The sequence below is a fragment of the Plecotus auritus genome, assembly GCF_963455305.1.
Source record: "Plecotus auritus genome assembly, chromosome: 7".
Taxonomy (NCBI): Eukaryota; Metazoa; Chordata; class Mammalia; order Chiroptera; family Vespertilionidae; genus Plecotus; species Plecotus auritus.
Genome location: NC_137774.1, coordinates 41,634,808 through 41,776,297, shown reverse-complemented (window position 1 = coordinate 41,776,297; position 141,490 = coordinate 41,634,808). Strand labels below are relative to the sequence as shown.

The 141,490-nt window shown below is 54.4% G+C and overlaps 3 protein-coding genes across 3 annotated transcripts; 1 reads left to right on the top strand and 2 right to left on the bottom strand.

The window, feature by feature from the left end:
* Window positions 1-28,355: 28,355 nt before the first annotated feature.
* Window positions 28,356-34,928, bottom strand: AIPL1 (AIP like 1 HSP90 co-chaperone; the record flags this gene model as incomplete). Its single annotated transcript, XM_080679348.1, has 6 exons — window positions 28,356-28,558; window positions 29,266-29,407; window positions 29,524-29,700; window positions 30,823-31,011; window positions 34,059-34,238; window positions 34,833-34,928. 6 exons carry the CDS (start codon window positions 34,926-34,928, stop codon window positions 28,356-28,358), a joined length of 987 nt encoding a protein of 328 aa, XP_080535474.1.
* Window positions 34,929-41,009: 6,081 nt separating this feature from the next.
* PIMREG (PICALM interacting mitotic regulator) lies at window positions 41,010-45,842 on the top strand. The gene is made up of 5 exons (XM_080679119.1): window positions 41,010-41,124; window positions 41,764-42,080; window positions 43,673-43,968; window positions 44,445-44,540; window positions 45,131-45,842. The coding sequence occupies exons 2-5, from the start codon at window positions 41,787-41,789 to the stop codon at window positions 45,162-45,164; spliced, it is 720 nt and encodes a 239-aa protein (XP_080535245.1). The 5' UTR covers window positions 41,010-41,124; window positions 41,764-41,786; the 3' UTR covers window positions 45,165-45,842.
* Window positions 45,843-48,551: 2,709 nt separating this feature from the next.
* Window positions 48,552-137,670, bottom strand: PITPNM3 (PITPNM family member 3). Its single transcript, XM_080680600.1, has 20 exons — window positions 137,541-137,670; window positions 118,724-118,819; window positions 109,142-109,249; window positions 94,458-94,505; window positions 75,899-75,975; window positions 75,216-75,451; window positions 72,362-72,551; window positions 71,602-71,724; window positions 70,987-71,168; window positions 68,217-68,365; window positions 66,851-67,021; window positions 65,430-65,624; window positions 64,771-64,919; window positions 62,206-62,322; window positions 59,339-59,455; window positions 58,846-58,994; window positions 58,442-58,591; window positions 54,814-54,997; window positions 52,058-52,186; window positions 48,552-50,740 (listed from the first exon to the last, which is right to left on the bottom strand). Exons 1-20 carry the CDS (start codon window positions 137,560-137,562, stop codon window positions 50,438-50,440), a joined length of 2,895 nt encoding a protein of 964 aa, XP_080536726.1. The 5' UTR covers window positions 137,563-137,670; the 3' UTR covers window positions 48,552-50,437.
* Between the last annotated feature and the right edge of the window lie 3,820 nt (window positions 137,671-141,490).

The following is a 141,490-nucleotide window of genomic DNA, read 5'->3' as shown; positions in this document are numbered from 1 at the left end:
CTTCTTCCATGGGTCCAAACTCTATAACCAGGCCTGCCAGTCTCTGCCTCAGAAGCATGCATCAACAGGCTCTGTCTGGCATACAGCAGATGCTCCATATATGTTGGTTTGATTAGGCTAGTAGTCCTCAATCCTCATGTACAAATAGATTTATTAAAGTCATTGCATCAGTTAGTTATTGGTATAAAACAAACTGCTCCCAAGCTTAGTGGTTTAATGCACAACAATGTATCCTTTCTCATGGTTTTGTGGGTTAGCTGGAATGTTCCTCTACTGGCTTCTTCATGAGCCTGCATTCGCTCAAAGATTGACTGGCTGGGATATGTAAGATGGCTTTGCTCATATGTCTTGTAGTTGGTCTGTCCATCAGCTAGGGCTCCTCAGTTTGCCTCCGTACTCCAGTAGGATAGTCCAGCGTCCTGGCCTGGTGGTCTCTGGGTGGTATTCTAAGAGGGAGAAACCAGAAACTGCAAAGAACTTTAAAGTCGAGCCTTGAAAGCTATATAATAAACCTTCGGCCATAATCTGTTGACCAAAGCAAGTCACAAGGCCAGCCCAGATTCAAGGAATAAAGAAATCAACCTCACCTGTGAATGGGAGGAGTGGCGATGTCACATTGCAAAGGGACATGCATCCTTGGATGGCAGTAATCCCTGGAGGACAGTGCACCATAGCACCCTTCACTACCCTTCAAATGAAAACACAGAAAATCAAACCAACCTACATTCAAATTTTTAAAAACTCAAAATAATTCACTACCTATAATATCAGGGTGGTAGAGAAGGAAAATAAAGTACAATAAAACAATCCATATTTGCATATGTAAATGCTTGGACATAATTGCACTAGAAAACATAGTGAAGTAATCAGCCTCATATGTATATGCAGAGCTGCACATGCAGAGTCATACAGGTGTCATACTGGTGACTCAGGTGTTACGACTTCTAACTGTTGGTAATGTTCAGAACAACACAAAGTACAAAACTCCCTACATTTACACCAGAGTTGCATAGCTGAACCAAAAAGTACTTATGTTTAAGTTCCAATATGTAAATGAGTTTGGCACCTACAAGAATGTCTGGCTGGGCACTGAAAGTCCAGCAGGACAAGGAATGATTTGTGAGAACATTGCATGACAACTATGCACACACTCCAGCTCTGGTCCAACCAAAACCACACTGCAGAGTCTGAGATGCCCCCTGGGGATCAGTACTGCTGGTTGGGGGCTGTTATATCAGGGCTACGGACCAGAAATGCATGAATGGAAAGGCCCCTGAGGCATCATCAGAGGCAAAGACCCGAGGGAACCACCAGTGAGGTTCTGGAGACAAAAGGAAGAAAGGAAGAGGTGCCCAGGAAAGGGTGGAATGAGTCTCCCAGCAGATTATGGAGTGACTGCTCTGGGTTTCCCATCCTCATCCGAATCAGGAAAGACTCACTGATGTGACCCCTTAGGGAGAGCACAGGCCAGGCAGCCCTCCTGACCCATGTGGCTCATAGACCCCAGCCTGAGGGCATGAAGGTGGCAGAGTGGCAATTGTCCACCCCCCTCCTATATCTGGAGCTGCCCCCAAGAACTTGCTTCTGCTGGACTTCAAAGAGGAACAAATTCGGTGCCCTAGGGAGGGGTTCTGGGGCCGGGGGCTAACTCAACACTTCATTTTGATGGCAGCACCTCCCACCAAAGTTTTCTTGAGGAAGGAGGGAAGGGTGGGGTTTGATGTGATTGCTGTGGAATAATTGACTGGGCCCCAGACATAAAGGAAGCCAGCCTGTCTGCGTCTGCAAGTAGCTCACACACTTAGAGTGTGATCTATGGGTTATGGAGTCATCTCTGTTAATTAAACTCCCTAATATAATTTTGAGGTAAGAGTGCTTGGCCTGTGTTGCAGACAGTCCCTGGAGGACGGGAAAGTGAGAGAATACGCCACCTGGCAAAGCACCTTGCAACTTAATCACCTCAGGGATTCGTGGGAAATTGCACTGATGGAGGGGGGCTACATAGCTGCACAGGTCGACACACCAAACCTCAACTCACTTTACAGTGATTGAGGTTCAGAGCAGGTTTCTGTCCCCACACCCTCCCCCCCACACACACACAATGGCCAATTCACTCATCCAGCCTCCAGCAGCATCTGAACCCCAAAGAGGTCATAGCAAGGCCTCATCCAACCACAAAGCCCAGATGATGGCAGCTCTCACTCCTGGATCATGACAGGCCTCCCCTCCTCATCCAGGAAGCAGGTTCCTCTGACTCTTCCCCACCCCACCCCCAAATCGAACCCTCTGACTCCTCAGATTGTGTTTATGCAGGGCCCCAGAAGTGCTGCGTAAACTCAAGGCCATGCATCTTTGGAAGGCAATCAATACATAATTATGTGTTCTGTCTGTGCAGCATGGCCCAGAGCCAGGCTGATTGGGAATTAGATAAAGTGGAAACGGAGTGGTCAAGTCTGGTCAAGCAGACCCGGGTGTGCACCCTGGCTGAATGGAGGGAGCTGTCCAAGGTCCTGCCACCAGGCCTTGAAGCTGTGGCCACCTCGTGGGTCTCACAGCCTTTCCACTTGAAGCTGCCATGTCCTGGGACAGGTCCAAACAGACAGAACCAGGGGTACTGGCTCCTTTGCTTCTCCCTGTAGATTCACTGCTGTGTTCACAGAGGGTTGGACTCTGTATAAGCCTCCCCACCCCAAGACCCACCTCCAGGCCCCCAATTTCTCTCTCTCTCTCTAATCTACCCCCATGAGCCTCAGCAATCCAAGTGGGCTGACTACAGTGTAGATATTACCACGTTGCTTCTCTGCTTAAAATCATTTCTTTACAGCGTGAGGTGACAAGCATCCTCTATGAAGTCAGAAAGGCCTGAGATTGTGTCTGGCCTGAATCACCATAGTCACTGAACCCTTCTGTTAAATGCACAAGCAAGAATATTGACCTTACAGGGTTGAGCGAGGGTTCTATAAAATAATATGGACAAAACACAAACACATAGCTTGGCACATGGTAAGCACCATATAAGTACTACATCATCATCATCCCATGTTTTATTGTTTCCCAGAGATAGTGCCTAATGAGCTAAGTTGAATGAAGAACCTGCAGAACCAAGAAGGGTTGAGGAGAGGGTCTTAGTCCATAGGCGCTGCTGTAATAAACACTGTAGAGACCCAGTGGTTTAAGCAACATTTATATCCCACAGTTCTGGAGGCTAGAAGTTCAGAGCAAGGTGCCAGCAGATCTGGGTGACTGGTGCTCTTAGGGGGCTTCCTTGTGGCAATGGCATGTGCTTGTTAGATGAAGGGGCCGGGCTCGGCTTGTAGCTGGCTCCTGGCTAAGACGGTGGAGCTCAGTCTCGGGTGAGGGCCAGAGCTCGGTCTGTGCGTGGAGTCAGAACTCAAACTACAGCTGGGATCCATCCTCAGCCTATGGCCAGAGCCCAGGATCACACTGGGGCCACAGTTGAGACTCAGCCTGAGGACAAGGGACAGATTTCTTGATGTGAAGTTTAAAGATTTCTGTGAGTATAACCAGTGGCTGAAGCTTGTGGGCCCCGGACTGTAACCATGCTATGGATGTGCTGAGGGCAGAAACATCATTTCTCTTCATGAGAAATGCACCTTCCAGCCCACATGCAACATTAATGCAGACGTTTTTAAAACTAGAGTACCGACGTTCGTGATTTATCTTTCAGCAGCACATCTGCCATAACCATCTGCCACACGGTGCTTAAAAAGACCCTCAACAGGCATACCCCTGACCCTCCTGACTCCAAACAGGCAGAAGAAAAGCAAAATGAGCCTCCCTTGAATGTTCCCAAAGACCCAGTATTCGGGTTCTCTGAACCCAATACCCCTCAGCTGGCAAGAACGGGCCCAAGTGGGTCGCAAAGATGGAGTGTGTGGTTCTTGTGGCCATGGTAAGTGGACTGAAAAGCATTCATCAGTAGGAGAGGGGGAGTGGAACAGGAGCTGTCAGCAAAGAGGAGCCATGGGTCCCAGGAGTCAGACCGAGCCTGAGGAGGAGGTATTGGAAAAGGACACAGGATGGGGCCAGTGTCCATGCCTGGGATTCACCGTGCTCTTCACAGGTGACAGGAGCTGGGACAGAGGACCCGTGGACACAGCCCCGGAGGGAAGCCCATCCCCTGTCCCTCAGAGTAAGGAACGCATTGGTGGTCCTCCCCACTGTGTGGCTCCGATGCCATGTCCTCCCTCCAAGCTTTTCTCTGTGGAGATGGCAGTCCTGCCCACATTGAGCCTTCCTCTCTATCCTTCCTCTCAAGCCTTGATTTCCCAGCTCTCCATAGACTCAACTCTCTCCCCCCCCCCAACCCCCACCCCGCAATTCTTTCATTGAGGTGGTTCTGGAAGACAAATTCTTCCACAGCATTCAAAAAATAACACACAGAAATCATCTTCCTTTAATAAAATCCACATCGAACGATACAATTTTTATTGTGCATGACAGAATAAGAAAGGTCCCAGCTCTCGCAGAGAAATGAATCTCTCCCACTCCAGCGCACTCCGAACACACCACCTCCGGGGGCTACCGTCACACACTGATAGCAAAGTCTAACTCGGCATGTAATTGGGCCACGCCGGCCACTCACTCCGCTCCACTGAGTGCTCAACACAGACTCCTTCGGCCCGGCTCAGAAATAGGAGGGCAGGAAGAACAACTCCTGCTGCTCCTTCATTTTTTTTCAAATAATTAAACAGTTAGTGGCTAAACTGCATTGTAATTGATTGCAAAATTGCTTTTTTAATGAGATTTAGACACTTGAAAATAGCTTTTTTTCCTTCAATATGCCCAAAGTGTACTTGGCCATTTGGACCGCAAATCGTCTCCCTGGCCTTCTCCAAGGCACGGATACCTCAGAGGTTAACAGGGAGGAGGGCTCCGCGCTGCCTGGGAAAGTCCCCCAGGAGGGCTGCAGCACCTTCTTCCCAGCATCCTCAGAGCACCTGTGAGCCCTTCCCCGCTCCACCCAAGGTGCTGGATTACCGGGTTCCTTATATTATGCTGTCTGCCCTCCTATTTTCTTATTTTTTAATATATTTTTATTGATTTCACAGAGGAAAGGAGAGGGAGAGAAAGATAGAAACATCAATGACAAGAGAGAATCATTGATCAGCTGCCTCCTGCACGCCCCCTACTGGGAATCAAGCCTGCAACCTGGGCATGTACTCTGACAGGGAATCAAACCATGACCTCCTGGTTCATAATGTCGACGCTCAACCACTGAGCCACACTGGCCAGGCTGTCCCCCTGGTTTTCTGGTTTGGATGCTGAATGCTGCTGTGGGAAGCCAGCTCAGCCTACCTGACCATGTGCTTAGCACTCAGAGGGAAACACGATGTCTGCCCCTCCTGAGTGTGCCTGGCTGGCACAGGCACCCACCTGGCTGGCAGGACCCAGTTAAGCCTCAAGCTCCCAATGAGGGAAGTTCTCCTGTTGGGTTGATGAAGACAGGGAGGCTGATGTTCCTCCCCACACCTCCCCAAAGCCAGTGCATGAACAATGGCTCCTAGTGGCTGCAGCACCCATTCTCCAGAGCCCCCTGTCTATAGCTGGAGTTTCATTGGAACACAGCCACATCCATTCATTTACCTGTGGCCTGTGGCCTGTTGCCATGTGTGCACTAGGACGGCAGTGCTGAGTGGCTGCAACAGAGACCATGTGGCCCATGAAGCATTAAATATACTAAAGGCCCGGTGCACGAAATTCATGCATGGGGGTGGGGGTGTCCCTCAGCCCAGCCTGCACCCTCTCCAATCTGTGATCCCTCTCACAATCCAGGACTGCTGGCTCCCAACTGCTCACCTGCCTGCCTTCCTGATTGCCCCTAACCGCTTCTGCCTGACAGCCTGGTCACCCCCTAACCACTCCCCTGCCAGCCTGATTGATGCCTAACTGCTCCCCTGCCAGCCTGATTGCCCCTAACTGCCCTCCCCTGCAGGCCTGGTCCCCCCCAACTGCTCTCCCCTTCAGGCCTGGTTCCCCCCCAATTTCCCCTCCCTGCAGGCCTGGTCTCCCCCAACTTCCCTCCTCTGTCAGCCTGGTCACCCCTAACTGCCCTCCCTTGCAGGCCTGGTCCCTCCCAACTGCCCTCCCCTGCTGGCCAGCTTGTGGTGGCCATCTTGTGTTCACATAGGGGCAGCAATCTTGTGTGTTGGAATGATGGTCAGTTTGCATATTACTGTTTTATTAGATAAGATAGAGGCCTGGTGCACAGGTGGGGGCCAGCTGGTTTGCCCTGAAGGGTGTCCAGATCAGGGTGGGGGTTCCCTTGGGGCATGGGGCTGCCTGGGCAAGGGGCCTGTGGTGGTTTGCAGGCTGGCCATGTCCCCCAGCGACCCAAGTGGAGGCCCTGGTATCTGGGATTTATTTATCTTCTATAATTGAAACTTTGTAGCCTTGAGTGGAGGCCTGGGCTGGCCAGGGTGTGCGAAAAGCTTGGCTTCCTCCATTGCCAGGGAAACCCAAGCCTCCTGCTTGCTCCATGGCTGCAGCCATCTTGGGTGGGTTAATTTACATACCTGCTTCTGATTGGCTGGTGGGCGTGGCTTGCAGGTGTAGTGGAGTGATGGTTAATTTGCATATTACTCTTTTATTAGATAGGATGTGTGCATGTAAATCAACTTGGGTAACATTTTTTTTGTTACGTTTTTAGAATCTTTTTTTATATTATTTTTATTAATTTCTTTATTGATTACAGTATCACATATTTGTCTTCATCCCCCCATTCCCATCCCAAACCCCTCCCCACGCATGCCCCCACCACCCTATTGCCTGTGACCACTGGTTAGGCTTATATGCATGCATACAAGTCCTTTGGTTGATCTCTCCCCCTTACCCCCACCCTCCCCTACCTTCCCTCTGAGGTTTGACAGTCTGATCGATGCTTCCCTGTCTCCGGGTCTGTTTTTGTTCATCAGTGTATGTTGTTCATTATTTCCCCTAGATGAGTGAGATCATGTGATACTAGAAATACACTTATAAGAACCGAAAATGAGACAAGCAATAATGGTTATGCTGAGAGGCAAATGAATCAGTCTGTAGTGAGTTTCTTTCTGGGCCAACAGTTCTTCTGAGTCCCAGTTTCAATGTCAAACAGTTCCTTATGTGTACATGTCAGCAATGATATTTCAGTTCTGGATGGTGGACAAATAGTGGTAATGCAAGTCCGACCCTCTCTGGTTTGATCCTGGGCAACCTGCCACGACACACAGCTGCTGTTAGTATGGCAAGGCGTCGTCAGCGTCTTCCATCTCTGGACTGTTTCTCTTCTGTCTTCATGGCTGGAGCAGTCCTGTCAATTCCTCTCTGTTGCAGGAATCCACATGGTCTTGGAGGTGTTTTCTGAAAATATACAAACATATTCTTGACCAAAAGTTAATAAAGGAATCTTTTCTATAAATTTGACTTGGGATCCTTTTTCATTTTTTGCCCAAACCATTTTCCTTTGGCTTGTTTTGACACCACGTGTGTTTTTCATGGGTGTCTTGCTATTAGTATTACAAATGAAAGTTAATTTTCTAAAGTAAAAATTTTCTAGATGTAATTTACTTACAGGATATTTTTCCTTACATGATATTCTTCTACTATCCCCCCTTTTTTGATTTAACTATTAGGAGGCTTTTGGAAATTTTATAATGTAGTCTTGATAGCTCTTAAATTGTAATTTTTTGCACTAAAATATGTCTGCTTTAGGTTCATTACATGAACACATATCCTGTTGGTTTCTTAACAAATCAAACAAGAAAGCCCATTATTGCAAATCCTTCTCACAGTTATAAATAAAGATGAAAAATTTGGCTATTTATCTTAGGGTATGGTACTTAGCACCATTTTAATCTATGTATAGTCATTGCCTATTGCCTATTCTTTTTTTTTTTTTTTTTTTTTTTTTGTAATATGACTGTGAACCTGCCCAAAACACAAAATAGAAGTTGCTATTGGCTCAATTCCTCTGTCTCAGTGTTTTTGGGATGTTTCAATGATGTTTCCCTTGCTGCCTTTATTTTTAAATATTTTACTATATTAGATTAGTTTTTATTTCAGTAGTATTACATCTTTTACTTTTGTAGATATCTGAGAAGTATGGATATAGTCTTAAAACCTAAAAGTAATTAATTTATTTTCCAAAAGCTTTTGTATTTTCTACTGCTTAAGTAAAGATTGCTGGTTCTCTATACTTCTTTAGTTTCTAGAAGCAATAAGTATTTGCCAAATATTCTAGAGTATATCACTATGTAGTAGGTCATTGAAGGAAAAGATAGTCTTTGTGTGTAGAATGTATACTTCTAGCGTGAGTAATGAGATTTATTAAAATGTAAATATATAATGCTCTACTTAGTTTTTATATATTAGGATACCTCCTGGTCCCCAACAGAACAAGTCTGCTCTGGAGAATCGCCAAACAGCATCACCTGGCTTTAACAGTTTTGCAGCCACGGCCAATGAGTGACTAACCTGGGATCTGGAAAGCCCACGCCCTTGTCTCCAGGTGGGGCTGACCCTGTGGTGCATCTGCCCTCCCTGTGAGTGACAGGCACTGGCTGGTGCCAGCCTCACTTGCCTGCCCTCCCTGTGAGTGACAGGCACTGGCTGAGGCTGGCACCAGCGGGGAGCCTCACTTGCCTGGCTCCTTCTCCCCTTCTCTTGCCTCCCCCAGGAGAAGAATAGGAGTTTAAACTAAAAATGCAGCTTTTTTTAAAGATAAGACTTCAGCTCCTTTTCTGAGACTTCTGGTTTTCAAACAGGTGCCCAAATGCAAGTCCAAGAACCACAGTCCTACCGAGGAGCTGATACACAGGGGCAAGAAGTTAGTGGGACTTTATAAGGCACAGACCATTGTGTGTATTTACCATCGAATCCCCGAGCTTAGCACAGGGCCTGGCAGACAGGGAGGGGCTGAGACTTACATGAATAAATGAACCCCTGGCTCATCAATACTTCTCACACTTGATCAGAAGAGGATACTGGGGGCCCAAGAGGTGAAGTGGGTCCCCCCACATCACACAGCTACACAACCCCTGGCATTGTGGCCAGGAGGTCAAGGCTGATTCTGGAATCAGTGAGGGCCTGTTTCTTCTGGCCTGCAGCTCAGACTTGAGAACATAAAGACACTAAGGCCGATGTCTATCACTAAACTCATTTTTTAAAATGAATACCAACTTGCATCTTACCTAAAGAAAAGTGATCGAAGGCATGTATGTATTTCAAATGCAAAGTAGTTTTCATTCTGTAAAGTTTCTGAAATGAAGTGCCCTGAGGCACGTCTCCCAAATGAGGTTGGATTTACGCAGAACCAAGAGGCAGGGGCTGGGAGACAGTCTCTTATTATGCGACCTCTGGCAAGCCACTTCCTGGCCCGGGAGTTTATTCTGAGTTGTTACACAGGGGGTGGGATCAGATGCTCCCTGGAGTCTTTTCCTACTCAAAGAAAAACGCTATAATCAATTATATCCGGGCACTAGGCCAACATTTTCACATTCTCTCGGTAACCCATTCTGTAAGCGTAAGGGGGAGGCAAAGGCATTTCAGATTTACCCAGAAACACTGGGAAAGCTGGGACGAGGGCCCTCCAGGCAGCCTCTGGTTTTGGGTGTCTAGTCAGAGAGAGCTGGGGATCAGGGGAGACGGGCTGGGTGCAGCTGAGTCCCACAGGCAACTGTGGACCAGAGCATCTCATACACTTCTCAGGCACAGGTGCCCAGGAGCTGCTATGGCCAGCCTATCACTTTGCAAAGATGCTGACCCCCACAGCATCTCTCTCCCTTCATCTTCAGAAAGTGATCATTATTGTGATTATGAGCCATTAACTTAATAATAACGAGCTTGAAATGGAGCGCTACAGGCGGCAGGGAGGGAAGCAAAGACCAGTTCCTCACCCACCAGGCAGCAGGCTAGGCTCTGAGTACACCCTTTCCCCTCCCAGAGCCACCTGGCCGAGAGGGGAGAGGATGCAGGCTGGATCGGGGCTGCTGGGAATTTCCAAGCCAGAGCCCGTGTGCTGGGAAGGAAGTGTTGGACAGAACTTCTCCGGGGTTTGTTCTGAATAGTAATGAGTGGCATGCCAAAGTCAAGATTCGTATTTCTTATTTTTCAAAAGCCGCATTGATGGGAGCCAGCTCATAATACAAACAGTGGTGATTGCAATCACTTGCTGTTCCCATGGCAACAGACAAGATTAAAAGGGCAAACAACGGAGCTGGAACTCTCTTCAGATTAAACTCTCCCGATTTTAATTGCCAGGCAGCACGCTCAGACATGGAGTCCCAGGCTCTCTGTTTCACAGAATGCAAACCCCTTCTCCGTGACTGAGTGGGGCCCTCCAGGCTGACCACCCTGGCCCTCATGCCTCCAGTCCAGGGCATGAAGCACAACAAGAAGTCATCAGGGAGCTTCTTGAACACCTCCAGAGATGGGGAGCTCATCCCACCACTGGCTGCATATAGGGGCCATCTTAGCAGCCAGTGGATGAAGCCACGAAGACGTGGGTTCGGGCAGCTGAAACAAGAATGAAAACAATGGTGGGTAACAGCATGGAGATATATATATATATATATATATATATATATATATATATATATATATTATTGATTTCAAAGAGAAAGGGAGAGGGAGAGAGCGATAGGAACATCAATGATGAGAGAGAATCATTGATTGGCTGCCTCCTGCATGCCCCACACTGGGGATGGAGCCTGCAACCCGGTATGTGCCTTTGACCGGAATCGAACCCAGAATCTTTCTGTCCACAAGCCAATGCTCTATCCACTGAGCCAAACCAGCTAGGGCAGTGGTCAGCAAACTCATTAGTCAACAGAGCCAAATATCAACAGTACAACGATTGAAATTTCTTTTGAGAGCCGAAAACCGACTTCTGCGCATGGGCCACGAAGTTTCAATCTCACTGTACGTGCGGGCCCGCACGTGGTATTTTGTGGAAGAGCCACACGCAAGGGGCCAAAGAGCCGCATGTGGCTTGCGAGCTGCAGTTTGCCGACCACTGAGCTAGGGCAATAGCATGGATTTTAATCAAAGCCAACACACGTGGCTTGGTTCTCAGTGTCCACCCTCACCTGCCGAGGAGCTGCACCAACAGCCAGTGAACCCAACAACTGCCACACGTCACACGCTGGGCTCGTCACGACCTCATCTGACGTTGACCGCTGCTGCAGCAAGCATTATTATTATTCCTACTTTGCAGATGAGGAGACCGCAGCTTGGGGAGATGAAGGCCAAGGTCACACAGCTAGAGTAGCAGAATCAAGACTGAAACTCAGACCCATCTGACCCCAGAGCCTATGCTTTCGCCACCACTTCACCCCTGGAGGAAGGACTCAGGATTCCGGTCAAAGGCACATGCCGGGTTGCAGGCTCCATCCCCAGTGTGGGGCATGCAGGAGGCAGCCAATCAATGATTCTCTCTCATCATTGATGTTCCTATCGCTCTCTCCCTCTCCCTTTCTCTCTGAAATCAATTTATATATATATATATATATATATATATATATATATAGAGAGAGAGAGAGAGAGAGAGAGAGAGAGAGAGAGAGAGAGAGAGAGAGACAGTTGCCCGGCAGAGGCAGGCAGAGGTGAGAAAGTGAGGACTCAGAGACAGCTGGGCCTGCAGAAGTCACTGGGCCTGGCTGCACTGCACTCTGTTCTCTGAGCCCCAGGGGCCTCCGGAGGGAGGAAGGCCAGTCCTGGGCTGGGGCTCAGCTCGCCTCTCTGGCTGTGGCCTCCTCAGCAGGTGGCATTGCTCCTGCTGCGTTCCTTGGGCGTTTGTCTGTGGTTTCCAGGGCTGCAGCTTTGCCTGGCTCCAGCCCCCTTCTCCCCCACGCCCTGAGTTCTCCCCTCACATGCTGCCCTGCATTTGATCAGCCTGGTTCAAAGTTATCTCCACATGCCCAGGGAGAAGTGGATCTTTAGAAAAATAATACTGAAATAAAACAACAATGAATTCACAAAGAAAACGACAATTTAATAAGCCGCCTGCGATAGCTGCTGTTGAGTCACAGATGAACCAGTGACAGGGCTGTGGGGAGAAATAAGGTGGGGATGGGTGTGCCGGTGGGGGGGGGTTCCAGGGGGGACATGGAGGTCCAGCTTTGGGCAGAGCAGTCAGGGAAGCGCTGGCTTTCAGGTAAGAGCCCTGACGGAGACGAGGGAGGAGCCACGTGGATTTCTGGGGGAATCAGAAGCGAAGTGAGTGCAAAGTTTCTGTGAGGGGAGCACACAAGGACCAACAAGATTCGTGAGGCCAGAGGGGACTGAACCCGGGATAGAGATCCACGTGGCACCGTGTGAGTGGAAGAGCAACAGGATTGCACTTACCTTAAAGGGACCACTCCAGCTGCTGTGCTGAATAGACCATCAGGGCACAATGGTAGAAGCTGAGAAACCAATTATGGGGCACCCAGTAGCGGGGAGCTAATGGTGGCATGGCCCTGGTGGTGGCAGAAAGAGGCGGTGGAAACAGATTCTGAGTATCTTCTTCAGGTAGAGGTGACAGTTGTGCTGAGATTGGCTGTGGAGTATGAGAGAAGTGGGGCATCAGAAGGACCCAAAGTTCTGGCCCTGAGCGGCTGGAAAGATGCAGCGGCTGGTAACTGGGATAAGGAACGGTGCAGGCGAACGTGGCGGGGGCAGGTAAGACACGGAATGGTGTTTTAGACACGTTCAGGTTGAAAGCTGCTGGATATCCCAGAGGAGATGTTGAAAAGGTGATTGGATACAGAGGTCTGGAGTTCAAGGGAGGGGTCTGGGCTAGAGATGGGAATGTGTCAGTCATCAGCACATGCCCGCCACGAAGCCACGGAGACAGGATGAGATCGGATGAAAGACAATGAAAGGAAAAACTTAAGGGCATGAAAGGTGGCATCATGCAGACCCAGCACCTGGCTCGGCAGTGAACACCATGTATACAGTCATGATAACACAAACACAAAATACTGATTTAGCCAAAATGATGTTGGGAAGATTTAAATTCTATTTAAGAGTGTTAAAGCTTAAGAATCATAGTGGGAAATATACGGAAAACGTATGAAACTTATAAATCCAGACTTAGTAGTGGAAGAGGTTCCTGGTTCAGAGAGGCTGGAAATTGCCCTAAAAGAAAGCACCACCCTTTCCCACCCCCCCCCCCCCCCGCAGCGCCCCACCCCCTCCTTCCAGTGAGTGGCGCCCTAAAAGAAAGCACCACCCTTCCTCCCCCCCCTCCCCCCGCAGCGCCCCACCCGCCTCCCCACTCCTTCCAGTGAGTGGCGCTGTCCTGACCCTGTCTGGCCAGACTCCGGGAGGAAGGGCAAGACAAGTCTAAGTTGGTAAGTGGCGCATTTCTGGAACGGCAACTGTGTGCGCGCTGTGACCCCTCAACGAATGGGACGGTCCACGTCGCTACTGACGCCAACCCACGCCAACATGCTGTGTCTGGTCAGTAGCCGGTATCATTCTTGGGCATGTGGTTTAAATAGTTCAATTGGAGTGAACGTTGGAACATGTGTTTAAAGGGGTGCTTGCATTTTAAACCTGCTGTTCCTTCCGTTACATGCGGATCACCAGGACGCCGTTCCTGGAAGATGGGCCGCTTTTCCTGCGGCTCTGTGCTTTCTCACGGCCGCCGCGCTTCCACTAGCAAACACGTCCGCAGAAGGCCAACAGCCCAGCGCTATCTGATATAAAGTGCTACTAGGCACTGGGCCCTCACTGCGATGAAAGGATGATATGTGGTTTCCGGGTTTATTATTTTAAGCCTCTTAGTGGGTGGAATTTGTCTCCATTGCAGACGCAGACCTGTGACCCAGCAGATCCACACTGATAATGAGCAGGTGATAACTCAGCGCCTCCGTTGCTGTTTTCCACCTTCCTGTGTCTCTCTATCTAGTTTGTGTTTCTTTAGTAATTTTTCTTGACTTGAAACCAGGATGGGTTTTGCTCCTCCAAGTAGATGTTAATGCCGCTGCTGAAGGTTGCAGGAGTGGGGAAAAAACACATGGGGGAAAGATGTGCCATTAAAGCAAGGCTGCGTCTGAAACTGCAAACTGAAAGCTAATCTTTATGGACCTTTCAAAAATGTATTATTTTTAGATTTTTTTTATTGATTTTTTAGAGAGAGGGAAACATTGATGTGAGTTGTGTAACATCAATCAGCTGCCTCCTGCACAGCCCTACCAAGATTCTAGCCCCCAACCGAGGCATGTGCCCTGATTGGGAATTGAACCAGCAACCTGCCGGTGCATGGGTGGCACTCATCCAACTGAGCCACATCAGCCAGGGCTTGAGTGAATGTATTTTTTAATTGTCAATTGAAAAAAGAATAAAATTGGTTGGGATAACACAGTGCAAGGGGGGGAAGCAAGTTGGGCAGTATTATCCTAATTGTAATTAGATGCACTTCCCTGTTTGAGATTTACATACAGAATTATCTTAGTTTTAGTGGGAAGAAATTCTAAATGATGGATTGGATTGCTGTTATGAAATTTTACTTTCCTTTTGGCTGTAAGAGGAAGCCCCACAAAATGTGAAGTGGGAGATGCAGGCATAAAGTCACCCTTACTAGCATCTGGAGCTCTTCTGCTCAGAATGCAGTGGAATTTACTGAGAAAAACCACGTTGTGGTTGTGCTTCTGTTTCTTTATTTCAAATGTTCTGGGTGGTGCCGAAGATAAGCAGGAATTAATTTTTCACAATATCAAGGGACTACCTGGAATTGCAGCTGAAAGGTAGTGTCATCAGCTGGTCACCCCTAACTTACCAAAACCAATGATGCTGGTACCTCTTCATCCGAGGAGTGTGGTCCTCCCTTTGGAACGTAATTGGTTCTGCTGATCCAGTTCTTGGCAGTGTGGGTTGGAATACGTACATGGACTCCCCAGAGAGTGTCCGTCTTGAAGAGTTTGAAAGTCAGGAATCGCATACATAAGGGTTAAAATATTTTATGGGAGACAACTGAGAAATGGAAGGATAAGAATGAATATAAAAATATAGGAAGGATAAGCCCCAGCCGATTTGGCTCAGTGAATAGAGCTTCAGCCGCAACCGAAGGGTTCCAAGTTCGATTCCGGTCAAGGACACGAACCTTGATTGGGGGTTCAATCCCCAGAGCCTGTCAGAGTACATGCGGGAGGCAACCAATCAATGTCTGTCTCTCTCTCTCTCTCTCTCTCTCTCTCTCTCTCTCTCTCTCTCTCAAAATCAATTATTAAAAAATACAGGAAGAATGAGAGAAAATTACAAAGATGTCAAGTGAACTGCAGCAGCCCTGTTATATGGTCCATAGAGGAAGTGGAACCAGACAAGAAAGCCATTGGCATGAAGCTCTGGCCCAACCCTCTGCCCTGTGGGGCCCTGGATGTCTCTTACCCCCAAGAGCTGCCACAGAAGTAGGAGCTGAGCTGTCTTGAGCTCAGTGACGTTTGTCTCTGTCTGAAACCTTTTCTTGTATTTCTGCAACCTTTTCCCCTAAGACCATGACCTTTACATTGACTACGGGACTGTATTAATTCTTTGTGGCTCCTTTATTGATTTTTTAGAGAGAGAAGTAGGGAGAGAGAGAGACAGAGAGAGACAGAGAGAGAAACATCAATCAGCAAGCTCGCAACCTGGGCATGTGCCCTGACCCGGAATTGAACCAGCGACCTCTCGGTGCATGGGACGATGCTCAACCAACTAACCACACCAGCCAGGGCCATAGTGAGTTTCTAATAATGCCTCATAGGGACAGAGAAACAAATGCACCTATTAATCAATCCCCACTGCCCGTGGCTTGCCTGCTGAAGTGCCACTCCAGGTCCCGCAGGTGCCTGAGATGCAGAAGAGGGCCACACCCCCCCCCACACACACACACACACACACACTTTCTGGTGAGGAGAGCGGGATGATCACTGAGTAGGCAACTCTCTGAGATCCCCATCGAGACCTCGCTGCCCTATTGGCCCTAAGTCCTTGCAGTGAATGATTCACTCATGTGGGCAGGAATCACAGGACCTGCTCTGCTCTGCCACAGACCCTCCTTACCCCAGGGGAGCAGCCTGCCCGCTCGGTTCCCTGGGAATTCTACCTAGCAGGAGGGCAAGGGCTTGAGTTCACCAGGGGAGGACCTCGGCCTTCTCAGCAGGTCACAGCCACCAAAGAGTGATGGGAAAGCAGGTTTGGATGGAAGGATGGAGGTCAGCATCCAAAGGCCCCACTCCAGGGCAGGACTGGCGTTCAGACCCTACCAGCCAAGAAGGAAAGGCTCGTGGCCTGAGGTCAGAGGGAGCCAGATATTTGCTAACTGGTTCCAACCAGCGCAGAAGTGGATTCCCGGAAGTTGCAGTAAGACAGCAAATCTGGGCTCCAAATCACACCCTCCGCCTGCAGGGGCTGTGTCTGGTTCCATCCCAAATCACCCAAACACAAGTCCATGAAACTCTGGAGGGACCCAGGCCTCAGGGTCATCAGGGACGATGGCGCTCACATCATGCAAGGGAAGCGTCTTGCTCCTTTAACGTGACTTTGACCCTGCAAGTCGTGAGCCCGGCCTTGGAGTGTTCTGAAGCGCCTGACCCCTGTGGTCCCTTGCGTTCTGTGAGTGCCATCGTCCACACAGGTGAGTCGCCAACCCCAGCAGATCCTTTCTGCTACTGGACTCCAGTCCCAGAAGCAGGGTCACCTCTCAGTGTGTCCCCACATCGTGAAATAAAGCCTTGGACTTGCTGACCGGGACACCTGTGTTCTTCAGGCCATGCCGACTGTTCTAAAAACTCCTCCAAAGATCCCAGAAGACGGCATCTGCTGGAAACAGCACGGGCTTGTTCCTGACTCGTGTTGCAGCTTAATGAATAGTCCTTCGTGGGTCCAGACACCCTCGGTGCTGGGGTCTCCCATCGTCACACTTACAGCTTCAGTGACACTTTGGCATTACCAGCGGGCACATAGGAAGGTGACCACGCAGGGGTCTTAGGGGCCAAGCCCAGAAGTGTCACACATCACGGCACCCCCATTCTACCGGCCAGAGCTCAGGCATAGGAACCCCTCTATCTGCGAGGGGAGCTGGGGAGCAGGCGGCTGTGAGCCCAGGGGTAAAAGGAAACGGTTTGAGTGGCCATCCATCGTCTCTGTCACAAGGGTCCTTCCCCCGTAGTGACAGCTGTTTTTAAGCTGCTTCTAATTCTCCCCAGAAATAACCAAGTTCAGGTACTCACCTGCATCGTGGAGGCTCCTCACAAAGCGAAGAAAGCATTGACGGGGTGCTCCGAGAGACCCCGCCTCTGATCCCCACTGGCCCGCAGGCCCCATCCCTCAGCTTCCCTGGGAAGATGGCATCTGCACGCTGCCAGACCCGGTTCCCACCAAGGGCAGCTGTTCTTCAATTAACCAGAACCAGGCATGGCGGGGAGGAGCATTTGGCAAGACAGCTGATGGCCTCCCTGAATCAGAGGGAGCCTCCTTGCAGCTGCTGCCCAACTGCCAAGCCTCCCCTCCAGGGCCAACGTGGCCTTCCATGCTCCTTCTCTCCCCCGCCCCCCGCCGCCCCCCCGCACTGCTCTAGACCCGGGGCATGTGCAGGCCCTGAAGACGCAGCTGCAGAGAAGACTGGGCGGCCCCGAGGGGGCAGCGGAGAGGAGACCCTGGGAAGAGAGAGGCGCTTCTAAAAAGACAAAGGCAGCACTGTCAGCGGGAGGAATACAAAGTTTTGAGATCGGTGTCACTTTTCTTGGTTCCAAGTCCCCAAAGGGGTCCTAGGCAGTAGCTGTGAAAGAACGGAGACTGGTGTTGGCTGTTTGATATTTATTACGAAAAGGAGACAGGTGCGAAAGTTGCACTGCTCACATTGGCACAAAACACGCAGCAGGCTCCCCGAGGCCGGTATCCCTCACTCCCACACCGGCAGCAGCTGAAGGAGGCTGTGAAAATCCACTCTCACCTGGAGCCTGGGGGACGGGGGTGTGGTGGGGAGCGGGGCTCTGCCAGACACAGAGACATGGGTACTCGGCCTTCAGAAGCAAACGTAGGGCTGGGACTGCGGGGGGGCGGTGGCGGGGAGGCGGGGGGGCGGCTCCATGTGTATGGAGGGGACTCGGGTGACAGCATGCACGGTGATCGTAATCCCCAGAGCAGCCGTGTACTGAGCACTCATGTCCGCCTGTCTCAGGCTGGACACGCAGTAACTAATTTAACCCTCCCAGCCACCCAGCGAGGTGACTTCCATCATAACCTCGCTGTGCAGTGAGGAAGCACAGCTCAGAGAGGCTCAGTAACCTGCACATCACACAGCGGGTGGTCCGTGGTCAGACTGGGTTAGGAATCCACGCCTGCCCCATTGCAGAGCCCTTGCTCTTAGCCTGTATTCCATGCTGACCTCTGACCCTGGGGATGGCACGTGCCTCGGAGATGATCACTGAGGGACCCCAGGAAGCCTCCTGGCAAATGGGTAGCAGCCATCGTTAGCTTTAATGTGGCCAAAACTAATGGCAGCAGTGGCCCCCGTGTGACATGCAATAGGATGGCCAAGGGGACCACTGAGGAATGCCCCCTGAAAATCACTACAATGTCACCTTCGGCCAGTAATGTCTAACAGATGGGACACCTGTGGGCGGGGCTCCCAGAGGCGTGGCAGCTGGGCCAGAGCTCTGCTCTGGGGTCAGAGTTTATTCTGGCTCAAATCCCAGTTCTGCCAAGACCTCACCAGGTAACCTAGGACGAGTCACTTAACCTCCCCAGCCCTCGGGTCCCTCAAAGAAAAAACTGGATGGGCACAGGGAAAGTGGGAAGTCCTCTTTAAAATTGTTGAAGAGATTGCATTGCCTGGGCAGGTGTAGGAGCCCAGCTTAACAGGAAGCCAGTAGCACCCTCACTTTGGTACTTAGAGGAAGGTTTTTATAGGGCACTGTACAGAGATGAGGGCAGGGAGAGCAAAACCCTAATAGTGCCCTACCCCTGACGCCTGACATCCCAGGGCCATTGCCACCCCAGGAAAAGGGGAAGGATGTGGGTCCCCCGACCCTGACACAAATTGTGGGCAGCAGATTAATGGGCCTCCACAGCTGTCCACGTCCTGGTCCCTGGAATCTGTCCGTGTGTTACCTTAGGTGGCAAATGGGACTGCGAGTGTGACCTTGCGATGGGGAGAAGGTCGTGGATTGTCGGGTGGGCCCGGTGTAAGCACACGGGTCCTCATGGGAGGGAGGCGGGAGAACTGGAGGCGGGGTGAGGTCGGGAGCAGAGGCTGGGGGATACGGAGCCCAGGCCGGAAAGGCAGCGGCCTCAGGAGCTGGAAGAGGTAAGGAACGGATTCTCCCCTGGAGCCTCCCGCTGGAACATGGCCTGCCATCACCTCTACTTTTGTCCCGAGAGACTCCTCTCAGGCTCTGACCTCCAGGACTGGGAGGCAGCAAACTGGTGTTGTTTCAAGCCCCCAAATGTGTGGTGATTTCCTCCAGCAGCCACAGGAACGAATACAGAGAGAGCCAGTGCAGGCAGCTATGGGTCCCCCAGAAAGAAAGCCAAGGGCCTGGCCGGGTGGCTCAGTTGGTTGGAGCATCGTCCCATATACCAAAAGGTTGTAGGTTCAATCCCTGGCCGGGGCCTGTGCAGAAGGCAACCGATTGATGTTTCTCTCTCACATCAATGTTTCTCTGTCTGCCCCCCCCCCCACCTTCCTCTCCCTCTAAAATAAATTAAAAAAACATATCCTTAGGGAAGGGAAGGGAAGGGAAGGAGGGAGGGGAAGAGAGGAAGCTGAGGGAACAAAACCCCAGCCTCCCTTCCCGCCAGCCCCCAGTGTCCTGTCGGGGCTTCCCCTGAAGGAACTCAGCTAGAAGCCCAGAGACCCACGGCTGTGTCCACACAGACCAATCTCCAAGGCAGAGTGCAGGGAGAGGAGGTGGCGAGCAGATCTAAAGACAGTGGGGTGACCTGGAGAAGCTCCGTGTGGGCTCACAGATGGCAGAAGTCAGGGGGCTCATGTGAGTCGGGAGAAGGAGCAGGATGCCTGCATTCCCGCTGGAAAATGAGGCTCTCTCCCCTCAGAACAGACCCCGGAAGACAGACTCACACCTGGGGCGCGGAGGGTGGAAATCCCTCCAGAGCTTCCTGGGAGAGGGTCCTCCACGGGTCTAGTAGCCACTCCTGAGGCCAGTCTGCAGGGGTGACCACCAGACACCACCACCCCTGGTCCTGTCGTACCCACCAGTCCCAGCCCCGGCCACCCTCCCTCCTGCCCCGCTATTCAGGGTGAGTTTCTGCCGATGAGAGAGATGCCCAGGCCCCAGGCGCCGGGCTGGCTGGCACGCCTAGCCTGGCCCTGGCCCGCTGACACTGCCCAGCCTCAGATGTGGACATCCTCAGACCCCGCCCTCGAAAACCACGTTCCCAGGCCCCTTAGCTAAAACTATAGCCTGGCACCAGCAAATGGGGCAACTGTGCCATTTGGGGGAAAGTCCCCCTTCCTCGAGGCACTTTCCTGCCATCTACTGGGAACTTGTAGTAACTGCACATGCCTACGATGACAATGAGGCCACGGGGTCCCCTGGAATCGTGTGCCCTGCCCAGCACCCACAGCTGGCCGTGGCAGCCCGTAGCCTTGGACAGAGCCCTCAACACGGCTGGCATGATGTGATGGCAGGTGCCTGTTCGCTTTGTCGTCTGTCTCCAGCCGTCACGGAAACGATCACTGATGCCCCCAGCAAAGACCACCAGGAGCACGCTCTGGATGAACACCCTGGGCTGGCGGCCTGCTGGCTGGAGAGCACGCAGGAGGAACGTCCTGTCGGATCAGTTATAAGGAGCTCAAGAATGTGTAGTGGCCCCGGGTCAGAGTGGGATGGGAGTGCGTGTTCATTCCAGGCCAGCACTGCCACATGTGACGATGGAGCCCTTGGACCGTGGCGTGTCTGGACGGGGCTGGGCTGGAAGTGTGGGGCACAGAACACAGAGCATTTCATTAATGATGCTTACAGTGGTTACAGGACAAAACGATAATAATGTTTGCCCTGTTGGTGTAAAGTTCACGCCACCTATTTCTTTGTATCTTTTAATGTGGCTATTGGAAATTGTTCAGTTACCTTTGCGGTTGGGGTTATGTTTCCGTGGGACCGTGCTCCTCCGGACCCCTCCTGCCTGGGCCCCCAAGGGAGGCGGGTCCTCGGTTGTGGCTCAAGGTCACTGTGCCTGAGGTCACGGTGAGCTGGCCTCTGCCTGCTGGCTGACCCAGCACCTCTTGGAGGGAGAACTTAGTTGGGACGTTTTATAGCATCAGCAGGTTTGACTTATTATTAGGATACAAGGGTGTCGCACGTGGGGAATCAGATCTTAAAATTCCTTGCTTCTCTTTTTTTCCTTCGTCTCCCTCTTATCTCCCTCTTCTTCCCAGCGGCCTCTTCTTCCTTCCTCCTCTTTTTCTCCCTCCCTCTCTCTCCTTTCTGCACATCTCCCTCCTTCCGCTCTCACTGACCTGCTGGCTTCCCTATCTCTCACCACCAGGGGAAAGGCTGCGGTCGCCTGCTCCCCAGTTCTGCTGCTTCCATGTCCCCACCTGGAGAGGTCACCCTGCCCCTGTTGCTGGGTGTCTCTCTCCCAACTCCCCAAGGAGCTGGCAGGCCTGACTTGACGGTGCTCACGTCCCGCCTCGTGCCAACCAGCTGTGCCAGAGTGTGACTCTCTTCCTCTCGTCCTTCCTAAGGGGCTGGGAGGCGAGACCCAGGGCAGCCCCAGCCTGCAGGCGAGGAGGCATCCAAGCCAGGAGCCTCGTCAGAAATGTGGGAGAAGATCAGAGTGTGGGTGGAAGTTTAAAAAGGGGGGGGATGCTGGAATGCCACCAAAGGGTAGAGAAAAAAGTGGGCGAGGCAGAAAGAAAAAGTTGAGATGGAAACAGCTGCAAATTTCGAGTGGGCTGGCAAACCCCGCTGTAAGGGTCACCAGTCCATCCCAGGCCTGCGTCTGCCAGTGGCTCGCGGCTGTGACCTTGGCTTGTCTCTTCTTATCTCTGAGCCTCAGTTTCTCCATCTGCAATAAGGTGCTGGACTAGATGATTTCTGAGGGCCCTGGCACGTGGAAGAATGGATGCTTGTGAAAAAGAAATTTACTACCCTAGCCGGTTTGGCTCAGTGGATAGAGTGCTGGCCTGCGGACTGAAAGGTCCCGGGTTCAATTCCGGTCAGGGCACATGCCTGGGTTATGGGCTCAATCCCCAGTGGGGGGCGAGCAGGAGGCAGCCCATCAATGATTCTCTCTCATCGTTGATGTTTCTCTCTCCCTCTCCCTTCCTCTCTGAAATCAATAAAAATATTTTTTTAAAAGAAATTGACCGTTCGTCCCATCTTCCGGAGCCCCCGGCACAGATCAGGCGTCATCCAGCTGCTGGGACACAGCAGGGAACAAGACAGATGCAGTCCTCTGCCCTCCAGATCGCCGCCCTCGGCACCGGCTGCCCGCCTCCTGACTGCGCGGAGACGAATGCTCCGCTGCGCCGTCAGTGATGTTTTTATTGGTGGCAGGAGGAAAGGCGAGTCCTCTGTTCATCAGATTCTCCCACTAATGAGAACACCGGAAGCAACGGAGCAATCGTAATGAGGCCAGGAACGCTGTACGCTGGGAACGACCATAAATAAGAAAGGAGATGAACCTAGCCTCTGGATTCAAGCCGGAGAGCTGGGCGGGAGCGGGGAGAGGCTGAGCAGGGAGCCGCCCCGCCCGAATAGCAGGTGCTCCGAGGGGGTCAGAATGGCCCCTCACTCGTGGACCCCCTCAATCAAGGTGAAATTCAAGGCTGGCCTCAGGGACGAAACTTGACAAGCCCAGGGAGGAAGAGGGAAAACCAAGCGTCCAGATGTCGCAGCGAGAGGACCCAAACCTGGACTGCGGCTTGTCGTCCCCGGCACCCGCCATGTGAGGCCAGGATCCCTCACCTTCCGGGAGGGTCTATCCCTGGGGGGAGAGGAGGAGCCCCCACAGCCAGCCCTCTCCCTCCCCCCACCCCCACCTGCTGCCAGGACGCCATCAGGGCGACGGCCCTGCAGGGGTGAAAGCGATGTCAACAATGCCCTGTATCGTTTGGCTCATCCCCACGGCTGCCGCTTACTGAGCAGCAGACGCCCTGGTGGAAGGATCCTGAGCTTTGGATCCAAGCCATGTGTGTCAATTCTGGGCTCGGCCACTCACAGCGGCGTGACCCAGGCCTTTCCACCTCCCCCACCCCACCCCCAGCTGGCCCTCTGCCAGGTGGCACTCACACTGCCCACCATGAAGTGGGCAGAGAGCACTGAAAAGGGGGTGCCTCCTGCGGAGCCCGCACTGCTGAAGGTTGGCTAAGTGCACCTGACTCAGGCTGCCTGGCCATTTCTCATGGAGGAGCAGGTGTTTGCCAGGGCCTCAACCTCCGGATGCACACCAAACCCTTAGATGTCACTCTGGGGCAGCCCCTCCCACAGCCTGGAACTGAGGCCGTGCCCCAGAGGGGTAGGAAAATGCTGGCTCTAGTCCCTGTTTGCGGCATCGGGGCCTGAATTCAAACCCTGCCTGTGCCCATGTCCATCAGCCTCTCTCCGCTTTCCTTCCCTCCCTCCAGCCTGGAGGGGAGCTGATACCCACTCAGAGGGGTGGCCGTGCAGAGCTGATCGAGGTGCTGGTGGGACTGGGGCCCAGCAAGGAATAGGGGGCCCTCGGGGACTCCCTGGGTGGGGACCACTGCCACACCCAGGTCTGAGGGGCCCCGAGGAGGCACTGCTGCTCCAGGGACAGAGAGAGATGTGACCACGGGTCACACAGCACAGCCGCTGCAGAACCTCAGTCCAGCCTCGTCCCCCCACCCAATCTCCTTCTGTGCCTCCTGGTGCCAAGCCCAACTGGAGCAGGAGGGCCAGAGAGCCCGGGCATCACATGTGGCACCTCTCAGAGGACATGTGGCACCCCTCGGGACAGAGCAGTTCAGACGGACCTGGGGACAAAGGGAGTCTTCCTGGCTGTTAGGCTCTATCATGGCCCCCAGCTGCCACAGCCTAATCTCCAGAGCCTGGGCATAGGTTCCTTCATGGCAACAAAGACTTTGCGCATGTGATTACATGAAGGGTCTGGGACGGGGTGAGATCCGGATTAGCCAGGGGCCCGTGCCATCGCAAGGTGCTTACAACAGGGAGGAGGCAACGGGTTGCAGACTCTCAGAAGGGATGTGAAGACGGGAGAGACCGGGAGATGCGGTGCTGCTGGCTTTGAAGGTGGAGAAGTGGCCACCAGCCGTGGCATGCTGGTGGCCTCACAACGCTGGGAAAGGTAAGGAAGCTGGTTGTCCCCTGGAGCCTCCAGGAGGGACACAGCCCTGCCGACCCAAGTGAGGACTGCAGCCTCCAGAGCTGTCAGAGGGTAAAGCTGTGCTGTGTTAAGCCATTAAGTTTATGTGATTTGCTAAAACACGTGCACAGTTCCCAAGGGGATCCCTCTGCCACCCAGCCCCCTCTCTGATCATGAGGTCCACATAAGCCCCAGCCAGACAGAGGTCAGAAAGATGGCGCCTGCCTGGGAGCAAATGCCTTCGTTAACCGGTGACAATCCTCAAACAAAGGTTACAGACGTGCTCTGAGTTGCTCCCTAATATTTTTCTCCTGAGTGTGTGTGTGCATAAGTATGTGTGTGTGAGTGTGTGTGTGTGAGTGCATGAGTGTGTTTGTGTGACTGTGTGTATGTGTGTGTGAGTGTGTGAGTGTGTGTGTGAGTGTGTGTGTGTGTGCATGTGTGTGTGAGTGTGTGTGTATGTGAGTGTGTGAGTGTGAGTGTCTGTGTGTGTGTGTGCATAAGTGTGTGTGTGAGTGTGTGTGTGTAAGTGCATGAGTGTGTTTGTGTGAGTGTGTGTGAGTGTGTGTGTGTGTGTGTGTGAGTGTGTGTGTGTGTGAGTGTGTGAGTGTGTCTGTGTGTGAGTGTGAGTGTCTGTGTGTGTGTGTGTGTGTGTGTGTGTGTAATACATATGCCCATGTACAGACTGTCTGGAGAGGCATCACAGTGTAGAGCTGATACCCACTCAGAGTGCCCAGCCCAGAAGCCTGGGAACCTGGATGCTCATCCTGGGGAAGTTACTAACCTTCTCTGAGCCTCAGTTCTCCCATCTGTACGAGGGATGGGACGAAGGCCCTAGTCTACTGGCATTCTGATCCATGGTTCTAAACGCCTCCTCTCCTGTCCCCAGCCAGGCCCACCCTGTAGGAGTGGGTGATCAGGGCTCATGGAGAGCCACCACATCCGGAGCCCAAAGCCCTTTCGGGGAGGTCCCACGCCCGCCCCCCCGCCCCCCTCCCTCCCGGTCCAAGGACCACAGCCCGCCTATTCTCTGCTGCCCCTGCTGGCACTCAAAAAACAAAGGCTCCCAGCCAGATCCCTTGGAAGTGGCTGAAAGGGACCCTCAGGAGATGCTCCTGCAACCTCCTGCAGCCACCTGCCCAGACCTGGCCAGCCAGGACCTCCTGGAGGCTGCTGTCAGGGCCCACAGGAAGCCAGTGCAGCGGCTGGTTGGAGGCTGCCTGCTATGGGCCCTGATCAGCTCCCCCAACTCCTGCATCCGCCTCCCTGCATTAGGAAAATGGGGTGAAATGGGGAGAAGTGGGGAATGAAATGACATGGCTTCTGAAAAGCGGTGCTCTTGTCCCGTTCTCTGCCTTTGGGTAATGGTAGCAATGTGAGGTGTCCCTGTTCTCTCTCTCTCTCTCTCTCTCTCTCTCTCTCTCTCACACACACACACACACACACACACACACACGAATTTACACAAGAGAAGCACACTAGTAAGTAAGAAGCATGCTGGACAAGGCAGAAATGACCAGCAAGAAGTCTGCTGACCAGGCTCGGAGAGGGCTGCCTTCGGGAAGTGCAGAGCCACTGTGGTTAAGAGGCTGCATACACCGGAGGCATGTCAGAGGCCGGGTTTCTCCGTGTCCACCACACAGACAGACGGGCAATAGGAATGCTGGGCCAGTGAGGCTGGGGGGAAGCTACCTGGAAAGTCATGAACCAAAATGTGGCCTGATGGCAATCCACTGGGTGGCGTGTGAGAAGGAATTCCTAGGGCTTTTTCAATAGAAATGTCCCTAACAATTGCACAGGTGACACAAGGCTTTGAAACATGCCCCTCATTTGCTTGGGCTCACAAATGCCCCGGGGCATCGGGAGCTGAGGCTTGCCCACAGGGTGTGTTGGGCAGGACCAAGCAGGGCCCAGGGACACATGCAGGCATCAGTCCTGCTAGGGGACCACAGATGAAGGGAGATCCCTGCTGTCCCCAGAAAAGGGGACTACTCAATGGAAGCCGGGAAGTCTGCAGGCCATAGTTCCTGGTCCTCAGATAATGCCCCTTGCCTGCCTCCTTATCTCTTTCCAAGCCCTGGTTGAGCCTCTGGTGGCTCAGACACCATCCAGGCCTCTCTCCCAGGCCAGTTAGGAGCAGGGGACAGTCCTCTGCTGCCCCCTGCTGGCCACTCTAAGCAAAGGCCCCAGGACACTCTTCTGCTTCTGTCCCCTTCCTGTGGCCGCCTCTAGTGCCGCCTCTGGTTCTCTCTCAACACACCTGGACACCCCATTAGACACCAAGCCTGAATCAACCACAGATTAACCCTCTCTCCTCCCTGGTGCGAGGGCTTAAACCTAAAATCCCCTGGTCCTGCAAAAGCCGGGAGAAGAGAAAAATCAAAACACTCCCCAGTTCAAATATGTGCTGCTACTTCTGGTGCCAAGAATGTCCTCCATCTGTGGCAGGGATCATGGACTTGGACCCACAGGAAAGCAAATGCAGTCACAGCGCCACCGGGCCCTGTGGGGAAACAGCCTTGCTGGCATTCCGTGGAGATGCCGTTTATCGATTTCCAAAGCTGAGTCAACCTTTGGACGCAGCACGGAAGGTTGAGGTCTGGTTACAGACGGAGCACAGATGCTACAGCCCAGAGGATGGAAACGCAAAGGTCCATCCAACTGTTTGGTGGGAGGACAGGGGAAATGGGCGAAGGGTCCCAGGGGCTGCACCCTCCACCTATACCGGGGTGGGCAAAAGTACACTTACAGTTGTGAGTACAGGAAGCACAGCTTATTCTTGTCTTGTTATTTATTGATTATTGTATTACTAGTGGCCTGGTGCACAAAATTTGTGCACGGGGCGGGGGGGTTCCCTCAGCCCAGCCTGCACCCTCTCCAATCAGGGACCACTTGGGGAATGTCCGACTGCTGGTTTAGGCCCGATCCCTGTGGGCAGTCAGACATCCCTCTCGCAATCTGGGACTGCTGGCTCCTAACCACTCACCTGCCTGCCTGCCTGATGCCCCTAACTGCCTCTGCCTGCCTGCCTGATGCCCCTAACTGCCTCTGCCTGCCTGCCTGATTGCCCCTAACTGCCTCTGCCTGCCTGCCTGATGCCCCTAACTGCCTCTGCCTGCCTGCCTGATTGTCCCTAATACTTCTGCCTGTCTGTCTGATCACCCCTAACCTCTCTGCCTGCCTGCCTGATCACCCCTAACTGCCCTCCCCTGCCTGCCTGATTGCCCCTAACTGCCCTCACCTGCCAGCCTAATCTCACCCCTAACTGCACTCTCCTGCCAGCCTGATCGTCCCTAACTGCCTCTGGCAGCCTGGTTGTCCCCAACTGCCCTCCCCTGTGGCCTGATCTCACCCCCAATGACCCTCCCCTGCCAGCCTGATCACCTCTGACTGCCTCTGCCTCAGCCCCCACCACCATGGCTTTGTCCGGAAGGAAGTTGGATGTCCGGAAGATGGCTGGTAGACCAGGTCTAATTAGCATATTACCCTTTTATTAGTATAGATGTGTTTGTTGCCATGTGAAGGACCGTAAACCTACTTTTGCCCACCCTTGTACAGAATAGAGTCAATGGGCTTCAATAGAGAGTTCTGGAGGAAGCCGCTACAATTACAAAAGTAACCAAGCAAAGAACCAAAATATCACCATCCAGAACTGGGAGAAGGGGAAGGAAGGGGAGAAAGCATCAAAGCATTGAATTCTCATTTTTCAGTGACCGGGGGTAAAAGCACGCGTGGAGAAAGTGTGACTTAAACATTATTTGGAGGTAGAGAAAACTGCCAAAAGAGTAAAATCCAGAGTCAAACCGCTGGTTCTGGGCTTAGAAATAAGAAACTTCACTTTTATTCATAAACCCTTTGGGGCTTTTATTTTTACCAGGGGTATGTACTAAATTGATTTTAAATTGTAATTTTAAACTGTAAAATGTGACACCAAAACATTGGCCAACTGAACCAGAAATGGCCAGGCCATCTGCTGGCTGCCCAGTGCCCGGCTGTCCGGTGGGCACAGGGTGGTCAGAGTGGTGGGGGGGTGCTCTGGTGGGAGGCAGGATGGAAGACCACCCCCCAGGAGGCGCCCCGCCCTAGCCCAGCATGTGCCGGCAGCGCAGCCGCTCCTCCTCCCGCTTCTCCTCCAGGCGGCTCTCCAGCAGCCTCAGCTCTCTGTGCACCGCCTTCTGCATGGCTGGCTCCAGCTCCAGCACCTTCTCCAGGTCTGCCTTGGCCTCTGCCTCATTCCATACCTCTGCGTGAGCCCGGGCCCGCACGTAGTAGGCCTTCACGATGCCTGCAGGGATGATAGAACTGGACCTGCCACCCAGGCCCAGGGCAGCCCCACCCATTGGTCCTTGCCAGCTTACAACACCCTTAACCTTGACTAGGATCCTTAACTTCTCTCTACCTGAGCCCATGTCCTTGACTGTAAAATGGGGGTGATAATGACTCCCCACCTTTGTGCAGACCCTTCCAGGGCCTCATAACTAACTTTATACTCATAAATTTCTATCATTTTTCTTATAGAGGCTCCCCAAATTGTGCACGCTGCAGGCCCTACCCCTGCACCTATCCCGGACGGCTGTGACACGGATGAATGGCATGACGAATGCAGAGGACTGAGTGCCTGGTGCACAGTAAGTGTCTGGTTTGTTCCTAGGAGTTCAGACACCATCGTCACATACGCACGGTGGTGCTGACGTGCCTGTGCGCCCAGCACTGTGTTCACTTCACCGTGCGCTCTCTACTGAAGGCCCCTTCCTAAAAAGCCTGTCGACGCTCCACACAATCACAAGCGTGGGAGCCGCTTGTGCATCTGTCCTGGTGCACATTCAAGTGAAACACCTGTGCAATGAGCTCTGCTCACCCATCCCCTGTGGCAGGCGCACAGGCGGGGACTGCTGGGTGGTGGCAAGTGCAGGCCTCTGGATGGTGACTGAAGAGCGCACGGAGGTCTGCAGCCCTGGCCGGCCCCGCCCCGCCCGCCCGCCCCGCACCCACCTGGGTGGTGCCGCAGGATGTCGCTGGTGTGCTCCAGCACCTCGTAGTACTCCGCCCTCTTCAGCAGGCACTGGCAGTAGTTGAGGGTGAGGGTGTTGATCATCTTCTCCAGCTTCAGCCACGGCGCCTCCCAGGGCTTCTCCTGCCCGTGAAGACAGGGCTGCCGTGAGCTGAGGCTGCGCATGACACCCCTCCCCGTGGCCCTGGCACGGACAGGGCTGCTCCCCCAGCCCCAGTGGCATGGCGGGCAGCCCCCACCTTGGTCTGCAGGTTCCTCAGGCAGACGATGGCTTCCTGGTACTTGGCAGAGGCCTCCTCGTAGCGGCCCAGCTTGAAGAGCCGGTTTCCTTCTCCGTGAAGGATGGGCACCGCCTGCATCCTCTCGGCGTTGCTCAGGTTCCAGGTCTCCCTCTGGTACTCGCTCGGAGCCTCCACCTGGCCCCAGAGCTGCAGGTGAGCCCAGTGGAGTCCCAGGGGCCTGCGCCCTGGCAGGTAGGGACCCAGCTCACTCGCTGAAGCCAGCTCTGCACTGCCCACAGGGAGTTCCAGAGAAACCGTGCTTGCTGATCACACACACACACACACACACACACACACACACACACACACAGACACACACACACACACACACACACACACACATGGGAAGGAAGCCACGGCCCAGGGCCCACCCTCGCTGGCCCTTCCATGCCATCAGGCACAGGCACCTGTTGGTCAACAACTTTACTTCCAATGTCCAGAAGCTGCCATAACACTCGCGTCGCTAGAACAAGACTGTATTGCCATCTGCTGGGAACTGTGGTTATGAAGGTACAACCGTGCAATGCTTGCTAAGCACCTCAGAAGCGCTGCCCTGTGCAGTGTGCACGCCGCGCCACTATTCACACAGGCCCTGTGGGACGCGGGTCTCATTTGTCTTCACGAGGGTCCCTGGGCTGAGCCTCGGCCTTGGCCATAAGCCGAGTCCTGCCGGGTGTGGCCCTCTCCCACCTCCATAACCTGGGCTGTCAGTCACTCGGGAGAATCCGGTCTGAACCCGCAACCCGCAGGGACTGGGATGAGGCTAGACAGGGGTGGGCAAACTTTTTGACTCGAGGGCCACAATGGGTTCTTAAACTGGACCAGAGGGCAGGAACAAAAGCCTGGATGGAGTGTTTGTGTGAACTAATATAAATTCAAAGTAAAGGAGCGGAGGGGAGAGCAAGAGAACCAGATAGAACAGCCGGATCCGGCCCGCGGGCCGTAGTTTGCCCAAGGCTGGGCTAGAACCTAAACTTTTAAAGATAAAACTGTAAGTTGAGAACCAATAGCAGGAAAATGTCTCCAAGTGAAAACGGATGACATTTTTAAAAATTGGTGCCAAACGGGCTTTTCCCTGGAAAAGGCCAAGTACCTTCTGGGGGGAGTGGGGGAGTGTTCAAATTCTCCTGCGGTTTATGAGCCCTTTCCGGGTAATGGCCAGGGACCGGTGGGGCGGGGCTCCCAGGATGCCCACGACCCCGTCGCTCTCTGATGCTGGGACAGCCAGCGCCCCCCCCACCACCACCGGAGCCCCACCTGCAGCAGCTCAATCACGAAGACCAGAGGCTGCGGCTCCTTCTGCAGCTCGTCCAGGTCCTCATAGCCCAGCGTGTGGTAGGCGAACATGTTGGCCAGCCCGCACGTGTGCACGTGCCACTCGGTGGGGTCCTTGCCCTCCGCCATCTGCCGCAAGCTCCGGGACAGGATGGGGTAGACGCCCGTGTGCTGGGGGAAAGACAGGTGGATGGCATCAGGGCTGTCTGCTCAGCCGGGCCTCAAACAGCCCACTCCCAGCCCCGCAGCAGTATCCCACCACCCTCCTACACCTGCTCCAACACCCCGCCCCCCAAATACGGTACCTGCCGGGCAAAGCACTCCATCTGCTAGCTCCTTCCTCTCTTAAAATGACTCAGCAAAGGAGGCACCACTAGAACCCCCTTTGCAGATGAGGAAACTGGAGCCCAGAAAGACTAAGTGACTTGCTTAAGGTCACACAGCTAGAAAAGGTCCGAGCCAGGACCCAAACCCAGCTCCAGAGGCCACGCTGTAGCCACGATGCCGCTCTGCCTCTGGCCGGCCCTTGTCGTCACGCTAATGACTTTCTCTCCCGAGGAGGCCCTGAGCCCACCAAGCCTGGGACTCATGGGAGGGGAGTGAGGAGAGCAGTGGAGGGCTCTGGGTCCCAGAGAGCCGGGCTGGCTTCCTGGCCGAGCTCTGATTAGCAGTGAGCCCAGGTCACCCGCCGAGCTCCAGCCCCCCCAGGTTGCACGTTGAAGGGTTCAATGAGATAATGCGGATATAGGTCCAGCTCACCACAGCCTCGGCCAGCACGGGGAGCTGGGATTGCCACCCCTGAGGTACAACAAGCCTGGGAAAGCCAGCCTCTTGGCCTCGCAGGTCCTGTGCCATGCTGGGCCTCAGCTGCCCCCCGGGTGCTGGAAAGCCCCTCAGGATGGTGTCTGAGAGCCCTGCTCCTCGGGCTGCGTCCTGACAAGGACCCTGTCAGGCTCCACGTGGCAGCTCCAGTAAAGACACACTATTGGGAAGTCACCAGCATGAAGATGAAGGTCACCCCCTCCCTGACCCCGCCAGCCGGGATCAGCCCCAAACGCCCCAGGCTTCTCTGTGAGAGAGGTCACCCGATGGCGTGTAAGCCTTTGGGATTAGGGCTGGACGAGGGGGGGGGAGGGGATGGGGAGAGGCCCAGGATCAGCGTCCTACAGGGAGGAGGTGCTCCAGGCCCCGACACAGCGGCCCCAGCTCACAGGCCCCTGCTTCCAGCAAGTCAACTGACTTGTGGGCCCCAAGGTCAGGTGGCAGGTTGGCCATGACCTCAAAGGCCTTGTCCCTCTGGACACCTGCTGCCCGGGCACTGCCCAGGCCTGGTCAGCACAGTGGCTGTGAGATGCCACTGGGAGTGGCATGAAGTCTCAGAAAGGAAGATAAAGGCCAGAGAAGGGGCAGAACTCCAGAATCCCACCCCCACCCGAGCAGCACCTCAGAGGGAGGAAGGAGGGAGGGGGTCCCGGCTCTGTGCCCCGACTCAGAGCCAACAGGGCAGCCAGAGCCCGGGAGACCCTTTGGAGCCAGACTCCAGCCCTCGGCATTCACTCAGCCCACGGGGCTGTGCAGGTGGCAGGGATTCCCCACGCCACCGCCCCTCTCTGGGGCTCAAGGACAGAGCCGGCTTCCGCCCGAGGGTCTGTATCCACCCAGGCAGTTGCGCATGGCGTGCTACAGGCCCATTCAGCTCCCACACTGGTATGCTTCACCCCTCGTATGGTGAGGACTTTTGTAGATTAGTTGCCAACAGTTAAACACTGAGAGAGTGTACGCGCTGATGAAGCTGTCTGGCTTGTCTCAAAAACTCAGGCTATCCACTGCACCCTGTCCAGCAGGAGCTGGGGGCAGGTGACCTCCAGTCAGCAGGGCTCCTGGCTCCTCATGGGACTTTAGTTTGCAACCGCTGGCCTCATAAGATGGCACCGGCAAAAATTCCCGCAGAGACCAGCGTCCTCCCTAAGGAGCGGGGGCCAGGGGGGGACAGGGAGGGATGTATTTCAGGGCAGAAGCTCCTAGAGCCCCTCTGGTTTAGGGGAGGGAGGGGAGGGAGGGAGGGAGGCCCCTGGCCTGGAGAGACTGTCCAAGCAAAGGGCTCTGCAGGGGCTGACAAGCAGCAATTGCTAGGGGGAAACAGGCCTCTTAAGGTCTTTGTCAAATAGACCTGCGTGCCCCACTGATGGCTTAGTCTTTCCAAAACCGAATGATGAAGTGAAGAGATAGCCCATAAAAGAGAGGGACCGCCCTGACCGGTTTGGCTCAGTGGATAGAGCATCGGCCTGCGGACTGAAGGGTCCCGGGTTCGATTCCGGTCAAGGGCATGTACCTTGGTTGCAGGCACATCCCCAGTGGGGGGTGTGCAGGAGGCAGCTGATCAATGTTTCTCTCTCATCAATGTTTCTGGCTCTCTGTCCCTCTCCCTTCCTCTCTGTAAAAAATCAATAAAATATATTTTTTTAAAAAAGAGACGGGGGGGACCAACCAAATGAAACCTGCCAAGCCGTTTCACACTTCCTGGCCGGGGTGCTGCCTCTCGTCCCACTTCTAGACCTGGCGAACTCCTATTCATCCTTCAAGGCCCAGCTCAATGTCACCTTCTTTTTTAAAAAAATATATTTTATTGATATTTTACAGAGAGGAAGGGAGAGGGACAGAGAGCCAGAAACATCGATGAGAGAGAAACATCGATCAGCTGCCTCCTGCACTCTCCCCACTGGGGATGTGCCCGCAACCAAGGTACATGCCTCTGACCAGAATCGAACCCGGGACCTTTCAGTCCGCAGGCCGACGCTCTATCCACTGAGCCAAACCGGTCAGGGCTCAATGTCACCTTCTTAAAGAAGTTCCCCTAAACCCCAAAGCAGTCAGCCGCCCCTCTCCTGTGGCCCTAAAGCACGCTGCCCTTGCTGAGGTATGCCATGGCACTGGCTGCCCTACCCTGTATTCGCTTAGATGTCTGCTCCTCCTCCAGAATTCAAGTTCCTTGAAGGCCAGGGACTTTGCCTGCTTTATTCCTAACACCCACATCCCACCAGCCAGCCACGACACTGTCACCTCAGGGGCTTGTTCTTAATCCATCTCCGTCTTTCCAGTGGCAGGGAGTGCTGTTTTAGCCCCCGCTTCCTGAAACCCAGCAGCCCTGAAACACGCAGAGTGGGAGGGTGGGCCCCATAGAAATCAGCCCAGGGTCTGGGCCAGCCTGGCCTACTTACGATGGTGTCACACCAGAACTCAGCCACCTCGCGGACCCGCATGGACGTCAGCAGGAGCTCCCAGACCTCCAGCTTGAACATGTTCCCGATGATCAAGTGCATGGGCTGCCCCACCTGCTTGCTGTCGTCGATCACCGTCCGCTCCTCGTCGCATTTCATGGTGCGGAAATGAAAGGTCACCTGGTCCCCGAGAGAGTGGACCCTGGTCTAGACACACCTCCCGAGGCCCAGCAGGAGCCCCCCTCTGTCACCGACTCTCAGGGCTGTCCTCGGGGTCAGCTCCCCAGCTCCAGTCAGATGCCTCAGACCCCCCAGAGCATCCCCACCCGCCTGCACTCCCCCGGGATGAGGAACCCCCTCCCTCCTAAATGACCCCCGTCCCACTCTTAACAGCTCTGTGGGTCAGGATGTCCTTCCTTAAATCAGCCCTAGGTCTGAGGCCACAGACACAGCCCATCACCCAGGGAAGCCCACCAGAGACTTGTGGCCAAATACCACGATCCCTGAGAGCCCCTCTTTCTCACCCAACATCTGGGGCTCCAAAAATTCCCAAAGCCCGTCCCCCATCCCATGCTGTAGTTTAATTTGCAAAGTACCAGAAATGCCCAGTGAATAGACACCAGTTCAGATGCCTCCGGGTTGACAATCCCGGGAAGGGCCTGCCAGGCCATTTTTGGCAAAGCTGAAACCTGTCTGCAGTGCCCTGTGGCCAGCGGGACGCAGAGGCTGCCGTGGCAGGCGGTGGGAGGGGGGGTTAGGGGGGAGGCCACTCACTCGAGATCCCGTAATGAAGTTTGGGAGCTCCCCCAGGCCCCCGTGCAGGATGGTCTTCTTGATCCCTTCCACGTTCAGGAGCAGAGCGGCATCCATGGCTCCCGGAGCTGTCCAGCCCAGGCTGAGATAATCTCGCCAAGGGAAGGCGCTCAGGCTAAGACGGGGATTTGCCCTGCGGAGGGGTGCGGATTAGCGGAGTGAGGCGGGGTAGTGCCCCATGCTGGCTCCAGCCTTCTGCCCCATCCATCCATCCACTGCTCCTCTCGGGGATGGGAGCCCCGGCCTGACATTATTGCATCAGCTTTGGTTTTGTCCCACGTCAAGAAGAGAGGAAGTCGGCTGGGGCCTTCTTAAAGAAGACAGCGTTGAGGGAGCCAGCAGCAGCGGGGACTCGGGCCACCGAAGGAGAGAAGGAGAGACTGACCCAAAGCCCCTCGCCCTGCCTGGTCCCTGGCATTGGCCCTGGTCTCAGATTCTTAGTCTCTTTGAACCCCAGGCCGGGCCCTGTGGACTGTGTGGTCCCTGATTTCCCTCTTTCCTATTTCTCCCTCCTCTTCTCCCCAAACTCTGTCCACCCACAAGAGGAGGTGACATTGTGGAGGGAGAGGATTGTCAGGTTTCTAGTTTGGGAGAACACTAAAACGGGGTATGAAAAGCGGAGCAGGCTTGGATAAATTTGAGGAGCCTGCCCCAGCCCCATTCCAGCCTCTCCTACAATGTCTGGCTGGGGGCAGCGGGGCTCTCCCTTCCTTTTGGGGGGTAATCCGCAGAGTTTATTCAGAGTATTAGGGATCCCCTTTCTGGTCTAAAGTGAAAAATCATGTAAAGAGTTGGTGTTTGGCGCCACCTTGTGGCAGATTCAAATTTTTTTACCTGGTCTTTCCAAGTTCCTGAGGGTGATGAGGATTCTTTCCGGGCACCACAAAACCTTTCTCTTCTGGCCCCCTGGCTGACTTGTTTCCTAGAGATGGAACAGAACCCTGCCACAGGGAGAGATGGGAATGCCGGAGGAGCCAGACAGAGCCGCATGCAAAGGGCTGACCTTGGTCTCCTATCCCTAACTCCATTTTCCCAACTGAAACGGGAAAAGCACTCTTTCCTGCCTCCCTCTCCTGGAAGTTGAGAGGCCTCCCTTGAGCAGTGAATGGAACCCCGAAACCCAGCACCCCTGAAAGTCTCCCATAGCAGCTGGCATAGAGGAAGCCCAGCCTGGGCCAACTGGTCTGGGCCCAGGAGCCCAGACTGAGGCAGCAAGTCAGACCCCTCCAAGATTCCCACCCCCACCCCTCCTCCCCCCCCCCACCCCCCCACCCCCCCACCCCCTCGCCAGTGCTCAGACCCACACTTCCTGAGGGCCTAGTCCCGGTCCTCTCTGGGAGCAGGGAATCAGGGTGGGGGCAGAGATCCTCCTCTCCTGTCCCATCCTTTCTTGGCCACACAGCAACCTAGAGCTGCCTGCGTGCATCGGAGGTAAGACGAACTCTTAGATGAAACACTACAAAGGAAAATAAAAGCGATCACCATAAAGTCCAGGGAGGGAGGGAGGGAGGACACGCAGCAGGGGTGGGGTCCTGGCAATGGGGACATGTCCTGGGTGACAGTTACATGAGTGTTTGCTTTCTAAGTATTCATCATACTAAGCCTCATGGTTTAAGCATGTTTCTGTTCCTGATATAATTCACACGGGTAGGAAAGGCTCTAATCATGTCTCACACTTAAACCTCTCCCACTGTTTTAATGGCTTCCCTTTGTAGAAATGTCAAAGGCACATGCTGGGGTTGTAGAGTTACAGAGAGGAGGTAGACTCATAGATTGGGCCCCTGGGTGACAGGAGTGGGAGGTGGGGGGCGGGGGGGGCTAAGGGAAGGGGGTGTTACAACTGATGCCAGTAGTTTCGGTTTCACTGCTGAGAAGAAAGAGGTGCTCAGGCCTCAGCCTCCAGACAGACCCCCAGCCACCCTGTGGCCCCCAAGCTAACCTCCTAATGGGACTTCATTAAAATGCAACTCCAATAACCCCACTGCCCTCTTCCAATCCAGCCAAGGCTCCCTACTGCCTCCGGACAAATTCTAAGCTCCTTTCCTGCCAGGGAGCCCTGCGCTCCTAGCTCTTACCACCCAGGCCCCTGCCCTCCTCTCACTCAGCCTCTCTGGTCCTGCGTCCTGGCAGTCTCCGGCCTCCCAGCATCCACTCATCCCCTCGCTTTGTCCCCTAACTCCTTAGCTACAGCACCCTATGTATGTCCAGGGCAGCCTGCCCCTTTCCCTCCCCTCACCACCTCTTGCACTTCCCACGCATGGGATTTTGCACAGTTTAATGTCTGCTGCTCCCTCAGGCTGACAGTCCCCAAGGACAAGGAAACTGGTGAAAGCTTTGCTGTTGGACAAGAAGCCCCCAGGGCAGGGCAGGGGTTGGGGCTGGACCCCAGAAAGCCTCAGCCTGGAACAACTGATTGGTTTTCCTCTTTACAGGGAGGAGCAGGAGCCCTGCACCCCCCCCCCCGCCCCTTCACCTCCATTGGGGGCCCGCTCACCTCAGCACATTCTCCACCCCACAGCCCTGCCCCTGGCTCCACCACTTCATGCAAAGGCAGAAGGAGAGAGCCTTCTCATTCAGAAGCAAATGTTTCTTCCTCCCTTTCTCATTGCCATGGAAACTGCTCTTCCTTCACCTAGCCGGCCAGTTATGGTCCTGGGGAAAGGGGGTGAAACGCCCCAGGCAGGGAGGGCATTCACTCATTCCTTCCTGAGGCTCAATGAGACCATGTAACCAAAGGCTAAGAATTCAGATGTCGGAGTCAGACACCCGTGCTTCAAGTTTCAGCTCTGACTCTGTTCCACCCTGAGCAAGACACTGCACCATCTGAATCTCAGTGTTGTCATCTGTAATTAGGAATACAAATCGTATCCACTGCACAGAATTGCCGTGAGCATTAAGGCAGAATAAAGAAATGCACTTGGCACACACATGCTAGGGACTGGACAGATCTAAGCTGTTGTATGGATGAACATGAAGAGCCAGGCATTGCAGCGCTACTGACAGGCAATTAGCAAGACGATCCCATTTGAGATACTTGTGTTGAAGTGTTTCATTTTCACTAGTCTTTCCCACACTTTCAGCTTAGTTTTCCTAAAAATAAGAACTCCTGCTTTTCTCTCCTCGTGTTTCATTCATAAAGGACATGAATTAAATTCCCTGATTACAATGACAAATACTAGTGACATAAGCAGGCTTGGGAACAAATACTTCTGAGGCCAGGAAACAACTCAACCAGGGAACAAGGCGAACGGGCAAACTGGAGCAGTGACCATTGTAAAATCACTGTGGTGAGCTGTCACCAGCCTTTTCAACAATGAAATAGATAAAATACCAAAGGACAGCACAATGGCAAGTATTGTTTCAGGAAAAGTTTGTTTCAGTTGCGTGTGTGTGTGAGCTACATACTGGTCCCCTTGAACATGATATTCCCTGTGCAAGAAGACACTCAAACACACACATTCTTTGCTTGGTTGACTCATTCTCTAGGTCTCAGCTTTAAATGACATATTTTTGTCATAATTTTGTTTGATAAATTGATTGTTGATAACTTGATTCATTAATGTCCATCACACCCCAAATACTAGATGTGAGGTCCATTAAGGTAAGGATGCATCTGTTTCATTGACTTCGTGGCTCTTTATATATACTAGAGGCCCGGTGCATGAAATTCATGCATGGGTAGGGTCCCTAGACCTGGCCGGCTATCAGGGCCTATCTGTGGGGTGACCAGTGGGGCAATCGGGGGGGGGCCCTCTGCTGGCACCCGCCTTGGCTGGCCTGGCGCCACTCGTTCACCAGCCCTGACCCCTGCCACCGCCACTGGTCTCCTCCCTCCCTCTGTGGGGCGACTGGCGAGACGATTGGCGGGGGGGGCCTCACCTTGGCTGGCCTGGGGTCTTTGGGCTGGGGGAAGCTCCTGCATTGAGCATCTACCCTCTGGTGGTCAGTTGTTCTGCCGGTCATTCTGCTGTTTGGTCGATTTGCATATTAGGCTTTTATTATATAGGATTAGAGGCCCGGTGCATAAAAATTCATGGACTGGAGCGGGGGGGGAGGGGGGTCCCTCAGCCCGGCCTGTCCCCTCTCGCAGTCTGGGAGCCCTCAGGGGTGGGAGGCCACCCGGCGATCAGGGGGAGGTGAAGCCCCCATCACACCTCTGCTGCTGCCAATGCCAGCAGCGCAAGCCTCAGCCGGCCCTGGTTACCTGAGCCTCGGGCAGCCCTGGGCGGCTGGGCAGCCACCATCCAACGCTTGCCTGCACCTCAGACCGGCCCTGGCCGGCTGGGGGGCTGATGGGACTGGGGAACTCCAGAGGCAGGCGTGCCAGCTGGGCTGAGGGGACTGGGTGCCGCCATCTTGTGGCTGTGGGTACTGCCATCTTTGAGGGCGTGGCATTCAGCATATTCCCTCCTTATTGGCTGTGGGTACTGCCATTTTTGAGGGTGGGACAGTCAATTAGCATATCCCCTCCTTATTGGCTGTGGGTGCCGTCATCTTTTGTGACAGTGTGAGGGTCAATTAGCATATCCCCTCTCTATTAGATAAGACTAGTGGCCTGGTACACAGATTCGTGCACATTGAAAGGAAATTAGTTAGAAGAAAGAGCTTTATAGCAAGAGCTTATGTGTGAGTCAACATTTATTTTTCAATTGCCAGTGCATGTCATATGTACCTGCCAGTTGGTCGGTCCAACGGTCAGACAGATGGACAGTTGGTCACTTAGCCTTTTATATATATAGATATGTTTTACTTTTTTAAAATTGATTTTTAGAGAGAGGGAGAAACATTGATATGAGAGCGGAACATTGATTGACTGCCTCCTGCACACCACCTGCCAGGAATCAAGCCCACAACCTGGGCATGTGCTCTGACCTGGAATCAAACTAGCAACCTTTCAATGCCTAGGAAAACGCCCAACCAACTGAGCCATACCAACCAGGATGGTGGCCCATTTTCAGCACAGTGTTTAATCGCTCAGACAACAGTAGGTGTTTGGAAAGACATGAACGAGGGGACATGGGGACGGAGGAGGGGATGGGAGAGAGAGGGTGATGTTTGTTGGGGTGATTGTTTAAGGTGCCTGCAGTGCCCAGGAGTTGGTATCCAGGAGGTGGTGAGATACTCCTGTGTGGGAGAGGAGCAGGCTGAGAAGAGGCAGTGTGGTGTGGTGGTAAGGCGCATGGACCCTGGCCCCAGACTGGCAGAGCTTGTATCCTGGTCCCTGCTACATACTAACTGAGGGACACTGGGAACCAACCTAACCTCTGGCTGTACCAGAGTCTGCTCATCTGGTCACAGGCTGCAAGGAGGGTCAAATGGGTTCATAAGAAAGTGCTTGGAACACAGGGACTTGGTCCACAGTAAGTGCCCCATAAGTGTTCATGGTTCTCACCATTCCATTGCGGGATGAGGGCGGGGTTGGGGGGGGGGAGGAAATAACTGAGGCCAGAGAAGTGGGTGTTATCACCCAGAGATGAAGATGAGGCTAAGGACAGACCTTCAGGGAGCCCACCAGCAAGAGAGTGGCCACAGGGGTGAGGAGTGGGAGGGAGACCCGGTGAAAATGGCGGCTAGGAACCCCAGGGGTGGAGTGGTCAGTGCGGCTTTGAGGTCCCCTTTAAAGGGAGGGAGGAGAGGAGGTGGTGGGGCTTTCTAAATGCCATATTTTCGCTGGTTTGAATGCTAACGGCAGGGAGGGAGGCATTCAACTGGAGAGAGGGAAGGGGCCAGTGAGCTGGGGTGGAGGGGTGCTTAACTGGAGGCGGAGCGGAGATGCACTCCCATCCGTCCCCTTTCCAGGACGGGTTTTAGGGGCAGAATGTGGATGGCGAGTATGGGGAACACAGAAGGGCAGCGCTTTGTCTCAGGAAAGCAGAGGGTCGGGAGGGAAGTTTGAAACAAAACCTCCACGGGAACTCTTTGTGACAAAACCACTGGACCCTCCAGGCGGAACGGGAAAGGAGCCTGGGAGCCCGGGACCCGCCTCCGCCCCGCCCAGTAAGACCAGCCAGAACCCTCGGTGGTTGGAGGAGCGGCCGGCTGCCCCGGGCCAGATGTCCGGGAGGCGGCGCCCGGAGCCTGGGCGGGACCTGCCGACACAAAGGGGCAGATTCACGCGGCACCCAGCCCGCGGGGGTCCTGAGGATGAATGAGGACGACCCGGCAAATCTGAAAGCTAGACTCACGGCCGCGAGAGCAAAGAGCCAATAGGAACCCCGGCGCGACAGCGAGGCGGGGACGGGACCAATCAGCTGTGAGGACGGGCAGGGGGCGGATCCGCGCCGAGTTTCAAATCGGCTGGGGTGGGCGAGGTGCATCTGTGCTCCGCATCTCGCAGGCGAGGGAGCTTTGGGGTGAGTGTAGGCCGGGGCGTAGTGGGGCTTCTGTTCAGAAGAGACCAGAGGCGATGGGGTGAGGGCATGTCTAGTTAGGACAGGCATGCATGTGGGGCATCTGGGGGTTGCAGGGTGGAAATCGGGGGCTCTGGCCAGGCGTCCAGGGTCTGGGTGGGAGCTCGCTAGGTCAGGGCGGGTTGTGGGAGGCGCTGATCGGTCGCTGGGCCCCTTGCTGAGGCTCAAGGAGGACCGCTCCCGACTCTGCCTCCCTCCCCGCTTGAGGCTGGGATGAAAAAACAGCTGTTTTAGACACAGCAAGGGACCGCAGGAAATGCTGACCAGCCTTGTTCAGCCTCTGCCCTATTCTGGGCATCGCTGACCACACCCTACCTTTCAGGAAGCATACTCCTCCCCGCACCCACGGTTGTTCCCAGCCTGGGCCATCCACCCCACCCCATGGGCCTCCAACCCATCTCTTCCCTTGTACCCAGGTCTCTGTGGAGCCTGGGAATGGGATGGAGGATGCCTTGCTGACCTGCCTTTTGACCTCTTCCCAGGGTCTGGTGAACAGAACAGACAGATGGCCTCTCGGTGGCCCGGCATGAGCACCTCCATGCGCAGGAGATCTCTCCAGGACCACCAGCAGCTGGAGGAGAGCGATGTGCTGCAGCCTGCAGCTGGCCATCTGGAGGCCTCCAGCGGAGCCCTGGGCTCCCTCTGCAGACAGTTCCAAAGGAGGCTGCCCCTGAGAGCAGTCAGCCTCAACCTAGGGGCGGGCCCCTCCTGGAAACGCCTGGAAACCCCAGAGCCAGAGCAGCAGGGCCTCCAGGCTGCAGCTCGCTCAGCTAAGAGCGCCTTGGGTGCCGTGTCCCAGGTAATGCTGGCCATGTCCAGGTCAACTGCTGCCCTCAGGAGCCCCCAAGAATATAGACTCCATGAAGACAAGGACTTTGGTTTGTTCGTTGCTGTGTTCCCAGCACCCCAAACAGTTCCGGGCACATAGTAGGTGCTCAATAAATAGTTGAGTGAGTGAATGAAAACAGTGTCATGGAGGAAACATCCTCACTATACAAGATAGTAGAGCTGTATTGTGATGGAAATTGTAAGCCAGTGGTTAATGATGGGAGGACACCAAAAACTAGCTTCGTCAGTGAAGCTTCCCAGATGAGGTGATTCCATGGAATTCACCCAGGAAAGGGGAAGAATGAGGAGCATATGACAGGTAAAGTAGTGTGAGTCCAGACCCAGAGCAAAGGGAGGTCAAAAGCTGAAGAGAGAGAGCAAGGTGGGGCAGTGAGAGGGGGCTCAGTGTGCCAAGGGTGTTTGGGCACTCCCAAGAGAGACTGGTAGTCTTGGGAACCAATGGGAAGAATTTATTTACAGCAGTGTGGGCACCAGGTCTAATTAGCATATTAGAACCTGTTCTTTAGCTATTTGGGGAATTAGAATGGAAAGCAGATTCTCCCATAAGGGGTCGCTAAGGACCTGGCCTTGCAGAGGAGTGAACAGCCTCAAGAGCTGCTCAGAAGGTAGATTTGGGAGCTTAGGTGTCAGAGGAGATGTGTGGGCAGGAAGAAGTCACTTACGTTGGGTGGGAGGTGCCTGTGGACCTTCCAAGTGGATGTGTCTTCAAACCTAGCGTCAGAGAAGCATGGAGGTGTCACCTAGAAAGGACAGGGGCCATGGGAGTGAATAGACCTCCAAGGAGAGAACTGGGGGCAGGAGAGGGCTCTCCTTAGTATCTGACTGGGAATCTGAAGATATGGAACAAAGATGTTTTGGGGACCCTTTGCAGAGAGGTCTCTGAGCCAAATGTTAGTCCTTGTCTAGAAGAACCCTATGATTATTTTATGCCCAGGGATCGGGGATGAAACCAGGTAGCCTGCCCAAGGTCACATAACTCACCTAAGGTAACGCGGGTCTTGCTCTAATGACTCTGGACTCTGGTTGGCCAAGGCAAAGACAGTCTAGCTGAGGAAGAGCCTTTCCAGCCATCCCCCAGCGGAGTGAAAGGCCCAAGAGTTAGGGCTTGGCCCTGTGGGTGATGAGCAGCTGTGGGAGGGCACTGAGCAGTCGAGTGCCATGATCAGAACTGCCCTTGAGAAGGATCTCTGTGCATCAGTGTGGAGGGTGGAACAGAGTAAGACCAAGAGCAGGGGGACACATTATCTCACAGTGTCCTGAGGGTCAGGCTTTGCTCTTGAGTCTCTGGGTCAGTCTGTGTTCAAAAGAGGGCTTGGTCTTAGGCACCTGGAGGCTCTGTGAGCCAGAGTGGTTCTGCTGCAGACCACTCATACCTGGGGCTCTGAGCTGGGTCCCTGCAGTGGCATCACCCATATCCCTCACCCTTGAGACAAAGCTGCTTGTGTGTGTAGGACAGCTGGTAGGTGGAGGGCTCGGAGGTATGGCTTGGAGACTAGGGTGGCCCTTAGCTTGTCTGTGCTCACACTTCCATGTACCTACCAGAGAATCCAGGAGTCCTGCCAAAGTGGCACCAAGTGGCTGGTGGAAACCCAGGTGAAAGCCAGGAGGAGGAAGAGAGAGACACAGAAGGGCAGTAGCCCCCCAGCTCGCAGCCTGAGCCAGAGGAGCACCCGGCTTTCTGGAACCGGCCCTGCCCGCTCAACTCTGGGCCCCTGGGGGTGGGAGCGTCACCGCCGCTCCTCCCAGGTGGGCCCACGTGCCCACTCTCTGCGGAGGTCCAGGAGGGAGGCCGCCTTCCGGAGCCCCTATTCCTCTACAGAGCCCCTCTGCTCCCCCAGGTAAGTGGGAGAGTGCCTTGCCCCCAAAACACTAATGGTCCCTCTGGGGGGCTCCCTGGAGCCAGGGGCACCCTGAGCTGAGTCACATCCGTGTTCTGGCCAGCTCTGCACCCCACTAGCCAGGGACCTGGGGAAGTCTTCAAGGCCTTAGTTCCCCATCTATAAAAGGAAGGGGAGAGCTTAGCTCTGCCTGTATGACACTCCCAAGCCTCCTAGTGAGCCTACAAGCCAGTTTTAAAACCACCTGGAGACTGAGACTCAAGTGGGGAAACAGCAGGGCTCACCTTTCTGCAAGATCTGCCCTTGGCCTTGACCCCATGAGCCTTGATCCATCTGTTCTCTGCCAGTCACTTCCTGGGGTGATGACTAGCCCCCACTGACCCCAGGCTGCAGTGCTGGTTTGGGGGGCAGGAAGGAGGCTCCTGCCACAGGTTTCCAACTAGTCACTGGTGCCCGTGGCTTTTCCTTCTATTCAGTGAATCCGACAGTGATCTAGAGCCTGTGGGGGCAGGAATCCAGCGCCTCCGGAAGCTGTCCCAGGAGCTGGACGAGGTCATTGCGGCTGAAGAGAGGTAAGCTGGCATCCATCCTCCCAAGCAAAATGGCTGGCAAGGTCCCCCTTTTTAGGCAGGCCTCTGGTTCTGGCTCTGGCCACTATATGACCCTGGCCAGTCCCTCCCCTTCTCAGCCTCAGTCTCTTCATCTGCAACATGAGAGGACATAAAAAACCTAGATTGGGGCGGTAGTTAAGGATGCACCCTGAAGATTCATGGCTTTCTGGGCCTCAGGCCACCACACGTGTCCATAGCCCTGGAACTTCCCCAGGCTCCTGAAGACCTGCCCTGCCTCCAACACTCCCCATGGCTCCCTTATGCCCTGCCCACCCATGGAATTGGGAAAAGCTGCGTGGCTGCTTTGAGTTCCTGGTTTGTCTGCTCAGGACCCCATCCCGAGGGCAGAGCCCAGGTCTGGAGCTGCCCTAACTTGGGGCCATTTGTACATGGCCATGATGGGCTCCTAGGTGGCCTTGCGAGCTTTGACTAGATGCCGAGTGTGCCAAGTTCCCACCATGTTGCCGGGTCTGGTCTTGTCTAGTCCAGGCTGGGAGGGCCCTCGGTGCCTGCCGTACCCGATGGCATGTCTCCTACTTCCCCATCTCTAGCACTGACATGACGGTTTCCCTCCTTCGAGACTGATGGAGTGCCCTCCAGGTAATGCCCTCCTCCTGAGCATCTTTCCTCCCAAGCATCTTTCCCAGCGTGCTCTCCTTCCTCCTCTCCTCCTCCTCCTCCATGAGTGCGTGTGCAGATTTGGAGGCGCATTAAAGAACTGAGTCTCCTGGAGAAACTCACAGAGCTGACACCCAGCAGAGTGGGAAGTGTGCCATCTTCCTACCAGCTGGGACCTGAGCTGCTGACCTCACTGACTCATCACCGTCCAGCTCCTCATTCTGGGGGTAGGCTCTGGTGTCCTCACCGCCCCCCCTCACTGAAGCGCAATGAGGGGCAAGAAGAGAGCTCTTTCTTGCAGGAAGTGAGCCATACCTGATCCCCACACCCCTACTTGTGGGATCCATGCCTCCGCACCCTTGAGTTCCTGGAGGAAGCCCCCAGGAGTTGGCAGTGCCCCTGGGCCACTGCTGACAAGGACCTGATAGGCAAAGGCCCAGGTGGGGGCTGGTCAGGGGCCTCCGCTCTCCTGCTCGGACCACATCTGAGCCCCGCAGAGACCGCCTGCCACAGCCCAGGAGGTGATTGGGCTGCTGGGTGCACAGCTCCCGTGCCTGCCCCAAGAGAAGGGATGGGAGAGATATCCAGGCTCTGAGACCCGGGGCCTACGGGTCCCTATTTATGTCCTCAGCACCGGGCACTGGATGGCAGCGAGGAGTAGCACTGCTCAGCAATGTTTGTCCTTTATAAATTATTTAAGAAATCTGCTTTGTCATTTTATTAGAAAGAAATCAGGGCATAACTTCCCTCCTTAATGTTGCTTTTGCATAATAAAGACTGACAGATTGAGGGAGTCTCAGAGGGAAGGATGGGGGGTGGGAGGGATTAGCCATGGAACTATATGCATATGTGCATAGCCCATGGACACAGACAATAGTGTGGTGAGGCCTGGGGGGGGGGGGGGGGCGTGGCAAAAGGGGATCAATGGGGGAAAGGGGGGACATCTGTAATACTTTTCAACAATAAAGATAATTTTGAAAGAATGAAGAGGGTTCAGCAATATAACCATATACAAAATGTACCAAAAATAATGGTTTTCTCGATGTACCAGCAGTACGTCTATGGAAAATAATGAAATAAAGATTTTCTTTCATCATTAAGAAAAAAAAAAAAGACTTTCTGTATTTGACATCTCTTCTGCGTTACCCCCCACCCCGTGCCACTCTGGTCTGTCCTGGGGCCAGGCTTTGTTCCCCCTCATCCTCCTCACTTCCCTCCACCCCAAGGCAGCCAGCCCCCTCCTCAGGGAGAGCAGAAGCAACAAGACAGGTTTCTCACCTTCATTCAGAGCAAAGCACATTTTAAAGGCAAATAAGGTTTTTATTTAAGTGACAACATTTGAGAGTTAAAAACCAGCTCACGTCAAAATCAAGACCCGTTGTAAAAATCTTTGAACTCCGTAATGCTGTTTTTGTCTTGTTAGAAATCTGATAGTTTACATGTTCTTTTCTAACGGATTTTGTACAAGGCAGCCATGAGGGATAGAAACCTTTTTACCCACAGATCCACCCACCACGGACAATACTGAGAGGTACACACTTAGGAACAGTCAGACGGCGAACAAGACCAGACAGGCTGCCACCACCAAGTAAACAAATAGAAAGGAGGGTGGGGGTCCCCATGAGCGAGCCACCCTCCTGACCTGTCCCTCTTTGGTGTCACCTGCCAATCCTTGTCCCCACGAGAGTGAGGTCCAACTGGTATTTACCCCAACCACCCTCTCGGTTTCTCAGCAAAGAGAGCAGGACCCAGGCCAGGCCTCGATGCTTGAACTTGACCCTAAGTATAATTTTTAAGAAAGTTCCCCCAAGCCCAGAGGCAGCAGAAGGAGGGAGGTGACTTCTTGTGGCAGATTAGGTCCCCAGCGCACTGGGCACCCACCCCCCTGGGGTTCGGCTGGAAAGTTGGTTGTTTAAGGCGGGGTCAATTCCGAGACTCCTTCACAGCCTGGGCACCCCTCCCGGGCCGGCTGCACCTGGGCTGGGTGGGAGTGTCCACGCAGAGCCACGCTACAGCTGCACTCTGCCTGGGGCCCAGCTTTCATTGAAAAAATGGGTGCCACGTTTTGTCTGCAGGACACTTCTGGGCATGGGTCTGGGTCCAGAGTGGTAAAAGGAGACCCAGAGAGCCCACCCCCTAGTGATGTCTGAATACTGGGGTGCAAACATGTTTGTTTTCTCTGGCCCAGTGTCCAGGCAGGAGGGCCACTCATCCAAATGCATGAAAAGTCCCCCTTTTTTTTCATATTTTGTGAAGCCTAAGGGAGGAGTCGAGCTCTTTAGAAAAAAAAACCATGATGCCACACAAGCAGGCCCTGGCTGTGGATGCACCCTGAACCCCCAACAGGACGAAGGGACTGGCAGGCCCCGGCTGTGGATGCACCCTGAACCCCCAACAGGACGAAGGGACTGGCAGGCCCTGGCTGTGGATGCACCCTGAACCCCCATAGGACGAAGGGACTGGCAGGCCCTGGCTGTGGATGCACCCTGAACCCCCAACAGGGCAAAGGGACAGGCAGGCGGCAGGTGGGCCCTCCAGCAGGACAGCCCCCCAACTGGGAGGAACAAACATGCCACGGAGAAACAGGGAGCTTTGGTCAGGCAGGGAAGTCCACTCCCCAGCTCCAGTGGAGCCGGCTCACGGGAGCTGGAAGAATTCTCCAGGAAACAGCCGCCTGGGGCCACGGGACTACTTGGGGAGGGGCAGCAGCCCCTCCGGAGAACAACACGACTTGGCTCTTAGTTTTCCTCCAACAAAACTGGACGAACAAAACGGAACAAACCACTAGTAGAGAAAGTGCTTATTGGTTACAGTTGCTGTGAAAAGCAGAACTGAAACCTACGATGTCCGAGTCTGGTCACTAGGCAGAACCACAGTCACACCCACTAACACTGCGCAAACGCCTGCTCACAGCACTCACTGTACACCCTCCATCCCAGGCGTAAAGCTTCGGAGCCCCAATCAGAGCTCCAGAAAGGAAGGGGGGCCCTCCCGCTAGGTCCCACATCCCAGCTCCCACCCCCAAAATCAGAATACTGCTCACATGGACTCAAATTCCCCAGTGTTGGGCATGCCTGCTCCCTCAGGCTCCAAGCCTGTGGTTCTCAGGAAAGGTAGAGGGAATGGGACGGGGGAGAAGTATCTCACGCTAATTATTTTATCATTTGAGAGTAATACATCAGTGGCTTCTGCAAAGAAGGAGATGGAGTTTCAGAGAATCAGAATAAGTCTGCCCAAGTTGAATTCAGGGGTATTTTGGAAGGAAAGGAGAGGGGAGGGGAGGGGAGGGGAGGGGAGGGGAGGGGAGGGGAGGGGAGGGGAGGGGAGGGGAGGGGAGGGGAGGGGAGGGGAGGGGAGGGGAGGGGAGGGAAGGGGAGGGGAGGATTAGGGTTGAGGTGGCTAAGCCACATGAGGTGGTGCCTCATGGACACCGAGAAAGATGTCCAGTGAAGGAGGAACGTGAACTGCCAGGAGGCAGGACCAGAGAGGAAGCCTGGGATGATCGCCCATTCCCAGCAGAGTGGTGCTGCTGAAATGCAGGTGCTGGACTGAAAGGGATGCAGAGAGCTGGCAGACAGGCAGGCTGGGGTGGCAGGAGCGGGCAGACTGGAGAAGACACATTTCTAGTCGAGAGAGCAGGGTTAGGGGCTGGGATCCCTGACCCCTCCAGCCCAGTCGGGTGCCCCATTTGCCAGTGGTGCCAGCCGCCCCCACCAGCAGCGGCTGGCCATCGGGAAGGACACTGGCCACATGGGAACTGCAAGAGGTAGACATTGAGCAGAAGCGACACTGAGCTGACACAGGTGCCTGCTATGTATGCAGCTGTCTGGGTGCTGGGGCGGCCTGGCCCGTGACACAGGGAACTGGACCACCTCAGTGACAGCACGAGGGGCTCAGAGCCTGGCCCGCACTGCAGGAGACCCATGCCCAGGCCAGGGGCCCAGCAGCACAAGGGCCTAGACAAGCTTTGAGGGGCCCCAGGAGAGCTAAGCCCCGCCAACCTCAGGGGATGATCCAGGAGGAAGTTATGGGCACCAAACCAAGCTGAGTGGCAAAGGGGAGGAAGGAGAATACAACAGTTTGAGTCAAAACTACATGGACCCCCAGAACTCTGGGATCTCACCTCTACACCTTCCAGGAGCCAAAAGGGAGGAATCAGACTGGGCGGCACCGGAGAGGAGGAGCCAGATCCATGCCCTCTGGGCGGTGTCCCTGCTCCTGGGGCAGCGGGTGTGGGCATCAGTACAAAACAGCCTCTCCGTGGAGCAGGGACCCCTTCCCCCAGCCCCGTCTTTGAAGTGGTGGGGCAATAGCTGCTCCCTCCCGCCCTCACCAAGTCCCGCTCTCTGACTGTGGGGACAGCATAGATCCCTGAGCCCTCTGAGGAGCTCTGGGCCTGGAAAGCCTCATGGGGCAGAAGTGCAGAACAGCCTAGGAGTCAAAACTCGACCCCATTCGGTCTCAGCTGGGGAGATCCCGCAATTACATAAGGAAGGCAGGGCCCAGAGAGGGCAAGCAGCTGGCTCAAGGGCTCACAGCTAGCCCAGCTAGGCCAGAGCCCAAGGCCGCAGCCTCACAGGGGACGGCACCAGGTGGGACTCCAGAAAGAGGAACCACTGCCCTCTGGGGCCACAGGAGAGTGCTGAAGATACTGAGGACAGAAGGCGGACCGGAACAGCTGCAGGACAGACCTTCAGCACCAGACCCCTCCCCCCAGGGCTGGGGACAGACACCTGAACATAGCTTGGCCCAGGGGGCATCCTCTCTCTCCCAGAAAGTGGCCGCTTTGCAGTAGGAGAGCCAGGCCCAAGGTGGTGACTCAGGATGTCAGGCACCAACACCACTCGCCTCTCCACCAGACAGCCAAGAGGCCGCGGATCCCTGGTCTGGGGCTTCTCCCTTCGGGACCTGCCTCGCATGACCTTGGAAGCCCGGAGAACCCAGAAAGATGGTCGACTTTGTCAAACACTACAGCTCCGGGCAGGCCTGCACCCGGTTACACAGACATCAACCCCGATTTGGGCTTGAAGCCACAGGCACCGGGGAGGCAGCAGTGGCTGCACTGAGACGGAGGATCTCAGCCCCTTGCAGCCTAGGGAACCCCCCCAAGGCCCGGTAGGGCCCCTCCCCCCTGTGGTCGGACACGACTGGACAGACACGGGAGGGAAAAAGCAGGAAAAGGCCTGTGTCTGGGAGAAGGCAGCCAGGTAGGGGCCCCCTGCTCCGCGCACAGCCCACCCTCAGGGCACCGACTCGAACTTGGGGGGCCCGCGCGCCCAGCTGAGCGCGGACAGGGGCCGCTCGTGGTCCTTGTCAGACTCGGGCTGGCTCTGGGCGCGCTCGGGCTTGGGGTTGGCGGGCGGGTCGGGCTGCTGCACAGACATGGTCCTGCGCAGGTGGTTGCGCTTGCGCAGGAAGTCGGGCTGCGCGTGGAGGCCGAAGCTGCCCTTGCGCAGGACCATCCGCGAGTTGTTCTTCTTGGGACGCGCACGGTGGCTGGTCTCCAGGGCGGCCAGGTGGGCAGCGTAGCCCTCGCTCAGGAACTGCGGAGGGGACAGGAGTCAGGCCAGCGGGGCAGGCGGGCGCCTGGTCCTGCCCCCACACCCCAGCGTCACCCCTTCTCTCCCTCCCATGGGGTCTCCAGCTTCTCCGTGGAACCTGCAGGAAACTGGACTCTTACCATTCAAGGCTCCTGAGCCCTCACGTCTAGTCTATCTGCACCTGTGGGCCTTGCGGATCCTCTGGATTCTTGATGGGGGCGAAACTCCCATCCTTGTCACTTTCACTAAAATCCCTTCTGCCCCAGGGAGTTCAGTCATGTTCTGGCCCGACAATGGCCCTCTGGCCATTCCATTCCTGCTACTCAGTGTGGTCTGTGCGCCAGCGGCAGCAGCATCTCAGGCCCCACCCCGGACCACAGACCAGAATCCGCAATTAAACAACATCCCCATGTGACCCACGAGTGCACTTGGAGTTTGAGATTAGCACTGCTCTAGGGATCCCCACTCAGGGGTCCCTCCACCTTCACATTCAACATGCCCCGAAAGATCATTTCCTTCCCCTCAATCTGCTCCTCAACCTGCTTCTCCCCAAGCCGGAAACAGGATGCCCTCCTTGCCTTGCCTTTCCTTCGTCCCACACATCTGAACCGCCATTACCAAATTCAATCCATCTTCCTAAAGGTGCCTCTCAGACCCTCCGACCTCTCTCCCCTTCCACTGCCCTGCCACCTCCTCCCACCCATCTGCCACCTGCAGCCTCTGAATTGCAAACACTCCGCTGACTCAGGGCCTCAACTGGCAAGGCACACAGGTCACAGCAGGCACTGCCCCGCCAGCCCCTCTCCTGCTCCCTCCCCCCCCACCCCGGTCACACTCGGCCATGCTGGCACTGGCAGTTCCCAGAATACACACCTTCTCTGTCACCTCCGACCTTTGTTTTTGCTGCTGCCCCTGTCACAAATGCTCCTCCAACCACAGGCCCTTCTAGGGCAATGCCTCACTCTTCTGAAAGCCAGCCTTGTTCCAAGTCCAGGGCACCTGTCCTTGTCTGGGGCCCCACCATCTGTGCTCCCCCTTCATTTATTATGGCTCCTGCCACACTGCACTGTCATTGTCTGCACATGTTTCCATCTCCCTGCTAGGCTGGATGACATGACACCCGATTCCACTGGGGACTCTCCCCTGCTCCCAACACAGGGCCTGTTTCAAGGCAGGGGTCCAGCAGTATTTGCTGAATGAATGAATGAATGAATGAGCAGATGAAGGAATGAGCAAATAAGGGAATAACCACCTACTCCCCCTTACTCTTTCCCTGGCCCCCACTCCCCGACCCCCAGCCCCAGCCCAGCCTCCACCCACCTGGCACTGGGTTTGGTACTTCTTGGTGGGCCGGCCCACAATGAAGATCTGGGAGGGCGGCAGGCCCAGCACGCTGTAGACGGAGATGTCCTTTGTGGAGCCATAGGCAGCACTAATTTTGATGAAGCACTGAAACACAGAGCAGGTCATGGAGGGAGAGGGAGGCCCAGTCACCGCCCGCCCCCGCCCCCCCCCCCCCCCCGCCGCCCCTCCAAAGGATTTCTGGACCTCCATCCCCCAGGAAATTCCTGCTGGGGGGCCCTTCTCTATGCACTGATAGAATCCAAGTCATGGGTCTGCCTTGAAGTGGCCTTCCTTCTCTGCACCGACCCTACACCCCTGGCCCAACACAGGGTTCTGCCTGGAAAAGCCAGGACCACACCATCAGCTGAGCTGCACTATTCATAGGTCATGTGACAATGGGGCAAAGCGCTCCTTTGGGGACAAGGAAGTTGAGGGCCAGGTTCCCAGATTTCCATATCATAGAGCCAGTTTTGTCTGTCCTCCAACCCCGTGCCATCCCCACCGCACCGACTGGAGGCGCCATTTGGCCACTGCCTAGTGCTGGCTGGTCTGATGTCCTCCCCAGAAGCCTCATCCAGTCAGAGGATGGCCCAGCTCCTCCTCATTCCAGCGTCACTTCCAGATCCTCGCCCACCCCACCGGGATGAAACCACACCTGCTCTGAGGTGCTCACTATCTCGTGGCTCCTCACTTTGAGCCCCCCACTGACATCATCTTCTCTCCCATTCACCCTCCCCCCAAGTTCACTGGGGACTTTTGGTCCCAGCTTTTCTTCCTCCTAAGTCCCACCATCACTGGGATGACTTCCTGTCCACACGGATGACCCCCCACGACCTGAACCTCTCAGCGTCTTGCCTTCTTTAAGGTCAATGACCAGCACCTCCAAGACTGGACCGGGAACAGCCCCCTCTGAACTCTGAACCTTCGCCTTCCCACGCTGACCGCCCCCCCCCCCCCCCCGCCCGCCCCGCCTTCCCTCGATGTCTCTGACAGCCTCTGGCCTTTTCCCACCTGCATTCTCTGCACGCCTCTCCTGCTTCACCCCTCCTCACCCTGCCGGGGCTCCCCATGGCTTCCCTGGGTTCTCTCTCCTCCACCTTGTACTCTCCAGGCCCTCATCCTACACACATACACATACACACACACACACACACACACACACACACACACACTCTCTCTCTCTCTCTCTCTCTCTCTCTCTCTCACTCTCTCTCTCTCTCTCTCACACACTCACACATACACAAACACACACACACCCCTCAGCCTGGACTTTCTCCACATCCACCTTCTCCGTTTCTACATGCTGACTGCTGAGAGCTTCTGCAAAAACAGAACCACACAGCCCTGGCCCCGCATATTCTTTCTGCTCCCTAACCCAAAACCTGCCGATTTTTACTTCCCTCCCTGAGCTGCTCCCCAGTCCTGGGTGTCAAACCAAAGAGAGGGCTTCCTCAGCCCACTGGCCATCTCTGCGTTAGCTGGTTCCCCAACCTGCCTTTAGCCCAAAGGAAGGAGCAGTTTCTTTGCCCCTCCCTGTCCCACCTCCTGACTCCCCCAGCTCACTCCTGCAGCCTCAGTACAGTAAGTCCACACCCACCCACACTACTGCCCCTCTGAGCCGAGACCCGCCGTTTCTGCTCCCACCCCACTGCTCTGCCCCTCTGACCTTCTGAGGTGCCCCTTCTTCCCTGAGGTCAGCAGTGTCCAGCCTTCATCATAAGGACATTTGTCCTTCACAAGGACACTCCCTCCTTCTTGAAACCTTCTCCTGCCCGGTCCCAGGAAGCTCCTCCCTCCTGCCTCCTTGCATCTGGCGCCCTCTGGTTCCTCTGCTGCTCCTCTTGCTGCTCTTGGGGGCTCAGCACAAGCCCTCTCACCCTGCCCATGGCTTCATTGGCCTGCTTCAGCTGGGACTGACACAGCGCATGTCCAATGGCCATTCCAGCCTCACTGTATCCACAAATAAGCTCCAGCCTGGTCCCCTTTCATTTCATTCATTTGCTCATTCATTCCACTAACATTTATTGCATGCCTACCCTGTGTCATCTTTGCCCCATTTGCTGGAGATAGATTGGTGACAAAACAGCCACAACTGTGCCTCCATGGAGACTACAGTCGGGTCAGATGAGTAGCACCTGGATTTCTCCTCGTTACTCAAGAGGGACATCTGAGAGCTCCTCACTCCCTCCACGAAACCATCACTGGGTCCTGGCAATTCTACCTCCCGATTTGCCCATGCCTTTCTCTCCATCCCATGGCTACCACTAGACTCTGGTCTACCTGTCTCTCATTTGGGCAACAGCTTCCTGACATCCCTGCCTCTTGCTTCTCCCACTAATCTGTTCTCCACAGAGCTGCCAGAGGGATCTTTCTCCAGCCCAAATTAGACACTGCCACTTTAAGCTCTCCCATGGCTTTAAGTTCTTCCATAGTTCCCCATTGCCCTCAGCAGAGAGTTCATGGCCTGGGCCTGGCTTCTAAGGTTTTCAAGACCTTGGGCAAGTCAGTGAGCCTCACCTTCCTCATCTGTCACTGGGGATAACAATACCTACCTGGAAGGGCTGTAAAAGGATCCACTGAGAGCCACTCGAATGACCTTTGCCAACTGGCCATCCAACGTGCACAATGGGAGGTGGTGGGTAAAGGGATGAGGGCCCATGGGGTTGAGGGAGGAGAGTCCTAGGGGCCGCATCCCCTCCCAGGCCGCAGCCCTGCCCCAGCTGGCCGCTCACCTCCTGCACGAGGTTGCGGAGGAAGATGGCCTTCTGCCGCAGCGGGTCGTGCACCAGCCCATCGGAGAAGAAGATCATGCCCTGTGGGAAGTTGTGCTGGGACAGCCAGGAAACCACCCGCTGCTTCTGCATGTCCGGCCGCCCCGTGATGTAGAGGATCATGTAGCCCAGGTCTTGCCAGTGCCTGGTAAGAAGGCATTGCAGCATCCAGCCCCGCCCCAATCCACCCACTGCCCAGGGGTCTGCCCCGCCTGCTGCCTTCCTGAGAAGACAGAGGGGCTGCTCCAAGGAGCACTAAGGAAAACCAGGGGGATCCCCAAATCCATCCTCCCAGGTGAGCCCCTGAGTCCTGGACAACTCTCTTGGATGGCCCACAGGCACCGCGTGCTCACAGCCACTGGTCCCCCGACTCCGGCCCCCTCTGCCCAACGTCACTCAAATTTCTGGAACCAGATATAAGCGCCTTTGATTGCTCCCCTTTCCCTTTGCCGCCCTCCTTCCTCCTCCAATCAGGGAGCAGCCTTTCATTCTACCAGGTCCTTACTGCTTTCTCCCACTGTAATCCACTTCTCAGCCTTAGCTCAGGCCCCAGATCTGCCGGGGCCACTACAGGAGCCTCCTGGCGGGGCCCTTTGCTCCACGCCCCACCCACACTTCAATCTAACCTGGGCCTGCAACCTTGGGCAGGTTCATTAACCCCAGGGTTTCAGTTTTCACTGCTGTGAAATGGAGATAATATCAGCAACGACCACGCAGGTCATGCTAAGGATGAAATAAATGCATTAATCCCCAATGTCCCTGTCATGCTGTGCTTCATACAGGTGCTGCACTATTATCCCCTGTACTGTTTCCATGGTGATATTTGTAAATCACAGATCTAACTTTGCCTAAAACCATTCCTGGCTCCCCAGTGCCCTGAGGTCATGAGCCCTCTCCTCATTAGTGGCCTCCAAGCTGTGCCCTTGAGCCTGGCCTCCCCCAGTCACACGGAGCTGCTTGGCTGCCTGGGACCAGCCTTGCACTCCCTCCCCTAGAAGCCTCAGGGTCCATCTCCTGGTGTTCCCATCCTCCCAGCTTTCCAGGCCCCTCCTCCAGAAGCCTTCCCAGTGTCCCAGGCAAAATCAGCGTCCCTTCTCTGTGCTCGCACAGCACAGTGGGACGAGTGCTCCGCTGGCTCGCATGGCATCCTGGCTGGGAGACATCAGCTAAGCGCAGACCTGTTTGGGAGCTGCTGGGGCACTAGCCACCCACTGGCTACTACAGATGGGGGGTTTCCAGACCTGGCAGGTGACCGAGGAGATTGGGGAGGTTTTGTAACAATGCACGGGCCCTGGTGTCACCCCCAGAGAGTCTGGTTAGACTGGCGTGGGATCCAGTGATCAGTGATGACAAAAAGCAGCTTCTGATGGGCAGCAAGGTGTGGGGAACACCGAGTGGCCCCAGGAGCCCGCGGGAAAGAGGGGAGAGCACCGCAAGGATCCCCAGAGAGGAAGGACCAACCACAGCCTCCCTTTCCCAGATGTGGGATAATGACTAGGTGGGCTTTGGAGAAGATGTCCATGGGAATAAATGGCACAGCCTTATACGGGGGATGACATTGAGCCTGTCCGTGACCTGTTCCCACAGGGCATCATGAGGTCAGCTGTCTCCTAGGAGCCCCTGAGCCAGGATAGTATTCTCTCCCCAAAACGGTCACTGCGACTGGGGTGAGGCCGGACAGTCACTATCCCAACACCAAGAACTCCCAGGACCCAGGACCTGTTTCACTCTTAGGGTTCTGATCACTTGGAGTCCTGGATCAGTGTCTCACACCCGTGACTTGATTCCCCACGAGACCATGAGACTCCTCCTTCTCGGATCTCTCTCCTCATCAGTGCCCAGCACAGGGCCTGGCTTAGGAAAGGGAGGCGGGGGTGGAGGGAAGCAGGGAGGGCAGCAGGAACTAAAGTGGTGCCTCTTTTGCTTTTCTATTGTCAACACCCTCTGCACCCCTCTCAGCAATGCAATGGCCCTGGGAGGCTGCGTTTCCAGCCACACTGCTGCCCTGTCCTAATCTGGTCTCCAAAACCCAGCCCTGACCTTGTCCCACCTGCCCCCCACATGCTCTTCCCTGTCCTTGTCACCTGTGTCCTCCTCTTGGCCTGTCTAAATCAATCGACTTTCTTTCTTTCTTTCTTCTTTCTTTCTTGCTTTCTTTCTTTCTTTTTTTCTTTCTTTCTTTCTGCCTTTTTTCATTTGATAATATTTGTACAATGGCATGGATTGAAAAACATATATACATCATCCTTTAGGGCAGTGGTTCTCAACCTTTCTAATGCCATGACCCTTTAATACAGTTCCTCATGTTGTGGTGACCCCCAACCATAAAATTATTTTTGTTGCTACTTCATAACTGTAATTTTGCTACTGTTAATGAATCATAATGTAAATATCTGTGTTTTCCGATGGTCTTAGGAGACCCTGCTAGTGGTTCTCAACCTGTGGGTCACAACCCACAGGTTGAGAACCGCTGCTGTAGAGCCTAAGACCATCAGAAAACAGATATTTACATTACGATTCATTAACAGTAGCAAAATTACAGTTATGAAGTAGCAACGAAAATAATTTTATGGTTGGGGGTCACCACAACATGAGGAACTGTATTAAAGGGTCACGGCATTAGAAAGGTTGAGAACCACTGCTTTAGGGGCTATCTCAAATGCTACCTCTCCCAGGAAGCCTACTCTGCTTTCTCCAACCAGCTGGAATAGATCCCATCTCTCAACTAGCCCCGTAGTTAGCTAGTCTCAAAAGATGGCCCTTCAGTGAGCCCTGGGTCCCCGCATTCTCATGTATGTGGGCCCATCCCCTTGAATCTGCCTGATCCTGCGACTAGCTTATAACCAACAGAATGCAGTGGGAAGGACTCTGTGCCACCCAAGGCTGGGTCATAAGAAGGCTTGCAGCTCCCACCTGGATTGGGACCCAGGGGGAACCAGCCACCCTGTACAATGTCTGAATCGCCTGAGGCCTCCAAGCTAGCCACAGGCAGCAGCCATGGGGAGAAACAGAGCCCCCAGACAAGGAGCAGCGTATGCAGTCAGCAGCCAGCCCTCCTGAACATCCGGCCCAGGGGAGCCTTCAGACGCCCCCAGCCCAGACCACCTTCTGACTGAAATTGCGAGAGACACCCCACATGAGAACCTTGCAAAAGAACCCAGACAGTCCGAAGAACCATGAGACAGAATCATAATTATTATTTTAAGCAGCTAAGTTTGGAGCCATTTGTTACACAGCAGGAGATCATCAGAACACACAGATTTATCCTGATTGGGGTCAGAATGTGAGAGACCAGGCCTGATTCCCTGCAGAGAATGCTCAGATGGAGTTAGAGTAAGCGGAGGAAGGAGGGCAGGGCGGGCGGAGGAAGGAGGGCAGGGCGGGCGGGGGGACCTGTGGTCTAGAACGCGGCAGGAAGTATCTCAGGGACACAGGTAAATTAACACTGGAGGTGAAGCCAAGGCTTCAGGAGCCTGGCCCTGAGGCCAGTGGGATTCCTGGAGGAAACCAGAAAGAGCATATCTGTCTCTCCCAGGTCACTGGCTCCTGCCCACGGGGGACATGTCCCTTGCAGGGAAGTAGCACTCACCGGACAACGTCCACTGCCCCCGGACGGACCTTGGGGTCACTTCCCATGATGGACACACTGGCTGCAAAGGACCCGTCGATGCTGAATACCACGCACTCCATGCCACGGGGCAGCACCGTGAGGTAGCTCATCGCACAGGTCTGGTCACCCCTGAAAAGTACCGCTGGTGTTCAGCCATGTGCTCAGGTCAGGGGTTAGCCGGGGGCCAGAGGTCAGCATGCCACTGGGTCAGAGCTCAGTCTGGGGCCAGAGAATCTGATGATGACCTCGTCCATTTTCTCTCTCCCCACAGGCAGGGATGAGGCCCAAAACAGAGCACCCCGAGGGCCCATCTTCCGGAAAGGCTCGGCTGGAAGGGCCAGGGCAGTGGTGCAGCCACCATGGGAGTGTGTCCTGGGTCTCACCTGACCACCATCTTCACAGGGTACACGCCAACCCCCAGGCGCCGGGGCCTCGGCACGCTGTACGTGATCCGGCCGCTGCTGTTGGTGATCTCCGTGTCCAGATGCACCCAGCGGCCCGAGGATGGCTCCGCCATCACCAGGATGTCCACCTGCAGGCAGCAAGGGGGCCAGGGAACACACTGAGACTGGGGTGCTGCAGGCTTGGCTTGGGGGCTCGGCCAGGGAGCTCTCTGCCAAAACAGGGCTCCGGGGCTTGGGGTCCTGCCTGATGTTTCCTGGTTCCTACCACCCTCTCTCTCCCCACTGCAGCCACGACTGGCCCCTAAGATGCACCAGGTTCACCCCTGCTTCCTGGCTTGCCCCCTCCTGACCTCCCCAGGCAGAGTGTCTCCCAGCTCGGCCTCCTGAAGCCCTCAGCCCACATGCCATGTGGTACCATGAGGCACCTGGTACACGTGTGGGCAGTCAAGGAGGGGATGCCCAGCCTCTGTACCTTCTCTCCCGTCAGAGCCACCATGTCCAGGGGCCCGTACATGAACCGTCCCACCAGGACCTGGGGGCCGTCTTCGGCGGCAATGACGTCGTTGGCCCGGTGGTTGGCAGTGACGTTCTGCAAGGACAGAAACCAGCTCAGCCTTTGCATAAGGGGCTGGAGGTTGCCTTTCCATTACATTGTCCTCAGGACTGGCTGGAGGGACATGGACCTGCCAAAGCATGCCTTCCTATTAGCCCCCGTTAGAGCTCCCAAGACGCGTTCACATGAGAAAACAGACCGAGACCCTAACGCTGTCCCCTGCGAGCGCTGGGGTCCCTGGAGGGGAGCATTCTCTGCTCTCATTGTCCCCAGGGCCCCAAGGAACCGCCAGTCCTCGCAGCCTGGCATCCTCCTGGTTTCCTAGGCTGGAAACTGCCAGTCCGCTCCCTTCGCTTCTTCCTTCCACCTCTCTGCTCACATCCCACAGCCATTTACCATCTGTCTTTTCTTAGTGAGGATGGACAAGAGCAGAGAGAATCGCGTGCCTGACACCAGCTCCTCCGCCGATCCACGCGCGGCCACTCTGGTGCCCTTCCCTTGCTGAATCTCCACCCCAGAGGATCTGGAGCCATCCCGGACATCGCATCATTTTATCTGCAGTCATCTCAACGTCCCACCCTTCTTCCTTCCGGTGTCAGTTCATTCTGCAGCTCAGAGGCTCCATTGACCAGCTCCCCCTCTCTCGGCCTGGCTTCAACACTACAGCCACTCAGGCTGGTGGCCCTTCCCCTACAGAACTTCCCCCATGTCATCTCTCCCCCACACCGAGTTCTCTCTCACCTGGGCTCTGCTAATGGCTCCTTAATGAAGCTCCACATTAAAAAAGAGACCCCTGGCAGGTCCACCAGCTTTATAAAGCACAAATCTGTAAACTCCAGGACCCCCGGGTGAAGTCCAAACCATGAGCTCAGCATTAAAGCTCTGCCTGGGCAGCCTTTCAGCCCTCTTTCCTGCTCCACTTCTGAGCCCCTCTGGTCCTTTCAGGCTGGGCTCTGCAGTGGCCTCTAAGGCGTTGGCTCACATTGGGCCCCCCACCCTACATGCCATCGCTGGCCTCCTGCCCCCATAGTCCAGCACATCCACTATGACCTGACTCAATGTTGTCCCCTCCCAGAAACACTGCGTGGATGCCCCCAAAAGGCCTCTACCTTCTCTCAGTTCCCAGGAAATTTTAATTCAGTTCAACAAACATTTGTAGCCACCTCGTCTGCATAGGTCCCTCAGCTGGGCTTGATGGACACAAAGAGGAACCAGACATTAACCCTGCCCTGGGGACACCCCAAAGTGTGGGACCTAGGCCCCCTCACAGGAACACGAGACGGGGAAGAGTTGGTTCATGGAAACAAACACATGGAAAGATGCTCAACCTTACTAGTTAGTCATCAAGGAAATGCAAATCAAACCACAATGAGATACCATTTCATACCCACTAGGATGACTAGAGTCCAAGAGACAGATAATAACAAGTGTTGGTGAGGATGTGGAGGACTCAGAACCCTCGTACATGGCTGGGGGGTATGTAAAATGATGGTGCTGCTTTAGATACGTTTTATCAAATTATTGAGGGGGCAGTTCCTCAAATTATTAAACTAGAGTTACCCTTTGATCCAGCAATTCCACTCCTAGGTATATGCCCAGGAGAAATGAAAACATCTGTTCACATAAAAACCTGCACACAAATAGTTACAGCAACATTATTCATAGTGGACAAAGGGTAAAAAGTGATTCATAGATAAGCAAAAATGTGGTATATCCATACAATGGAATATTATTCAGCCATAAAAAGGAATGAAGTACTGATGCATGCTATAACATGGATGAACCTTGAAAACATATGCTAGGTGAAAGAAACCAGACACAAAAGACAATGTATTGTATTATTCTGTTTATGTGAAATGTCCAGAATAGGCAAATCTATAGAGACAGAAAGTAGATTACTGATTGCTTAGAGCTGGGGGATGATGGCGAAAGGGTGTTTCTTTTTGAAATAATGAAATGTCAGGTTTCAGACATCTGTGAATACACTAAAACCTATTGAATTTTAAGTGGGTGAATAATGCCTGAGTTATAGCTCAACAAATATGTCGAAACAGAAGAGTCAATTCATGGAGCACTGATCACCTTCTACCTGTTAGGACTCCTTGGGGGGTCTATGTCATGATCTTCCCACCAGACTGGAAGTGTCCCCCACAGCAGTGGCTGTGTCTGTAAACCCCTATTCTCCACTCACTCCCTAGAAGAGGACCAGGGACACAGTGGGCACTAATTGCTTACTGAGTGAATAAATAAATGTGTATAGCAAACTCCTATTTATATCTCAATGCCCTTTAAGGATGACTCTTCATGGAAGCCATGCATGTCCTGCCCTGCAATTCTTCTTTCTATCTCCTTCCTACGCTTTGCCTCCCTCTGTCATGGCAAATCTCTCTCCAGACCATACTTGGCGAGTCAGACTGTGAGCCCCATTCATGAACAGGGCTCTTTCCAATTCACATCTACATCTCTAGAGGCCCTGCATATAGCAGTTGCTCCATAATTGGCATCTCATTATCCCCAGTGCTTTGGACCCCCATTCTTCGGGTTCCTCTGGATTCAGGCCACCTGGAACCAACTCTCCCATCTTACATAGACCCCCAAACCCCACCCCACCCCCACTGCAGCACCCTGGGCCTCATCTAAGCATGAATCTCAGCATGTGTGAGCGCTCAGGGCTCTGAGGGGCAAATCAAAGGCCCTACCTGCCATGTGGATGCCCCAGTCCCCAGGGCAGCCCCACTTCTCTGAGGTCACATCCCAACCAGGGCGTGACTCCAACCAGCACATACCCGCAGCTTGACCTGGGTCCTCTTACGAAGCCACTTCTCTCGGGGGTTACTGGGGCTCAGGGTGGCAAGATCCAAGCCATCGCTCTCCTTGATGGTCACACTCTCATAGCGCATCACCTGATAGATGCCAAGCAGGGCTCCAAGTCAGGCCATCTCAACCCCTCCTCCTCCTTCCCAGGGTGTCAGGGCCCATCAACTTGTGGCCAGAAGGCCCACCCCCAAGCCTCCTCACCTCCCAGCTTGGAACCCTCAGGAGGCTGGAGACCCCAGGACCCATGCAGCCCTCCTGTCCTGACTGCTGGGGCCAGAGCACAGGCCCACAAATGCTCTCTGGCCTGGAAGCAGCTTCTACCCTCCACACCCAAACTTAATAGCTATCTGTGTCTGTACCCATTCTCTGCCTTCCCTCCTGTTAGGTAGGTGACCCTCACCTAAGGTGGCTGAAGCCCTGATCCCAACCCCTCCTGCCACTCAAGGCCATTGCTCCTGCAACATTCCCTCTCAATCCTAAGGGACTGATCAGTCCCTCTCCACTGAACCATTTTCCTTTGCATACAAGTATGCTATAACCGTGCTCACCTTACAGAAAGAAAAAACACTCTCTCCAGGACCCCTGGTGTCTCTCCAATGATCATCACATTTTTGTTCTCCCTTTCCCTGTGCTCTGTCTCCCCTCCCTACCTGCCTCCTCCCTCTGCCCACTCCAATTAGGCTTCTGTCCCCATTGCTCCACTGAAGCCATTCTTGACAAAGCCCCACCCATGACTTCCATTCTGTCCCACACAGAGGTCCTCTCTCATCCATTCTCTCTTGCTTGGCAGTGATTCCTCCTCTCTCCCTCTTGGAGCTGCAGGACTCAGCCCTGAACTTCTCTATCCATGGAAAGTCCCTCAGTATCTGTTGTGGTGTGATTTATCATAAGAAATATATGTTTGTTTTTCACCACCATTTATGGTGCAGAGCTTCTAAAATCCTTGTAATTTCCCAAGTGATGAGAGCAACAAAGGTGTCTTTTATGTTAGTGAGGTGGCTTGTGGGGGGCTGGTTGCTAGGGAAATCAACCTTGTGAATAGAGGGTTTGAACTTTCAGTCCCAATCCCTCACCTCCAGACAGGAGAGAGGGGCTGGAGGTTGGATCAGGGGCCAGTGGCCAATGATTTAATTAATCAAGCTTAGTAATAAAGCCTCCATAGCAACCTCCAAAAATAGGGCTCACAGAGCTTCTAGCTCGGTGAGCACGTGGAGATTTGGGAAGAGCAGCACCCCAGGGGAGGGCAGGGAAGCTCCCGCCACTTCCCCACACCTTGTCCTAGGCGTCTCTTCCATCTGCCTGTCCCTGAGTTACATCTTTTTATAACAAACTGCTGATCGAGTAAAGAAAATGTCTCTGAGTTCTGTGAGCCACTCTAGCAAATTACAGTAATCAGACCCAAGGAAGGGAAATGGGGACCTCTGATCAGTCCATCAGAAGTCCAGGTGACACCCTGGACTTGTGATTGGCGTCTGAGGGGGGTCAGCCTTGTGGGACTCGTTACCCTGTGGGATCTGAGCTATTTCCAGGTAGGCAGTGTCAGAACTGAGTTGAATTGTGAGGCACCTGGCTGGTGTTGGAGAATTGCTTGATGCGGGGAAGAAGCCACACTTTGGAATTGGTGTCAAAGTCAGAGCATTGAACCTGTCACCCTGTCATTGGCTTTAAATGCCATCCGAGCTCTGATCATCCACATTTTTATCTCTAAGCCTGACATCTTCCCAAGCTCCAGACTTCCTACTCCCCTTCCTTCTTGACATCTGACAGGCATCTCACCCTCCCAGGCCCAGAGACAAGACTCAGTTTCCCCACCCCCGCCCCCCGCCCTGCTCCTCCCCAACCGTAAGGAATGGCACTCCTGTAAATGTTCAAGTAGAACAGGACCCGTAGGCTCGCCACTCCCTTACAGCTCCAACGTCAGCGGGCCTGTCACCCCAGCTCAAACCCTCAGCGCCTCCACCACCAGCACCTCAGCCCAAGCTGCCCTCGTGAAGTTGGGCCCCTATGTTTGCCTCATGAAGGGCCTCATGCTTTCTCCCCACAAACGGCAGCCTTCCTCCTAAAAACACAAGTCAGTTGATATCTCCCCCTTGTTCAAAACTCTGCAATGGCTCTTGATTGGACCCTGCATAGCATCAAACTCCTGACCTTGGCCATCTAGGCTGTGTGTGACCGGGGCCCACCCCCTACCTCTCCACCTCCTCCCCCAGACTCTCCCCATCACTGGCCTCTGTGCCACCGACAGACCAGGACACTGAGACCCGCCGAGAGCAGGCCTTTAGTACTCCAGTACTCTGCTCTCCAAGTTGAAACGTGGGTCCATTCTCCCATGTAGTTTCTATTTAACTTTCTAGAAAGTACCAGGCCATCAGCCAGGAGCCAGTGCTCCTTATGAAGCCCATTGTCTGACTGTCACCCTCCCACCTGGCTGAGTGCTGCAAGGACTTCGCAGCGGCCAGCGCGGCCTGCAGGGCCAGCTCTTCTCCAGACACAGAAGGGCAGGACCCTGCAGCGGGCCCTGAGGGGCGGCGTACCTGTCTCAGGATGAAGGCCACCACGTCTGTGGACTCCCAGTAGCTGGCATGGAAGAGGTGGGGCAGCGCCACAGTGGGGAAGGCGGTGAGGACCTCAGGGCAGTACAGGGCGTAGTCGATGCGCTTGGCACCCCACCACTTGGCCGTGACTGTGGGGCCAAGAGGGAGGTGAGGACAGAGCAGACTGCCTGGGCCTTGACCCAGGGGGCAGTGTGGGACCCCATGCACAGGCGCAGTAGTGGACATCCCACTCGGGGTGCAAGTGTGAGGCCGGCACCCAGCTCACAATGAGCTCTGGGACATGGCTTCTCTCCCCACCCCTCCTCTAGGACACGTGCCGCAGGCTGGTCCCCAGGAATGGGGACCCACAGAGGCGCCCACGGTCCCACCCCCGGGGCTGCCAGTCAGCAGGGTTCCCAGTGGGGAAACTGAATGTTGGGATCAGGGCTCTGGCCAAGGTCAGAGCTCAGTTTGTGCCAGGAGGGATCATGGCTCATTCCACAGTCAGGGTCAAAGTTCTCTCTGAGGTCAGAGTTCAGTGTGATTTCAGTTACCCTTCCTCCCTGCCCTCGGCAGCTCTGGCAGTGGACCAGCAGCCACCCAGAGGTAGGTCCCTCTCCCTTGAACCCAGGGAGACTCCCCAGCTGACCCTCACTCACTGCAGGAGGCGCCAACGGGTGCCAGGCTGTCTGAGGACGCGGAGCTCTCGCTGTGCGAGCTGCCCTGGCTCATCCTCCGCCCCGGGCGCTGGGACCTCGGGGCCTGAGGGGGCGAAGCGGGGGCGTCCACCATCGGCGGGCTTCCCTGGGAGCTGCCCTCCAGGAAAAGGGAGCTGTGGGTGTGCAGGGCATCCGCTGGAGGGAGAACTTCACAGTCAGGGCCGAGGAGCACGTCTCAGACAGAGCCCCCATGCTGTGCCGGCCCCACGCGCGTGAGAGGCAGGAGGTTAGCAGTGACCACCCCCGGCCCTGCTCTCTCACCCCAGACAGGCAACCTGCACCTCTCACCCCCCGGAACCTGGCTGGGACGCCTTCCCCATAATACATCGTTGGATTTCATGCCCTCTAAGTTGTGGGCACAAGTCAGGGTCCCAACCATCACTCCTCCCCTAATAGAGCGGCCGAGGGCGGCCCTGGGAGAGGACCCTTAAACATCAGCTGAGGTTACGGGTGACCCATAACCATGTGCTCTTGTTCAAACCTCTGCCCTGGGCTACAAGGGACTGTGGCTGAGCCCAGAAGTGCATGAGCACCACAGCCTGGAGCTGGAAGGCTCTCTGGGGGCGTGGGCATGCCCTGACCCAAGAGGGACGCATTGGAGGGTGCGGGAGGGAGGTTTTAGAGCCTCTTCCATCGGTGGAAGCTCCCGACAAGGCGGGACTTTGGAAATTGAGTTTTCATCAAAACAGGTGGGTGGTGGTTTACATCCTGAACGAGCCACAGACACAGCACTCTCCCCACAATCTGGCCACACCTCTGAACAGGCTCGGGGGGGGGGGAGTCAAGGCTCGCATCTCCAAGCCCCTGACTGTCCATTACAGGCCTCCCCTTGGCCTCACTGGCCTCTCCCAAATCCACCTGCCCTTGCCTCTGCTTGACCTAGAAGATCCCCCAACACCCAGCCCCCAGCTCTTCTCCAGCTGTCCAAAAGCCTTGGTCAAAAGCCCCCTATTCATGAAGCCTGCTGGGATGAGATACCTCCTGCTCTGCACCTCCGAGTGCAGGCTGGGCACTGGGCAACAGTACTCAGCTGGACCCCGGGACTTCCAATGAGGTCTGACAGCGTGAGTATTATGCTGGCCCTGGACCCAGGAGCTTAGTCAGCAAGCTTGTCCCTGAGCCCCAAGCTGCCTCCTACGGAGCAGGTGCTCGCACAGGTGGGCTGCCTAGAGAGCAGGTGAGCCAGCTGTTTGCCTGTCCTGTGCCCCCAGAGCACACAGCCCCTGCTCAGCTGTGTCTAGTCACTCCATCAGCTGACAGCTTGGAGAGGCGGGACCAGAGATGGGGACAGGGACTCTGGAGTGCACCTGGCGGGGCCCAGCCTCTGGCTCAGCACACGCTCTCACCCCCCAGGAGCCTACCGAGGAGGAGGGACTGTCCATCGCCCAGCGGGAACCTCTGGTAGCGGGGCACGCTGACGGGCGGCACCAGGTGAAACTTGGGCTCCAGCAGCGGCTCAAGCCGTGAGGCGGAGGGGTCTGCGCAGTGGAAGAAGCTGTAGACCTGGCTGCAGGCTGGACGCACCTGGAGTCCTGGGAGCAACACAGGGGAGCCCCTTGCTGGTCCCTGCTCACTTGGCCCTAGAAGGCTTCCCTGAGTGCAGCGTTGCGTAGACTGCTCCTCTGCTCACAAAATGCATGGCTCCCTGCTACCACCAGCATCAAAGCCACGTGTTCAGTTTGGCATTCAAGGCCTTGCCCATCGGTCCCACCTGGGAGCACTGCTGTAGGCACCCAGACTGCACCACGGTGGCCACCTGAAACTCCCCCAGCAGGCTTGCCTTCTCTGTGCCATGGCTCAAGCTGCCCTCCTCCCAGCAGGCCCTTTTCCCTCTGTCTCCGCTGGCCAAACCCTTTCAGTTCTTCCAGCTTTCACTTAGAGGCTACCTGACCTATGAAGCCGACCCAGGCTCTTTTCCTCAGGATCAGCTGCCCCTTCCTCCAGCCCCACTCAACTCCTAGCCTGGTGGTAGTTCTTGGTTTGCCAGAGCCGCAGTACACTTCTCTCACAGACCAGCAGGTGTCTCCACTGAGGCCTCCTTCTCCTCCGTGCGTCTCCCTGTCCCTCTTATGTCAGGGGTCTGGACTGACCACATCCAGGGAGCCTTAGGGTTCCTTAGTGACATCAGGGCAGCCGTGGGGTTCCCCCTCTTCTCCCCACTTCATGCAGAGCCCCTCCCTGTTTCTCTGTTCTGTATTGTAGGGCGTCAGTGAGCTTTCGGACAAAAGAAGTTTGAGAAGCCCTGGTATGTTCATCTCCAAGGTGCCTGCAGCCTCTTGCATCCTCAGAATCAAGGCTTAAGTACCTGCATGTGTATTTCAGAGGAATGAGGACGGCATTCAAGGCTGTGGGTACCGCGTGAGCAAAGGCACCGAGGCGGGCCTGGCTGCAGTGGGCCTGCCTGGGCACTGGGGAAGGAGAGGGTGGGTGCAACAGGGTAAACAGTGATGGCTTCTCTTCCCATAGAACACGACAACTGAACAACAGGCCCACAGGTCAGCCAGGGGCATGTGACAAGGACAGTGAAATCCACCAGAGGCTACCTCACCTTTGCTCCATCTGGGAAACCACCCCATTCTTCCTCCTCTCCCCTCCCCCTCCTTCTTCTCTTCTCTGTCCACCTACCCCAACTCTCTGACCCACCCTCCCCCTACCCCCAATTTGAGGCCCTGACACAGTGGGCTAGTGACACAAAGGCATCTCAGCCCCAGGCTGTGCCGCACCCACCGTCCAGCGCGGGCAGCACCGTCCTCCGCATGGCCAGGACCAGGCCGAGGGGCGAGCCGAAGAGGAAGAAGTCAGACACGTCAAAGTCCAAGCGGCCCAGGCTGACCGCAGGGGGCTCGGCCTCATCCTTCAGCATACTCGAGTGGATGCTGGGGAGCAGGGGAGACAGAGGCGGCGGGTTAGGGAAGGGCCATGGAAGTGAAGCATTCGCTCAGCAAGGCAGCTTGAAGTCTGGGTACGGAGAGCCCAGCCCTCCATTTCTGGGGCAGGGCCCAGAACCAGAGTCCACTCGCTGGACGCCATCAACACAAGCTGGCAACCTCTCAGCATTGGCCACCGAGGCCTGACCAACATTTGGCTAGGGCAGGGGTCATCGGCCCACTTTTTCCATCAAGGGCCAGATGGTAAATATTTTAGACTTTGAGGGCCATATGGTCTCCATCACATCTACTTAACTCCACCGTGTAGCATGCAAGCAGCCGCAGATGACACCTAAACAAATCCGCGCGGCCAATGAAACTTGATCCACTGCAACTGGCCGAGAACCTGAGACCACTAAGTGTCCCGCGCGCGGGCAGGCCTGCCCCTCGTGCCAGTTCTGTGATGGCCACACTGCGAATCCCTGCCCCCGCTGTGTAGAAGCCCAGCTGGCCACTATGCAGACCAGCTGGCGGTGTCAGTCCTGCCAGATTAGGGCTCTCGTTTGCAACTCATGTTCCAGGCAACCCGCAGACACAGATGCACAGCCTTCCCTCCCCGCCAGCCTGCCGATGAAGCAGAGCTTAAAGAGAAAATGGCAAGACACAGAATTCCAATCACTCGCATCCCAGGCACCCATTGCCCCCAAAGAGTACGAGTTGATGTTTAGCCACAGGCCCAGAGCAGGCTGCCCCGGAAGGGCAGGAAAACGGGGTCCCTCCCTGACCTTCCAGCTGGCAGCCTTGAGTTGAAGACAATCCTGTGAGATTATGTGATTGACGAATCAATCAATAGAACACAGATTCGTCGGACATACTCCAGTTGGAAGAGAGAGGGAATTTTAGGAATCACAGTTGAACAGTGTGTGAGCGAGGGTCCTGCATGCCACACGCCTTTGCCTCTGGTGGTGTGAGCATCTCCCAGTGAGGACGATGACTGGTGTTTAACAATATGTATTTCATGTACAGTGTGGTCCCTAACCACACGCCAACTACTTAATTGCCAAAGAAACAGCCATCTGTCCCTGCACCAAAGGGAAAAGCGGGCTGCGTGGGACCAGCTACTGAAAGCCTCCAGCTTCTTGTCACTCCCCAAATGTGGGGTTTTCTTAAAGGATTTTTCAAGGATGAGCCAGAAATGTGAAGATTTTACCTCACAGCCCAGACTTGAAACATAACTGCTTTTCTTTTAAAGAATCGTCTGTCAAAGGGGCTTTAAATAGCCAGAGATTTAACTATGCAGAGCCTCTGGCCTAATAATCCCTCCTTCAGGAATCCATGCAAACAAAATAGCCCTAATATGCACATGAATGGTCATCACCAGGGCGCTATTTATAATTTTGAAGAATTGGAAAAAGCCAAAGCGTCCAATGACTGGGATTAAGTAAATGTGTCTGTTTACTCAATAAAATATTGTTAAGACTATCTTACCAAGTATTTTTATTATTTTTTTAAAAATATTTTTATTGATTTCAGAGAGAAAGGGAGAGGGAGAGAGAAATAGAAACATCAATGATGAGAGAGACTCACTGATCGGCTGCCTCCTCATCGCCCCCCAAAGGGGATCGAGCCCGCAATCTGGGCATGTGCTCTTGACTGGAATTGAACCCAGGACCCTTCAATCTGCAGGCCGACGCTCTATCCACTGAGCCAAACCAGCTAGGGCTCTACCAAGTATTTTTAATTATATGGGGGAAAGATCACACTATAAGGGTAGGTGTGTGTGTGTTTTTTAAAGTAAAACCAATTGCAAGGCATGTAAAATATATAAATACTGAAAGAAAATAACACCAAGCATTAGCCGTGGCTCCCTCTGGGTGCTGAGGTGGCCTATTTCCCAAATGCTGAGCTGGCCTCGTGCTACTTGTCACTGGGGTAAGAAAGGAGGAGGGAGCGACGGAGTAGAGAACTGAGGAGAAAGAGAAGAGGCGTTCCTTCTGAGGTGGGTCTACGCTCAATACCCACTTGTATCCTGAGTAACGTGCAGATAGTTCAGTTAGCCAGTGTCGATGACCATGACCCCTCTAGAAGGTTCAAGGGTGGGTGGCTCCATGGAGGCCCTGGCACCGACGAGGAAAGTGTGCTGTGTCCTGGGGGCTGGGGAACCCGTGCCGAGCCCAGCTCTCGTCCCTGGCTGTGTGGTCCCAGGAACCTTCCTGACTGACTTCGCCTGCATTGCCTCATCTGAGAAACAGTAAGAACACACGCCTGGAGTCGCTCACAAAACACACTGACAATATAACTGTTCTTTCACCAGATTCTTCAAACCGCCAGGAAAGTATGCTGGGCAGCATGTGCCATGTCGCAGAAGATGAACCTGAGGCTCGGGGATGTGAGGCTGGTTGTCCCCTCCCTCTGAAAGTTGGGGTGGTGGAGCAGAGACAGAGTCCAAGGCCCAGGGTCTCAGCCCAGGGCCCATGGGGAGCAGCCTTGGGCTCAGGCTTGTCTCTGGGCCCCCTAGGAAAGACCTGGGACATGTGACTGGTCCTAAGCCACCCCTAGGATGCTAAGCCAAGGTGCTCTCTGCTCTGGATGCTTTGCCAGAAGGAAGATGAGACACAGGGAATGGTTACCTTGATAGGAAGGCATGATGCTGGGTGATGGCCTCGCAGTCATAGGTGGAGGAATCGCTCTGTTTCCGTGGCAACGGCCTCTTGGGCTCCTCATCCTCCAACACGCTGGAGATGTCAATGCTGCTTTTGCTGAGCCGCTTGCTGCTGGCCAGACTGCACTCTTCCTCCACCCCGGAGGTGTCCTGTGGGACCAAGGAGAGGGCAGGATGGCACTGCAGTCACAAGGGACTCTGGGGCCCTGCCTCCTCCCCAGGCACAAGGAACCCCTTTCCCCTAGACGCGAGAGGCAGTGCGTCTTCCAAAAGAAGCATGAAAGCCACAATACAGTAGTGGTGGGATTCTAGTCACAGGGCTGTCTCCTGCCCCCAAAGGGATTGGCGATTTAGTGGGACTCGGGGCAGCTACCTGGGGGCCCGACCCCAAATTAGCCCCCCGGGCCTCAGTTTTCGCCCCTGTGATAGTAATCTCTTGCTACTCCTGTAAGATTGCGATACAATATATACTTTGTGACCTGGATTTCACGGTGCATGTGTCAAGGGTTAACAGTACTGCCCTCAGAGAGGCCCCTGCTCCCCAGGACAGACCCCTCCACCATTCCCACCCTCTGGCCCGCACCTGGGTGCTGCTGACGCTCCCCTTCCGGCTGCTGCTGCCAGGGCTGTCGCCCGAGGGCCCCGCACTGTAGCAGATGGCATCAAAGGCCAGGAGGCCCCCCACACAGTCCCCGATGAGACACACCTGCAGAAGGCACAGCTGGGACTACAGACCTGGCCACTGCTGACCCTTCATCCCCACACATCCAGAGCACCTGGATAACAAGGAGCCTGTCCCAGGAGGCCTGAGAGAGCTGCATTAGGGGAAGGGGTGCTCATTCTGGGGCCAGGGTCAGCTGAGGACAGGACCAGGCTAGGGTGAGGGGTCAGACTGGGGCCAGAGTCAGCTGAGGACAGCACCAGGCTGGGGCCAGGGGTCAGACTGGGGCCAGAGTCAGCTGAGGACAGCACCAGGCTAGAGTGAGGGGTCAGACTGGGGCCAGGGTCAGCCTGAGGACAGGATCAGGCTAGGGTGCGGGGTCAGACTTGGGGCCAGGGTCAGCTGAGGACAGGACCAGGCTGGGGCCAGGAGTCAGACTGGGCCAGGGTCAGCTGAGGACAGGACCAGGCTAGGGTGAGGGGTCAGCATGGGCTCACAATTAGAACTCAGATGTTGGCCTCACTCTTCCTATCTGTAAAATGGGGTCAAACCCAAAGATCTTAAAAGCCTTCTTGGATCTCAGACACCATGGCTCCTGAGCAGCCTGGTCTAAATCCTTTGGGCAGATTCAAGCCTCTTTCCGGGTGCGGCCAAGGCAGGAAGGTGGGCGCAGCTGTCCTACCTGCCCACTGAAGCCGATGCCATCTGGGGACTTGAGGAACTCTGCGTAGACCTGGTTGGCTTGCTCGATGACGGTGGCAACCGCATCCTGGTACTGTGGGGAGGAGATGGCCAACAGGGGCAGCACGGCCAGAGGGACGTGGTCCTGGCTGTTGCTGAGACAGCCCTCATCGTGGCTGCAGGGATTCAGGCTGTGGACAGGGGGCCAAGGTAAGCCCAGCCGGGGTCAGGCAGGGAGCGGGTTAGGGGCTTCGGACTGGGCAGGAGAGAGCACGTGCTGACCAGGAACGGGGCCCTCCACTCTAGGCTCCCCTGTGTCCACCCCATGCCAGCCCTGATGTGGGCCCTGGAGTCTCCTGTGACGGCGTCTCTCTCTCCTGCCCTATTCTGCATGGCACCAAAGAACCCCCAATCACGAAAGAAGCCACTGGTGTGGATCTGGGTGGGGATATCATATGGCAGACTTCCTAGAGCAGGTGGGGTTTGAACTAGGTCTCACGGAAGGCTTTAGGGAAAGTCGAAAGGCAGAGAGACGGTTGCCAGGCATGTTGCAGCTTGGGGTGGGCACCTAGCTGTATGCTCGATAGTGTGTCCGTGGTCCAGCTGCCTACCCCTTCCCCAACCCCGCCCCACCTGTCCTGCCTCTGTCCCCTGGGGCAATGGACCCAGCCGGCCAGGAGGGGCCACACAGGGAGGAATTGTCCAACCGCTACCCAGCCCCTGCCCCTTCCTCATGGCCTAAGCTCAGGCTGCCTGAGGTTGAAACCAGGGACAGGTGACAGGGCTCAGGGACCCTGGGCAGGTGACAGAGACCTCAGGGTGTGCAAATCCAGCCTAACAACCATCCCTCATCTCCAAAGAACACAAATTAGAGGAAACAGGCCTCGATGGCAGCCGGAGAGATTTTAATTAGCTGAGAAAGAGCTCTCTCCCAGCAGTGATTAGGGCTGATGGATGGCCTGGCAAGGCGCTGCCTGGGGGAGACGGACACTCCCTCCCGCCGCCCCCTCACTGTCCCCTCCAGTGGCCAGGCCATCCATCTTACTGGCCATCAGGCCTGGGCTGGGTCACCCAGCTCTGGGGGTCGGGTGTCCTGGGGCGCGGGGTTTGGGGGAATCCTGAGACTTATTATGAATGAGCCCAATTAACTCTGGCTGCTGGAGTGTGAAGGGAACGGAGCCACGTCAACCCAGCTCCCCAATCCTACTGCAGAGCAGACACGGCCGATTAATCTGTGGAAGAAGCAGATTCCAGGGCCCTCCCTAGGGGTGAGGCCTCCCGCCCTGTGGTTTCACAAGACTTACACGGGGATTGGGGTCCTTAGCCGGGCTGGGGAGCAAACTACAGACCTCGTCTCCTTCCTTCCTTCCCACTCTGATTGAGATGGGCCCTGCCCTGTCCTGGAGCACAGATCAATCAATCAGACAGGTCTCTGCGCCCCCTGCAGACGCCAACTTCCCTTTCTCTCAGAGACCAGAGGAGTGAGGCCTGCACTCCCTGCACAGGTGCTCCCCACCCGCAGGACGCTGGGCACCGCCTCCTCCCCTCCCAGCACTGCTGAGCCCTGTCAGGGCCACACCTGAGGGAGGGGCTGGGTCGCTCTGCCCACCCTCCCCGAGCCCAAGCCCCACGTGGCGAAGGGCTCCTCTCTGTGAAGCCTCGGGTTCTGGCAGAGTTGACATGAAAGGGACCGAGGGCAGGAGAGAGGTGCCTGGCCTCCCTTTCATCCCTAACTGCTCGAAGTTCTCGGCTGCCGGCCCCAGTTTGCCACATGCTCTATCAGATCTGTGCTCTGCAGGCGCCAGGCCTTTTGTGCCCGCGTTAGCTGTGTTGCTGCAGGGCAGGTACCTGGGAAGCAGAGCCCTCGGGTCCTGGGGCAGTGGGCAGAACCTCCCACAGGTCCCCGGGACCTGGGGTCCCCTGGTCTCCCTGTTAATCCCCCACAGGGACCAGGGCAGGTTTGGATGAGGAGCCAGGCCTGGTAAGCTTGCTGCCTTATCCCCACCATCCGGGTTCTCTGATGGCAGTCAGAAACACTGCCCTTCCCAGCCCCCTGTCCACCAATGGGAGAGCGCTTTCTCCCCTGTGAGGACGGTGATGTGAGTCACAGCACACCCCCACCGTGTGCTTTCTAAGTGCCCCACGCTGCTGCACCAGGTGCTTCGCATAGGCTAGCACACAGACGCCTCAGAAAAACTCTGGGGGGTGGTTATTCCCCAGAGTATCCCCATTGTACAGACGAGGAAACAAGCAGGGAGAAGCTAAATGCCTTCCCCCAGGTCACACAGCTGGAACTCAAATCCAGGCTGACCGAAGAGCCCACGCCCTTAACCATGTTATGCTACTCTCACAGCACACCCCAAAGTCACCTTCTCCGGGCGCCCCCTGGCCCTCTTCCTGAGGGTCCTCAGTGCCCTGTGCCACTTCCGTTAGAGCACACATCCCTACTGGGCTCTAATTACGTGGCCTGGGAGCGAGGCTGCCTGGGGTTGACTCCTGGCTCCATTCGCTGGGCGACCCTGGGGGAAGTTGCATTGCTTAACCTCTCAGTGCCTCAACTTCCTTGCCTGGTCCAACAAGACCAGGGCCTGTGAGCACAGGAAGTGGATCTGAGCTGCCAGCACCGCCTGGTCCCAGCAGAGGAGGACTCGGTGCACAGTGCTCATTGCTGGGAACTCTGCTGACCACCTCCCACGATGATGCTCATGGTCAGTCAGGACCTGGCATCCCAGAGAGGCCTGGGCAGGTATGCCCCTGCCCACCAGTACCCACATGGCGGGGGGCAGTCCCCCCACTTAACCCCACCACCACCACCACCAATGCCAGCCAGTCCCAACAAGCAGAAAGGGACTCACTTGGAGATCAACGAGAAGGCCTCGGAGCAGATGGCAGGACAGGGGACAAACTTGATGAGGATGTGGCCCAGGGCCGCAGGGAAGTGGGCGCGTGTGACCTTCTCCAGCACGGAGCTGAAAGTGTGGATGTCGGCTGCCTTGCAGGAGGGGTCCCCCGAGCCCGTGTCCAGGACGTTCCCCCCGTGCAGCACCAGCAGGAGGACTTGCGTCTTGCAGGAGCGCTGTGAGAAGACTTCCTGGAAGGGACATCGGTGGGGACAGAGAGACAGGCAGCAGGAGGACAGAGTGGGGGAGGGGTAACACAATGAATCTCTCTCTCTCTCACACACACACACACACACACACACACACACACACACTGGAGGAGTGGGGGGGCTGCAGCCAGAGAAGCGGGCACTGTGCCCAGCCGCCCCAGCTCCAAGTCGGGGACTTCTCCAGCCCCCATATGATGAGGGGCACAGGCTGCCAGGAGGGCAAGCCCCTCAATGTCTGGGTCGGAAGGATCCCAGGAGGCCCTGCTTGATCATATGAGAGCCAGAAGCCCAGAGCAGGAGGGGATGCTGCCCAGGGTCACACAGCAAGCCAGATGAGCCAGATGGAAACCGGGCAGCCTGTGCACCAGGGCTCTGCCTAACATCCTGAGCACAGAGGTGGGCCCAGACGGCCTCGGAAACCCCGCCTACCTCACTGTCTTCGTGGATCTCAATGCTTCCTTGGGCCGGGAACTTTTGTCTTCTCAAGGAGACCCGGTACAGCTCTCCTGCGGGGGAACAGAGCAGAGCTCAGCTGGCAGGAGGCGTGGGCCAACAGGCCATGGAGTGATAGCGTCGGAGCTAGGGCGTCACCCTGCCCAGCCCTGGCCTGGCCTCCGAACCAAACACAACGTGAAACCCTTTCTCCTCCTATAAAGCGGAAGCCCAGCAGGATGAGGCCGTGTCACGGTGCTGTCCCAGGGGCCAGCAGGGCCACCCTAGAAAGGAACTACACTGCTGTCTTTCCTTCACTGATAGCAACAGTGTAAGGGTCGTCCGATGGCTTCCACTTCCTGTATTAGATGGAAATGTGGGCTGAGCATCCTTCTGAAAACAACCACAGCCTGGCCGGCGTAGCTCAGTGGTTGAGCGATGACCTATGAATCAGGAGGTCATGGTTCAATTCCCAGTCGGGGTACATACCCGGGTTGTGAGCTCCATTCCCAGTGTGGGGCATGCAGGAGGCAGCCGATCAATGATTCTCTCTCATCATTGATATTTCTCTCTCTGAAATCAATTAAAAAAACTTATATATATATATATATATATATATATATATATATATATATATATGTATGTATATGTATATATATATGTTAATATATATATATATATATATATATATATATATATATATATATATATTTAACAGACCACAGTTGCTGAATTTTAAAAAACTGAATATGTTTGAAGCTGTCAGAGGCCTTGAATTATGGGAACCCCATGCAGGGGAAGATGGCTCCTCAGAGAGGCAAGGCCAGCATTGGGGGCCACACTCATGGCCACTCTTCCCCTCGAGCTGTGGGGGGAGCCAGTGCTGCCAGAAATGTTCTCCTTGCTCCCCTCCTTTGCCTGGCTCAATGCCCCCACCTTCAGGAAGTGCTTCTTGGCATCCAACCCTCCCTGATCTCTCTTTCCTCCAACACGGACACTACACTCATGGGCCAAATCTGGCCCATTGCCAGTGTTTGTAAATAAAGTTTTATTGGAACAGCCATGCCCATTCATCTGCGTATTGTCTGTGGCTGCTTATGTGCCACAGAGACCTTACAGCCCGCAAAGCCTAAAATATTTACTGTCTGGTCCTTTAAAAGAAACTTTGCTGACCCCTGATCTAATGCCTGAATATCACTGCTTTGGACTCTCAGGTGCAGAGAGACCTCAAAGACATCCAGCAGCCCCCTCACTGCCTACGATGATGCTGCACCACGAGAAAGTGAGGAGTCCTTCCTTCCATCCAGCTGACCTCTCTCCCCTTGAGACGGATACTACCTTCTCTGTGTGGCTGAGCCTCGCAGCTAGACTGTGAGCCACTTGTTTGCCTTCAATGACACGGAGCTCATCTCTTAAAGCAGCCGGTTCTAGGCAAGGATGGCCCTTTCCTTCTCAGTTTACCCCCACCCCTGCTGAGAGCCTGCTGCACCCACCCAGGAAGCACATTTGGGGAGGGTCCTTCCCAGGGGCTTTGCAGGCAACCCTGTGGCAGGTGGGCTGGTGTGGGTGGGAGCCTGGCCAATGTGTGTCTGTGTCATCATCTCCTCAGCCACTACTGGCCCCGGGGGGAGGGTGCAACTGCAAGGAATCCCCAATGAGAAGCTTTGCTCAGCAGGGAAGTGCATTTTTGAAATCATCTGTCCTCACAGACACAACCCTGGTCTAAGGGTAACTGCTTTATGAGTTCAGAGCTGCTGCCCACACAGACAGGAAATCATTTTGTAAATGATGGAGGGCTTTGGCTTGGAGGAGGAAGAGGAAAAACTTGTTCTGAGGCCTGGCTCTGCCCAGCACTTCCTAATGCTCCTTCCAGGGGCTCCGACTCTCCTGCCTTATTTCTAACATCCTATACCTTGCCCTGGACCTGGCTAGAGGACACCTGGGCCCTGCTCTCAAGACAGCATCAAGCCAAAACCGGTTTGGCTCTGTGGATAGAGCGTCGGCCTGCGGACTCAAGGGTCCCAGGTTCGATTCCGGTCAAGGGCATGTACCTTAGTTGCGGGCACATCCCCAGTAGGGGGCGTGCAAGAGGCAGCTGATCGATGTTTCTCTCTCATCGATGTTTCTAACTCTCTATCCCTCCTCTCCCTTCCGCTCTGTAAAAAATCAATAAAATATATTTTAAAAAAAAAAAAAAAAAAAAAAAGACAGCATCAAAATGAACGACAGCAGTAAATGGCTCTATTTTACTGAGGATGTATGTCCCAGGCACTGTGTGCTGTACAGGGATCATCTCATTAGTCCCCACAAGTAACCTCTGGGTTTTGGTCCTCTTGTTATTACCCCATTTTACAGTTGAGAAAACTGAGGCTCAAACAACCTAAGTCACTCGCCCCTGGCCACACAACTGAGAAGACTGAGCGAGTTGGCACATGAACCCAGCTAAGAGTGCCCCACACTCAACAGAGGACAATGCTTGACAAAGTGTTCCCTCATCCATCTGACATCCATGGCTTCCGGGGGAGGTGGACACGGAACTCCTCATTCTGCAGAAGAAAAAGGAGCACAAATCCATAAGCGACACCCCGGGGACGGAAGCCCAGTCTGCCATGGGGGACCAGTTCACCAGCAGGAGAGAAAGAGGCCAGGAGGGAAGCCGAGTGTGGCTTTGTGTGTGCAGCCTCGTGTGCTGCTGAAGGGCAGGTGGACCGGGAGAAGCCAGGTGAGTCCGTGGGTGTGGAGCCTGGGAGGGCCCTGATCTGGGGCTGGGAGGACCTGTTGGAAACCATGGACTTCGGAGCCAGAACACCTGAGTTCAAATCTTGGCTCTTACCAGCTGTGATATCTGCACTTCAGTTTTCTCATCTGGAATATGGGGATAATAATAGTAGTGACCTCCAAGAATGGTGATGAGGATCAACGAGTTCATGTACAGAAAGGGCTTAGAATGGGAACTGGAACACAGTAAATGCCATGTAAGTGATTATTATTGTTATCATTATTATTACTATTATCCAGGGTGCATTGGGGGGCTTAGGACAGCTGATAAGACGGGGTCAACCCTGGCTGGTATGGCTCAGTTGGTTGAGCGTTGTCCCATGCACTGAGAGGTTGCTGGCTCAATTCCAGGTCAGGGCACATGCCCAGGTTTTGGGCTCAATCCCCAGTAGGTGGTGTGTAGGAGGCAGCCAATCCATGTTTCTCTCATCACTGTTTTTCTCTTCCCCCTCTCCCTTCCTCTCTCTCTAAAAGCAATAAAAGCATATTTAAAAAAAAAAAAAAAAAAAGATGGGGCCAGAGGCTGATAGGGACATTGCCGCCTCCACACTCTCCTGCCTGTCCCCAAGTCCTCCCTGAGCCTTGGCAGGCTCCGGGCCTCGCTGGGCTGGGTGCCTACTTGCACCGGGGAGCCTGCGTGCAGTGTGATTACAGGATAAATACTGTGATTGCCACAAATTACCACAGCGAGGCTATAAATAAGTCGCAGGGAAGACATGAGGGTCCTGCCATCTCTCGGGCACCATGCCCCCATGAGGTGGGGGCTGCATCCTGCACCCTCACTGATTACACAGATGGGGGAGCACCCACATCCTTGATCTGCCTGGCTCAATGCTGTGAAGCCCAGCTCCTTTGGAGCCCACGCGATGTTCTGGGCATCAAATCAGTGGACAAGTGCTGGATCCTGGCTGCAAACTCTGCTGAGGCAGTTCCTGGCTCGGTGGGGATGGGAGGCCGGCAGGTTGTCCCAGCCCATCAGATCTAGGCTCTGGCCCCTAGAGAGTCGACTACCAGGACCAGAAAGGTACGTCCCCGTCTTCGCAGAAGCCTCTGCAGACAAGCAGAAAGGCCGCCTAGGCCCCCTGCCTGTTCCTCACCCACAAGGGCTCTCTCTGCTCTTCCAAGAACCAGACATCCCACCACAGTCACTGTGGCCAGTGGCTCTGACTCACCACAAGACATCACTCTTTCCCTGCGCCTGCCCTTGCTTGCCCTGAGCCCTCCGCCTGGTAAGCCCTGCCTCCCTTTGTAGACCGCAAATTCTCACCTGTCCTCAGAACCCTGCTCAGCTGTCACCGCCTCTGGAAAGCCTTCTCAGATCTACCTCAGCAGAGGTGGTTGCCCAGGGCATGGTGAGCAGGGCCAGGCTCATTGCTGTGAGGTTACCTGTCTATTTCCCCCTCAGCCCGTGGCCCTGAGACAGGGTGTAGCAGCTGCCAGGGCTCAGTGTGGCATTTCTGTGAAAACTCATTACAAGTGAGGATCCAGGGCGCACACAGCCTGTGAGGCAGCTCTGGGCTGCAAGCCCCAGGAGAAATTTGGTTCAGGGCAACATCGGCCACTGGGAAGACTTTTCTTAGAAGCCCCGAGGGAAACCGTACTGGGAGCCTCTGGGAATTCTAGAACAGCCCTGCCCGGGCTTGTGGCGCCGCATCTAGGGGCTTCCCCAGAGCCTCTGGTGACAAGATCTGCTGGCCGGGGTCCTGGGCGGTGGGAGCCACATGCCAGCGGTGGCCCACGTCCTATTCATGTCTGCCTGCTTGTTCCTATTCAGGCTGGTCCCTGCGTGCCCAGATATGGGCTGCGGGGGGGGGGGGGGGGGCCCACAGCTGTTTTGTGACAACATTTTGTGACAGCATTGAGGCGGGCCAGCTACCACCACGCTTGCTTCCAGCACCCCTGCCAGTCCTGGTGTCGTGACCGGTGGCCCACCCAGCTCACCATGGCTCTCCCTGCCAGCTAAGGAATAGAGGCTGTTTTTGCTTAATCACTACCTTGGAAAGGCACAAACAGTGATCATCCCTTCTAACTACTGATGTGCCATTACTGCTCCTGAGACAACAGCCAAGGTTGTCACCCACGCACTCAGCACCCTAAGCACAGTCGCCCGGCTTGGCCCAGTCCCACTGTCTCCATTCTCTCCTGCCACCCGCAGCTGGGACCCGGGAGGGGTGGATGCTGGGGTGCCCCCTAGCTAAAACAGACCACTCCATTCACCCTACATTCTGCCAGCCCCTGCAGTGGCCCCATTTCCATTAGTCACCCCTGGGGACAACTGAGTGGAGCTGGGCCCAGCTTGGGACCGTGGGGCATGTCCTGAGATGCATGGACAAAGCACCTAAGCCCCTGTGGGCGTGTGGGAACACAGGCCCTGGCCTAAACCATCTTTTGTTTGAACCCAATGGCTTTGCTCTCCTGCTCCATGTGGGTGCAAGAGATATACACTGAGTGGCCAGATTATTATGATCTCTGAATGCATAATAATCTGGCCACTCAATGTATATCCTATATAATAAAAGGCTAATATGCAAATTGTCCCCTCGACCAGGAGTTTGACCAGCAGGCAGGCCGGCCAACCGCCCATGTCCCCTCCCCCTGGCCAGGCTGGCCGGACCCCACCCATGCACAAATTCATGCACTAGACTTCATATATATCCTATCTAATAAAAGAGTAATATGCAAATCAACCATCACTCTGCTACACCCACAAACCACGCCCACCAGCCAATCAGGAGCAAGTATGCAAATTAACCCAACCAAGATGGCTGTGGCCACAGAGTGAGCAGGAGGCTTGGGTTTCTCCAGCAATGGAGGAAGCCAAGCTTTCTGCACACCCTGACCGGCCCAGGCCTCCACTCAAGGCTACAAAGTTTCAATTATAGAAGATAAATAAATCCCAACAAAAATGGCTGCAGCCATGGAGCGAGCAGGAGGCTTGGCTCCACTGAAGGCTACAAAGTTTCAATTATAGAAGATAAATAAATCCCAGATTCCAGGGCCTCCGCTTGGGTCACCAGGGGTCGTGACCAGCCTGCAAACCACCACAGACCCCTCGCCCAGGCCACCCCATGCCCCAAGGGAACCCCCACCCTGATCCAGGACACCCTTCAGGGCAAACCAGCTGGCCCCCACCCATGCACCAGACCTCTATCCTCCTATCTAATAAAAGAGTAATATGCAAACTGACCATCACTCCAACACACAAGGTGGCTGCTCCCATGTAATCAAAGATGGCTGCCCCCATGTGGACACAAGATGGCCACCACCAGATAGCCAGCAAGGGAGGGCAGTTGGGAGGGACCAGGCCTGCAAGGGAGGGCAGTTGGGGGCAATCAGGCCAGCAGGAGAGGGCAGTTGGGAGGGACCAGGCCTGCAAGGGAGGGCAGTTGGGGGCAATCAAACCTGCAGGGGAGGGCAGTTAGGGGTGACCAGGCCTGCAGGGGAGGGCAGTTAGGGGGGTCCCAGGCCTTCAGGGGAGAGCAGTTTGGGGGGACCAGACCTGCAGGGGAGGGCAGTTAGGGGTGACCAGGCCTACAGGAGAGGGCAGTTAGGGGCAAACAGGCTGGCAGGGGAGCAGTTAGGCATCAATCAGGCTGGCAGGGGAGTGGTTAGGGGGTGATCAGGCTGGCAGGCAGAAGCAGTTAGGGGCAATCAAAAAGGCAGGCAGGCGAGCAGTTGGGAGCCAGCAGTCCTGGATTGTGAGAGGGATGTCCGACTGCCCGTTTAGGCCTGATCCTTAGGATCGGGCCTAAACGGGCAGTCAGACATCCCTCGAGGGGTCCCAGATTGGAGAGGGTGCAGGCTGGGCTGAGGGACACACCGCCCCCCCCCCCCCCGCACGAATTTCGTGCACCGGGCCTCTGGCCACTCAGTGTATATACCTGGGAAGACCTGGGAGGTGCAGAGCCTCATGCAGCAGCAAGCAGGGGGCTCAGAGCCCCCAGGTAAGCCACGTGGAGAGGGACACACACTGGAGGAGACAGGCCATGGAAAGAGTCAGGTGGTGGGAAGTGAATGCCCTAGTCAGGGGGTGACCTTGGACGCCCTCTCCACACCATGGCAGAACGAGGGGTTCCGAGTCAGGCAGTCAGAAATTCTGAGCCCAAGCATGAGGACACACTGCCCCGCGTGAGTTCAAGCCTCTGTGCCCAGCAGAATTCACCCCGACGACCCGACAACACCGGCAGGTGCGATTGGTGAGTGGCTTTGAGGGACTATGAGAAAGGAAGAGGAACCAGAGAACCGCAGGTGGCGAAGGTCACCTGGATTTCAAAGCGATCGATTCCAACTAGGGAGCTTGGTGTCGATTCCTGGGCAAGTCCTGGTGCAAATTAATAAACACGTGTTTGGGGAGCCCTTAGCAAAGGAAGCAGCAAGCTCTGACAGGTTCACCTGCACGGTTCCTTGCCAACCCCACTTCCTTGCTTGCTGAGGAGGGTCACTGACCTGGGAACTTAAGGGAACACCTAGGGCTTGGGGCATCTGGGGAGGGAGGACAGGAGCAGAATGACAAACTGGAAGGGAGCACACAGCTCTCAGGACAGCTTGGAGTGTGGGTTAATGAATGGGGCCAGCGCAGGAAGCCTCGACGCCAGGCCTCCCGGCTCTGCCTGATGTGAATGGTACAGCACGAAGCAGGGAAAAGAAGGGACCCTCCTCTGAGGATTCTTAAACCTTTAAAAACAGGGTAATCTTTTATCCCAGGAAATTTTCTTTAGGAGCCCAATCTGCAAAACCGATGAAAGTGGACCAGCTCTGGCAGAAGCAGGTTGGGGGGCCCAGAGCCTCACTTTCCTGCTCCACTCACTCCTGCCCCTCAGCAGCCCCTGGGGCTCCACAGAACATAACTAAAAAGCCATCACCTGTTCACCAGCCAAACTCTAGGCCACCCTCCTCCACAGGGCCCCGGCACCCCCAGCCTGTGAAAAACAGCAAACTAGGTGGAGAGGTGGGTCGATGGGGCTGTCTTTTTGGAGGAAACACGCCAAATGTTCATAAATGGTTTTCTCTAAATGATAAGACAATGGGTGATATTTTTTAACTTCCTACTTCTCTCTATTTTCCAATTTTTCTCCAGTGAGCCCATATTTTTTTTTAGCTTAAAATTATTCCTGAATGTTTCTATTGAATAGACAATACAAGCATGTGTCACATTGATGATAAGAACATTTTAAACAAGCTACAGCCCCTCCTTTACTAAATGTAAACACTACAAACAAAATAAAATGTTGTCCTGCCCTCTCAGAGCTGGCAGGCTAATGAGGGAATATAACAAGGAAAAGAAATGCTTGTGCAAGGAACCAATAAACATGAAACACACTGAGTGAATTATAATCCTGTGTTTGGGTTAAAAAAAAACAACTTGAGCCCTAGCTGGTTTGGCTCAGTGGATAGAGCATCAGCCTGCAGACTGAAGGGTCCCAGGTTCGATTCCAGTCAAGGGCACATGCCCAAATTGTGGGCTCGATCCCCAGTAGGGGGTGTGCAGGAGGCAGCCAATCAATGATTCTCTCTCACCATTGATGTTTCTGTCTCTCTCTCCCCTCTCCCTTCCTCTCTGAAATCAATAAAATGTTAAAAAAAAAAAAAACCTCGAGCCCTAGCTAGTGTGGCTCAGTTGGTTAGGCACTGAAAGGTTTCGGGCTTGATTCCCAGTCAGGGCACATGCCTGGGTTGTGGGCTGGATCCCCAGTAGGGGGTGTGCAGGAGGAAGCCAATCAATGTTGGGCTGTCACATGGATGTTTCTCGCTCTCTCTCTCTCCCTCTCTCCCACCCTTTTTCTTCCTCTCTCTCTTAAAAAAAAACTTGACATCACTCGCTGGTTTCTACTCTATTGATTATTGCCCAAATTTGTGTCAGGGCTGAAAATACCAAAATGAATCAGATACAGCAGTGACTTCAAGGATCTAGCAAGTGCCTGGGGTCACATGATCAGGGTCAAGTCACATGACAAAGACCTAGATCATGTGATCATGCCTGGCCACATGACCAAAGGCTACAAACAGCCTGAGCCAGGATAATAGGACCTCCAGAGGTATCTCTGAGGCTGCATGCACTGGAGACTTAAGTTCACAATGAGGAGGGACATCCCTGCTGTGCCCTGCACCTCGGGCCACTTTGAAAGCGTGTCTGCAGACCAGTAACTGGGCAGGAAAGGGAGGGGGGCCAGCCTGGAGGAGCACAGGATCTAGAGGACCTGGTGGCTGCTTGTAAATCCCTGCAGAGCCTTGCCTGGGTCCCAGGAGCACAGGGCAGAGCCAGGATGAAAGGGGGTGTGGTGGTTTCTAGAGAGTTCCAAGTTTCAGCACAAACTAGGAATGTTTAACAGTTCAGGAATGACCTGTGCCGGCCTGAAGAAGGCAGGGAGTTCTCCTTCACCAGGTTATACAAGCAAGTTATGTAAGTGACCACTTAGCAGGGATGCCAGAGCAGGAATTTCCAACCAGGCTTGGGGACCTCGAGGCTGAGGCCCCTCCTCGGACTCCATAACCCTTTCAGTGTCAGAATCTAATCAGGTCAGCCTGGCTTCACCTGGCTAATGAGGCCAAAACCCCAGAGGGCCAACTAGCCCCCCACAGAGACACTAGCCCAGACTATGGCCTGACCCTTCCCAGGGTTTGAGTCCAGATCCTGCCTCTGGAAAACCTGTTGGCCACCCCAAGTGAGCATGGGGATAGCTCCAGGGAGCAACTCCTCTTGGAACCCAGTCCAGATCAGGAATGTCACCATCTCAAATCAGGCCCAGTGAAGCTTCCAGATATTCAATCACAGGAGAACCCCCTTAGCGTGCTGCAACGTGACACTAGGAGGGCATGGCGTCCCCTTTCCCGGTGACTCTCCTGTAATAAACGCAGTCCTCTTAAGATCTGTCCCGAGTGTCTAATCGTCATCCAGGGTCTCAGGCAATCTTCCCACTTATTCTGAGAAGTCAGTGTGCTCTCCCTATTTTACAGATGAGAACATGGAGGCTCAGAGAGGGTATGTGAATTATCTCTATATGCATGTGAAGGGATAGGGATTTGAACCAGGTCACTGGGCCAGGACTCCTTCATCCTCCTGCAGAGATGTCGCACAAAGATAAGGGATAAGAAAGCGGTGTTCTCGTCACTCTTTCATATGCCTCCACACCACAGCCTGCCCAGCAGAGTGGTCCCTGGAAGGAAGGACCCTTCAGCGCCCCCTTCCCCCCGCTCTGCTCCAACCCACACATTCCGTCTCACCCTGGCAATCGCCTCAAAATGAATGTGGGTTCCAGGAAAAGGACTGGGAATGGCCCTTGAACCTACAAAAAGGTGCACTCAACCTTAGAACTCGAAACTAGAGGAATGCTCATTACTCCACAATGCCTTTTCTCACCTCTCAGACTAGCAGTTGCCAACCCCCTGCTACCCAGGGTGTGGGAAAACAGCCCTCACTCATTGCTGGAGAAGGGGAGAACCAGTCCCACCTCTGTGGAGGGTAATGTGCCAGTGTCATTCAAAATGCCCAATGCCCTTGACCCATCAGGTCCAAGTCCATGTGCACCATGACACATGCACAACACTAACCATCACCAACTATTTATAATACAGATAAAAGACAGAAAGCAATCCCCTGTGCCCGCCACATGGGGACTGGTGATACAAATTATGCTGAAATACGACATACCGTTGCAAAGCCCCGCCTCTAAATGTGTTGAGATAATAAAATAATCCCAATGCCGTAAGTATTATCTGAGGAAAGCAAGGTGCAGAGTGGGGTGCACTGGATGCTCCCATCTGTGAGGGTTATATGTAAAAATATGGATCAATGAATATTTATGGAGATGTTCTTGCATGCAGAGGATATTTCTGGAATGGTCTGTAGAAAACTCCTCATAACCTTTGCTTCCAGGAAGAGGGACTGGGTGAGCTGGGGGACAGGAGAAGGAGGCCTACTCGTCACCTTTTGTTCCTTTAGAATTTTATACCATGTGTGTTACCTACGCAAAAGGCAGATTAAAAATCAGAATTCTCTCAACGCGCCCATAGCAGGGTGGTTTTCCCTGAGATGTTAATGTCTGCTTTCTCCTGGCTCTGGCTGCTCTGCCTCTGGGGAGATTTGTGGCTGAGCACCATGGGTTTTGTTTCCAAAAGTACCTTTGTTCTCAGAAAGAAAGGGTTTGAGGAAACAGATGCTCTCAGGCTGAAAGTCCCACCCCACCCCAGGCTGAGAGGAGGACAGAGATGAATGTGGGGTGCCCTCCCAACATGGGGTATCCTCACCATTCCAGGGGGATGGACAACAACTCCAGGGGGCCTGGCCCCCCTCGGCCCCAGGAGCTGCAGACCAGGACGAAGGGACCGCCAGGCTGGGGCGAGCACACACCCTCACGCCCCGCCCCCTGCAGGGCAGGGAGACAGCTGGGGCTTTGAGGGGCCTCTGGAATCACAGAGGGGGAGTTCCCCAGCACAGCTGGATGGATATGTGGGGTGAAAATCATAAATTGGTGTCTAGAAAAATGAAGGAAAAGCTTGTTCTTTCCTGTGTAAGTCTGTGGGCTGTGCAGGATGGTCTCCATTTGCCCCCATCCCACCCTCCAGCTCCCAGCCCAGCCAGGGCCTGAGGCGGAGACTCTGGCTTTGGGCTGGGCGTAGCCAGGGGAAGGCACCCAGAGGAGAACTGGGGAGTGAGGCTCCCTCCCTACCAGGTCACCAGAGGCCAGTCCCTCTACTGAAGGCCACAACTTGGGGCGGGGGGTGGTGGGGGCGGTGGTCTCTTTGCTCTATTTTATTCCCAGAGGCTAGCAAGGTGCTGGCATACAAAAGCTACTCATTTTCAAACAAATGAATAAATGAACAAATAATGTGTTTCCAGTTTGCACCCCTGTAGGTGTCAGAAGCTGTACACATCCCCAGCAGAGCACAAACACCACAGGGTAGACTCACATAGACACACAGGTATCTGTGTATAAATGAATGCACCAATGCATTGACATACACTCAGTGCACACACACAAATGCATGGGCACACAGGGCACACAGGTGCCTACACACTACAGCAGACCATGCCAAGCACAGACATACGCACACACACGCAAGAAAAGTGCTCCCAAGGCGGATGTCTGCCATCCTGAGCTCATTAAAGCTGGCTAAATATAGCTCGTCTGCAGCTGTGCTCAGCAAGCTGCCCACACAGACCAGAAAAAGACACCAGTTACCAGGCAGAGGAGTGGGGAGGCCAGCTGTGGGCAAGGAGCTCTGTGTGCCACGCCCGTGTGGGCAGCTAGGGGGCCCCAGGACTGAGGGGGTGCAGGAGCATTCAGAGCTCTGGTCACTGACCCCTGGCTGTGGGCATGAGGTCAGACCACATCCCCACGATGGGGTAGATGATGCTGAACACCCCATTTTCTCTCTACGTCCCTTTGTGGCAACCATACAGGTTCGTCTGACAGTGAATCTGGTGAAGGAGCCAAGCTCAGTCAGGACACAGCCTGGGACAAACCAGGCTCCATCCGTGGCTAGGGCAGCACTGGGTGGGGAGGAAGACCAAAGTCAGTCTGGAACCATTGAGACCCAATCAGGACCAGTATGGGGTCTTGGTCTGGAGACAGAGGTTGGAGTCCCACTGGGCACCCCACTCTAATGAGCAGGCTTGGCCATGGGCAGACCCTCCCGCACCTGGGGCAGCCGCTGGCTGCCGCCACTCCCACCTCCAATGCCAGGCATTGGCCCTGGGAAAGCCATTTGACAACCACGAGTGTGGATCACATGTGTCAGGTCCTACCAGAGGGCCCCAGAGTAAGTCCTCCTGTCCTGGAATCTTCCCCATCAGGTGGGGATGAGATAGAAGCAGCCCCTCCCATTCATACTTTTCTGAGCACATCTTGCACCCCAAGGTCTTTGGGGATGGAGTGAAGCTGGCGCTTGAGGGGGCACCTGCATGACACAGGGGACAAGGGGCACTTCCCCAGAGACCTGGGGTGACCGTGGAAAGGAGAAATTGCAGGAAAATGGGAGCTCAGAGCAGACATGGGACCAAGCTCTGGAGGTGGAGGCGTGAGCAGACCAGGTTCAAGCACCTTCCTCAGAAGGTTGTTTATTTACCCCGAATCTTTGTCTTCCCTTTGTGACATGCTTCTAATGACCATAGCCCTTCCCAGCTCCCAGGTCATCATGGAGATCAGAGACCAGCCAGAACAGCACCCTGCACTCTGTAGAGCTGCTGAGATGGGAAGGGGGAGAGTGAGGCGGCCACGTGTCTCCCGGAAGAGCCAGGCTCCTCCCTGGAGATGGACCTGGTGGGCAGAGGAAAGAGTTACTGCTCCACTGAGCCAATAGCCCCGCCCTCAGCCTCTTCTGAGATGATGGCAGGACCCAGCAGGGAGGGGAGGCCCAGTTTCTGATCCGGGCCGTGGTGAATGGGGCAAAGAAGGCAGGGACCGACAGTTCTGGGTCCCAAGGAATCGCTCTGCGACCCCAGTCCTTCCTACACTCTGCTGCCAAGGGGGCTGGTTGGGTCCCCTCCACAGGGATGTATGGGATGCTCAAGCTTCCCAAATAGCCTATGAGAAAACTGTGCTTAGAGTCTCCATGCTCCTTCTAGAAGCCAGTGTGGACAGGAAGGGCGAGAGCTGATGGGATAGTGAACAGGTGGGTCAAGCAGGGGTGAGGCTCATTCTTGGCTGGCGAGGAGTCGCAGAAGGGCAGCAGGGGCCATGAGGACAGATCTGCCTCCTGTGAAGGTCTCCCTGACACTGGAGGGAGGACTGGAGTGGGAGAAACTGGAGGCAGGGTGGCAGCAGAGGGAGGATGGACCGGCCTGAGAGAGAGAAGATGGTGGCCTCAGCTAGAGGAGGGATGGGAGACAGAGAGGGGTGGAGGCACGGAGAGATCTGTTGGAGGTAGAATGGATACTCTCAGGGGTCTGATCTTGCTCTGGAAGGTGACAGAGATGGAGAAGTCTAGTAGGGCCCCATGTTTCTAGCTTGGGTTTGTGAAAAATGGCACCATTTCCTTTGGATGGAGGATCAGGAATGAGGTTTGAGGAGCAGATGCTTAGTGCCTTGAGGGCTCGCACCCAGCACCATGACGGCTGGGCTGGAAGCACTCTGTCAGTGTCCGCTGTGCCGTGGAGTGGCGTAGACAGGGCTGAACAGAAAGACTTGCAGACCACGGGAACCAGGAGACAAAGAGGCAGCAAGAGAAAACCAGAGCAGCTAAGGGACTCTAAATACAGGGGCACCAGAGGCAGGACGGAAGGCAGGCCACAAGCAGGAGCTGAGGCTGCACAGCAAGTCAGTGGGAGGGACCCAGGTCTCCTGACCACCACCCAGGCTCTCTCTCCCCTTTGCCCCTACCCAGCCCCACACACAATGGCTCCCTGGACTTCTTATGTCTGGTTCCAAATAAGAAGCCCAGCAACTGCGTGATGAAGGCTGGGGCTGCCTGGTAGCCACGAAGGAGGGAGGATTCTAGGACATTCCCCCAGCCAAGGCCACGGCAGATGGCCCAGGGCAGGCCTCTTTCCCTGCGCTCACACTTTCTGTGGCAGGTGCAGGGGGCTCCCTGGGACTCAGACTCATGAGGAAACACTCAGCCAGGAACAACTGAGACAGCCACAGGACCAGCAGAGTGTCAAAAAGACAGCTCCATGAGGTGATGAGCTTCATCCCACCTGTGCCAGGCGTTCCAATTGCCGAGGCTCATCCAAAAGCCAATACCAAGTGAGAACCATTAAGTGCTTCTGTCGCTGTCATAATTAGCTAGCTAATATTCATAATAGGAAGAAAGCAATGGGGAAGCCAGACATTATCAGCATGGTCATCTGGGCAGCTTCACCAGGAAGCTGCAATGTCACACTCCCCAGGGAACCATCACCAGCCCATTCCCTGCAGACCACTTGGGGAAGGGGTCAAACAGAGGGGGAAATGGGTACATGGGTCATGAAGTCAGGGTGAAGTAGGGAAGGTGCTTGCCTGCCAGTCTAACCTGGGAATAAAGATCATTGGCCAGGAGGGTGGACCCCAATGCAAGCCCCTGAGAATTTGGGAATACCTAATCCCCAGACAAAGGAATTCTCTCTCTCTTATTCTCTCTTGCTTTTCTCCTGCTTCCTTGCACTCTCTTGGTCTATGACCTGCACTCACCTGCGCACTAGCCTATTACATGGCCTTAGCAACCACATGGCCCATAGCCCTGTGGACCCCACGCCCAATGCACTGCAGCTGGGAACACAAGCTAAGCTAGCCAGATGCTAGACTGGACTGTGCTTTACCGTGGAGCGGGAACTCTGGGCAGTGGCTTTAATCCTTGCCCTGCTGAAGACACGGCTGGACTTTGTCCAAGGCAAGACTGAGGGAGATGGGACCTTGGAGGGGAACCCCTTTCATCTTACATCATCGATAAAGCTTTCCATGACATCTCATCCTCCTGTTGGAACCTCAGGAAATGCAAGAGCTCCACTTCTACCAGTTATAGAAGGGGACACAGAAGGCACTCCGCCAATAACACTTCCTCTGTGAGAGGTGCAGATCTTGGCACATATATTATCTCCTCCCCCTCAGCAAATCTAGGAAGTAGCCATTATGGTCATCTTTCCACAACTGAGTAAACTGAGGCTCAGAGATGTTAGATAACTTGTCCAAAGTGGCACAGCGAGCAAATGAAGGAACTGGGCCTCAGCCCCAAGGTCAATCCCATTAAAGCTCAGATGTTCTTAACCCAGCCCCAGATCTTCTGGTTCCTGGTCCAGGGCAATTTGTGGCACTTCCCACCTTGTTTTTAGTGAGGTTTGGAAAACCAAGTGGAAATTACAATAATATACATGGATGTGACTATAAATGGCAAATCACATTGTAAACATCAGGCATTGCTGTAATTCTGTTTTTATTAAGGGTCGTGGCCTTTTATTTTGCCAATTTTGGGATTCAAAATGAACAAATCACCGTCGATTACTTCCATCATTTTATAAAAGAGAAAGTATTTGAATGCACAAATTTGTAGGCAGGATGCAATTGTGGAATAAAAAACAGTCCTCCCAATTGAATGGAAAAACATATAACAGTGTTGCTGTTTTTTCACTGTCAAAATAGGTTTGTCCTGGGAATCACTGACTTCAGCGAGCATTTCAGCTCCGGAATTCTTCCATCACCTACTGTTATTCTCCACTAAATAAGAATATCCCAGCCCCAGCTGGTTTGGCTCAGTGGATAGAGCATCGGCCTGCAGACTGAAGGGTCTGGGTTCGATTCCCGTCAAGGGCACATGCCCGGGTTGTGGGCCTGGTCCCCAATAGGGGGCATGCAGGAGGCAGCCCATCAATGATTCTCTTTCATCATTGATGTTTCTATCTCTCTATCTCTCTCCCTTCCTCTCTGAAATCAATAAAAATGTTTTTAAAAAATAATATCCTTAAGCAGCATAATTCTGACCACAATCTATACTTACGGTGAAAAAATAAACTTATACACACATGTTTCTTAGCCAGTTCTAGAAGACACCAAACATCTGGTCGATTTGATTAGCGTTGTGGTTTCCTGTCCTAGAGGCCCAGAAGGAATGATCTGGGCCCTTTTCCTCTCTCAGGTTCCCAACATCCCCATATTAATCATGTTTTTTTTTCATTTTATGTTGTTTGAACATCTTGGGGGTACCAATTCCTGGACACAGTAAACTGGCCTTCACCTGTCATATGCAAACCAATCAATCCACCTCCTTTATCTAACTCTCACACCAAGCCCATAGTTCCCTGCCCTAAATCACCCAGGGCCAGGTAGCAGACTAGAGACTAGCCCTGGAGGCCGGAGCCTCAGATACTTTTGGAACGAGCCAGTCCTACGTGGTTTCCTCTGCCCTGCCTTCCTTCCCTCAGAAAATATAAGAGGTTCCACACAGGCTTTCCCCTCCTCCTGCCTCCCGATCAAACCTCTGTCTGCTTCCCCTGTGGTCCTGCATGGTGTGGCGTGGCATGGCGTGGCGTGGCCCCTCCACTTGCGAACTGTAAATAATAAGGTTTTTCAATGGCATTGATCTCTCTGATTTGTCACTCAGTCGCCTCTATAAGTTAAAATCCCGGGGCACATTTTAACACCGCTCCCCTCACCTTGCTGAGCTCAGTCCCTTACATTCGGTGAGGATACAGGAAAGGGAAAGTGACCCCTCCCTGCACTGCCCACCCCTCCCCACCCCCCAGCGCCCTTTGGCCTGCGCTAGAGGGTGCCTCTGACAGACACTATGCCTCCCAGCCCTGAGGGCTCTGTCTTGCATCGCCACTGCAGGTTAGACCATAGAAAGCTTCTCGGGAGGCCTGTGCACCTCCTCGAGCTGGAGCCAGGCCCTGGGAAGCTGGCATTGCTGGTAGCCGACCTGCACTGGAACAGAAGAGGTTGGAGGGAGGCCTCACGAAAGGCTTGCGCCTGCGGGAGGGGTGGGCAGAGCGGGCTGAGCCCCCTGAAGAAAAGCAGAATTTACCACCCCAGAATATGGCTTTTGAGATATTATTTTAAGCTAGTTATTTTTAAGAAACAAAAGACTCAGAAAAAGTCTTTACCTCCCGCTCAACTGACTAAGGAATTGGGTAGAGAACCTGCCCACAGGAAGAGGGCTGTCACCCAGCACAATATGAACTAAGAGTGGGACAGGGAGGAGCCTACACAGTCCCCCCTGTGGCCCACTGGGCCCAGAAAACATTTGTTTGCCACAGGTTTGCTCTTCCTCCTCTACCTGTGAATTGCCTACCTGTCGTTTGAAGTCCCAGACCCCTGCCTCCATCTCCTCAGTCCAATGTGTCCTTAGGGAACCCTTATGAGTATATATGTAATCAATTTGGTCATTTTTTCCTGTTAATCTGTTTCCTGTCCATTTCATCACTAGTCCAGCTACAAGAACTTAGAAGGGTAGAAGGGAAATTCTTTTTCCTCCCCACACCCCCAAAGCTGCAAGCACAGATCAAAATAGCAGGAGAGAGAAGGGAAATTCTGAGAATACATCCTCCTCCCAAACACACACAGGCTCCTCTCCCTGCCCCCAGCCTCGTGGGAAACTCAGTACTGCCCAGAACAAAGACGTGTGGCTCAGACAGTGCCCACCAAGGTCACCCCACACCTCCAGGCACTATGTCCTGAGGTTACTTTGTCAGCAATTGCCATCTTTACCAAATCTTTCCTGGTCGAATCCTCTGCTCCTTTCCCGGAGAAAACACAGGCAGAAGGCAGCCTGGAGGAGCCTGTGCACTAAGAAGGAGGACAAAGCCTCAGGAGGCCCGGGCCCTGCAGGCATGGCTCTGAGGGATGGGATGCACCGCTCATGCCCTGGCATAACCCTTGACTGAGGGCCTCTGACCTCCATCACCATGTCACCGGCTGGGATTCCTGGTAGTTGTGTCACCGAAGGAGACGGTATCAAAGGCTCAGGAAGCCTTGCTCCCCATTCCTGTCCTCCTCTCTCTCCCACATGCAAACAACGCACGAGGCTTTCCCAGGTCCCATCTGCTCTGCTGGGCTCAGCCTCCCAGCCCCAGCCTCGGGCTGTCCCTCAGGCTCTGAAGCCCAGCTGCTGGGTGTGTGTGTGTGTGTGTGTGTGTGTGTGTGTGTGTGTGTGTGTGTGTGTGAAATCAGAACCCAGGACTCACCTCATGGGGCAGAGAGCGGTTCCAGGTCCTCTGATCCTGCCCATAGGCACAGTGATGAAGGCCCTACCACCCCCTGGGCTGTGAGTGGATGAGAGAGGCCCCAGGCCTGTGGAGCTTGGACCCATCCAAGGAAAGGAAAGTTTGGGGGGTGGGCGGTGCGGCAGGGGCGGGGGGCGGGGGGTGACTCACTCTGCTTCTCCTGCAGGATGCTGGATGTGCAGGGCGTGCTCCCTTCTCCTGCAGAAAAAGAAAGCACCATGAGCAGGCATCCCCATCACCGCTGGCCAGACACTGGGAGGTCACTATGGCTGCTTCTGCCCCTCCATTCAAGGTCCCCTGCCTGAGCTAGGGGTGGGCAGACATCTCTCCCAGCTCCTCAGGCCCTGCCCCACCCCGGTCCCACTTAGCTCTGTGTTCTTTATGCAAGACAAAGCATGCCCATCATTGCCTGGGGACAAAGGGTGGGGGGGGGCCTTCCTCCTGGGCCTTCTTCTCTGTCACTTCCTCTCTCCCCACCTCCATACAGCAGCTGCTTCCCTGGCGTTTCCCCCTATACACTTATTTACCTGCAGACAACTGCCAAGTCTCTGTCTCTAGTCCAGCCCCCTCTTCTAACTGTTTGATCTAGATCTCCTGCTCCTCCTGGACATCAGCTCTGGACACTTCTGGGCCGCACACCCTCACCACGCCACAGCGAGGGTCCCGGCGCTGCCTCTGCCCAAGGCCCCCCTCAGCGAAGGCACCACTTCCTCCCCCGACTGGGCGTTGGCCACAACCCTTTCCCTCTTTTGTCCCCACATTCAGTCAGCCACAGGGGGAGTGGGGTCTGCCTCCTAATCTCCTCAACACGCCCTCCCCCTTGCGAGACGTAGACTCCACGATGGGGGCATTTCCGTGTTGTTCACAGGGGGTGGGGGGTTCCATGTTGTTCACAGGGGTGCCCCAGGCCTAGAACAGTGCTTCTCAATATTTGTCAAATGAATAAATGAATGAAACAAGCCCCTCTCCTCCGACACACAGACGCATGCTCCCCAAATACAGAACTCCCTCCTGGCTTCTCAGAATAGCGCCTTCCTTTTAATGCAGAGCGCTTTTTTCTGTAATTACAAAGTAATACAAGCTTCTTACTGAACATTTGGAAAACACCTACAAACCTTAATAAGGAAAAGATTCCTTATAATCCCATCACTGGCAGAAAACCACTGATGCCATTTTATGTCATTCCTTCCTGTGTTTCCCATCAGATTAGCTCTGTATTTCTAATAAATAGGTCAATGACTGGCTCATGGAAGGCATCGTACATGACAAAGAAGCACAAAATACACCTTCCGTACTTCAAGTTGAAGCATAAATAGCCCCAAAACCTTTAAAACATCATACCAATGGCTACATAATCAGCTACTGAGATGATATATCGTGGTTGACTTTAACATTATCCCATTGGTGGAAAGTTTCTAAATTGCACCATTGTAATTGCTGCTGCAATGAACATCTTTGTGATAGGAGCTCTTTCAGCATTTTCTGTGATTTCCTTAAAGTACATCCACCGAGCCCTGGCTGGTGTCGCTACGTGGTTAGAGCATCAGCCCGTGCACTGGAGGGTCTCGGGTTCGATTCCAGTCAAGGGCACGTACTTGGGTTACAAGTTCAATCCCCAACTCTAGTCGGGGCGAGTGTGGGAGGCAACGAATTGATGTGTCTCTCTCACATCAATGTTTCTCTTTCCCCCTCCTTCCCCTCCACTCTCTCTAAAAATCAATGGAAAAAAATATTTTCAGATGAGAATTACCAACAACAACAAAAAATACATCCACTTGAAGGAGACTTCTGGGTCAAAGGACAGGAACCTTAAGGCCCTGATATCACCACCTGCTTGCTTTCCAGTGAGGCGCACCTTCTGATTTGCACACCCACCTGCAGCAGAAGGTACGTGCTGTCATCAGCAGATACTTCCCTGGCATTGGCATTGGTCTGTTGACTTTCTCTGCCTCTGGCTTCGCAAGATTAATCTTTCTAGAGCTGGCACTCCAGTGGCATCCCATCATCAAATTCCGAGCCTGGCAAGCAAGCCCCTCCATACAGCTGCCCTGTCCCCAGGCCTGTGTACTGCCGCCCCTCCTGCTCACCCTGCAACAGGCGGGTCACACAGCCTGCACACCTTTACCTGTTTTTCCTCCCACTTCCCTCTTTGAGACTCACTGTGGCCTGCGGGAAGGTGAGAATCAACCCTGCGGCCATCTCTTCCATGAGGTTTCAACTCTTCCCCAGAAACCTCCATTTTCAGGACCTCTGTCCTCACAGGTCAGCTCTGGGTCCCAAGGGTCAGCAAAGGCCCCTTCCCTTCCCTCTCAAATGCCCTCAACCCCCCACCCCCTTTCCCTTGCCCTCCCCGTCTGCCTTGGGAACCTCAGAAACGGATCTAAGCCCAAAGCCCCAGGAGCAGTAAAGCTCCCTGTACCCACAGGGAGGCTGGAATCGAGAAGTGGAGGCCTCACACCACACCCCTCTGAGAGTCACACCCCTCCGAGAGCCACGCCCCTCCGAGAGCCACGCCCCTCTGAGAGCTCAGCAAGTCAGCAGCTCTGTCTGAGCCCCCAAGGCTCTGCAGGCAGAAGCCCCTTGGTGCCAGGAGTCCTAGCCTTTCTCAGCTGCCCTGTGTGTTTGGGGCCTTGAATATTCCCACCTGTCCAGTGGAAGGTTGCCCTCTACCACGCTGAAGCCCCCCTCCACCCCATCCCTCTGCCTTTTCTGCTTCTCAGGTGAGGTGTCCTGGGCCTGGGGGACGGCACAGCAGTGGCTAGACGGGGGTCTGGAACATGGATAAGCAATGTAGTGGCCTCACCTCCAGCCTGAACCCAAGCTCAGATCTAGAGTCCAGATCCTGGGGCCTGATAAGGCTGTCTCTTCTGAACTTGACTATGAGTTCCCCTAAAAATGTATCTGCAGCTTCCCCAAGGACCCCAGGTCTCCGAGGAAGGAGTCAGAAAGGCATGGCTGAGGTGTTCGTGTGCGGGATTCACATGGGTATGTACCCGGTGGAGGAAGAATGTTAGAAGGGGGGTAAGAGCCAGTCCAGGAGAGAGGGCGCAGTCGTGTAAGCAGGAGAGGCTGTCCTTGGGCCAGCAGGTGCTTTACGGCTTCCCTGTGCCCCGTGGCCCCCACCATTAGACCACTGTGACCCCACGGCTGCATAGAAGAGGCCCCCTTCACAGACAAGGACACTGAGGCTCAGAAGGATAAAGTCACTTACTCAATGTTTAGATCTAGTCCCTTTGATACCCCAATTCTGCTGAGGGCTCTTCCCATGACCTCACCTGTGCCCCTGTTTGATGGGGGGTCAGGAGCGCTTTCTCCAGCCAGGGCTTGCTGGGATGGCCCGGGCAATGCTTCCTAAAGTAGGGAGTCATCAGGGCAGACAAGGCTGCTACAAGTCAGGGGCTGAGCAGTGGGGATCAGGGGGTTTGGAAAAGAGGGGTGTGCACAGGGTACTGGTGAGAAGTGTCCTGAGGCCTTGACTGACCCATGTTTCCTCAGGCTTAGTCTCTCCTGCTGTAAAGCTTGAGCCGGGCATCCGAGTGGCAGGGGCTGGTGAGGCCACCAACCTGGGCACGAAGGAGCTTATATTAACAAGGTGAGTGTGGAGCCAGCACAACAGGAAACTGACCTCCCTGCCCAGACTAGCTCAAGCCCCTGCCCCAGCCCCTGCCCCAGCCCCAGCCCCAGCCCCAGCCCTAGCCCCTTCCCCAGCCTCTGCCCTGCCCCAGCCCCAGTCCAGCCCTAGCCCCTGCCCCAGCCCCAGCCCCAGCCCCAGCCCCTGCCCCTGCCCCAGCCCAGCCCTAGCCCCTGCCCCAGCCCCTGCCCCAGCTCTAGCCCCTGCCCTAGCCCCAGCCCCTGCCCCAGCCCCAGCCCCAGCCCTAGCCCCTGCCCCAGCCTCTGCCCAGCCCCAGCCCCAGCCCAGCCCTAGCCCCTGCCCCAGCCCCTGCCCCTGCCCCTGCCCCAGCCCCAGCCCTAGCCCCAGCCCCAGCCCAGCCCTAGCCCCTGCCCCAGCCCCTGCCCCAGCCCCAGCCCCTGCCCCAGCCCCTGCCCCAGCCCCAGCCCAGCCCTAGCCTCTGCCCCAGCCCCTGCCCCAGCCCCCTGCCTCAGCCCCTGCCCCAGCCCCAGCCCAGCCCCTGCCCCTGCCCCAGCCCCAGCCCCAGCCCCAGCCCTAGCCCCTGCCCCAGCCCCTGCCCCAGCCCCAGCCCCTGCCCCAGCCCCTGCCCCAGCCCCAGCCCAGCCCTAGCCTCTGCCCCAGCCCCTGCCCCAGCCCCCTGCCTCAGCCCCTGCCCCAGCCCCAGCCCAGCCCCTGCCCCTGCCCCAGCCCCAGCCCCAGCCCCAGCCCCAGCCCTAGCCCCTGCCCCAGCCTCTGCCCTGCCCCAGCCCCAGTCCAGCCCTAGCCCCTGACCTAGCCCCTGCCCCTGCCCCTGCCTCTGCCCCTGCCCCTGCCCCTGCCCCAGCCCCAGCCCCAACCCCAGCCCCAGGCCCAGCCCCAGCCCAGCCCTAGCCCCTGCCCCAGCCCCAGCCCCTGCCCCTGCCCCAGCCCTAGCCCCTGCCCTAGCCCCAGCCCCAGCCCCTGCCCCTGCCCCAGCCCCAGCCCAGCCCTAGCCCCTGCCCCAGCCCCAGCCTCTGCCCCAGCCCCTGCCCTAGCCCCTGCCCCAGCCCCAGCCCCTGCCCCAGTTCCAGTCCCAGTCCCAGCCCCTGCCCCAGTCCCAGTTCTAGCCCTTGCCCCTGCTACAGCCCCTGCCTCAGCCCCAGCATCAGCCCAGGCTCCAGCTCCCTCCAGTCACCAGCGAGTAAGCGGAGGAGTCAGCCACAAAGCCAGCTTCCAGATTAGCAGGCTCCCAGGACGAGGGTGATTAATCAAATGTGCAGCTGGCTAAATGAGACCCCACTTGGCCTGCAGCTTTCCAGGGCCCTGGGCCCCACAGCCCTGCCTCAGCTGGAGCTTTCTTCATAGGTGGAAGCTGCCAGTTCAGCTACACAGAAAGGGCTGGGAACTAGGGGCAGGGCCCTGGTCGCCTGCCCCAGGCTCAGCCCCGCTCATCCTGCCTGTCCCAACCCCACAGTCCTGCACATGGGAGCCACATCACCTCTCCAATGGCTCCCTGAGCGATTTTATGTTTCCTCTTCCCAGGCCCTTCCAACAAACCCAGCGGCCCAAGAGCAAGAAAATGGACTGTGTGGCTAAGATCAGAAGACTTTCACCAAACGCCAAAACAGGGTCGTCTTCCTAACTCTAAGGGGAGGGTTGGGTGCAGCTGCGGGGGTTCAGACAGATGGGCCTGGGGGAGAAGACACTGGGAACCGCCCTCCTGATACGCCCGAACATGCACGCAGCCTCCACGGAGCAGGGATGGGAGCAACTGAATCCCATCCAGGCTCTGGCCCAGCCTGGTAACTCGGCCCAGGGAGCAGGGCTGACCCATATGCTCCCTCCCTGCTCAGAATGTTCCCAACACTGAGGCTCTGCTGAGTTGCAAGGTCAAGGTTCACGCTCATTACCTCTCACCTGGGCCATCACAACGCCTGCAGCACTCATGCCCTGGCCCCTGCTACGATCTTCTACACTGGCTTCTGGAATGATCTTTCTAAAACAAATGGCTCCTCAGCCCCCTGCTTACACTGCTCCATGGGTCCCCAGGGGTGCTCCTGAGAAGAACCTTCTCCTTGCCTGACATTCAAGGCCTGACCCCCATCTCTCCCCCTCCACCTCTTCTCCTTGACCTCCCAGCCCTTACACCATCCCCCAGCCCAACACCTTGCACCACAACTTCAGTCAAGATGAACTCTGCGTGGTTCCCCAAATCCCTCTGCCTTCTCATACCTCCCCACACATCCCTGCACTTGCTGTGCCCTCGGCCTGCTGTGCCCTCGTGGGTCTACCCAGAGCCCAGAAAGGCTTCCTTAACTCCTCCTGGCTCAGCGCGAGCCCACGTCCTCTTTGATCCCTCTGTCCTTTGCTTCTACTCTTGTTAGAGCAATTTGCTTCCTGGACTGTAATTGCCCCACCCTGAGTGTGGGAGTTGGTCGATTCTGAGTCTATTTCTAAGTCATCCATGTGCCCCAACATTGACGGGCACAGAGTCTGACAGAGTGAGGAGCAGTGTGTGTGCACTGAACACATAAGTGGGCAGAGAATGCACGAATGCATGTGAGCCCCTCACCACTCAGGCTCAGAAAGAGAGGCAAAGCACACCCCAGAAAGACCCAATTGTAAGCAGATCGGTCAGCACTGCACGGATAGCCGCCTAACCCATGCTGGACCCCAAGGAGCAGGTCTGGGAGCAGCTGCGCTATCAGGGAGGCTCCCGGAGGAGGGGCATGGGATTGCGAGAGCTAGAGATGAACTCGGGAGAAAAGCAGGTGAAGGCAGGAGACGGACTAGCTCACGTGGGTTTGAGGGTCAGCAAGCAGCCCCTGGGCATTTGGCTGGAACACAAGGTGAACGAAGAGGAGGAGAGGTGTGGCCCGGAAGTCGTGAATACCAGAATCAGATCGGACAGGCCCTTGATAGTATCCCTCGTGGTAGCCTGGTAGCCACTCCAGGGCTGCTTGATTCTTGTAGTGACGGCGACCTTACTGTCCCCAGACAATTATAATGATTTGAAGAAAGAGGGGTTAGGATGGCCTTCCACACCGGGCTAGGGAGTTAGACTTCATTCTATAGGCAATAAAGGCCTGCCAACTCCACAGCAGAATGACATTACCGGGTTTATATTTTAGAAGCATCCAGTAGGGTTGGTAGAGATGGTAAACGTGATCCAGCTTTTTCTCCTGCCCCAAAGCCCTAGAAAATGACATTACAGATTTCCTATGAATTAATCTTTAGTGTCACTTTAAAATAACAAGGGATGTCCTCAGCAGGCCAGAAATCGTAAGGCATCGCCCAAAGGCAGAAGGCAGAGAGATATGATGGAGGAAGGGAGGGACTGGCTACATACACTGACTGGCCAGATTATTATGATCTCTGAACACATAATAATCTGGCCACTCAGTGTGTGTGTGTGTGTGTGTGCGCACGTGTGTGTATATATATATTTTTGAGGCCCGGTGCATGAATTCGTGCATGGGTGGGGTCCGGCCAGTCTGGCCAGGGGGAGGGGACATGGGCGGTTGACCAGCCTGTCTGCTGGTCGAACTCCTGGTGGAGGGGACAATTTGCATATTAGCCTTTTATTATATAGGATATACATTGAGTGGCCAGATTATTATACGTTCAGAGATCATAATAAGCTGGCCACTCAGTATAATTTGCAGTGGCCATAAAAAACAAAAATGTGGGGCCCTTGTTAAAAACGATTTAAAATTTTAAAATGGCAACAGCAGAGTATAAAGGCCAGTGTGAGACCCTGTGAAGTATGGAGCCTTGTGTGACTGCCGAGGTCAAATGCCCAACTCGGGAGACAGGAAACCACAGCCACAATCCCACAAAGGAAGGCCTGTGCAGAGTGGGATCGCTGGAAGGTAACAGCAGGCCCATAGGTGGGAAATACAGGAGCCTCCTGCTCTTGCCACTGTCGGGGCTTCCATGGTAGAGGAGCCAGGTCTGCAGTCCTTCCCCCAACCCTTGCTTGTTCCAAGGAGGGCCATTTGTCCCCAGGGGTGAGAAAGGATGAATGTGTGAGGGACAGGACGCCCTGGAAGGCTGAACAAGTCAGAAGCAAATGGGTCATCTCACCCAGCAGCATTTTCTACCCGCCCCCACCCCCAACAATTAGAGGCCAGCAGGGTACAGTAAACAGACATTGCGTTCCTCAGAGATAGATAAGAGGGACCCGCAAATACAAAGTGGAGTACACGTGCAAATACCGCTGAGTATGAAAGGAAAACCAACAATGTGGAAGGATGAGATGCAACTCAAGGGCAGAAGGCAGGGCCTGTGGAGAAATGGATCCGTGGATTCCTTGAACCAACCTAGTGTCATAATAATGAACGGTGGCCAAATTTTAGCCAGCACCAGAATCACCTAAAGGGATAGCTGAAACACAGACTCTGGCCCCTACTCACCGAGTTTCTAATTCAGTAAGGCTGGGGTGGGGCTCCAAGCTTTACATTTCTGACACGTTTCTAAGTGATGCTAATGCTGTTGGCCCAGGGACCACTCTTTGAGAACCAAGTATCTAGACACAAGGGCATAAACCAGAGTCAGGGGGTGAATGGCAGGCAAACACAGCTCTCTGGAAGCTGAAGTCAGAGCAAATGTTTGTGGACACCTAGGCAGTGACTGCTTCCTTCCTCTCAATGGAAATGGGGCTCAATGACACTGCTCAAAAACAACAAGAGCCCTGATTGTACTAGCACACAGTCCCATAAGTGACAGCTCATAGGCTGTTAGCATAAATTATTCTGGAAGAGATATGTAAACCCAGAGCATAAAAGATTAGTGACCTGGCAAAGGCCAAGTGGAATTTATCCCAGGAATGCAAGGTTGTTCAAAATCAATCAATGCAATGCATCATATTAATAGACTAAATGACAAAAACCACGTGATCATCTCAACAGATGCAGAAAAAAAGCATTTGGCAAAATCCAACACTCTTTCATGATAAAAGCACTCAATGAACTCATAATAGTAAGAGGGAACATCCTCAACCAGATAGAGGATAACTACAAAAACCCACAGCTAAGAGTATTTAATAGTGAAAGACTGAAAACATTCCCCCTAAGACCAGGAATAAGACAAGATGTTGGCTCTTCCCATTTCTATTCAATACTATACCAAAGGATCTAGCCCGGAAAACCAAGTAAATAAAGGAAATAAAAGGCACCCAGATTGGAAGAGAAGAAGTAAAAGCACCTCTATTTGGAGATGACATCATCTTATATACAGAAAATCCTAAGGAATCCCCTCCCAAAAAATCTAATAAATGAGTTCAGTAAGGGTTCAGGATACAAAATCAATGTACAAAAATCAACTGTAGCTTGGCCAATATGGCTCAGTGGTTGAGCATTGACCCGTGAACCAGGAAGTCAAGGTTCGATTCCTGATCAGGGCACATGCCCAGGTAGTGGGCTCAATACCCAGTGGGGGGTGTGCAGGAGGCAGCCAATTGATGACGTTTCTCTCTCATGGATGTTTCTTTCTCTCTATTCCTCTCCCTTCCCCCCCCTCTCTAAAAATTAATAAAAACGTATTTACAAAAACAAATAAACAAAAACCCTCCACAGAAGAGCTGACCAGAGAATGGGAGCAGTGGGGGAAGAGAAAGTTGATGAGCAGTTTGTCAGGTTAGAATGGAGGAATAGTTCCAGAACCCAGCAAGGATTAAGACATAAGAAGAGAAAGAGCAAGTTGAGACATGATCCCAGCGTCTGTCTAACATAAAATTTAGAGCGAGAAAACATAAAGAAGCACTTAAAGAAATAAAAAGAAAACATCACAGTAATGAAGAAATAGCATAGCAAACACAGGCATGACACACTACAAAGCCTCACCCACAAGCATTGTCTGTGACTTCAGAAAAAGAATAAATATTTTAAAACGTAAAGCTTCAAGGAGAGAAAATATCAGTTTACCCACAAATTTGCCTCAGACTTCTCACCAACAACACTAGATGCAAGAAGGCCGAGAGGAATATCTTTAAAGGTGGTTGGGAACATGATTATGAACACAGGCAAATTCGTATTCAAATGAGAATGCAAAATATAGACATGCTTAGAAATGCAAGAAATAGAGGTTGAGCTTCCACACAGGCACCAGGAGGTCACAGGATCCGTTCCTGGTCAGAGCACATGCCCTGACTGTAGGCTTGATCCCCAGCAGGGGGCGTGCAGGAGGCAGCCGATCAATTTTGATGTTTCTCTCTCCCCCTCTACGTTCCTCTCTCTCTAAAATCAATCTATACTAATAAAAGGGTAATATGCTAATTAGACCAGGTCGACCGGACATCTTCTGGATGTCCAACTTCCTTCTGGACAAAGCCACAGTTGTGGGGGCCTAGGCAGAGGTGGTTAGGGGTGATCAGGCTGGCAGGGGAGCAAGCAGCTAGGGGCGTGATCAGGCTGGCAGGGGAGGGCAGTTGGGGTGATCAGGCTGGCAGGCAGAGTGGTTAGAGGCAATCAGGCAGGCAGGCGAGCCATTAGGAGCCAGCGGTCCCGGATTGCGAGAGGGATGTCCAACTGACAGTTTAGGTCCGATCTACAGGCAGGATCGGGCCTAAACTGACAGGTGGACATCCCCCGAAAGGTCCCGGATTGCAAGAGGGTTCAGGCTGGGCTGAGGGACCCGCCCCCCACTGTGCATGACTTTTGTGCACTGGGCCTCTAGTTTAAAAATAAAATAAATGCAAGGACTTGTAAAGTTTCTATCACAGTACCTATCTGAGGTGATATTCTAGTGAAAAGAGGAAGTAAATTCAAGAGAAAATCATGAAGAAGCAGCAGTAGACCTATACAATAAAGAGGGTGAAAGTTACGGAATGTAAGTCATACCTCACTGTGCTTAACTGAAGGAAAAGCGGGAGGAGAAGGAGGTGGAGGAGGAGGAGGTAGGAGGAGGAGGAGGAGGACATGACAGCATTATAGTCAGGATCAAACAAGAAAGCCTGCTATCATTCCTCTTACTCAGCATCTATCTGGAGATCCTGTGCAATGCAATTTAAAAATATATAGTATATTCATGTGAAAAGCTCTCCAAGATCGACTATGAAGTGAAAAGTGAAAATTAAGTGGCAGCAATAACACATGATATGATCTATCTCTATAGAGATACCCTCCACATTGATAAAGTCTGCAGTGAGGTCTAGGATGGAAAGAAGTAGATAAGGGAGACTTTGGTTTTCTTTGTGCTTTTTTGTTTACAATGAAAATGTATTCAAGAAATAAGGTGATTATTTGTTCACCAATGTTCATAGAACCATTATTCACAACTAGAGGCCCGATGCATGAAGATTCGTGCAAGAATGGGCCTTCCTTTCCCTGGCTGCCGGCACCACCTTCACTCCGGCCAGAACCGCCTTTTCGCTCCAGCCCGGAACCGCCTTTCCGCCTTCCCTCACTGCCCAGAGGCCCGGAGCAGCTGGGGTGGTGTGGAACGCTTGTGTTGTCGCAACAACCCAAGTGTCCCACCCCGCCCCCGGCCACTCGGCACCTGCGTATGCAAATTAACTTGCCATCTTTGTTGGGTTAATTTGCATAGTCACTCCTGATTGGCTGGTGGGTGTCACGAAGGTACGGTCAATTTGCATCTTACTCTTTTATTAGTGCTGATAGTTAAAGGTGGAAACATGTCCACCAACAGGTGAGTGGGTAAACAAATTATAGTAGAAACATACAATGGGATATTATTCAGCCTTAAAAAGGAAAGAAATTCTGACACATGCTACAAGGATGAACTTCGAGGACATGATGCTAAGTGAAACAAACCAGACATAAAAAGACAAAAACTGCATGATGGCACTTACATTAGGTCCCCAGGGTAGTAAAATTCATAGAGCCAGATTGCAGAATGGTGGAACCAGGGGCTGGTGCGGGGAGGATAGGGAATGGAGAGCTCATGTTTAACGGGCACAGGGTTTCAGTTTGGGATGATGAAAAAGTTCTGGACAGGAACGGTTTATAGTTGCACAACTATATGAATATACTTAATGCCACTACACTGTACACTTGAAAATGTTAAAAAGGTTTTATATTATGTATATTTTACCCAATTAAAAAATGATAAATAAAAATAACGATGCATGCCATTATAAAAATAGTAATAATAATAAATAAAGTGAACTGAACTGATGCTGAAGGATCCCCTTCATTTAAAAACATATACACCGGGCAATATATTACCAAAAAATGTCAATATATAACCAAGCTCAGAATAAAGAATGGATCATACAGAAGTGCCAGAAACAACAAGGGAGCTACAATGCAGAGACGAAAGCAGAAGCCAGCCTGGAGGAGGCCCACGGAAAACTCAGATGGACAGAGGCTCCGGGACTAGAGGCTGAAAACCGCACGGTCAACTCCATACACTGGGCCTCAGCCTGTGGGAGCTGGTGAGGCACTGAAGTGAGCCCCGGGCACAGTAGGGATTGCGGCAGGGCTGCTCCATCCATAAAGGCACTTAGAAACACAGCACTCCTTAGGGGGAGCAGCACGGAAATCATTCACAGACAGCGAAACAGAAAAAGGTCACACGTGAGTAATGAAGACCCTCAGTTTCTGCCACCTGTGGGCGTGGGGTCTAAATCTGCACCACGCACCAGCACGGAAATGCGGAACTGTAAGTTGAGCATGCAAAATGTCCAAGATTGGGGAGACACTCTGGCCCAGCAGAGACACACGACCACGTTTCAGGGAAGGAAACTTGAAAAAGGCAGGAGTAGAGCTCTCTCTGTGCCACCGGTTTTGATATTAGCCTTTCCCATGGAGTGCTTGCAGTCTTTCCTCTCCCCGCAAGAGGCTCGGAGCCTCTCCTAAGGCCCCCTCCTCAGCCTGTTTCATTGCATAGTTTTCCTCTCTGCTGTGAGCTCCTAAGAGAGTGGCAGTGCCAGCCTGCTCCTGTTTATTTCCCCCACTTCTCGCACAGGGTCGAGCCCGTCGTGGCTCCATAAATGACTGTTGAAATGAATGAAATTAATGTGTGTGTTCTGTCGTGTTGTGGGAATTCACATTAGGAGTCTCCTGGGGAATGAGGCTCAGAAGGAGCTGGAAACACGGCTGGTTCCCTCTTCCTCTCCTCCTCTCTCGCCCTCCTGCTCCCCATCTGTGCTGGTAGGAGACAGCATCAATTCTCAACTCAATAAAGCACTGCCCCTAATTCAGCCTCTCTTGAGTACCATGAAGCGTCGGTTAGCATGGTACCTGTGCACCATCTTTCACTCTTCTCCCCGCTTCCAGCATTCTCCTGGCCTGTTATTGAACGCACTTTGCAAGTATTAGCTTGTTTAATCCTCGCAGCTTTTGTACTAGCCCCACTCTGCAGATGAAGAAGCTGAGGCTCAGAAAGGTGATGTGACTTTCCCTGGCCACAAAGCCACAGGCCGGCAGGGCCAAGGTTCAAACCCCAGACCTCTTAGATTCCAAAGCTGCAGCTGCCGCCTCTCCCACCAATCTCCCTCTGCTTCCTTCTTTCCTGCCCTCCCAGTCACACTGCCTCTCGCTCACCCACTCCTTAGCTCACACTGTGTCTGAGTCACACACTTTTTGGCAGGCAAGTGAGGCTGGTGGTGGGACATGGGTGACCAGATGGGTGGCGAGTACAAGTCTGGGTTTGTCTTTTTGTAGCTACCAAGCATTGTCCTGGGGAAGCACCTGGAACCCATGACCTCTTGTGGGCCCCCTGCAGGGTCCCCAAGGTGAAGGAAAGACCATACGAGGGTCCATCTGCAAATGTGTGCCTGTGAAGACCGGGAAACTGGCCCTGGACTGGTCTTGATGATCAGACTCAGAACCTGCCTTCCTATGAATGTTCCAGTGGCCGGGGGGTTTCATGGCCTCAGTCCTATTTGGGAGGTGAAGCCCTGGTCTGGAAATCAAGAGACTAGACATCTGAGTGTGATGCTGCCACCAACTTGGAGGACCTTGGGCAAGACAGAGCTTCTCTGAGCCTTGGGTTTCTTCACTTGTCTAATGGAACCACCATCCCAGGCCTGTCCATTTCTCAGGATGGGCCCTTTGCCATGGGAGGGCTCAAAACCATGGAGGCAGGATGGGGGTGAGGAAAGGAGCAGAGGCTGCAGGCAGGACAGCCAGCACTGAGCCAGCCAGCATCAAGATATGTTTTTCTCTTGGGCTGGGCCAACGCATCTCACCAAACAGCTCCTGATAGGATGGCCTTCCCAGGCAAGCAGCGCTGACCCAGACCGTGATTGAGGCATTATAGGACCAGGAGAGGAAGAAAAGAGGAGATGAGGAAGAGGGGAAATAGAAGGAGTGATATAGGGGGTGGGGAGGAGGGAGAGAAAGAACTGGCCTCAGGATGACAAATACGGAGGTTAGCACCTACATCTGGGATAGGTGGTAGCCTCACACCAGTCCCACCTTAATCTTCTACAGCTCCTCTCTGAGCCTCAGTTTCCCCATATGTCATCTCAGATGTTATGACCTCCTCTGCTACATCCTCCACTTGCCTTTCAAAGCCTGGCTCCATAGCTTCATTGTCAGGAACCCTTCCTTGAGCCGCCCTCTCCTGCCTCCTTCCTAAATTCCTGCCTCTCACCTCTGGGCCCAACAACCTTCCACTTAAGCCCGACTCCCTTAGGTCTTGACTTATACTGTGAGACACATCACAAGCCAAGGGCCTCAGTTGAGTCACCTTTGGTCCCTCCTATAGGCACTTTACACACAGTAGATTTTTAACTAACATTCTGTTAGTGACACAATGTAGTCTAATGGACAGATGGATAGATGCCTAAAAGGATACGACTGCTTTGTCTGCTGATTAATCTTCTGGTCAAAACTCCTCTCCATAAAAAGCCTCCTGGATTAATTCCCAGCCACAACTCTGTCTTCAACAACTCAGCCAAAAACTTAAGGCTGCCGCTCCCGCCCCTCTGCCCTGTTCCCTCGCAAAGGCCCCTCCAGGTGCTACCCTACTTTACCAAACAGATTCCAGCACCACAGGCCTGGCCTGGCAGTCCAAAGAGCTTGGACCCTGCCACCTGCCCTTAGTTACCCATTCTCCTGGGGACAAAGGATACTCTGTGAAAGACCCTGGAACTTGTCTGCCACAGAAAACCCCACAAAAGTCTCCATGAGGGTTCCTGCAGGTCACAGAATTCAGGGCTCACAGGCTCAGAGAGGGGAGGCTCTCAGACAGATAGAAGACCCAAGTCCTAGCACTTCGACCCACCCTGCAATGTACATATGTACACACCCTGGTCATGAGAGAAGCAGAATCTCACCTTGATGCTCCTCCAGTTTGCCCATCGTCTCCATCTGCTCCACCAGGTCATTCGAATTCCACTGGCTCATCCCGATGAGGATGGCATTCTTCCCTTCAGCCACCTCCTCTGTGGAAGGAGCAAAGATGGGCATGAGCAAGGAGGGCAGGGTATAGGTAGTCCTGACAGTAGCTTATATCTGAGGGAGGACTTTTATCTTTCTTTGACTTGAAGTGTCTGTAGTTATGACAGGTACAAGACATTCAGGAATTTTTCATTGAAAGAAAGTCATGAGAGAGGCTGAAAGCCCACAGAAGGCTCCATTTCTAGCCCTAAGAGAGATATTTCTTGAAAGGAAGTGTGCTTGGGAATGGAGGGGGTCCTTGCCACCGCTAGCAGTTTTTCTTTGGGTAAGTAACTTGCCTTTTGAGCTTCAGTTTTTCCATCAGTAACATGGGACAGGAAGTGTCTCACTGACAGAAATGTTGTGAGGACTAAACGAGATAATGGGTGTAAAGGCCTTGGTGCATAGAGGGTGGTCATAAGCGAGAGATATCATGGTTATTTCTTCACATGAGAAGTGAATTGCCATCAGTATTTGAGTGGACCTGGATTTGAGTGGGGCAGGGGCAGCTCTAGAGTAACTGGAAGAGCAGAAGACTTCTGCTCTAAGTGAGCCTTGAGCTGTGTGGAACCCTTAGCCCACATCGTAACTTCATGAACTTATTAATGCCTTCATTCCCCATCCCTAGTCCTCCCCTCAACCCTGTTTGTATCCTTGCTCTTTCCCAGTCTAAGCTTGGTGATTATTCTGAGAGAAATTGATGGAGCCACATTCCCTAACCACGCTGAATACAGGACCCTGGGTCCCACACATCTGGTGTAGTCCCTCATCCCAGAAAGGGGCATTTCCTCAAGAACAAACCCACAGAAGTGGCCCCCCTCTCTCTCTGAAGGGCCTTCCTGGTAAAGAGCTTTGTGTCATCCCTTGTAGGACAGACATTAAAGAGTGGTGAGGAGAATCCTCAAGCTCATGATAACCAAAAATAAAGCGACGAGACCCATTTCACTGCCAAAGAACTTTACAGAGCAGGTGGGACCAATATGGTGGATCCGAAGCTTGGGGCGCTGTCCAGAGTTCTGAATTCCCCTAGAACTCTGTAATCCACAACCCATGTCTGGCTGGGGTCTGGATGATGATGACTGTGATGATGATAATGATGGTGGTGGTGGTGGTGGTGGTGGTGGTGGTGGTGGTGGTGGTGGTGATGGTGATGATGATTCCTGAGTTATTTGATTGCTTTAACAACACATCAAATCGTTACTATGCACTGAGCTTATTATAGGTGCTTTTAAAATATTAATTCACTTAATTTTCATAAAATGCTAAAAAGGTACAATTATTACTATCTCCAGTTTAGGCATGGAGTAGTTCAGGAATTTGCCCAATGTCACTATCTAAAGCCAGAATTAAAACCTAGATATACTATTTCAAGAGCCCTTAAATCTGCCCAGCCGGTGTGGCTCAGTAGCTGAGCATTGACCCATGCACCAAGAGGTTGCTGGTTCAATTCTAGGTCAGGGCACATGCCCAGGTTGTGGGCCTGATCCCCAGTGGGGGGCATGCTGGAGGCAGCAAATTGATGTTTCTCTCTTATTGATGTATCTATCGCACTCTCCCTCTCCCTTTCTCTCTCTGTAAAATCAATAAAAATATTTTTTTAAGAGTCCTAAAATCTTGTCCTCCCGATGGCCTGCCATGGGCATCCTATATTGGCTTCCCAACACTCCAGCCAAGCACCACTCACATCCAGACAATTTATTCAGTGTGGTGTGTTCCATTTGGGCACCAGTGTTCACCTCTTAGCAGCACTGTGCTCTGGGCAGAGCCCTGACAAGGTCCCAGTCCAGAGAGTGTTACATGTGAGCCTGTGCTTTCCATACATCCCTCAGCTCTTCCTATATTTTTTCCCTTAAATGGAAATAACAACCCTAGTTTTATAACTCTGTCTAGCAAGATGCCATGAGGACAATGACATACTAAATTTGCAAAAGCTACACAAGCCAAAATGCTGTGAACAGACATCAGGTAGTATTACTCTGGGGGAAGCAGGACACCAAGGGGTAAGAGCTCAGTTCAGTGTTATGTTGACTCTTTCCAATCCTGCTAGATATATGACCTTTGACAATAACGTAGCTTTCTGAGCCTCAGTTGTCTCATCTATAAAATGACATCCCAGTCATGGCTATGTCACAGGATTGCCGTGAGGCTTAAATGAGACAATGAAGGTTGAAGTGTTTACACAATAACAGCACAGCAGTGGGTATCAGCAAATGAAGATGATGGTCCATCATCACCTCCACCCCAGAGGATGTGGTATATGCCCCAACATTCCCCACATATGCTGTGTTCTACCCCTGTGACCCTGGCCCAGACCCAGAGCGGGTAATTAGCCTGGAGCCCACTGTGAGTGCCTCTGTCTCCTGGCTCTCTGTTGCCCACTTGTTCATTCGAGCATTCTTTCTACAATGAGTGGACTCCTGAGCACCTACTGTGTGCAGTGTGACATGACCTCTACCCTATTTTATGAAAAAAAAAAAAAACACAAGAGTAAATAACTCTGGTGCAGGAAGATGAGCAAGCTGGGGGTCCTGGTCCAGTAACCAGTATGCAACAGGTGCTCAACAGGTGCTTACACATCCTAGCTTTCATTTTCCCTCAATGTGTAAGCCCTATTCCTGGGGTGCTTATGAAGCTATCAGAACTCGAGGATCCTCCCAGGCTCTGAGGTCGGAGCACACCCACTTCTGCACTATCCTCGGCCTCTTTCCTCTCTTCCTAGTTTTGTGCATGACCCTCCTCCATCTTTCCCTTTTGGTCTTTTGTCTGTCTTTCTAGTAGATGTGTCTTCCTCTCCAACTCCCACCATGTTCCTCTATGCTGGGCGTCTGGCCCTGCCCCACTCAGATCGGATCTTGCTAGATCCCTTCCATTGATCTCTGTCCCTCTGGGTCCTTGCTTTTCTCTGTGTCTCTCAGGCTCCCAGTGCTCTCAGCCCCATCTGTCCCTCTCTCTGGGTGGACCTCAAGCATGCTCCATATGCCTTGCTCTTCCTCTCTCTTTATCCCAGGATCTGTCTCTCTCTTCTCTCTGGGAAGATGTCTCTGTTTTGATCGCTCTCACTCTCTGGGTTTCTCTTTCTTTCTCTGGGTCCTGCCCCTCAGGATCTCTCTGCCCATGCAGGTCTGTCGTGTTTTCTCTGGTCTTTTTTCTCTCCTTCTGAGTCACTGTCTCTCTTTCAACCCTCTCTGGTTCTCTGGGGTGTGTGTGTGTGTGTGTGTGTGTGTGTGTGTGTGTGTGTCCCTCTCTCTAACCCTCTCTGGTTTTCTCTCTCTCTCTCTCTGCTTTCTCATCTTTTCCCTGACTAACTTCCTTATGCTCCCTGCTCCTCCACCACATCCCTGTCTCTGTCTCTCCAGCTGCTCCCCACCCTCCCTTCTCTGTCCCCTGCTCTCAACACTCAGCCTTCAGATTCTCACTATGTTCCCTGAGAGGCAGTGAGAACACACACACACACACACACACACACACACACACACACACACACACACACACACGATTGCTCCTTTCGGAGTCATTCAGGCAAATCAGAGTTCCAGGTCTCCGCTCTACTTCCCCTCACTGTGGTACGTGCCTCCGCATCAGGGCCCACAGAGGCCACAAATGGCTTCTCTGGATAAATGTCCTGGTTATTGATTTTGCTTTTCGACTTCTGATGAGTGTTCCCTGCACACTAATTCTCATCCCCGGTGGCCTCCGGTGTGGACACAGTTTTTGCATCTATGTTGCTCCAACTGAGCCCAGTCCCTGCCCAGACTAGGTGTCAGGCTGAATCCCATCCAGAGGCACCACAACCTGGCCTTGACCCCAGACTGACTCCGACCTGGCCAAAGCCTGGGTATACCCCTTTAAGCACAACCTCTGGTGCTATAAGAAAAGCCTTTCCTCCTCCCAGGCCTGTTTCTGCTGGATCCAGGGGCCTTCAGAGCAGGGAATCTCCTTGCCCCACACCAGGAAGAGGTCACCACTGGCTCATGGGTCGAGGGCGTGTCACCTTCTGCAGTTGGTCTGTCCAAAACTGAGCACCACCCTTTGCATCAAGGCCCATGATGCCAGCTTTTCTGAGGACCTGGATGTGCATTGCTCTGGGCCTCCGGGAGACAAGACTGCTACCCCTCCCTGGAGCTGTTTGACACCGGCCATCCCCTCGCTCACGGCCATCACCACTACTCTCTCTTCACTGCAGTTGAAAGGACCCAAATTCTGCCTCCGTGAAGCTGAAGCTGCTTTTCAGAATATTGATTTTAAACTGTTAAGCAAAACTCAGACAGAACCTTTGACCCACCCCCCTTTCCTGCCCGAGAGATTCAGACAGACAAACCTGCTTCAGGAAGGAGAGTTTAGGGTGTCACCTTAGCCCCATGGTCGGCAAACTGTGGCTTGCGAGCCACATGCGGCTCTTTGGCCCCTTGAGTGTGGCTCTTCCACAAAATATCATGGCCTGGGCGAGTCTATTTTGAAGAAGTGGCATTAGAAGAAGTTTAAAAAATTTGGCTCTCAAAAGAAATTTCAATTGTTGTACTGTTGATATTTGGCTCTGTTGACTAATGAGTTTGCCGACCACTGCCTTAGCCTAACTTGCGTAAACAGGGGGCCTGTTAGCTAGATACCCCATGTCCCATTATCTGAGTCATTTAGCAAGGATGTGCCTGCCATGTGCATTCCATCCTCCTTCCACTCCCTGCAAATGGCCCATTCTTGCTTCTGAAATCTAATACCCTATCCCCCCATCCTCCAACCTTCTCCTTTGTCCAAAAATGTCTTATATGCCCAGTGTTGCCTCACTGTCTTTGGAATTTTCATGGAATTATCTTGCCCATGTAAACTCCTCATGCACATGTCCTGAGGCTACTGGGTCGAGCCTGCTCTCCTGCCCCTACTAAGTGGGAACCCCCTTGCTCACTCTTGGCACACGCGCCTTTCTGCTCATTCTTCTGGTAAAAGCTTTGCACTGGCTGTTCCCACTGTCCAGAACACTGTTCCCCCAGATACTCACATGGTTCATTTCTTGTTATTTGGTTCTCAGCTCAAGGCCATATTTGAAGGCTTCTCACCATCAGCCAGTCACTGTGTCACATTCCCTTATGTTGTACTGAAGGGAGTTCCCCCATTTTTCAAACAGTATTACTGAGATGTAGTGACATTTAGTCAAGTATACACATTTAAAATGTACAATCTGAGGGAGAACCTCTCTATTATTTACTAGTTTGGATGCTGCCTAATTCAAATAAAAAGCAGAATGTACAACTTGGTAATTTTTGACATGTGGACACACCTGTGAAACCGTCACCCCAAAGGAGACAGTGAATATGTATCCATCACTCTCAGAAGTTTTCTCCTGTCCCTTTTTAGCCCTCCTTCCTGCCCCAGGCAACCACTGATCTGCTCCTGTCACTACAGAGTTGTCTGCATTTTCTAGAGTTTTATATAAATGGAATCATACAATATGTACTCTTTCTCCATCTGACTCCTTTTACTCAGCTTGCTTATATTTGAGATTCACCCACGTGGTGCGTGTATCCGTGGTTCATTCCCTCTTACAGCTGAGTAGCATTTCATTGCATGAACGTTTATCTGTTCGCCCCCTGATGTACATTTGAGTTGTTTTTGGTTCAAAGCTATAACAAATAAAGCTGCTATAAACACTCATGGACATGTCCCAGGTGAAAGATGCATTCTTTCCTCTTGGGTCAATTACTTAGGATTGGAAGGGCCGGCTCATGTGGCAGTTAACTTTGATAGACTTTTTAAGAAGCTGCAGTCCACTTTCTAAAATGGTTGCACCATTGTCCATTCCCATCAGCAGAGTCTGAAAGTTCTGGTTCTTCCATATCCTGTTCAGTTTTTTTTAAATATATTTTTATTGATTTCAGAGGGGGAGAGAGAGACAGAAACATCAATGATGAGAATCATTGATCTGCTGCCTCCTGCATGCCCCCTGTTGGGGATGGAACCTACAACCTGAGGAATGTGCCCTGACTGGGAATCAAACCATGACCTCCTGGTTCATAGGTTGATGCTTAGCCATTGAGCTACACCAGCTGGGCCTGATCAGTTGTTTTAATGAGCTGTCATAATAGGTGTGTAGTGGTATCTCATGGTTTTAATTGCATTTAATGACTAATGATGTTGAGCATATTTTAATTTTTTGTCATTCATGCATATTTTTGGTGAGGTGTCTGTTCCTTTATGTTATTTTATTTATGCTAATTATCAATATAATTTATATGCTTGTATATTGTCTTACCACCACCGCCCATCAACACTAAAGTGAAGGCTCCAGGAGGGCTGGGACAGGACCTACTTGCCCTTGTTTCCCCAACACCTGGAATCCTGCCTGGTGCTTGATGGGCAGATACTCAGTAAACTTGAAAGAGTGGATGAATGAGTCTGATTTCTGGCTCCTGTTCTCGCTGACTCTGTGTGAGCCTGAGCAGGTTGCCCAATTCTCTGGCCCCAGTTTCCCAGCCTGAAAAATGGGATAGGCTGTCAAACTCAAAACCCCGAGGGCCCCCAGCTGTGACATGGCCTAGGTTTCAGGCACTCTGCCCTCCAACCTTGGTGGACCAGGCCATGGCTCCCCAGATGTCCTTTCACTGTATGGACAGGACAGGGAGTGTCAGCTGGTCTGGTCTGGAGCCTGGACCCCATCAGCCACGCTGCAGCATCCAATCAGGGGCACCAGCCACCCCCCAGCCCCAGGCCTGCTGCCTTGGCCTAAGGAGTTGGCATGCTGCCCCAGGGTTGTTATAGACCCAGAGAGGCCTATACCCCTGCCTGACTAACCCCAACCCCTCCTGTGCCTTTCATATACCACCAGAGCCCCCAGAGCCTAAGAGCCTCCCCTCTGCTACTAGACCATGAGCCGTGAGGGTCTCTCATCCCACCTGGTAACCCAGCACTGGGCCAAGGGCTGGAGCTTAAGGAAGAAAGGAAGGGAAAAGCCCATATTTCAGGAATAAGTCAAAGAAAAAGGTCTGACCTGGCCACTCAACTCCTGGGTTCCAGCCCCTTCATCCCCACCCTGGTGTGTGATCTTGGGAGGTCCCTTCCATGGTCGGGCCTCAGTTTCCCCATCATGCACTGAGGAGGAGGACATGGTGTCCCAGGGGCCTGTTCAGTGCTGACAACTGCCAGTATAGTCCCACTGGAGTGGGAACGCTGAGGCAGCAGGATGCAGGGCCTGCTCAGGTGAGGACAGAGACCACCCCCAGGTCAGGGTCAGAACTCAACCTGGCTGGAGAAAGGAGGCCAGGGAGGTGGCCCTTCAAGGAATGCCCAGGAAGCTGGACACCCATGGCCTGGCCCGTATGCCGAGAGAGCAGGCCAGGTGGGGCCTGGACCAGCTCCTGGGAGCAGAGAAGAAGGATGGCTTCACCCCCTACTGCCCTGAGCCAAGGAAATATGCAGAGGCCTTGTCCAGGGAGGCCACAAGGAGCAGACAGAAAGTGAGGAGGTGGCAACTCAGAACCCAAGAGGATTCCCTGGCCAGTGGAACAGCTCCTGTGGCTGAGGGCTAGGGATGCTCTGCAAGGGCGAGAAGGGAGGGAGCAGAGACACGAAGCTGGTGGGGAGTGCCAAGAGGTGGAGAACCAGCAGAGAGACAGAGAGTCTGGAATTCTGGGGCAGTGAAGAGAAGGAAACACGGAGTGGGGCGTGCGAAGGAAGAGCTGAAGATGGAGGGGCCTCCAAGGAGAGAGGGGTGAAATATGAGGCCAATTTAGGAACTGCAGACTAAGCGGTGAGGTCCTGGGAGGGGAGGACGAGGAGCTGAAGGAGGCAGCGGTCAGCAGGGAGGAGAGCAGAGATGTCCACAGCTGCTCGCAGGGAAAGCAGGTGAGCAGGGCCCCGAGGGATGAAGGTGACGCCTCTGCAGCAAGCCATCCTTGTCATCTGGGAATGCGAGCCCTGAGGCACTCCAAAAATATTTTAAATAAATGTGCTACAAGCATCAAAATATTGAAGCCATTGTTGTCACACTGCAGCTTAGTTGCTATGGAGGAACTCGGCTCCAATGGGAGACAGGAAATGAGCCCCAAATGAGCTGGTTTAGGGTTGGCATCAGGGAGAGGGTTCTCTGCCCAGAGCCCAGCATGAGGGAGGCTGGAGCCAGACAGCATCGCACCACCCAGCTGTGCTTCCCGAAAATCACCTGGACTAGGTATTCTCCATTTCCGGAGGCACAGAGCTAACAGGGAAACTGAGGCCCAGAGAAGGGAAAAGACTTGCCCAAGACCACAAACGAGGTAATGGCATGGGTAAGCCCATGTCCCGAGTGTGCTGCTCTAGGCCCAGATGTCTTCCCAGCACAGTGTGTTTCTCCTTCAAGACCCCATTTTGCCAGGCATTTCACAGTTGGCTCTGTCTCCGAAGGAAGTTAACCCCCCAGGTATGGTGACTTCCCACAGTGGGCCAAGCCAGCCAAGTGAGAAGTGGGGACCCCTGGGCCAGAGAAGAGGCCCTTGTTCATTTCACCCACTCGCACACAGCACCAGTGAGCACACCTGCGAGGGTCCTCTCTCCTGAATTCCAGACAGACGCCGCCTCCCGCTGGTCCTTATGCCTGCCCTCCAAGCCTTTGCTCAGGCCAATCCCTCTGCCTGAAGTGCCACCCCATTCAGTGCTCTCTTATCCAGTTTCTACAAGGCTGCTTATTCTTCCATCCCCGCTTACAGAATGGCCCTGGCTATGTCCTGTGTGCTGGCCATGCACTCAGCCCTGGGTACACACCTAACATCCTGCCCGCCATCGTCTCTCCTCTGAACGGCTGCAACAGGCTTCTAACAGGTCCCTACCTCCATCGCCGTTCCCCTGCCATCCCTGGGCTAATCCTATAAGCCATTTACTGGATCTCAGGCAGCGTCTTCTCTCCTCTTCCCCTGGCTCACTACCTCCCTGCCGCAAGGACCCCCCTTCAGTTCCTAGAATGCCCCATCTTTCCTGCTTCAGCCCCATCATACCTACTGTGTCCTGGCTAGAGGCTCCTTGTCCTACTGCGCACCTAGCCTCCTCCTTCCCTCGGTTCTGCAGAGAGGATGTTAACAACTTCCCAGCGACCTGAGTTAGGTGCCCCTGTCATCACTCTGAATTAACAGCTGGTACTTTCTCCTCAGTGGCATTATTCCCCATTCTGATTGCGTTTCCCTTTGTGAAACTGTTCAATGTTTGCCTCTCCCGCTAGACTGTAAGCTTGATGGGGGCATGACCATACCTATGAGTTCCCCACAGTATCGGGAACCCCTCGCACAGCTCCTGGGATATCCGAGGGACTCAGCAAGTATCTCAAAGAGTGAGAGAGTGAGTGAGTGAGTGAGTGAGTGAGCAAATGCTGAGCCCCAGCCCTCAGGGGCCCCAGACTGGGTGAGTATGAAGAGTGGAACTGAGTGTCTGTGTGGGGAGAGATACTAACCCCCAACAGAGATTCCTTCTTGGGGCTTCCAGAAAGATCAGCCAGCAATGATGGGAGGACGCGGTTCACTCACCTCTTGCATCAAAGAATTCATCATCCGAGCTCTCCACTGAGTCGCTGAGGACATTTCGAAGGTGCCAGGGGGCACCGCCGCCCGGGGTGGGGCCACCTGCCAAAGGGAACACACCTGTTAACCAAGCCTGAGACCAGCGTGAAGGAGGTAAACCAGGACGGCCCTGGACCAAGGGTCGGTTGTGTCCTGCATGTCCCTGCCCTCTCCCCGCTGGTGCTCAGGCCTCACAGAGCCCTCCCACTGCCGTGGTTTCACGTCAGCCCATACCTTTCTGAGATAGCGCAGCGGGGCAGCAACAAGTGTGCCCATCTTCTATGCCCTAAAACGGAGCCCGGAGCAGTTAGGAGAGGGTCAAGGTGACAGTGCATCAGGAAGCATAAGGTAAGTTTCCCCGCGTTAACAAACGCTCTCAGCTGCTTAAGACAACAGTGGCTCGTTTCTCACTCACACACACTGGTTGGAAGGGGCTTGTTCATGGTGGTCACCTTGTGATGCCATCGTTTGAAAAGGAGACCTCAAAGCCTGCTGAAGCCAGAGAGGAGAGCACACGAAGTCACCCCAGTCATAGATGCTCCTTCCCGCAGGAGGAGCAGTGCTGAGCGCATTTCATTGGCCGAAGCCAGTCACGTGGCCACGCCCAACTTCAGGAGAGGGAGGAGGGAGAAGCAGACCCTCGATGAGCACCGGTCACACCCACCACATACAACTGTGCAGGCCAGGCCAGGGTTCAGCCTCGGGAGAGACATCCCCGCACTAATGAAGGGGCCTGAGCTTGAGCTCTGCCCCATCTCTGTCACGTGCAAGCCTGTCTCTTTCCAGACGGCAGCCTCGGTTTCCTCATCTATAGAAAACTCACAACAATCCTAAACTCGAACCATCAGAAATAGTGCATGTTTATAGCCTGTATCTCAGGAGGCTCCGTCATGGCAATTGCTATTATTCTTAATATCTACAGAGGCCAGGGCATGGGCGGAGGGGTTCTCTGAGCAGGGAGGAGCAAGGGCACACAGAGAATGTGGCCCCTTCCCTGAACTCTGCTCCAACGCCCCTCCTGCCCCTGAACCAGGGAGGGGAAAGCCAGCGACAGAGCTGGAGACAGGAGCCTCTCTCCCGCCCCCATTGTCTGCCCCCTCCACAGGCACTTTGGGACTCACATGCAACCAGCTGGTGCCCAACACATCTGCGAACCTCTCTGCATGTTCTCTTGACACATGAAATACTGGGGATTGCAGATGGATTAAAATCTAATTGTAAAAATTAAAGCCATAAACGTGTTGGAAGGAAATTGACCTGGTAATTTTCCTGAGGAAATCATTAGAGAAGTACACAAAGATGGAAGTACACAGTTGATCGTCTCAGCGTTCTGGTAACAACAAAAAACTGGATGAAATGCCGGAGGGGACTGGACGTCCGTTCAAATACCGTCATAGGAGAGTTCTTTGCAACTCTTCGAAAAATAAAGTCGCCCCTTAGGTATTGACATGGAAAGATGCCCATGGGGTCTGGTTAGGAGAAAAATATTGCAGGTAGATCCCAGAACCGTGTGTTCCTTTGGGCCTCACTTTTGAAAGACACGCTCCTTTCTGCATATCGAGGATACGAGCAGCATGTTAGTTAAGAGCTCGGGCCCTGAGTTTGAAGGGGCCTGGATTCAAGCTCAGGCCTCGCCTCTTGGAAACTGTGTGATGTCAGGTAAGACCCTTCATCTCTCTGGGCCTCAGTGTCCTCAGCTATAAAGGGAGGATAGCTCCTACCTGCCTCATGAGCCTGTTGTAAAGATTAACTAACATGCCTCGAAGTGCTTAGCACAGGGCCTAGCATATAGCAAGTGTTCTCAACAATAATTACTGTATAAATATACTTACAGATGCATTCACATGTCTGGAGGACATGCACCAAAAATGTCAATAGAGATTATCTCTACTGAGTAGAATTTGATTAGAAGAGGCAGGGGAAACTCCGTTTTTACACTGCACATGTAATTTTATATGCTTATCGATTTTATGAATTCATCTCATTTTATCAATTCTAAGATGCACATTTTTCACACTTTATCATCTTTAAACTTGGGGTGCATCTTACATGATGGTGTGTCATAATTGAGTTGGCATTGTTTATTGTTTCTCATGGATCTTATAACTGGTGCAACTTATAATTGATTGTGTCTTAGATGCAACGAAAAGCAGTGAAACCCCCAGGCACACAGCGTATATCTTCCCTGAGGCTTCAGCCCTGGTCACCAAGTGCACATGTCCTCTCTCCAGAGAGACCCGGGCTCCTGTATCAGCAAAGCCCCTGCCTCGGTTTCCTCATATGTACAATGAAATCCTTGACAGAGACAGTCCCTTGAAATTTTTCAACTCTGACTGATGTTTGAGGAGCCCATCTGGCACCATAAACAAGTGAGAGGTGGGCATCTCTTCTGCCCCCTCCCCCTCCCACCACAGCTACAGTTCACATTATGATGAAGTCCTTGGAGAACCTACTGCAGCTTCCGCTCACCACACCCTGTCGCCCTGCAGCATGCCAGCACTGTTTCCTGCCCTGAGCCCAGATCTCAGAACATAAACTGTTCCTGAAGCAAGAGGCCAGCCCAGGTCAGCCCAGGGCCTCAGCCCTCCTGCCTGTCCCTCCTGGCCCACCCACCACAAGCTGCCAAAACCACACCCAGCTTGAACTCCATGGCTTGGAGCCAGGTAAAAGCATGTTCTGAGACATAGAAAAGGCAGAAGCCACAGGGAACACTGACCAGGAGTCATCTCTGGGTGCAAAGCTGGGTCTTCCCCACACTCCCCATGAGGACCCTCTAAGCTTTTGATTCTCACCCACCAGTGTGGACAGCTTGACAGGCTGGTCAGCAACTTCCTACCCCTGGGCCCTGGATTTGCTGGAAGGGAGTTTGAGAATCCAGATACACCATAACTGTATTTCTAATGTGGATATGGGACTGTTTCCCAAACGAACGTGAAAGAAGTCTGAGCTAGTGCAATTAGACAAGAACAAGAAATAATAAGTATACATATATTGAAATAGAAAAGAAAACTGCCTTTATTCTCAGGTGGCATGATAATCTATATAGAAGATAAAAAAATCTACAACATCTATTTTAAAACCCCACTAAAACTAATCATTGAGTAGAGTAAGATCCCAAGATGCAAGATTGATAGGCAAAAGTCAGTTTCACTCCTATATCCCCAATGAACCATTAGAATTTGAAATTTAAAAACCAACACCATTTACAACAGCACACAAAAATCAACAAAGTGAAAAGGAGTGTGAGATATAAATCAAATGTACGTGCAGGATTCTGTGACTTAAAAAATACAATCACTTAAATGAAACTTCTTTCTGAATTTACATTTATATGTTTTCTCAAGCAACAGATACTGAAGGTATAAAAGCTATCACACATTCTTTAACACTCAAATATCCCTTACTGTCCACATCTGCTCCATTCCTATGAAGCAAGAATCTGGAGGATCAGGACAGTCCCATTATCCTCACCTACTTGGTTCCTGAGTGCTGGGTGGAGAGCAGCAAGAGCTTAAGTGGTGAAGGCTCATCTGAGTCTATTTGGTCCCTGAGTTTGAAGAGCGAGGGTTTAGGGAGAAGTTCCTGGCTCTGGTGACCCTCATACCTGTACAGTACACACTCCACCCACAAACAAAGAGGAGGACATTCCTGCCAACCTCCCCCTCACGAACAGCATGTGCGAGACAGAGCCTGAGGGAGAGAGGAGAGAAAGCTCTCCCCCGACCACATCCATCTCTTCAGGCCATTGTCCCAGGCTACTGCAACACTGGGGCCTGGGTGCTGAGCTGGCCACCATGGGCGCCCCAGCGGGAGAACTGGGCAGGTGGAGGCTGCAGGGAAGCCAATTCAGCTCGATCTGAAAGAGATGTTTGCCCGGCTAGCGGCTGACAAAGAGGGAAGGGTTTGGGGGTGTCAAAGGGATCTGCCCATCACGCAGGCGCTGTGTTAGGTTTGGGGAATATTAGGGATAAAGTGGGGCCCTCACAAAGCATACATTCTGCAAGTGGGTGGGATGCTGGGGGAGGCAGACCTGGAGAAGGGAACCGCGAGGATAATTTCAGCAGTAGAAAGTGCTATGAAGAAGAGAAAACCTCTCCCTTCTTGTCTCCACCATGTCCTCCCTCCTCAAGCCTAAAGGGTAGGCCAGTGTGAACACATGGGTCTGTACATCCGGGTGAGAAAGTCCAGGGCAGTCAGCCCCAGGCATCAAAACCACACTCACCTATTTGAGTTACAAATGCTGGACTAACACTGTGTCTCCTTTCCGATGACCAGTCACCTGATTGCTGACTCTTCTTTGTGCTCAAAATCTGTATGTGAATTTCTTTTTTCAAAAGCACATTTTATCTTGTTTGCTGCCATCCTCCTTGCTTTCAAAAGGCACTGGTTTTTATGTTATTTATTTATTTGTTGTTGTTAATCCTCACCCAAGGATATTTTTCCCATTGATTTTTTTTTAAGAGTGGAAGGGAGGGGCAAAGAGGGAGAGAGAGAGAGAGAGAAACGTCGATGTGAAAGATGTGAGAGACATGGATGGGTTGCTTCCCACATGAGCCAGGCATCAAACCCGCAACTAGGCATGTGCCCATGACCGAGAATCAAACCCGCAACCCTTCCATGCGTGGGCTGATGCCCTAACCACTGGGCACACCGGCCAGGGTAAAATGCACTGCTTTTTAAACACATCCTATAAGTTTCTTTAAATGTGCTACCAGTCCCTCCCTCCCACTTTCCAGATTGCCTGAAACAACCTCTGGAAAGTGGGTGCCTGGGGGCACCTCGGCTGCCTGCCCTTGTGTAGAGAAGAGCCTGGGCAAAGGGATGCTACTAGGAAGCAGCCGGCCCCTGGCTTCTGGGCGAGAGATGCTCCCTCCAGCTCCCACTCCAGCTTGCAGATTTTTTCGCAAACGGCAAAGGTCACATTTCAAAAAAAGAAAAACGGCAATGGACAGAGCATCTTGGGAGGAGTGTGAGGGGGAGACCTTTCTGAGAAGTGTCAGCAGAGTGGAGGCTTGAATGAGGAGCCAGATGTACTAAGTGCTAGTGTGTATGTGTGTGTGTGTGTGTGTGCGTGTGTACGTGCACACATGCTCCTGCACACACGTACGGGCTGGACAGGCGGGGGCGTGCATGAGAGCCTTCAGGAAGGAGGAACTGCAGGGCAGCGCTGCACGGGAGCTTGGCACTCCAAGGGGCTGGAGGCTGTGATGGAGAGGCAGACAGACAGAAGAGGAGGTGGGAGCGGAAATGGCGATAGGGTGGCCTGTTGTGGATGGGAGCTCAGAACAGGCGGCTGTTAAGGTTCCAAGCCTCACCCAGAGTCTATCACCCACACACTTCAGGAGGCAGGGACACAGATGCCCCAGAGGGTCAGGAAGTCTCCTGCGGGGCGGGGCTCGGACAAGGTCAGGTGTGCTAAAGGCCACACACAGTTGACCGTCAGGAAAGGTGGGCACCGCGATTCCAACACAGAGAGGGTGAAGGCCCAGAAGTTCAGTCCCCTGAGCAGCTCCCCGCCCTGCACCTCTCTGCAGAGCCTGCGTCCAATATGTGGTCCCAAGAGGAACAGGGCCAAGAAGTGTTTTTGGCAAAAGAGTGAATTAATAAAAATGGTCTGATGAGGAAATCTACTCCGTTAGTTGCTTCACAGGTATGATCCGTCCTAACCAAGCCCTGTGGAGTAGCTAGCATGACTCCCCAGCTTACAGCTAAGGGAAGGAAGCCTTGGAGATGGGAAGGAAGTCCTTTGCTCAAGGTCGTAAGGCTAGCAAGTGATGGAGGCAGGATTTGAACCCAGGTCCATCAGGCTCCAGGGTCTGTGCTCAGGACCACATGCTGGGTGCTCTGTGTCAGTGCTCAGGGCAGGTCCCAGGTATCCTTCTTTCTCTTGGCCAAAATAGCTCTCCCACCTGCTGCTGGCCAGCTTGGCAAGGGGCTGGAGGCCCCTGGCTGTTCTCGGGGCCCTAGCCCTGGGGGTCAGCTGTCCCAGTTCTAGAACCATCTGCCTACCAGTTCTTCAAATCCATGTCTGGGTATCCTTGCATCTGTGTGAAAATCTAGATGTGTGTCCACATTCCTTGGCAAGTATCGTAGCAGGATAGTAAGAAGCTAGGAAAATCCCTGGGCAGGTGGAATGGGAAACTGAGGCAAGAAAATCAAACAAGGCCAAGCAGTTTGGGTGGCTTGCAGCCAGCTTGTGAGTTGCAAGACCTTATCTTCCCCAACCAAGGACACTGAGAAAATGGTTTATACCTCTCCTCCTACCCAGAGAATACAAAGCTTAAATCACCCTGGCCTGGAAAATAGAGAACAAAGACCCAATTAGTGCCATGGGTGCCAACTAAACCCAAGGACAGATGAGTTGGGGAACAAATAACAAAAACCCCATTAACGCCAGACAGACCTAAGATAACAGTAAAACAGACCAAACAATAATGCAAAACTCCCCTATATACTCATTTTAATGCATCAACATATTTAAAAATGCACCTGGAAAGCTAATGAATATTCTACTGAAACCCTCCCCTAAGATTCTCACCTGCAGGAAAAAGAAGAAGGAGGAGGTGGAGGGAGGAGGAAGGAGGAGGGAGGAGGAGGAAGGAGGAGGAAGGAGGAGGAGGAGGAGGAAGGAGGAGGAAGGAGGAAGAGGAGGAAGAGGAAGGAAGAGGAAGGAGGAGGAAGAGGAGGAGGAAGGGAAGAAGAAGAAGAAGGAGTGAGGAGGAGGAGGAAGGAGGAGGAAGGAGGAAGAGGAGGAGGAAGGGAAGAAGAAGAAGAAGGAGGAGGAGGTGGAGGAAGGAGGAAGGAGGAGGGAGGAGGAGGAAGGAGGAGGAAGGAGGAGGAAGGAGGAGGGAGGAGGAGAAGGAGGAGGAACGAGAAGGAAGGAGGAGGAGGAAGAGGAAGAGGAAGGAGGGGGAAGGAGGAAGAGGAGGAGGAAGGGGAAGAGGAAGAAGAAGGAGGGAGGAGGAGGAAGGAGGAGGAGGAAGGAGGAGGAGGAAGGAGGAGCGGGGAGGAGGAGGAGGGGGAGGAGGAGGAGGCCCTCAGGACAGAAACTCAATGGTCACTCTAGCATGCCCAATCCCCTTCCCAGCATGCATTTTTTTTTTATTTTTAAGGGTCCCCAGGAAACTTGCAGCCAGGGGAAGCGCTGTGCAGTGGCACCTTGACCCAGGCTCACCCCCTGATCCTATTTCCAAGGCCCCCTTTTCCTCTGACTTCCCAGTGAGCTAGCAGCAGTCCCGCAGTGGCTCACTTCTTTCCTATCACGTTTCTAGGGAGACAAAGCACCCGCCTAGGCTCTCCCCTGTTGTTTCTTCTACCCTAAGCCCTTCCTTTGTTTCCCTGTCCCAGCTTTAATAAACATACTCTCCACCCATCTGGACTCATGTTGTGAAATCTTTCCTGCACAAAGTCAAGGATGCACACACTGCAGGCCGGCCTGAGGCAGACCTGCTCCGGGTTGGCCCCTGTCCAATAACAGTGTGAGCATCTTCAACTAACTACACCCCCTTCCGAAGCACATCCATTTACTCTCTCCCTTATGCCCCTCTCTTTTACACACACACACACACACACACACACACACACACACACACACAGTCAGCTCCCAGCCACAGGTGAAAATTTAGCAGAAAAGTGAGAACATGGGCTTTGGAGCAAAACAAACCTGGGTTCAATGCTACCACTTACAAGTGTATGACCTGAAGCAAATTAAGCTCTCTGAGCCTCACTTTTCTCATCTGTAAATGGGTATCATAATCTTACCTCATGTTAGGAGATTTAAGATCATCCATTAACATGCCCAGCACTGCCGGGCACTCGGGAGGCGGGAGCCTCATGGGCTGCAGGGTTAAGGTATAGGCAGGACTCTGGCAGCCACCTGCACCCAGTGGGCTTCCAGCAGCCTCCGGGGTCCTCCCCAAGGCTACAGAGTTCCTTCTGTATCTTCAAAGGCTCAGCCTACACCCTCCAGCACACTGTCCCTCTGTGCCACCTTCACGCCCACCCGCATTGAAAACTCTAAACCAGGATAAAAGAGAAAGGGGACTATCCCAACCCTGCCCCAGCAATCCAGAGAGAAACAACGATGCTTCGCCATCCACGATGCCTGGGTCTCCCCACAGAGCTACAAGCTGGGCCAACCCCTCTTCTCCTGGTCCATCTACCCACTGCCTGCAGGTCCAGCGCGGTCCTGTCACAGGCCTAGGTCTCCCCAGAATGCGTGCAGCCAGAGGCCCTGACTCAGATCATCCACTGCACACACCCAACTTCCCCACTTCAACCCTGGTTCTCAGGGACACGGGAATAGGCAGACGGACAGATGCACAGAGCCTGCTGTGCATGCTCTGCCCTATACCAGGACCCTGAGCCCCAGCCTGAGGGCCAGCACCCCACCAGAAGGAAGCCCCACCTGCCCTCAGGAGCCGGGTCTAGGGGAACACTGCTTCACGGTGAGAAAAGCCAGGGGAGTGAGGGATGTGGGTGTTGCCAGCTCTTCCTTGGCCAGACCTTGGATTGGATGGTGCCGAGAGGAAGGAGTTGGGGACAGAGCTGAACTGGATCAGTCCCCGTCCCTGGGGTGCAGCCTTGGGCCCAGCCCTGTACCACCCTGTATGGAGCACAGGACGGACAGCGCAGCCTGACCCCTGGGCTGAATGCCACACCCCCTGCCCACCCAGGGTCTACACGGTACCTCCCTGAGGCACCTCCCTGCAGGCTGGGGGCCAGGAGGCCTTCCTGAAGGAGGGGTGAGCTGAGCCTCAAGGGAGGGTGAGCAGGGTTGGCCAGGCTGGGGCAGGAGGGAGGGAGGACAGACACAGGTCAAAGCAACCAGGCCACTTCCAGGAGAAGCTGGATCTAGAACTTTCTCCTCCAGAGTAAGGTCCAGCTCATCAGAGCAGGGAGAGGACATGGTGTCTGCTGTGACAGCCACAGCCCTGAGGTGCCAATCCCCAGGCCTCCAGGGAGCCACAGGTGCCTCTGAATGGGTCAAGGTTGGGTGCCCCACGCTGGGCCTGCCTCCTGTGACTGTGGCCACAGCGTGCCCAGCCCTGTGAGGCTGCATCTGAAACTGGGGCCTGGCCCGCTGGTGGGGTCCAAGCAGACTGTGCCTCAGGGGAGGACAGGGGTGAGGGAAAGTGCTCGGCTGCTTGGATGCAGCTCATCCAGGCGGCCCCCATCTCTCTCTCTCTGTCACACACAGCCACACACACACACACACACACACACACACAGACTCACACATACACACAGCCACACACACACACACACACACACGCACACACAGCCTCACACATACACACAGCCACACACACACACACACAGCCTCACAGCCACACACACACACACAGCCTCACACACACACACACACAGCTTCACACACACACAGCCTCACACACACACACAGCCTCACACACACACAGCCTCACACACACACAGCCTCACACACACACACAGCCTCACACACATACACACACACATACAACCTCACACACACACAAACACTCACACAGCCTCACAAGGCACATCTAGGTGACACTTCCCTGCTCTCTGTCCTGGCCCGGGGTCCCACATGCAGGATGTAGAGTGTGAGATGCATAATATGCCTGAGGCCCTCCTCTCTGCCCTCCTCTGGGAGCCTGGCCTTCCTGCTCTCTCACGTGAACCACCGCCGCCCTCCCACTCCCACTTGGGGCCGGATCAAATCCCAGCTCTGCCACTTATCAGTTGATGATCCTGGTAAATGTCACTGTCCACCACTCCGTGCCTCAGTTTCCTCCTCTGTGAAATGGGAGTAATAATAGTACTTACACAAGGTTGCTATGAGCATGAAGTGACTGAGTATTTGGAAAAGGTCTAGCATAATGCCTGGTGCTCAGTGCTAAGAGCGGGTTTGTTAAATGACATAATCGCGCTTACCCACAGGCCTTTCTTTGGTCCTTTCCTATGTGGAGACTCCCAAGGGTGAGCCCCTCTCCTCCTGAGGCCCTGGAATGGGAGCCCAGAGGACAAAACAGGAACTGCCTTCTCTCCCCGAAGCTGCCCTGATGCCCGTGAGGTGCTCCTGCTATCTGGCTGGTCCCCTCCCCCAGCACAGCTTCCTGGGGCTGTGTCTCGCCTGCCCCCCAAACCTTGAGCTACATCCCCAAACATCCTTTGTCTGTGCTCACCAGAGCACCTATCCCCAGATTGGTCCAGGCCTGCCTGCCCCACTGAACTGTGGGTTTCCTCGGGGCAGACACCTGGTAAGAACCTCTTCAGGCCCCAGCCTCTCCCAGTCCAGGAATGGGCGCAGAGAGAGTTGCTGTTATGCCAGCATGGCCCAGCATGGGCCAGATCTCAGGAGGCCTCCCAGGGAAGTGTCCCATAGAGCAGGTCCCCAGGCCCCCTCTCGGGGTCAGGATGAGTGTGGGAACCAGACCTACCAAGGGCCAACCAGCCCATGCTGAGGGGCTGCGGGGCGCCCCAGGGAGGGAGGAGAGGCCCGGAGATGCTGCTTCTAGAAAAAGGCATTATTGAAGGAAACCAGTGCTGGTTGGGGGTTGGTTGCTATAGAAACACGTCCTAACTATCTCCCAAACTGCTGTATGCACCACTGATGAGCTTGTGTGCTAGGCTGTTTCAGGGGACATGCCAGGAGTCCCAGGAGGACCTGTCTGCTGGGGTTCCCAGCACCTAGAACCCAGATCCTGAAGGGCCCGGAAGGAATCCAGCTTCTGGGGCAACCAGGCAGCTCCATCGGCCCAGCAGTGGACTCAGGACTGAGGCTGAGTCTCCGGGCTGCAGAATTATCCTGTGATTGGCCACAGCCCCAACCTTGAGCTGGCCACAGATCAAGTCACAGGCATGATCCCCGGACAAGCTGAGACCCAGCTGCAGATCAGGCCACAACCCCAATCTCAAACCAAGCTAGGAAGTGAATCAGACTCAGCTGCAGATTCGCAGCCCACCAAGCAATGACTCTAGCCTGACCATGGCCTTAAACTGCACGAGGCGCCATCAAGGGGCCTAGCCAACCACTTCAAGGATGTTTTCAGGGCCAGCACTAAATCCCGCAGGGCACTTCCCACCACTGCCAGGGATCTGCGTGGCCTTCACTTCTTATTGTCTCCACAACAGCCCAAGTGAGGTCAATACAGAAGGGCCATGATCCCTGTTCGCAGATGAGAAAAGGGAAGCTGGGAGGAGGAAGCTGACCTGCCCACTGTCCCCCTCTTGTTGCCGGGATGGGCTGAGTGGGATGAGAATCCGGCCCCCCAGCAGGACACAGTTGGCCAAATCAGTTGCCTTGGAAAAGATGTGCTTTTTGAAGACCTGCTGGTATCTCATAAATATGGCATTTAAATACCCATTAATTACCTTATTGAGGAACTAATTAGTGATTAATAGCTTTGGCTATCTATTGTACTTTCATTTGCTCTGCCAACTCGCCTCCCAACAGTTCTGAGTTACTTGGAACAAGTCTCCCAAGCCCCAGATGTCCCCTCTCTGTCCCTCCAGACTCTTGCTCCAGAAGGAAGACACTTTCTCCTCCCTCTAAAGGGAGCTCCCACAGCATCTGCCACCGATGGCTCTGCCACCTGCAGGCTCCTCAGGAGGGCAGTTGGGAGCAGGGAGGGAGCCCCAAAAGAGGGGACAGAGAGCCCCCCCTCAGTATCCACAGAAAGGCACTCCTTCCAATCAACCTAAGACACCTTTGGGAAGTGGGGACGGAGGTAAGGGACCCAGGCACCCAACCAGGGTATGTGGGAGCCTGGTTGGGGTCACAGATTCCATGGAGGATGCTGGGGGCGCTTTCAGAGACCCCCACCTCAGTGAGTGAGCCAGCTCTCTGCTAAGGGCACCAAAGGCTACCATGAGCCTGAAGCAAGCAGCTGTCCCCCAGCCAGGATCTAGGTGGCTCCCGTGGGCCATTCCTACCACCTGCCACTCCAGGCTGCTATTAAGCAAAGATGGGGCCTCGGCTGCCTCTATCCCCAGGCTCTCCATTTGTTGCCAAATCCCAGCACGAGGAATTGAGAATTGCCAGCCGGGAGGGACCCCAGAGGTGGGGCTGCATAATGCTCTCATGGCTGCTTCACTGTACAAGAAGGAAACAAACAGGCAGCCAGGGATAAACACCACCCCCACCCCCACCACCCAGTGGGCAGTAACAGGAGAACTGAAAATAGCTTTTTTACCACCGGGGATGATTCCAGGGTTGCTCAGCTGGGACCAGCCTCAGGGGAGGCAGGAGGCGGGAAGTGGGGGTGGGGAAAGAGAAGGAAGCCCCAGGAGGAGCAGTCCAGAAAAGGTCAGAGGTGTGCGAGTGATGGGCGGCCCAGACGCTCCACGCCTCCCAAAGACAGACTCCTGAGAGCTCCCAGTTCGGTGCGCACACCTAGGTCTCGCCAGAGGAGTCAGGAGCGCAGGGCGGGATGTGCTCAGCAAACACGGGGCACCGAGCAAACAGGGCATCAGCGGCAGCCGCTCAGAAGAGGTCTCTCCTCTGCCAGAACTCAGCGCCCCTCCCAGACCCAGCCCGGCGCGTTTCTATTTTTGCTTTCAACCCTTGTTTGGCATCCCCAGCTAACAGTCGGCTACTTCCCCTCCCTCCAGAATAACGGGTCATCTGGGAAGGAGAAGCGCCTCCTCGCTGGCCTCCCTGCCCCAGGTCTGCAGATAAACAGGCTGCCCCTCACAGAAGGTGATGCCCAGACCCCCCGCGCACCTTCCCCTGGCAGAGCGCCATCTGCGCCCTCGCCTGCTCCTGGGCCCTGGAGAAGAACCTCACCGAGACGCCTAGAGAGACAGCGTGCCACCCAAGAACTCTGGTTTCCAGATGCAAAGGCACCTGCTCGCTGCCTACCCTGCCCACACACATTGACCTCGCCCCCCACAGCCATAATTCACCAGCAGCGAATTCACCCCGGGTCCTGAATTCACCCCACAGACAGACCTGAGCCCGAGCCCCTACATGCCACCCCAAGGCTTGAACCAAGCCCTGATGTGGCCACACAGTCTCTCAGCCTGGCCCCAGCCTGAGCCAGGGCCCTATTCCCAAGTGAACCTCACAAATGCAGCCCTGGAGAGAGCCCGGAGGAAGCAGGGTGGGGCCCTGCTGCAGGGACCAGCGCCCACCCGGAACCAGTGACAGGCAGCAGGCTCCCCACTCACCCACCCCTCCACACATGACCTCCACGGGGGCTGGTGGCCACGCAGCTGCGCAGGCCTTCGCAGGCAAAGGGCCCTGGAGGTGGCATTACCTCCCGAGTGACTCACTAAGGCTCCCATTCCTTTGTGAAAGGGGGTGCAATTTAGCATTTTCTTTCTCCTTAGAAAACAAGAATTTTAGAAGCAAGAGTGTAGAGAGATTTAAGAGAGTGGGTGGGGAGCTCAGATCTCATTTGATTTCTACACTCACTTGTTACACATTGTCTCCTGCCCCCTCCTATCCTTACCCCTTCCCCTGGGGGCTCTGACACCCCTTCCATGTGGCTCCTGCTGGAGATTTGGTGATGGGCAGGGGCCTGGGCCCAGGAGGCAGATGCTCTCTATGTCCAAGCCTTCAGCCCTGAATTGTTCCCCATCTCCCACCACCGTTCTAGGAGGGTCTTGTGGGGCTAGAGAGAGGAGGAGGTGAGGCCCCTGGAGGCACAGTAAAGCCAGCAGGGAGGGAAGCCAAAAAAGAAGGAACAGTATATTAGAGCCAGAGCTGACTTTAAAGCTCATTCAGACTCCTCAACTCTTTCCCTTCCCTCCCCCTTTACAGATGAGAAAACTGAGGCCCGGAGGAGCAGTTCAAGGTCAACAGTGACAGAGCAGGGTCTCTTCTCTGTTGCACAATTTACTTCTTAGAAATGCTGACCCCAAGAGCAGAAGAGACCTAAGTGCTGATTCCCGCTTTGCCCCTAACTTTATGTGTGATTCCAGACCCAGACACTTAACCTTTCTGGGCCTCAGTTTTCTGATCCATAAAATGGGAATAACATATGCCCTACCTTAAAGAGCTGCTGTTGATCCATTGGACAGGAGAGCATGTTGAGGACTGCTGCCAAAAAAAGATCCATATTGTTCTCAGGATGCTAATCCCTGTCCTGGTCCTCCTCACAAGCCTGGATCCCAGAGAATTCCTGGGAGGTAGTTCGTCCCTACCAGGAAGTCCCTAGTCCTCAGAGCCTCACTGGTCTCTGGGAGGTCACACTCTTGGTGCTTGAAGATCCCAGAGAAGGACACTTTGCCTTTCTGGCCTCAGTCTCCCACCCTGCACGATGACCAGCGGGACCGAAAGACCTCCCAGCCTCTTTCAGCCATGAACTGTCACAGTATACTAAGGTAGGGGAGAAAACACCACACCTTCTGGCCAGTACTACACAGACACAGCCCCAACCAGGAGGGTCTAGCCCTGTCCTCACTCCCTGTTTCCTCCACCGGATTCCCAACCCCCAGGCAGGCCACAGGGCCTTCATTCCATAGGGACAGGGGATTCTGGGCTCAGGACCACATGCTTGAGGTGGGGCTTCTGTTGGAGCTGCGCTGTCCTTGACTCATGCAATCACACCACAGCCAGGGTTGAGGCTGCAAAGGGTCTCAAGCTGGGGCCTGTTGTGGCCTGTGGGTCTGCAGGGACAGGTGACTCAGCCAGGAACAGACCTGCCCAGCTCCAGCACCCCCAGGTCTGCAGGGACAAAGGCTTCCTGGAGGCAGATTGTAGAGAGGCCTTGAGTCGGGACAGTGGCATGCAATGTGGCCTCAGCCTTCTCTCTGGCACCTGAGCAGGTGAACTTATAATCTTGCAGAACATGATGCCCTTCCCAAGATGCATCCCAAAGCAATCCTGATACCCTGAGCCTGAGAGTCCTGCCTCCGTCCCCTGGCACCTACCCAGTGTCCTGAGAAGCCCAGTGCTGGTCCCTTTCCCAGCTTCCAGGCATCCTCTTCCCTGAGACACTGGGCCACTCCCCCTCCCCCAAACCAAGGTGCAGGGGGCCCAGGAGGAGCTCTGGCTTCGGTGGTGAGAGGGCAGCTGACTCAGCGGAGCAAGGTCCAAACTGAGAACCCGGAAATGCAGGTTTTAGGCCCAGCTCTGCCACCACCTTCCTCTGTGGCCTCAGTGTCCCCCTGTTGACAAGCGTTTGGAAAATGGGCATCTGGACGCGTCCTCCAGTTGTGCCACTGTAGGATCAGTATTTTTTTTTTTTACTGGAATTACTGGGTTCCAAATACTCCAGCCCGCTGGCTCCTCCCCTCAGAACAGAGGCTACCTGGGAGCAAACTGGTTCCTCCAGCCTGGAAGGCCCAGCCCTGCCTCTCCCCACGGTCCTGTCCCAGCTTGAGAGGTTCCAAGACCCTCTTGGCTGCCCCCTCTATTCCTGCTTGGCCAGGGGCCTCCCACTTACCCTGCCCCCTGTGCTGGCAGATACCTTACCAGCCTGTTGGGGTGTAGAGGGAGGGCCCCAGGGGCATAGAGAGGAAGGGAGGGGCAGCAAGGCTGGCAGGAAGCAGAACAAACCTTTCCCAGCCTGGGAGAGCCTCTCCCCGCCCTCCCGGAAGCCCTCAGGTAGCAGCCAAAGGGACCTGTGGAAACACCCAAATCTCACTGCATTGCTTCTGTCTTCGATGCTCCCCAGAGTTCCTTTCAGCCATCTGCACCCCTGTAGGAACCCACCATCCCAGACAGACAGACTTCAGCACCCTGGGGCATCTCCAGCCCATACATGCCATTCCCACCAGGCAGCAATGCCTCCACACTTAACCTCTGTCCCATTCCAACCTCCTAGCCTTTGTTCAAGTCCCACCTGGAAGCCTGCCCCTCGTCACCTTCCTGTCCAAATTCTGCTAGTCTTTGAGGCCCAATTCCTAAGAAATCCAGCCTCTCCATCCCAGGCCACCATTGGCCTCCTCTGTGTCTGCACTGCACTGAGACCTGCCCATAGGGACCTCTTACTGCAAGTCACCATTTCCTAAATGGACCTCCTAGGATCCTTCCCCACCCCTGGCCGCACCTCCCTACAGCAGCCTTTCATCCCTAAGGTGGGCCTCTCTCCCCCTTTGTCCCAAACCCAGAGCAGACCACCATCAGGGCAAGGGCTCTCCTTCCCTCCCTTTTCCTCTCAAGACTGAGCGGGCACCATATGATCCTGGTCCCTGTGACTAAAACCCCCCCCAGAGGTTGGGAGCTAGAAATAGCCGTTTGGGGTTCACCCTCCACAACTGATCCAATCCTGTCTGGGACCTGATTCTCTTGTCCCTGGGACCTCCAGGCACATGGCAGTGCTTTCACTGCCCCGCTTCAGCTCGAGTCTGGCACAGGTGACACGGCCATGGCTGGCTGCTCAGGCGGTGCCCGGTGCGAGTCTGAGGATGCCACTCACCAGACTACCTTGCGATGACCCTGGCGTCACGCCCGGGGTGGCCCTGAGGCCCAAACCCCTACTTCTTCCCTCAGTAGGTGGTCCCTGGCCGGTTTTTAGAGGCAACACCTCACAAATCATAAAGGTTCCCCTCACTCACAGGCCAGGTGCCCACAGCCTCCATCCCTGGCCTTCAGCCTCCCTTGGTTTTCATGGCATCTGTCCCCAGAGTGAAGGCCTGAGCATTTCTGACCATCCCTCTGTCCCTGCGAGGAAGATGGTCCTGAATAGCCATCCCTCTCGGTGTTACATCCCTTCGTTGGCCTCAGTTTCTCTCGCTGTAAAGTGAGGGACTTGAGCTCCTGTCTCCAAGGACTCGCTCTGTTCTAACGCTCACCAGTCTCTTCTCAGGGACTCTGCCAGTGGGGGAGATGTCACCCCCGTACACCCATGGCTACGTGCTGTTCTCAATTCAGTGGGTTTAGGAGCCTAAAGAAGAGGGGCATTTGCAAAATGCAAAGTGGCCTGGAAGAGCTGAGAAAAGGAGTAATCCTATTTGGCTGGGGTCAAGCCCACAAGGCGCTTGGGGTGGCAGCTGCACATGGACAGTTCGATCCAGAGGAGGGGAGTTTGTGCTGCCCCAGGGAAAGGGCCAAGCGTGAAATTGCAGCACGAGAGACAAACTGCTTGATGCTCAGAGCAGGGCTGTTTTTCCCACCTGTCACTGGAACAAATTCCCACGGACTCTCAGCCGAGGGACCAAAGGACCCGCAGGCCAAGGCAGAGGGACTGAGACAGCACCCCCATTCCAGGAGGGGTGACCTATCCAGACACCGATAGAGAAATCCCACCACTTAGAGCCCTGAGAGTCCAACAGCTGGTCTTAGTCCAGGCTCTGCGCAGACCCCCTGGGCCACCTTGAGGGAGCCATTTCTCTGAGTGTCTATTGCCAGATGTTTTTGAGAGGGGAGAGTAACATTTCCTGTTACACCACCTGGTGCATAGGACAAGCACTAAGTATTAACACCTATTGTGATGGCAGTGCCCAGGCAGGTGATCTGTGCCCAGGGGTGGGCACTTACGTGCACACACATGCCCACATAGAGCAGAGGCGGTAGGCGGACACACACCCTGTCTTGTGCCCTTCGGGAGGAGTGAAGTTGGGTAAGGACCCAGCTCAGTGGGGGAAGGAGAGAGAGAACCTTTTCCAGCCCCAATGGTGTCATCTCACTGTGCCTCCCCCAGGGAGGAGAAGGGAGGGAAGTGAGAAAGGGGGTGTTTAAATGTGTTCCCTTCTTGCTGTGTCTCACACAACCTGCCTCACCCCAACAGGACTCCTGGGGGACAAAATGGGAATCTATTCTCAGGCAGTTAAATCATACACCCCGGTGGTATTCAGGGGAGATCTGAACCCAGTCCATGGTCTGCAGCAGTATTTGCGGGTGCAGTGGATTTACACACAGCCCCAGTGGTATGCACGCTGAGTATGTATACACATGAATTCACACATTCATGCATTCCATCACTTACGGGTAGAGTGGTGGGGTTTTTGCCAGGCCAATGCCTAGTCCCAGGGGATGGCATGGCACCTGCCAATGTCACAGGTTGGGTATGAGTTCATGGCAGATCTATGCACACATGCCAGCCTCACCAGCCAGCCCTGCTGAGACCCGGCTTGCTGCCCGCACAGTATGGCCAGCCCTTTGGGCTTTCTTCGACCTGAGCCTCCCAGGGCACCAGCGGGGAGTGTGCAAACAGGGACAGAGTCTGGTCCTCATCCCATCCCCAGTGCCAGCTCAGGACCTGGCACACAGCAGATGTTGGTGAATGAACGTCTGGCTGAATGAGTGAACGAATGACTAACGCCCACTTCCCCACACAGCAGGCTACACTGCTTGAGTTGGAGGGAGGGCAGCGGCCCGCAGGACCCCAGAAGAGGTCGCACCTTCAGACCTGCGCACCTGAGGCTCTGCCTCCCCGGGTCCGGTGGGGGGAGGGGGCGGGACGGTCACTAGGATGCGGTGTGGGGCAACCCTCCTTGCCAAGAAGAAACCTTGGTCTCCTGCCTGAGCTGGGGGCGGGGGACTGTCGCGTCCTGGATATAGCCAGTGGCAGGACGTGGGGGGCGCCCCGGTTTGGGGAGCCGGGTCTCCAGAAGGTGGTAAGGGCGCCCACAGCCTGGCTGGACAGGGCGCAGCAGCCCTGGCCCTTTACAGCGGGGCCGTGGCGAGGGGTACGTGGTGTCCCACGAGGTGACTGTGGGCACAGGAAGGACGCGGGGCGCGCCGAGCCCCTTTTGCACGCGCCGGGGTCTGGCCTCGCCGCCGCCCTCTGCGCCCTCAGGAACCAACGCCCACCTGCGCAAGCAGTTCACCTGGACCCGCAGCCCCCCCTCGGGCCGCGCGGGTCCCTCCCCCGAGCCACGGCCCTGCCCTCCGGCGCCCGCCCGCCCTCACCTGCACGGCCCGCCTTGGCCATGTCCCGGGCGGCGGGCTCCGCTGAGCTGCCCGGCTCCTCGCGGTTCCCAGGCTGGGCCCCCGGCTCCGAGCCGCCTCCGGCCCGAGTGGACTCCAAGCGCCGCGCCCCGCGCCCCCACCCCGCGTGCTCCGCTGCCGCCACCGCAGCCGCCGCCTCCCCGCTCCCTCCCGCTCCCTTAAAGGCGCCGAGCGGCCGCCGCGCCGGCCCCCCGCCGCCGGGGAGGGACTAACGAGCAAGGCGCCCTACCCGCCCCCGCGGGCCCGCACCCGCCCGGCCGCGGCCGCGGCTCCGGCTCCAACCCGCTCCGCTCCGCTCCGGTCGCAGCGCGCGGCCACCCAGCCCGGGCGGGTGCAGAGACGCGCAGAGACCGCTCGAGAGACACGAGATACTGCGGACTAGACAGAGATGGGGACGGGGACAGAGAGGCAGGGGCGCTGAGACACTGAGACACAGCGCTGGAGACACCTCCCTGGGGCTGAGCCACGGCGGGGAGAGGAATTCAGAGAAAAAAATCAGAGACTAGAAACACAGAGCCTGGCACCGGCGAGTGACTGAGGCAGCAGAGATGAGGAGAAAGGAAGGAAGAAGGGGCACAGGGCGGCTCCCACGAAGCTAAGAAGGAGGTGGTTCCAGAGATCAGAGACAAGGGAGGGACCTTATCAGCCCCCTCCAGAACTCTGGTCATCTCTAGGGTCCGACCTAGTCTCAGAGGGGAAGAGGCTCCTATGCCCTTAACTGTAAAGGAACACGCACAACACATGCAAATCCCCGTGCGACCCCACCCAGGCTGGAGTAGAGCTTCCGGAGGCCAGCAGCCCAGCTGTGAGCAGTACCCCCCTCCACCACCCGCACCTGGGGTGCAGGCGTTTTGGTGAACAAGCCTGGTGGAGGCTGGGGAGATTTGGGTTGTGGCTTCTCCAGCCGGGGATCCACCGTCCTGCCCCAACATGGGTTAGGACAGTGGTCGGCAAACTGCGGCTCGCAAGCCACATGCGGCTCTTTGGCCCCTTTAGTTTTTAGCAAAGGCCAGCTTAGGAGTACCCTAATTAAGTTAATAACAATGTACCTACCTATATAGTTTAGGTTTAAAAAATTTGGCTCTCAAAAGAAATTTCAATCGTTGTACTGTCGATATTTGGCTCTGTTGACTAATGAGTTTGCCGACCACTGGGTTAGGAGATGGCCAGCTGTTCTGGTAGGACCTGGGTGGTAGCCAGGGGAGGCCCCAGGGGAAAGAAGTCTCCTCCCTAGTCAAGGCCAGACCAGGTCTGTGGGCCCAAGAGATGTCTGACCAGCCTTCCGCAGCTCCCGACAACCCCCAGGTCAGATGCCTGGCTCCCTGCTGCTGGAAAGGGATAGGGAGTAGCTACTCTCCAAATGATTTTCCTCTGCACTGAGAAGATGCCCTCCTCCTCTTTCTAAGGAATTGGTGAAAGCCCAGTTACAACCTGCAGCCAGTCACCCCACCCACCCTGTCCCATCCCCAACCTGCCAGGGAAAAGGTCCATCAGATAATTCCATCCTTGGGCTAGCCAGGGGTTCCATCAGCCCCTCTATGGAAACGTGGGGCAAAAAGGAGCCTCGGTGGGCATTTAGTCCAGCACCCCCTCTAGGGCTCTGACTCCACTCACAGAATCCCCACCCAGTGGTCCTTCAGCTCTTGGCTGAGTACATCCAAGGACAGAGTTCTTCCATCTTTAGGTAGTGCTGACTCTGAGGATGCTTTCCCTCATTTGAGTCCAATTCTGTGTCTTTCATGACCCACCTGTGAGTCCTTCTGATGCCTCACCCAGCAAATCCACAGCTCCCCAGGGCCCTGTCCAAAACCCTCGTGTGGCTTCACCAGCCACCCTGGTGGGCAGAGACTGTCCCGGTTGTAGCACTGAAAGTCCCACATCCCGGGAAACCCTTCAGTCCCAAGGACTCTGGATCCCAGAACCAGACGGCAGTGCTGCCTCTAACAGACAGGATGTCAGAAGCTCCGAGGTCAGGAGCCAGAGCTGCTCTCCAGTGTGTGCCAGGGGTGAGGAGCGATGGGAATAGCCATGGTTATCTATTGGACAGGCAGGGTGCTCAGGTGCTCTCTGAGGTCGACTATATCACCCCCACTTTACATGTAAGGAAATGGACGCTGAGAAGGTTTGGTGCCCATGGTCACGCAGGATTCGATTTCAGGCCTGTGCTCTGTCCTGCCCTCACCCTTCCCTCCAGGTGGGGCACAGTCAGAGGCCTGGCCGCTTGGATAACGTCCAGATTTGGCTACCTGGTCTGTGGGTGTGATGGTCACAGAAGAGCAATATACCTGATTCCCAGGCGACACACCTGGGTCTGAGCAGCTCCCCCTGAGCCCTTGGCTCACGGCAGCAATAGTGACCACAGTCTGGCAGGGGCCCTCTGCGCACGTGTGTGTGTGTGTGTGTGTGTGTGTGTGTGTGTGTGTGTGTGTGAACACATCCTGCTCAGGGAAGATGCACCTTGAGGTGGGCACTGAGACCCCTCCCCACCACGGAGCCCAGTCACCACAAACCCTTGGGAGAGGGTGGGTGGAGCAGTTGAGGGGAGGTGCTGAGTTGATGGGAATTGTAGAAATCATCCAGCCAGAACCCCCTCCACACTCTCATTTCTCAGATAGGAAGACAATAGGCCAGAGGTGGAGGGGACTTGCCACAGGACAACGGACTTCCAGGCTGGATCCATGGCTTCCCCTCTATCACCCACCACCACCCTAGCCCCGTTTGACATGCAGTTTCATTGTGTGGATCTAGGGTCTGACAAGGAATGGAGGCTCCCCTCCCCCCCCCCCCCAACCCTCACCCCGCAAGGCAGCTCCTGGATGTGCTGGCTGTTAGCAGCTGCCCAGGAAGGCTGGCCCTGCCTTCAGACAGAGCAAACACTTCAGGACTCGAGGCCATTAGATCAACCGGTGGGAGTTCACTTCCTGCTTCAGCAGAATCGCCCTTAATTGAAGAAAAGAATAACTAGCAATTTGGAGATGCTGACCTCGGCTGCCTGCAGGAGGGAAGCAGGAGCCAGCAGCTCTGTGAGGAGAGTGATGGCATCTGGGCTCCAGACCACATGCTTTCCCTGGACCTGCTGCCCAGGCCTTTCCTCTGACCACAGTCTGTTCTGTCGCTGCCTCCAGAGTGGCCAGCTGCTCCCAGGCCCAGCCAAGCATTACAGCTCAGAGAACTGGAACAGAAATGTGCAGAGGCCCGAGCTGCCTACTATCTGGGAGAGTGTGTGCACAGATGTGGACAGAGCTCCAGGCAGGTGGTGGGAGCGGGCTGGGAGGACTCCTCAAGGCGACAGGGCCCAGGCCAGGGCATCCATCCTGGACAGGCGGTATCCAAGCACTTGGGAAGGTTCGTGACAGTCTTTAGGAGCCAACGTGGCCCGTGGAAAGGCAGTCAGGCCAGGCTACGCTCCCTTCCTTTTTGGACACATTACGACCGATGGAGTTAGGTATGGCCCTGCCTGCTGGGCCTGGCAGGGCTGGTGCCCAACTCTCCGATAGTGAGCTTCTGAGCAGCATGGGAGTCAGGAGCGGGACAATGGCCAGTCAAGGGACTTAATCCTGTCCACTGCTGATGGAAGGAGGCCTGGGACCAGCTCAAGCACTCCAGCAAGGGTGACCACGACAGTGAAGTCCACTGCCTCTGCCAATGTCACCTGTTCCCTCTCACCCGAGCCCCTGGAGACGTCTTCCCTCCCTGCAGGGCCTCCTGGCCTGCCCTGTACCCTTCTTGGCTCCCTCCTCACTGCTTCCCACACTTTAAAGCAGGGGTCCTCAAACTTTTTAAACAGGGGGCCAGTTCACTGTCCCTCAGACCGTTGGATGGCCGGACTATAGTTTAAAAAAAAAACTATGAACAAATTCCTATGCGCACTGCGGGCCCGGGACGAGTCGGCTGCTAAGTAGGACAGGCAG

Bases quoted from the DNA above. Each gene is read 5' to 3' on its own strand.
- PIMREG (XM_080679119.1), top strand. From the start codon at position 41,787: ATGGCCTCTCGGTGGCCCGGCATGAGCACCTCCATGCGCAGGAGATCT. The intron at 42,081-43,672 runs GTAATGCTGGCC...TGTACCTACCAG, and splicing joins CCTTGGGTGCCGTGTCCCAG to AGAATCCAGGAGTCCTGCCA. The intron at 44,541-45,130 runs GTAAGCTGGCAT...CCCCATCTCTAG, and splicing joins GTCATTGCGGCTGAAGAGAG to CACTGACATGACGGTTTCCC.
- PITPNM3 (XM_080680600.1), bottom strand. From the start codon at position 137,562: ATGGCCAAGGCGGGCCGTGCAG. The intron at 71,169-71,601 runs GTGCGGGCCAGA...TTGGTCCCACAG, and splicing joins GGAGCGTCAGCAGCACCCAG to GACACCTCCGGGGTGGAGGA. The intron at 67,022-68,216 runs GTGGGTGCGGCA...TGTTGCTCCCAG, and splicing joins GGTGCTGCCCGCGCTGGACG to GACTCCAGGTGCGTCCAGCC.